General features: G+C 45.1%; 2 protein-coding genes and 1 long non-coding RNA gene across 8 annotated transcripts; 1 reads left to right on the forward strand and 2 right to left on the reverse strand.

Moving 5' to 3' along the window:
• Window positions 1-9,435: 9,435 nt before the first annotated feature.
• POLR2M (RNA polymerase II subunit M) lies at window positions 9,436-19,125 on the reverse strand. Of its 2 annotated transcripts, none has more exons than XM_036107024.2 (4): window positions 18,861-19,125; window positions 16,117-16,290; window positions 13,459-13,663; window positions 9,436-11,625 (listed from the first exon to the last, which is right to left on the reverse strand). In XM_036107024.2, the coding sequence occupies exons 1-4, from the start codon at window positions 18,971-18,973 to the stop codon at window positions 11,479-11,481; spliced, it is 639 nt and encodes a 212-aa protein (XP_035962917.1). In that variant the 5' UTR covers window positions 18,974-19,125; the 3' UTR covers window positions 9,436-11,478. The 2 variants fall into 2 exon arrangements, with proteins under 2 accessions (XP_035962917.1, XP_035962915.1); XM_036107022.2 differs by having other exon boundaries at window positions 16,117-16,764.
• Window positions 19,126-19,190: 65 nt separating this feature from the next.
• LOC144382888 (uncharacterized) lies at window positions 19,191-43,332 on the forward strand. Of its 2 annotated transcripts, none has more exons than XR_013450466.1 (3): window positions 19,191-19,383; window positions 41,182-41,307; window positions 41,915-43,332. It is a non-coding gene; the product is annotated as an uncharacterized LOC144382888 (long non-coding RNA). The 2 variants fall into 2 exon arrangements; XR_013450465.1 differs by having other exon boundaries at window positions 41,977-43,332.
• MYZAP (myocardial zonula adherens protein) lies at window positions 34,588-121,043 on the reverse strand. Of its 4 annotated transcripts, none has more exons than XM_078079279.1 (13): window positions 120,858-121,043; window positions 109,927-110,013; window positions 96,220-96,375; window positions 92,545-92,637; window positions 88,912-89,025; window positions 85,791-85,943; window positions 82,559-82,678; window positions 81,408-81,536; window positions 77,121-77,200; window positions 75,614-75,719; window positions 55,753-55,836; window positions 43,070-43,170; window positions 34,588-35,526 (listed from the first exon to the last, which is right to left on the reverse strand). In XM_078079279.1, the coding sequence occupies exons 1-13, from the start codon at window positions 120,930-120,932 to the stop codon at window positions 35,430-35,432; spliced, it is 1,395 nt and encodes a 464-aa protein (XP_077935405.1). In that variant the 5' UTR covers window positions 120,933-121,043; the 3' UTR covers window positions 34,588-35,429. The 4 variants fall into 4 exon arrangements, with proteins under 4 accessions (XP_077935405.1, XP_035962911.1, XP_077935406.1 ...); XM_036107018.2 differs by having other exon boundaries at window positions 82,559-82,684; XM_078079280.1 differs by lacking the exon at window positions 92,545-92,637 and having other exon boundaries at window positions 82,559-82,684.
• Between the last annotated feature and the right edge of the window lie 853 nt (window positions 121,044-121,896).

Genomic DNA, 121,896 nt, shown 5'->3' on the forward strand with positions numbered 1-121,896 from the left:
GTCATCCCCTAAACCTGTTCTCTTCCTATACCCCAACTCCTCCCACCCCGGTTCCCCAAGTTAGGACCTGCAAGGTGACAGAACCACCCCCATTACTGAAGGAATGTCTAGTTCCTACTCTTCAAACACTGCGGTCTCTGTGACATGTGAAATTAGGATCACCCCTGAGGACCACAGGGCAAAGCCATGCCCCCTGGAAGGGCCTGGGGCAGGGGGCAACCTGACGCTTCTGTTCCTCTTCTACGAAGCAGTGGTGCAGAGGGTGAGGGCAGGCAGGTGTTGAGTGGAAGACAGGCTGGAAGCAGGAAGAACAGCAGCTAACAGTTGTTGTAGACTTAGACCGAGCTCATCTCCACGACAAGCCTCTGACAGTGAGGCTGTTCTTATTATTCACACTTTTCAGATGAGGAGGCTCTGAGCAGTTAAGGAACATTAGTTACCCTGGGAGTAAGTGGCGGATGTGAACTGCTGGCTCGGGCTGGTGCGTGAGTGCTGGCTGGTCCTCTGGGGAGAGGCAGTGGCCGTAGAAGGTAGAACCAAAGAGCCGGGAGGGAAAGAGCTAGAGAAGGCTCACACCGGGCTGTTTTCATGCTCTTTGTCCTCTGTTTCTCCCTGTTGCCGCTCATCATTAAGGAAAATATCTGTGAAAGGCACAGCCCATCACAGCACTGCTGTCAGGACCAAAGGGGAGGGACCCCCTTGGGCCCAGTGGAAGGCCTTAGTGACAAGATGTAGGGTGCTCCCCACCCGTCCCGGCCAGCGCCACGGGCAAAGCCAGGCACTTGCTATCTGGAATGCAAGCAAACAGAACAAGTACGCAAGGCACCCTGGGAAACTGAAAAGGCACTTGACTTGGAGAAAGGCAGACGCACGTGCATGACCTTGAGGAAGCCGCTGCCTCACTGACCCTCAGTTTCCCTTCCTGGAAAACGCTGGAATAATCCCTACCTCACAGGGCATGTATGAGAAGGAGGGACCCCAGCTGTGAGACCATGTCCTAAAGCACACACAGCTGTGGGTTGGGCGTCATGATTCCCCACTGAAGACAGTGGCTCTCGGGCAGGTGCAGAGGGGGCTCCCCAAGCCCCCCTTCCTCTTCTCCATCTGCTCGGCTTCTCACTCACTCATTCGTTCTCTTATGGAGTGCCCATTATGTCTAGCATTGTCCTAGGCCACTGAGGATATAGCCATAAACAAAACAAATAAAAATCTTTGCCTTCCTATTCTAGTGGGGGAAGTCAGATAATAAGCAGACAGGAAAATGGACGATTCTATGGAGAAAAATAAAGCAGCTGAGGGGAGTTATATTCATTGGCATTCCTGAGAAGGTGACATTTGGAGAAATAGTTGTAGGACATGAGGAACTAGCCTGCTTACGTGTGGGGAAGGAACATTCGAGGCAGGGAGAACAGTTGTCCATGCACAGGCCCTTAGGTGGGCACACTTGGGACCTGTTACAGCAGGAGCAAGGAGGCCCATGTGGCCCAGGGCTACAGTCGGATAAGCGACAGCGGGATGGGGTGGGGTGTTGTAGGCCATCGTAAACATTTAGCTCGTTCTGAGATGGGAGCCTGTGGAGGGCTTGAGGCAGAAAAAGGACCTGATCTGACGGTGTCTGTACGGAGTGATGCTAGCTGCTGTGTTCAGACAGCACTGTAAGCTTGGCCAAGGGCAGAAGCAGGGACATCAGACAGGAGGCCCCCGCAGCAACCAGCCAATGGAGGTGGTAGCTTGTTTGACCGCCAAATCTCATTTTCCATAGGGTTTCTGTTTTAAGACACATGTTTTGGGTGATGCTAACCAAGTCCAACACCCTCGTTTTAGAAACCACAAAACTCAAATCCCAAGAAGTTAAGTGACTTGGCCAAGAATATTCAATTTGTGAACAGCAAAGCAAGAAGTCTGTTGCCACCACTCTGCCACTGCCAATGTATCCTGATTCGGAGCCCAAGAGCGCAGGACTCTCCTCAGAGCACTTCTGTTGCAGCTGAATATGAATCTGGAGTTCAGAGCTAGAGATAGAGCTTGGGAGTCACAATGTATCAAGAGTTATTTAAAACCTCGAGGCTGGATGAGGTCCCCAGTGGAGTGAGCATAGATGGAGAAGAGGTTCAGGGAAAGAACCCTGGGCATCTCAGTGTTCAGTGATTGGGAAGACGAGAAGGAACCCTCAAAGAAGACTGACGGGAAGTGGTCATCAAGTGCCTCCGACAGAGTGGTATTCCAGAAACCAAGAAAAAAAATGTTTCAAGAAAGAGGGAGTGATTAACGATGCCAAATGCTCTGAGGGGTCAAGAAGAAGAAGGACTGAGAATTAACTACTGAATTTAGCAACAGCAAGGCTATTGGTGACCTTGACCTTTTTGGGGGGCATGTTGGGAGCAAACACTTGAGATTGGAGGGTATTTAGGAGAGCTGGAGGAGAGGAGTTGAGGCAGTGAGATAGGTGTTCCAAGTTATGCTTCCTTGCTGCTCCTTGGCTGTTGAGGGTCCATTAGGCCCACTTCCTATCCTTGTCCTTCCCCTCCTCCATTTTCCATTTCCTGTCTTCCTTCTCCCACTCTCCCAAAGTTTGCTTGTTCTATCTCCCATTCCCTTAAGCCCTACTTTCCTTCAGGAAAAAAGTCATCTAACGAACTAATATGCACTGAGAGAGTAATAAAATTTCACTGATGTTTTGCGGCCTCCGGGATCATGTGGATTTTAACAAAGAACTCCAATAAATAAAATGTTTTCTCCCAAAGGAAATCATGGCAGCCACAGAATGGAGGAAGGAAAAGACACTGAATCTGGGATACCGTGTTGTCCCTTATCCATCACTGCCCAGTGCCTACTGTTCACCGCACAACTTGCAAATATATAATTTTCTATTTTGAAACAAACTTCCTACCGAAGAAATGATGCAGAACATTGAGCTCATTGCCTGGGGCAGTGCTACTCAAGGGACACATCAAGACCCACTGTGAACCTCCACCAGTTGTGAGGCATCTTAGTATATGTGCTGCCGAAGCGAGCACAGTTGTGAGGCATCTTAAATAGTGTGTTACTATAATAAAGTTCCAAAGTACAAATGGTTTTCTTTTGTTTGTAAATTACCTGAGGGACCCCCATACTGATAAGACTCTCAGTGTATTCTCCCCGAGGGGATTAAGGCCAAGCAAAGTTACAGCTTGTGGGCTGAGATCTGCCCAGAACCCACAGCCACCCAGACCTCATTTCTGGATAAGACTAAGAGGTGGAAGCTTTGAAGAGCAATGCTGGTCCTACCCCTGGGCAGTAAATTAAGCCATGATTTTTTTTTTTTTTTAATGATTAAAAAACCAACAAAGAGACAATCTAAGAAATGATCATTGGTAACAAGACTGTAATAACCAGAGACTTCACCAGAGTAGGGCGAGGAAGACACCCTCCTCCATTCCATATCTGACCACTTCCCTGAAGGTATTGATGGCAGAGACTGCCCAGCAGCACATGAGGGAAGCAGACTAGCCTGCCAAAGGAGGACAGAGCCAGAAGATTCACAAAGCTCTGAGAAGGACAGAGCTTTCATCCAAGTCCTCCTGGTTCCCAGAAAGATTATGAACAAAAAAGGGCAAAAGTTAGCTTGCCCCTTACTGTAGTCACAGACACTTCATTAACATCTTAATTCAAGTCGAATTTAGGGGGTTGGGGGAAATAGGTGAAGGGCTCAAAAGGTACAAACTTCTACTCATAAAATAAGTCCTGGAGATGCAATGTACAGCATGGTGAGGTGACTATAGTTAAAATACTGTATTCCATATTTGAAAGTTGCTAAGGGAGTAGATCTTAAAAAAAAAAAAGTTCTCATCAAAGAAAAAAAATGTAACTATGTGTGGTGATGGATGATAACTAGACTTATTGTGGTGATCTTTCTCCAATGTGTAGAATATCATCATATTGTACACTTGAGATTAATATGTTATAGGTCAGTTATACCTCAACCAAAAAAAATCATCACTCTCGGGAAGGTTTAGTCCTCTCAAATCCTTTTGCTTCACAGAAGCCATTAGACTTCCTGGAATTTTTGTTAATTATGCTAATTAGCCAGCAATAATACTAGAAACCCAAGACCCCTGTTACCTTCGGAAGGTGGTGGGAGACATGGTGAGAGGTTTTGGTAAGTAGGCGGAAGTCACACTGCTGACGACTGAAGAGGTTGGGAAAATGGGGACATTCAAAACAAACCAAGTGGGGGTGCCCAGGTGGCACAGTCTTGGTTAAGTGTCTGACCCTTGGTTTCAGCTCGGGTCATGATCTCAAGGTTGTGGGATCAAGCCCCACATGGGACTCCGTGCTCAGCAGGGCATCTGCTTGAGATTCTCTCCCTCTGCCCCTCCCCCCCACACGCTCACTCTCTCTCTCTCTCTCAAATAATCTTAAAAAAAAAAAGGCAGCAAAGAGGAAAGAGAGGCATAAATATAACGAGCAGTACATTATCCCTTTGATGTCACTTTTTAAAATATACATTATCCATTTTTGTTTAAGAAAATTATAGTAACTAAACCCAGTTGCAATAGGTAAGGGTACCTAAGACTACATAACATTTCTGTAGTTTCAGAAGTAGAAAATACATACATTCCTGGCACTGTGCTTTTTCTGTCACTTAGCAAAAATGTGTTAAGGAATTAATTACAAGAAGACTCCACATTAAGCAAAGAACACGGGGCTAGGGCAGAAAGACTCGGCTCTATTAGAACCAGCTGCACACCATAGGCACAACTCTGTGCCTCTCTGTGCCTCAGTTTCCCTACTTATAGGATGTGGAACAAATTATATTTAAGCTTGCTTCCTTCCCTAAGAACTAAAGATCCTAAGTTGAGATAAGATTAGCCTTCTATTGTCAGTGAGTTTCCTCATGTGTTGCATTTTGACCCTATTAAATATAGCTGAAGGGGAGAAAAAATCCTTATTAAAAATCTAATCAATAGAAGATATGCCTTCGTTTTTACCACACAGTCCCTAGAAGAGCTATTTAATACAAATATATGTGGTACTGGTTAGGAGCAGTGATGTATTTACTAGCAATATTTTCGGACAGAATTTATAAGCACCAATCTGGGTCTCCGTCTTCTGAGAAGCGTTTCTGTGTGCTCTGAATAAGGGCTTGATTTACAACTCTCATTCTTTTGCCTTCATAATGAGAAAATTTTCCATCCGAAGCTCGGGCTTTCCTTAGCTCAGTGTCCTAATTTCCCCTTGTCAAAATAGCCTTTTTAGGGAGTCTCTATTGTTCTCAAGTTAATTTTAACACTAAATTAAAAGTTTCATATGGTGGTGATTTTAAAACATTTTACTTCATATGCCAAAAGGTACCTCCCCAAACTACTTCGATCATAATTGTTACCATCGTTACAATAAGGTTTTCATATAGAATCTCTTTTAGGCCCCAAAGTGTTCTCTAAAGACCACACTTTGAAATTTCTGTTCTCTCAAAACATACCCCATACGTTAGATAAGGGGTCGCTGACCTCATCTTACAGACTTAATAGTCAGGAGAGCGCATAACTTCCCATCGGATTCAGAGGAAATAGTGGCATTTAAATCCTAAATCTAATAATCTAATGCTATTCCAGTGGCTTACCCTCTTTTTCGCCTTTTTTTTTTTATTCCAAGTTTTCTAAAATCATCTGGGAAGTAATAGATCATATTTAATTGTTCAGGCTTTTATGCTGCGCTTTCAGAATCGCTTCTGATTTGTGGTCTGGCTCTGGTTCAGTATTACCCGGCGCTAGGTTTGTCTCATCCACCCAGTATCAAAGCTCCCTCACTTTAGCCAGAAATTAAAATAATAGCTTTCAGTTTCTCCTCCCTGTCAAGGAGCTAGTCAATAATGCAATTTGCCATATTTTGTAGATGACTATATGCTCTCCATTAAAGCAGGATATATAATCCTTTTATTTATTTAGCAGAGGCAAAAGACAGAACCTTTTTTTCCTGACAACTTTATTTTCTCTTTAGCATTACAAACTGTCCTGAAGCCTGCAAAGGGCGAACTACCAGATTTTATCCGCTCGTCTGAATAAAGCCTAGGATACCTGAGGTCACTTTGCCTGGAATCTCTTCTCCTAGAAAGTTTTACGCAGCCAAGTGTCGAGTGAGGTGGGAAGAGTGAAGATCCCAGCAGTGACCAAAGCGGTCATACAGTTCTAAGATGATTAAAAACAAAACATTCCAAACACAAAAATTATCAGAACAAAAGCCCTTCTGTGGCATAAGTCATAGAGACATGACAAATACCCCCAGAGTAATCTGAGCTCTCACCTAGCATTAGCACTTTCTAAAGCCCACATGCAACTTTGATTTGTGGGTTTGTGCACAAGGTCATGAAGTCTGGTGCCCAGAAGTCTTGAGGGCTGGGTTCTTTTCTCGGCTGCCTCTGAGTGACCTTGTGCAAATCACCGCAACATCCCAGTTACAGGAGAGATAATCCCACAAGCTATCTGCCTTCCACCTTGACTCACACACCTCCTGGGTCCCCAGAGAATGTGATGTGGACTGGACACAGGTGCTGTGAAATTATCTTAGAGGTGACTGTATAGAATGAGACTAACCCTCCAACATCTCCCACCTTTCAGGTTAAGCCCCAAACTTCAGCACTTCCCTTAACATCATCACTTGAAAATTGAAGGTAAGAGTTCATGACCACAGATTCACTCTATTTTCCTACTTTAAACCTAATTTTAACATGAAGTCTTCCTTCCTTAAAAATTTATTTTAAATAGTTAACTTCTGTTCACCTGCAATTCAGATGAAAACATGTCTGCTGGGGCGCCTGGGTGGCTCAGTCGTTAAGCGTCTGCCTTCGGCTCAGGTCATGATCTCAGGGTCCTGGGATCGAGCCCCGCATCGGGCTCCCTGCTCGGCGGGAAGCCTGCTTCTCCCTCTCCCACTCCCCCTGCCTGTGTTCCTCTCTCGCTGTGTCTCTCTCTAATAAATAAATAAAATCTTAAAAAAAAAAAAAACATGTCTGCTATGTCTGTACCCTTTTGATTTGTCTTGGAGAGGCAACATGGATTATGAGCTAAGAGCATATATAGCTTGGGTTCAAACCTTATCCCCAACACTTACTAGTCATTGACCTTGGACAAGTTATTTCAAGTCCTTGTGCCTCAGTTTCCTCTTTTGTAAATGGGAAAAAGTGGTACTTCTGAAAAATAAAAATCTAATCATGTCACACTACAAAAACAAAACCCCTTACTTGCTAACTCTTCTCAATCAAAACTACGTAATACTTTATTCACAATAAAACAGTGTTCTCAATTTGCTATTTAACCATATAGCCCAAAAATAGTCATCCTAGTTGAAATAGTAATTTTCCTTGATAAATGGCAAGGTTCCAAATCTCCTATCTCCTAAGTTTCAAAGTACATTTTGTTAGGAATAAAAAGTTAATTGATTAACGATGGAATATCAAACACTTTTTTAAATGAATGGATATTTGCACTACCAAGGGTTTTGGTTTGTTTTGTTTCTTGTGAAACAAAGCAAGCCGATTCTAAAATTTATTGGAAAATGCAAAGGGCCAAAAATATCCAAACCACTCTTAAAAGAATAGGATGGCAGGCTTTACTCCAGCCTTATAAAGCTACCATAAATAATACGGAGTAATAGTAACATAAATAGATGAACAGAACCAAAGAGAGGACTCAGCAAAGTAACACAGACATACACAGATGCTTGATGTGTCCCAGAAATACACTACGGAGTGTGGGACAACAGGCTGGCTACACGGAAGGATCCTTCCTCACACGGTCACAGATAATTTCTGGGTAGCATCAACGACACAGTGGAAAGGCAAAACTATAGAGCCCTTTTTAAATAAAACAATTTTAAAAGATAGTATTTTCGGGGCACCTGGGTGGCTCAGTCGTTAAGCATCTGCCTTCGGCTCAGGTCATGATCCCAGCCAGGGTCCTGGGATCGAGCCCCACATCGGGCTCCCTGATCAGAGGGAAGCCTGCTTCTCCCTCTCCCACTCTCCCTGCTTGTGTTCCTGCTCTCTGTCTGTCAAATAAATAAATAAAATCTTTAAAAAAAACCGATATTTTCATGACTTCAGGATAGGGAAAGATTCTTTCAAAAAAGACACTAAACATAAAGATTGGTAAGTTTGCCTTTAAGAATTTCTGTCCAACAAAAACACCATGAAGGAATGAAAAGTAATCCAGAGAGGAAGAGGTTATTTACAACAAATATAGCTAAATAATGATTAGTATCAAGAATACACCCTACAGATCAGTGAGGAAAAGGACAGCTGACACAAACACAATAGAGAGATGAACAAAAGTTTTGAATGGACATTTTTCAAAAGAAGAAATCCAATGACCAGTAAATGAAGATGCTCAAAGCCATTCCTAATTAGGGAAATGCAAAATAAAACTAAAATGGTGGGAATATTAAATGTTAAAGATATGCATACCTTATAACCCACCAATTGAACTCCTAGGTAAATACCCAACAGAAATGTTTATGTGCACAAAGATGCTCACTGCAGCATTGCTTATAATAGCCAAAACCTGAAAATATCACAGAAGTGCTTGCCACACTAAAGTGGGATTGATGGAGTGGTACATTACACAGCAACGAGATGAACAAAAAACACCCACGCGACATGAATTTTATAAGCAATGTTGAGTCAAAGACACCAAACGCATATACAGTAGGGTTCCATTTTTATAAGGCAAAAGTAGGCAAAACAAACTAGCCGTATTATTGCATACATAACTGGTAAGACCATTTTTTTTTAAAGGGGGGGAGGGAAGTATTACTCTAAGTCAGGATAGTAGTTAGCTCAGATAGTAGATAAATAGGGTATCCATCCACAGGGGCCATGGGGAGATTCCAGAGTACTGGCAGTAGCCTTTCTGCATCTGGTTTGTGATTACATTGCTGTTTGCTTTACCTATTAGACTGCACGCCTGTTTTGTGTACTTCTCTGGAGGTTATATTTGACAGAATTTAAAAGAATGAGGGAGAAATTGTATACTAAATATTAATGCTGATTAAATCCATAATTATTAAAATAGTGCAGTAAAAACTACAAGGCCCAGAAATAGGCCCACAGCACAAGATACGTGGGAATTTAATATTCTATTAATGACAGCATTACAAATCAGTGGGGAAATGGTGGTTTATAATATTCAACCAATTGGTCAGCTACCTGCAAAAACTAAATCTTACCTTATGCAGCATCCCCAAATAACTTGAGATAGATTAAAAATTTCCTTTTGAATTAAATATAAGTATAAAAGCGAAATTTTAAAAAAGTCCCAGAAGAAAAGAAGGATGAATACATATCCATCCTGGGGCATAACCGGAAAGGTAGACTCCTAAAGAAAACTTCTACACCGAAACACCACGAACTGTATTAAAAAGAAAATAACACACTAAAACAAGAACACAGGACAAAAGCTGGACATCTTAATTATTAAGAATTTATAGACCAATAAAAACAGCACTCTCCAAGAAAATTCAGTGAAGATATGAATAAGCAATGCTCAAAAGAATGAACATAAATGGTCAATAAACATGAAAAAATACTCACTCTTCATTAAGCAATCAAAGAAACATAAATTTTAAAAACCATCCTTTCCTGTAATTATTCAGTTTGCAAACACTTTAAATAGCAATTTTCAGTTCTGGGAGTTTGATATTGCTCGGAGGAATATAAAGGTACACAATCTTTGTGGTGAGTGATGTAGATCAAAAATCTCAAAAACTTATCTATACTCCCAACTAGCAATTTCACTTCTATAAAGGTATCTTCTAGAAAGAAATAATTTTTGTACAACGTGATTATCTTTTAAGATGTTAATCACATCGTTGTTTACAGTTTACATTGTAATGATCAAATTGTTAAATAATAAGTTGATTTTAAAAGTTATGGCACACCCATAAAATTGAATATTCTGTAGCTATCTCAAAGGCAAAATATTATGGGAAAATGTTTACCATACATAGAGCAGACTGTGAAACAATGTACAGTATGATTGCATTATTGAAAACAGAAACGTATAGAAGAGTATGTAAAGTGCATATACCCAAACCTTAACAGAGGCGCTCTCTGGGTGATCCGACTACAGAGGACTGTGTGTCCATGCATGGGAGCACTTCCACATTACTTGGCTTTCCAGATGTGTATCCTTCTATTCTCTAAAGAATAATTTTATGTTGTGAAATCCATTTACTACTAGTTTTTAAAAGTAGAAATCATAAATTTGTTAGCTCAGTATATTTTTACATTTCTGGGGGGAGGGGTGCTGGGGGGAGGGGATGGGAGGGGGATGGAAAGCAGTTAGCTGTACCTGGAAGTCCATGCTAGAGAACCGAGCCCTTCCTAGCACTCCTAAGTCTGTTTGCAGGAAAATGTCATATATGAAAGTCTCTTTTAAAGCAAGTTAAACTTAAACACCCGTAAAATATCACCATTAACATTATGAAGTTGCTCTAATTAATATTTTATTCTTCCTTTCAACACTGTTTAAAATCTCCAATATGTTAAACAAAGAATCTCTGATAACAACCATGTAATCCTTTAAAATTACATAAACATGTATACATACGAGACTGAGATTTCTGTAGCCTATATATGCCTCTTGGGGGGGGGGGAAGGCAATGCATTGACAATTCAACTGTAGCTTAAAAAAAAAAAAAAAATTGGTTTTCTTACCAAACTGAACCTGTCACCTCTTAGAGCAATGAACTCAAGTCAGGTCAAGCCTAAGAACAGCTCCTCCCTTCATCTACAGTCACCCTAGACTTCTCCTATACCTCGTGTCACTCCAGGCAAATGTGATCATCCAGAAAGACCATCCACCCTCTAGCACCAACTAAAAGTACTCCTATTCCTAATCAGAAGATAACATTCTTCCTAAGGGAAGACAGAAGAAGGAAACAAACATTTCAGAATTCTCTATTAAGTGTCTTCCTAGGTATTTCACATCCAATACACCTCATTAACCCCATGCAAACATGCATAAAATTCTCTAGACTGCTCCCTCCATTACTCGAAAAAGGAAGGAACTTTATCTTCCTAATTCATTTTAGGTGATGCCTGGGACAACCAAATATTTCACTGAAAGACATGTAATAAATGTAATAAATGCTATTCCAAAGAGGTAAGAATCAGGAAAAGAGCAGTTACCTGCTTCATTTGGCTTAGAGGAAAAAATACTGTGCTTACTATGTACTAAAATATCAGACCAACACACAACATACCGCAAAACTTTAATACAATATGGTTAAAACACAATATTCAAATATTAAACTTTTTAAGTACATGAAAGTCATCTTCTGAAAGACAAACTGGGCTATTTTTATAGCTACCTTTGTGTAACTTAAAAAAAATTCCTTCCCTCGAGAATGTCTGACACCGATCTTGATACTTGTTTGAAAATCTGATGTAAGATCATGAAACTCAACAGGCAGAGATTTAGGCAATGATTCCATTGCCCATCTTCAGAATTCATCTCCAGAGGACTGATCGTCATCTTCATCCCTCACTTCTCGGTACTTCCTCGAAGTCTCCCCTTCTGGATTATAGCTCTGCATCTTTATGTTCAGTCTTTCAGCTAATTTTTGTGCTGCGAGTTTGGCTTGCATCTCCTTTAAAACAAAAATCAAAGCAAAACGTTACACATTCACATTCTTTTCCCTACCATTTTTTCAATAAGAAGTCATTTAAAGAGAAGTGGAAATAAAGGGGCACACTGCTCCCCTCAGTGCTCTCTCTAGCAGTGTGCAAGTCTGAGGCTGTGCCTACCACAGATTGGGGGGGGGGGGACAATGCTGGTGAGGGCTACTAGCCTGCCACCGTCACGGTCAGACTACCATTAACAATTTTAAAACATGGACAGACTACCTCACAGACAATGCTGGTGAGGGCTACTAGCCTGCCACCGTCATGGTCAGACTACATGGTCAGACTAGAGACAGACAACAGTGCACTGAAATACGCCACCCCTCCGTGGGAAACTGAGGAACCCGCTGAGCGCTATGACAGTTATAAACGTGGACGGATTTTTAAGTATGGGGACACATGCATGTGTACATACACACTCACAGAGCAATTTCAACTATCAAATGTCAAAAATCATTAATGCTGTGTTGATTCTCTAAAAAAGAATCTTCTTTCCTAGATGAAATCACGGCTTTTAGGCTTGAGAGTTACATTTCAACGTCACAATGAAATCAAGAAACCAATACTTTTAAAAAGCCAACTATCCCTCTCCAAATTAAGTTCCCATGAAAATTACTACATGACAGAAAGTCCAAGTAAATTTTAGACACTGGCAATATGCTCATAGACACCCAAGGACAGGACCACTGACTGATGGCAGGTGGCAATGCCCATTTTTAATCTGGCTCTTCGCTTTTCTCATGCTGTTGCCCCTACAACTTGAACCTCTTTGTGTCCTTCCCCTCCGGCCATGATTATTCTGGGTAGGTAGGAATGAAGTGGGAGCTAATACCACTCTGCCAAGGAAACTGGTTTCGAAGGAGTTGAATTCAACCTAGAGATATCTTACGACTGGGACTTAAGATCATATAACAATTTAAAAACCAAGGGTGTAGTCATAACTAGACAATGAGGAAGAAAAATGGCTTTTAAAAAGAAGTGCCTTGGAAATGCCAATCCATGTGCCAAGGCTGAATAACAGCCTAGTTCTGTCTTGACCAGTGTCTAGTACCTGATTAAAATCTAGCTAAGCAATACTAGGAAGTTAAGCTGCTATTTTCGGGGAGGCTCAAACTACTACTAAGTATATTGGATGCTTTCTTTTCTCCCTCCAGTCTTCACACCTATCTTCTCCCATCTCATTATTCTGTACACAAACTGTCCATATACACGCTTAAGGTTCTATGCAGAACTCCCAGATCTTTGAAGTAAGTGCTATACAAAATTAAGTCACTAAAAGCAGGCGATTCTTCTGTCTTCACAAGGGCCTGCATATCGTGCTTTTAAGCTTAGTGTCCAAATGTCTGTTGGTTAACACCACACTACTCCTCCAATGTTACGCTCTTCCCTGTCCAGCAGGAGACAGAAACCTGGAAACATTTCCCTGATTCTTGGTTAGAGTCTACCACTGAGAACGTCTTGCATGGGGCTTACAAGGTGGAAGAAAGAGAAGCAAGGCTTCTACTAGCCTGACAGCATGGGCTTTAAGAGACTGGGGAATTCTGCAGTGGTCTCCCCACATTTCCTGGCAAAAACCGCTCTGCTGTGCATGTAGCTATGATCATCGCCAGCTGTGTCCTGCGGATCCAGCAACTTCAAGACTCTCAGAAAACTAGAGGCTCACATCTGAGAGCGAATGGCATGAGCTGACCATTTCTCGAGCACCCTTCTATTAAGTCCCATCCTCTTTGAACTTCCTGGAGTAAATTCTGACTTAGCAGCATCTAACAGAGACAAGAAACATTTAAAACTCTAAATACCTCATAACTCTGTTTCTGCTGTTTCTGAAGTGCCAAAGATTCTTCTATGGAGAGCAGCTGTGCGGGCATATGGTGAAGTGGCAGAAGCCGGGCTGCTGTAATGTCATCAAGATGCTTCTTATCCCTGAGCCGCCTTTCTTCCGAGGAGACGGGAGACCCTCCTCTCTGCCAATGACCAGATGAATCATTTTGCTGTGAAGGTAACCTGAAGGAGGGAAAAATCTGTTGTATCATCAGACTGTTTCTTTTTATAGACACATTTACAACATTCCCACACAGAAGCGGCCTTTAACCTTAGCAGTTAATTCTTCTACAAAGATAATAGTAAGGAGTTTACCAATATTTATATTCACAGATAAAAATCTTTCCTGTTTTTAAACATTTTTACTTCAGAAATGGGGAGTATCTAAACCAGCACCTTTGTGGAGAGTAATAGGACAATCCACTGTTTTAACAAATAGGTAGACTGATAGGCTCTTTGCATTATCCTTCGTTCTTCCAACCTTACACTTGAACTGAAGCCATCTTTCCATCTTTTCATTCAAAGAACATGCACGAAGGGGCCTGCTGTCCAGTAAAGGGAAATAAACTTGTGAACAGTTTCCGTGCAACATAATACCACCCGTGTAACACTACACAGAGGTGGTATACGTACTATACATACTGGTATGCTGGAACATAAAGAAGGAAACCACTGGTTCTAATAGGAGACAGGGAGGTTGTCAGAAAAGCTTTAAGAGTGAATTTTGAGGAGTCTTAGAATAATAAATGCTCACCATGTAAATGAGGGGAGGAGAGCATCCCAGCTGGGAGTGAGGGGCAACATGGTACAGCACAAAGGAAGTTCAGGGGGTGGGGTGTAGAGGAAAGGCTGCAAGATAAGGCTGGCAAGTAGACTGGGCCCAGTCCTCAGCGAAGAGTTCTATGTAATGGGTTCAGATTTGCATCATACGAATTTCACTCTAGCAGCAGTGGAGAAGATGGGCTAGAGGAGTCATAAGACTAGAGTCCAGAACAGGCCAGCTATAGCCCAAGAGAGGGATGAGAGCCTTCACTCTGACAGGAGGATGAAAACAAGAATTAGAGATGAAAGTCAACAAAATATATTATGTCGGTCTTTATAGCCAGCAGATATGGAGATGAAGCACAAGACACCTTGGAGAAAAAAAAGTGGTGGCACTATGAATTTAGGGAATATGGGAGGAAGTCAGCATGGGAAGAAATAAAGAGTTCTATGCTGTACATGATAAATCTGAGGTGCCACAGAACACCCACACGGCCAAGTTTCATAGGTAACTGGCCATGCAAATCCGAAGCTCTGGAAAGACCTAAGCTAGAGGGAGGTGAGGGGCAGCCACTAGCACCCAGGTACACGGAGCCACAAGGGCATGGAGGAGGCTAAAGGAAGAGCAGAAAAGGAGTCAAAGGCTGCTCACGCACAGAATCCCTCAGGCCACACTCGTCCAGGCCCAGCCTTTCCCGATCTGCTCTAATTGCACAGGAGGATCTGGCTCTCCCCACTGCCACTTCCAGCTAAATGACCACAGTAAAGAACCAGGATCAGTGTATCCTCTGATCGACTAGATGATGCTTCTGGTTTTGTCTTCCTGGAGGCGAGGAAATACACCTCACTGCACACAAGATGGGGAGATTACTCACTTTGAACATCAAGAGTACAAAGATTACTTTTTATTCCTACCTAAAAATTAGTGTAATATAATCCTGGTTTTTCTATAGAGAAGAAATAAAATGTTTTCAAGTTAAAAAAAAATGGCAGGGTTAATCTTTAAAGTTTTAAACTTTAAACTTTATAATAATTCTCTGGAAGTTTTAGGCACTTCTAACTAGAGGTTCTCGGCTTTTCAAAGAAACACAGTAGTGACTCAACTTTGTATATGATGTCACCTCCTGGTAAATACAGACAGATAGGCTAAATACGCTGGCTACTCCCTGCTGTGAACGTTACATCTGTGTACAAGTAAAGGAAATTCTTTTCTCTTCAAAGAGCTTTTCTTTTTTTGGAGATCTCAGAAACAAAACTATGACAAGGAACTCAGAAGCAAGGTTAGTTTACCCCTCCTGCCTCAATCTGTTTTTCAGTTTAACCCCTTCTCAGCTCCCTTCCCCCTCAAGTTGTTATGATACAGTTCAAGGTTCTTCCAAGTGTGTAGGCCTTGGGTTTTCACCTAGATCCTGAACTCTTTGAGGAGCAGGATCTTTACTTCTGTGTCACCCCAGCACCAGCTGCTTACCTATAGTGAGCACACAAATATTCTTTGCTGACAAGTCCATCAGCTTCTAAAGCTGCTTTTCCTTTAGCTTATAGTCTAATCAAAGGGGGAACTGCATACCAAAAAATTGTTGTGGAAAATAGTCATAATAAATTCTCTAACTCTGGGTTTAATATCAAATGTTGGCTAAGCACCCTGAAATTTAATACTCCACGTGCTATTTGAAACCTGTTCAATTATTTGGCTAAAAACTAAAGTACTTGTCAACATGAATCCTCCATTCCAGCCAGGCTGTTTCCACAATATGCTCTTTGCTAACTACAAGTAGGTCCCACACAAAGTCCACTGATCTGAAAGCATCCTTCCAATTTTGTGAGTTTAACAGGTGGTATGTTCCTGTGACAGGCCTGTTTCTGATAATACTTACACATTTGTTTTAAATTTATGTGGTGGGGGCACCGGGTTTTTGGTTCGAATTGCTAGCACTTCCATGAAATGAGGCTTCTTCTGGGCCCCACTACCAAGCCTTGCCACGTTCTCAGCACTCCAGTCCTCTTCTGAGTGCTCTTCACCTGAGTCCACAATTGTGATCCCTTGTAACCTATCAATAAACAGGTTGTCAGAGCCGCTCGAATTATCTTCTGCTTGCCTTGAAACCTGATGCTGAGGGAGACGCTCACTAGCTCCGGAGGAGGAAGGCGCACTGGCCCTGCTGCTGGAAGTTGGGCATATGCTTACGGTGTACTCAACCTCTGGAGCCTCTTCATCGCCTTCCGGAGGAGGCTGTACAAGTCCCCGCTGTTGTGAGGTGGTTTTAGATGACTTGATGCTACTTACAGAGGAAGAGCCACAAACTAGTGATGAAGTATCAAGTATCTGGTCAGAATTCTGGGCCTTTCCTGTGTCCACATCAACAACTGCAACTGCTCTTTGCCTTAGCTTACAGTCTAAACTAACAGGATGAAACAGTCCTCTTTTTCCTCTAACTTCTTCACATTCTGCAATGGCAGCTTTCAGTCTGGCAATAGAGTCTGAGATCTTTTTACCTTTGTCGGGCAATTTGCAAATGAATTTTCTGTTAAATGGGGGAAAAAAAACATGTATCTGTTAGAGCCATGTTTTTAAGACTTGAGATATAAAGACAAAGCATTATCCTCAAAGGGAGAAATATCTATCTTTAAGTCAAAAATCTGATTTCCAACTGCCTCAAAACAGGAATGAAGTAACAGTCATTATCTAAATACCCTAAAAAAACAAGGGGATGCAGGAATAAGGAATACCCCTCATTTGTCTAATTAGAATTTCAGCAAAAGTATCTTAAGCATATAATACTCTATAATATACTCCAAAACTTGCAGTTTTTATTTTTTAATTTTATTTATTTATTTGACAGAGAGATAGCGAGAGCAGGAACACAAGCAGGTGGGAGAGTGAGAAGCAGGCTTCCTGCCGAGCAGGACCCTGGGATCATGACCCAAGCCAAAGGCAGACACCCAACGACTGAACCACCCAGGCGCCCCAAAACTTGCAGTTTTTAAAGTGTGATGTCCAAGACCTTCCTGGCGAGGGGAGGTAGATGGGTCTGCAAGGTCAAAATTATTTTCATAATACTAAGCCATTATTTGCCATTTCCACGCTCATTTTCTTATATGGGTACAGCAGAGTTTTCCAGAGGCCACATGATATATCATTGCTCTGATGGCTAATCATGTGTATTCTTGTGTTTTAAAGATCTCTCACCTGTAATTTTCTTTTTTTTAAGCTTTATTTATTTTGAGAGAGCGAGAGAGAGAGATGGAGAGCGTAAGTAGGAGAGGCAGAGGGAGAGAGAATCCCAAGCAGACTCCCTGCTGAGCGTGGAGCCCAACTTGGGGGCTCCATCTCATGACCCTGAGATCATGACCTTAGTGGAAACCAAGAGTGGAACTCTTAATCTACTGTGCCACCCAGGTGCCCCTCTCACCTGTAATTCCTAACACACCAATAAACATCAGTAGATTTAACATACATAAAACAAGAGCTCCTTGGGATGCTCATAAGTCTTAACAGTATAAAGGGGTCCTTAAACCAAAAAGTTAATTTGCTGCTATAGATTAAAAACCCATTCTCACAAAGTCAAAGTACCTGTCCCTACTAGAAAGCTCCCAAATGGTCATTTGTCCCTTTTGCTGAATGACTTAAGTTCCTTTTCGGATTCTCTTTTCTTTATCCATATAAGAAATGGAGGAAAGATTACACCTCTGGCTCTCTATTCTTTCTTTCGCACTTACATTCCTTCCCACAGTTTCAACATTAACATCCCTCTCCAGTTGAGATTCCTGTATGTTCTCAGCCTTCTCTCCGGATCCTCATGACCTTCTCCAACTTTTAAGTACATATAATTAACTCTTCCCTCAACTTAGCACCCCCTCCCTAAGTAAAATCAACCTCAGAGCTATTCCCCAATTTTTCTGTTATTAGTGGTTCTCTATGCAAGCTGGAAACTTCAGCCATCTCCTTCAAATACATATCCAAATTATTCCATGCCTGATTTAGTTTTCCCAGTCCCACAACTACCCTTCTACAACCCCCTTGCTGGGAACTTCTCTGAAAATATCCTCCAGCTGTCTTCTGTCTCTCATTCCTTCCACGCTGCTAAATTAAGCTTCTTTCACTTTCATTATATTGTTCCCCTGATAAAGTCTTTAAGTCTGCCAGCTGAATGAGGCAAACTTTTTGTCTAATATAGCACTCTACGTCCCATTCTTTCCCTTTCCTACAGGTCCCGTAAAAACAGGATCTAGAGATGAAACTGACAAGATGTTTTGGGCACGACACGGACGGCAAGCGGCGCGGGGGTACACAGGGATTTAGGATACAGACCCTCCCTTTAGGGAACCGTCTCAGTAGCCGGGTAATTAAAACCAACAAGAAGCTAAGGGAACAGCTGAAACTCTTAAGCAGCCTTTCAGCACGCTAACCATCCCCACCCGCGCGCGGTACGTGCCAAACCAGGACGCGGTCCGCTTTGCGGCTGGAGGCCGTCCACTCGCCGGCGGGACTGGAACGGATCTGACTGAGGCAAGGTCACCTTCCAGGGAAGGGAACCCGATGTGGGGGAGGGGAAGGAGCGCGTCCCAGGGAGACCGAACCGAAGAAGCCTGGCGGTGACTCGGCGGGACCCAAGCTTACTCGTTGCGCAAAAGTCTCTCCTGGCGCTTCAACATCTCCCGCAGCTCCGCCAAACTCCGCCGCCCCAAGTCCTCGGGAACTTGGGGCTCGAAGCCGCGGGCCAGCGAGGACATTCTGCGGGGGCTGAGGCTGGCGAGGCGGCGGGCACTCGGCTTCCTCGGCAGCCCCCGCTGCTAGCGCCGGATCCGCTGCCGGCGTGGACTCCGAGGCACGAGCGGGAGTCGCCATTTTCCCGGAAGAACAGGTCTTCTTCGAGCCGAATCGAGCTTTATTCAAACACCGGAAACAGACACAGGCAAGGAGAAGGGAGCGCCGGGAGGAGAGGGAAGGGGCGGGACTTACGGGCCGGGGCGTCCGGCCGCGACTGGGCGCGCGTTGGATGCCGAGTGTCTTCTGTCGGTTCGTCAGCTCTTCAGGTTTATTCAGAAAGTGTTTGCTAGCGCCACTGTGACCCCGACAGATATCCGCGACTCCTGCCGTTATGGAGTTTACCGAGGGGTGGAGGGAGGCAGACATTAATCAGGTAATGATGAAACAGTGTAATAGCAAGATCGGTATGGGCACCAGGGCAAGTGCCTCTGAGAAGTGAACTGTAAGTCGACGCTGAGTGATGAGTTGGTTAGCCATTGGCGAAGTTGGGGGAATGTGCCGGACGGGGCTCGAGAGGCCTTGGTCTGTGGTGCTGCCTCGTAGCCCAAGGCTTAATGACGTCCTCAAAGTTGGAGGGATCCTTAGGGACTGTCAGCATTTCTTAATGGGACTCTGTGGCATTTGGAGCAGGACTTTTCTTCATTTGTGGCACTGCCTCAGGCATTGCAAGACATTTGGTGTCTGGCTTGCGCCCGCTAGTTCTGTGGCACTCCCAACTCGGAACAATCCAGAACGCCTTTACCTCCCCTCCGCCCCCCACCCTCGGCCTGCCTGTCCACACACCTTTCCAAGGGCCCGCAAGAGATGATGGTGGGAGGTGCTGGACAAGCCAGCTGAGAACCTCTCCTTCCTCATTTCTATTTTGCCTGTAGAAAAACAGAGGCACAAAATCAATTAAGTATTCCCAGGGCACAAAACTTAGTGATAGCGCCAGATTTCACTCAAATGCCCAGCTACTCTTTCTACCACACCAATTTGAAAATCTCATTCTTCGCTTTATGCCTATTTCCAAATGTTTAAAATTGTTGAAAAGGGTTTTTTTCAGGCTGTTAAGAATAGTACAGCAGTGTCTTAAGCATCCCGAACAGCTCTTACCTTCTCTTTACAGTTCAGCTGCCAAAGCTGTGTCCCAAAGGAAAGAATAGGAAGCATACAAGAGTCACAACAGATATCAGTTGGGAGGTTTGGACACCCCCATAACCAACACCACCTCCCCATTCTTTGATACGGAAAATTTTAATTTTCTCAATCTTATGTAGAGTGCTATAAGAAACAGCAGTTCCCTCCCAGTCAGACAGAAGCTCTAGATAAAATCTGAAACTACTCCAGGTGAAGCCATTTCTGTATCCTCCCAATCTAGTCCATTCTGATCAGATTAACTAAAGTATCAGAATTCTCAGCGTAAGCCCTGCTTTCAAAGACATCAAGAACCGGCTCCAGCCTGCTAAATAAGAGCTATTTTAGTAAGGCCTTTGAGTCAGGTAGTTGTCCCCTGGCAAGCTCCCCCAAAGCCTCCCTCATCCTGTTCCTGGGCGACAGCTGGAGGCCTTTGTTCACCCCACAGTAGTGAACCCCTTCTTTTGGTCCTGGGCCACAGGTGTCCTCGAGGCAAGGATGCCTTTCTCTCAGGACTCAGAATTTTGCCCCCTACTGTTTTCCTTTTGTGGAAAGCTGTCCTTTCTCCCTTTTCCCTTCTCCCTTAGCCCATTATAAATCTAAATTCAAGCCTCATCGTCTCCCTGAGCCTTCCTAGATTATTCCAACCCCAGTTGCTCTTTCTTTTGAGCATAACTATACCTTTTAGAGCTCAAACCTCAGTATATGAAGCATATTATGCTTCTCCAATTGTGTCATGCATGGTGATTTCTTTTTCCTTTCTAACAAAGTTGGGAAGTCAGGGAATTCTGTCAGGGAGTTATGTTTGTACTTTTCTCTCTCTCCAAATGCATACGGCAGGTATTAGTTGATGGAATCTCCCTCTCTCTTAATTTTTCTCACAGCCTTTCTCTCATGTTCCTCTTCGTCTTAATGAAATGTCCCTTTTGTATATACAGATCCTAAGGGTTTTATGTAAGTATCAACCATAGTGATTGTGAAGATATTTTCAGTGGTGTGGGATAGAACCTTTTATACAACATAGCTTAGGACTTCAAGGTGTCCTCATACAAATCTGAATTTTTAACAACACCCATACACAAACTGACTAGCTTTGTCACTAACCAAGAGGTTTGGCAAGTGAGGAAACATCACCTTAAAACCTAAAACCAGGCTATTTGTACTTCAGAATGAAAGGCAAAGTATTCTTTTATAATCCATCAAACAAACAAAGGAACGATAAGTTTTAGCACACAGATTTTAACAGCAGTGTCTGGGGGGAAATGATGTAAAATGGAGAACTTTAACAGAAACAGTGAGTGCCATAGGTTTTAACTGTCTCCAGCCAGAACCAGGCAAATACTTGAAAAGAAACGTAGCCCACAAACCACAGGCAGCTAATCTCTGCTGAAGAATTCCAATTGCATATCAAGAGCGCATCTGTTAAAAACTGAATCTAGACAAGCATTTTTGGTTTTTGTTTTGGGGTTTCAGTGCCCTTTAAAAAAGTGTAAATCACTTTTCCAATGGTACTTGGACTAATCTCAAGAGTATTAATTATCCTCAGAGTAAGCTGATGAATTTGACTGTTAGCAAGAAAAATTCAAAATGAAGAATTAAAGGAGAGGACAATTTCATGTGAAGTGCTGCCAGGATGACTTAGCCATCCCATTGCCACCAAGCTGTTAAAGGTGTCGTTTGAATGCAATTTAAAAGGACAAAAACAGGGGGCGCCTGGGTGGCTCAGTCAGTTAAACACCGGACTTTTTGATTTCAGCTCAGGTCATGACCTGAGGGTCCTGTGCTCAAGCCCCGCATGGGGCTCTGTGCTGGGGCGGTGGGGGGGAGGGGAGGAGTGTGGAGCCTGCTTAAGATTCTCTCTCCCTCTCCCTCTGGTCCTTCCCCCACCCTACCCCCATTCGCATGCACGTGTGGTCTCTCAAAAAAGGACAAAACCAAAAAAACCTGGGAAAGATTTCCATTTGTCCTTAGAGTTGAAGATAAAAATTAGAAATCAGTTGTAAAATTGGTAGCATTGATCCTCAGAATCTCCAGGCTGCTCTTCTGTGTTTTCTCCCACTGGTTGTCAGGCCACAAAATTGGCCGTGGTATGCCTGAGGTCCACCAGAATGGCAGCAAAACTATTTCCCATCCCACATGTTCTTCTTACTATGTGAATTTAACTCTCCTCCTCTCAAGAAATGGAGACTAGACCATGACTAGAGCAAAAGTGATTTTTCCAGTCTTCGTAGTAAAAGGTGATGCAGCTTCTGCCTAATTTTCTTGGGGTACTTACTGTTGGAACCCAGCCAGCAAGCCAGCTATGCAGAAACCTGAGTTTGTGTGGGTGTTTGGTGTTTTGTCAGCCTAAACTGGGGATTCAGCCAAAAGTTCGCATTAACCTCGAGATATGTGAGTGAACAAACCTTTGAATGATTCCAGCCCCCGACTGGAACAGCCTTCTAGGTTCCCAAACTGAGGCCTTGACCTACGGAATTCGGGGGCATAATAAAATGGTTGTTGTTTTATACCTTTAAGGTTAGGGTGGTTTGTTGAATAGCAGTAGTAACAGGAGCATTAATCAAGATTAATTCCTCCAGCTGTGATCTGCATCCCATCTCTTTTGCCTCCTTGGAGATCTCATTCGTTCATTCAACAAATAATTATTTATTGTGTGTATGACTCTATTCAAGACTTTGGAGATAAAATGGTGAGTGAGACAGAGAAGCCTGCCACGCTGAAACTTACATTCTATTAGATGGTACTAAGTGTCACGTAGAGAATTAATACAGCTGGAGTGTTAAGGAGTGATTGGGAGGCTACCTTGATTGAGGTGATTGAGGGGTGGCTGAGGTTGGTTTTTCTGAGAAGGCAATTATAAAGCTTATAAAGCTGAGACCTGAATGATAAGAATTAGCCATGGGAAAGTCTGACAGGAAAGCATCCCAAGTAGAGGGAAGAACAAATGCTAAGGTACTAAAAGGAGAGGGAGCTCAGCGTATCCAAATAACAGACAAACAAAAGGCCAGGGCCAGATCTTGCAGGGCTTAGACCAGGATACGGAGTTTGAATTTTGCTCCGAGAGAAATGGGAAGCCATCTGTTGTAGGCAGCCTCTAGGATGGGCTCCCAATGGTCCTGCCCTATTGTAATCCCTTCCCATTAAATGTGGAATGGACTTACTGACTTCTAACAAATAGAACATGGTAAAAAGTAATACAAATGGTGAAAGTGACAGGGTGTCACTTCTGAGGTTAAGTAGTAAAAGATTTGAACACATTTCACCGAAGGTGTACAAATTAAAAATAAGAACGTGAAAGGTGAGCAGTGTTATTAGCCATTAAGAAAATGCAAATTAGAAACACAATGAGAGAGCCTAGGTGGCTCAGTAGGTTAAGTGTCTGCCTTCTGCTCAGGTCATGATCCTGGGGTCCTAGGATCAAGCCCCCCTGAATCGGGCTCCCTGCTTAGCGGGGAGCATGCTTCTCCCTCTCTCTCTGCTGCTCCCCGCCACTTGTGCTCTCTCCCTCTTTCTCTCAAATAAATAAAATTTTAAAAACAAACAAAAATACAACGAGATAACTATAACACAATTATCAGAATGTCTGAAATGAGAAAGACTGACCATACCAAGTGTTGGAAAGGATGTGGGACAACTGGAACTTACCCTGCTAATGGGAACGTAAAATAATACAACTGTTTTGGAAAACAACTGGGTAGGTCCTGAAAACCTGCCACATAACCCAGCCATTCCTCTGCTAGGTATTTACCCAAGAGAAACAAAAGCCTGTGTCTATCTGAAGACCTGTACATAAATGTTGATAGCAGCTTTATTTGTAATAGTCCGAAAACTGGAAACAACCCAACGTCCATCAGTAGGTGAATAAACAAATTGTAGTATGTCCATACAATTGAATACTGTCCTACATGCAACAACTTCAGTGAATCTCAGTTATACTGAGTGAAGCCAGGAAGAGTCCACACTGTAGAATTCCATTTACATAAAAGTCTAAAAGATGCAAACTAATCTTTAGTGACTGGAAGTAGATCACTGATTGCCTAATGTGGGGTGACAGGCAGAGGCTACAGGGAAGGATTATGAAGGGGCAGGAGAAAGCTTTTGGGGGTGATGGCTGTGTTCATTATCTTGATTGTAGCAATGGTTATGTGAGTGTATTCATTTGATAAGTCACACCTTATCCCATGGTAAACTTAAAATGTCTGGTACATGGCAGCTCTGTTATACCTCCAATGAAGCTGTTAAAAGTACTCCTCTGTCTTCCACCCTCTTCTCTGTTTTCATGGGTGAGCTGCCTAAAAAACTTGTCTGCACCCTCTGACTCCATCTTCTGCACTCCCACCAGTGCCATGAACCCTCGTGCAGGGGGGTCAAACCCAAGGAGCAGGTTTTAATCTCTCTCTTCCTTGCTGCCTCTGACCTGTTGACCCCTTCCTCCTTCTTACAACTCTCCTAACATAAATTCCATGCTACCAGTTTCTCCAGGATTTTTAGCTCTAGCGGTTTTTGCTCTTGGGCCAGAACTAGAGCCAGTGTTAGGATCTTACTACCTGGAAGTCCCAAAGGTTCCTCAGGTTCAGCTCGTCCGAAGCTGAACTTATGTTCCCTCCCCCAGTGGCATCACCATCCACCTAGTTGCCCAAGCCAGAAACTAAGTATTCATACCCAGCTATTTTTCTCAATCCAACAGTCTAAATACCGTCTTCTCTGGACCCTCTCCCTCTTTCCACTGCTTTCAGCACCTCCCCACACACCCAGCATTGCCTTCACTGCCTCTGTCCAAGTCCTTGAGCGAACTGCTGTAACAGTTCCTAAAAGGTCTCCCTATCCTGGCCTAATCTGTCCTTTTCCTTCTAACTGCCGTTGGATAGCCTTCTTCCTTAAAAAAATTTAATTTTGCTTCCTTCACTTGGAATACCAATGAGGGAAATATACCAATATCAATGTAGCAAAAACTGGAAGTGTTCAGTTCCACACTTGTTGGGCCTCTCAGCTCACGGAGATGGTCCTGCCACCGTGTTGGGATCACTGGAGGGTCTAGATGGGGAGCACTGCAGAGGCACACACAAGCATGCCCAGTCTCTCTGCCTAGAATTGACAGTGGTGTGTGGTCCCAATGGCGGTGGTAGGTGATGAAAGCATAAATGAAAAATGTAGCCCAGCTCCAGTTAAATAGCAGGAACTTGGGCAGCAGAATGATGGTTAGTGGGAGGTTAGTCCCTCAAGAAAATGTAAAGGAGAGGATAGGCAGATACTTGAACCAGACAAAGTCACTGGGAACAATGATTACAGAAAAACCTGTGATGATTAATTTTATGTGTCAGTTGCCTAGGTTATGGTGCTCAGATATTTGGACAAACATTCTAGATGTTTCTGCAAAGGTGTTTTTTGGCTGAGATTAACGTTCAAATCAGTGGACTTTGAGTAAAGCAAATTGCCCCCCATAATGTGTGCGGGCCTCATCCAATCAGTTGAAGCCCTTAGTAGAATGAAGACTGACCTCCCCTGAGCAAGAAGGAATTCTGCCAGCAGACAACCTTCAGACTTGAACTGCATTAGTGGTTTTTCTCTGGCTCTCCAGCCTGCTGCCTACCTGCAGAGATAGTCATGTGAGCCAAATCTCTTTTTCTGAGATTCATTTTAAGGAACTGGCTCCCATGATTATCTACACACATGTGCCACTGCATCTGTCTCTCTGACGAACTCTGACTGGTATGGAGCCCAATAGCATCAATCTGTTAGGAAAACCAAGGGTCCATCATGACATCAGGGGGAGAGGGCTGACTGAGGAGAGGGAAGGCTGACCTTTGCTGTGCCCTGTGCTATGTGCTGGGCATGTGAGGAAGACATGGGAAACGAGTCATAAACAAGCTTGAAGCAAATTTTATTTTCTTTCGTGTTTTTTTTTTCAAGCATTCATTTGGGAATGGAACGTGCTGAACTTTCAAACAAACCATAGCAGCCATAGCTAATGAAAAATTAATAAAGAATGGTAAACCTTAGACTTCATTGAATAATAATGGCTGACATCTGTGTACCATTTACCAAACCTGCTCCTCCAGTCAGTCCCCACACTGCTTTCGCGGTTGAGCAGAGCAGTGGAGACTAGCCCCACTTTACAGAGGGAGACCCGAATGCTAGGACCTCCTGCCACTTGTCCGGCAGCCTTATCTGTGTGTGCCTCAGCACAGAGCTTCACAAAGAACTGGCAGGAACCTGGCCAGTTAGGGGAGAGAAATAAAGAAGGCAACAGGGAAGTGGAATCAGGCATGAGAAAAGCAGAGTGAAGAAAGGAAAGGAACGGGTAAAGAGGGAGACAGAACAGTGGAAGGGGCAGTGTAGGGATAAAGTTTCTCTGCACAGAAATCAGAAACCGAAAGCTTCATCGGAAGCCTTATGCTGAGAAATTCCCAGATAAATTCTTCATTTCCCTTCCAGCTCTAAAATTCTATACTACAAAATGTCACATTTCCCCTCTTTGTATTTTACGGTGATCCCACTGCAACAAAAGGTTTTCCTCAGCTACCCAGGGGCTTAGGCTGTAAAGTGCATGTACTCCACACTAAAAGTAAATTCTTGCATTAGTTATCCAAACTGTTTGAAATGAGGAACCAAATTTCCAACTCCTATCTCCCTCTTTATCAGCAAATAGTAATTTAAAGCCATTTACCGGGGCTGTGGTTCCTGGGTAACAGACTGTGGCCTATTAAAATTAATCCTGACAGAAGATCCTTGCTGCTTTCTCCAAGCACATTCAGACCATTGGTTTATGAACAGGATGAACAGACGGGCCATCCCAGAGGGCTTGAGGGAGGAAGCACGTTAAAATGGACGCCTGCATCTTTGTTTGCTCAGCTGCTTGGAAAAACTAAGACTGAGGGAAATGGGATTAATCAAGGGGGCAGTTGCCCATGGAAAAAAAATAGGAAGACTCTGGTGAGAAAATCCCAGCCAAATAAGGTTCAAGTTGAAGGGAAAGAATTCTTTTCTCTTTAGACTTTCACATGGTTGAGTGTTATTTGGTGACAAATCTCCCATTTCTGGCCACCAGTGTTTTATGATTTTTGTGATAGTGTGGGAAGAGAGATTTTAGGGGAAAAATAATTAAATGTTTGATTCTCAAAAATTTCATGTAATCTTACCTTTAACAAATTTAATGAAGATTATTGGTTAGATAGTGATTAATTGTGATTGAATAACATCTTTCTGTGATTTTTTCATATGAAAAAATTCACGAACCAGAAAAAAATATTCTTGTAAGATCACGTTCTTGTAAGTGGTACAGACTATATAGACATTGTAGCTGAGGCCCCTCCTCTCAGTTTGGGAGAAAGAATCTTGTTAGAATCAAGATAGACTCTTGATTTAAAATATCTTCCCCCTCCCCTTGACTTATTTCACTTCCCTTTGACACTGACTGAAATTCCAGCAATAAGATTACTAGGTTAACACGGATCTTCCTTTGAGACCATTGATATTTCCAAAAGGGTTGTGGCCTATCAGCCATTTACACATGAGTATGAATTGGTTCCAAACGGCCATCTGACACAAGGCTAGCTGAGGTGATAACCTACACTAAAAGAGTGGAATTTGATAGGAGGGCAAGGGAGGAAATTGAGAGAATTTTGAGCAATCGGAGAGGAAGAGTAGACCATAGAGAGTATTGCAGCAGGGTTTACATAGCAGGAAGACCCCAGAGGACCTCCTATCCAGGATTTGGAAAATATGGAGAGCAGGCAAAAAGGGAGAATGTCAAATCCAAACTTCGCTTGGAGTTGGTTCAGATTCCATGCTGGAGGGCAGACCTCCTATACATACATGGACCTTGTCAAAGATCTTTCATTAAACTTGGGAGTACACTGTGTACCAAAAGATGACTATAAAGTAATGTCATTAAAAAATACACTCAGATATGTTTACACTTGTGCTCAAGGAAAGATAGTTTGCACATGTATTTATCAGAAAATAGAAAAGGAGAGTAAGGGAGGTAATTTGCAAAGTCACGAAAGGGTGAGATGGTATAATTTCCTTTCAAGTGTTACGGGGCAGGGAGTTCAGAGTTGTGCCTTTCGTGGAGGGAAAGAAGAACCAAAACTCTACTACAGTGTCAGCACACCATATATCTCACTCTTTGGAGTCTGATGTCTATCAGAAGCTATGAAATAAAGACCCTGGTGGCCGGCAGGAGGATGGCATCAGAGAAAGCTGACTGTGCCTCTCCTCTCACGAGACCTGACCAGAATCAAGTGTCTGGTCACCTTTAATGTTCTGTCTTGCACGAAAAAGAACACAGCTCTGAAAAGCTTCAGCTAGGGGAGGTGGGGGGAGGGGGAGGCGCAAGGGACACCCACGGAATATATAGTTGGGAGTATTCAGAAAAAGAAAAAGTCCTTGATTTTCTTCCTAAAAATTTGGAGGAGAAAACCGTTAAACCTAGTATATAGGACAGTGAAGGTGATCCAGATCCAAGAACCGAAGGGGTGGTTGTCAATCCCCAACTGTGTTTTTGTGGGGAGAGGGTTTATGTACCACTAACTTTGTGGCCAGTCCATTAATTTCTCTGGGTCTCCGTTTTCTCCTGTTTTATAAATGAGGGTATTGAACCAGACAAACTCCAAGATGCCTTTCAACGCTTAAATTATATGATTCTAGGATGATTAATGTTATGATACATTCTTTGGCAACATCTGCATCTATTTAAGCTCATAAATGTTGAGAAGAAATATTTGGTATGCAGTAAACCAGGAAGCAGGTAGCTCCCTTTAAATAAATACTCATCCAACAGTGATGATGTTTCAGGTTTTATCAACCCTTGCTGTACTCCCATACTTGCCCATATCTTCTGGAACTGGATAGTGTCTTCCATCACCTAGAATTCTTGAGCTTAATTTAATTTTTATATCTAATGGATGACAGCTCTGAGTAATTTAAGATTGTTTATAAGGTTTAAAAAAAAACCCTGGAGTTGTCAAAATAGAAGACAAGCAAACTATAATGAATGATGTGAGAGGAACATCATTTCAAGCAGACAAGAGAAAAGGGTGCTTTGAAGGAATAAGTATTTTTTTTTATAATGCATAGGAAAAAAACTATTAGATAATGTAAATAAAGGGTTGCAAATTGTGGGTCTGTGGCCACATCCAATCTACAAATGGATTTTTTTGGCAAGACCGAGTTTCTCAAAATCATGAATTTGAGTGACTTTAAGATGGGCGTGTACTTATCATCTGGGTGAACATTCCCCCAAGCAGCCTACACCAGACCTTTGTACCTCTGTGCAGACCCTGGGCCACCAGGGCATTTGACTTTGGGTGTGTCATGCAAGTATAAATGAAAAATTTTGCCCAACATTTTTCTTTTCTGAGAGGCTACAATTAATCCCACAGAAACTTCTAGGTCACTAGTACAAGATATATACTTGTTATAGTAAAGTGTTCTTTACCTCCAAATGTCAGTTTTCCTAAGGTCTTCTATGATTTACAAATCCCAACAAATGGGGCGCCTGGGTGGCTCGGTCAGTTAAGCATCCAACTCTTGATTCCGGCTCAGGTCATGATCTCAGGGTCCTGGGATCAAGCCCCACGTGGGGCTCTGCACTCCGTGGAGAATCTGCTGGAGATTCTCTCCCTCTGCCCCTCCTGAGTACTCTCTCTCTCAAATCAAATAAATAAAATTTTTAAACAAAACAAGAATCCCCACAAATGATTCTCTGATAATTTATAGCATTAATGTCCCCCTAGATTATAAATTTCATTGAGATTACAGGTTTTTCTTTTTTTTTCTCTAGAATTCAGTGTAAAAGGTAAATTTTAACTCAAAAAGACTCAGCCTTTTCTGGGAGGAAACCAGTTGCCTTGTTTTATAGTCAGACTAATAAGTGCTATAGTTAAAGGTTATAATTCTGTTATTTTGAACATTTCCTAAAGAATTATTTGTACGGGGACGCCTGGGTGGCTCAGTTGGATAAGCGACTGCCTTCGGCTCAGGTCATGATCCTGGAGTCCCGGGATTGAGTCCCGCATCGGGCTCCCTGCTCAGCAGGGAGTCTGCTTCTCCCTCTGACCCTCCCCTCTCTCATGTGCGCTCTCTCTCACTCATTCTCTCTCTCTCAAATAAATAAAATCTTAAAAAAAAAAAAGAATTATTTGTACGCATCTCAGTCATTTTTTACAAAGCTTGATATAACATTTTTCTCTATTTAAAAAAACATTTTAAACAGTCAAAGAAAATGATAAATCTTTATGATCGCCATGGAAACATCAGCATCTTTATGACTATATTTTCTATTTTCAATTCCATTTTGGGGATTTGGGGACCAAAAAAGGTTAACTTGAGACAGTCCTAAATTCCTTCCCCAGCCCCCCAAAAATGTTTAAATAAATTTGTGGGTACCATAAAGATATTTTATTTTAGGGTTGGGCCACAAAGTGACCAGTTAAGTTTTTTCAGGCTGAATGTGTTTTGTTTAGGAGGTGGCAAGTTAAGAGGAAAGCAGAGAATTAAAATATTTGCAAGATGTCATTAATCTCCAGCAAGAGCCTACAGTTGTTTTTTTTCCCCCTCTTCATTTCAGAACTAATCCAGCTTTCTGTTATTTGGCTCAGAAAAGTCTTAAATCTGTAACAAGAGAGTAACTTCCTGTTCTCAAGAGTATGGCTGCCAAAGAAAACATTTACAAGAAAAGTTCCAGGGCCAAAAAATTGCCTACTAATTATTTCTTAACCCCCTCCCACCCCTAATTCAGGAAGGTGAATGCTGTAAATGCTATATGTTAAAACTCGAAAGTATGTGTTGAAAAATTAAGAGAAAACCCCTAAGAACTGTTTGCTATTTATTTATATTTTATTGCATTCAAATTACATGAGTTTTATGGCCCTTGGGCACAAATTAATGTTTCTTAGAATATTTTGTTCAGAATTCCACAAAGATTATACTATACCTTTATCAAAATACATTATGGAAATTTTTACCTGGTACCTTCCCAACTGAAGAAGGGAGAAACAGCCCCACGATTCAGGATCTGACCTAGTACTACCAGCTAGGCCGTGATAATGCTCCAACTTGGCCTGACACTCAGCAGTGAGGTTTTTTGGGTTTTGTGGGTTTTTTTTAAGATTTACTTACTTGAGAGAGAGAATGCAAGTGGGGGTTGGGGCAGACGGAGAAGGGGAGAGAGAATCTTAAGCAGGCTCCCTGCTGAGCAGGGAACCCAATTGCGGTGCTCAATGTGGGGCTCAGTCCCAGGACCCATGAGATCAAGACCTGAGCCATAACCAAGAGTCGGCTGCTCAACCGACTGAGCCACCCAGGCTTCCCACTTAGCAGTGAAGTCTTGGTGTTCTCCTTGGTGATCTATTCATTCAGTGCAATGCCAATCAAAGTCCCAGAGCCTTTGGATAGAAATGGACAGACTGTAAAACTTATGGAAATACAAGGGATCTAGAATAGCCAAAACAACTTTGAAAAGGAAGAACAAAGTCAGAGAGCCTATGCCACGTGATTTCAAGGCTTATTAGAATAAGATGGGCAAATAGATCAATATAACAAAGTAATGAGTACAGAAATAGACCAATGCAAATATGGCCAATTGATTTTGACAATGGTACCAGAGCAAATCGGGAAAATGGATAGTCTTTTCAACAAATGGTGCTAAACCAATTTATACTCTACACCATGTATTAATAATCTAATCCTGTCCAACAAATTACCCCAAAATTTAGCGGCAAGTCTCCCTCTGGTCTTTTTGCCTCTGGCCTCTCTTCCCGGAAACACATCTCCAGTCTCCCTTTGGGGCTTTCCCTTCTCTGACAAATTCAAATGGGTTATTCTCAAATTCACGTATGAGGAAAAGGAGACTACAGTTTATTTAATCTGTTTATCCAGGAACATTTTTTTTCCCTATTTCCCTCCTGCACAGTCCCACTAATATTCACTGAGTCTCTAGTCTGTGTCCAATAAGAGGAAATCCTTAGATTTGCAAATATTCGTGATGCAACACCTCATTCCCAGTAATTACAGTAATAATGGCAAGTATCAACTGTTGGCATGTCTCTGGTGCAGTGCTGGAAAATTTTTCCATTCTCTCTCACGTGATCTGCACAGCCAGCTTCTGAGGGGGATGTAATTCCATTTCTAGGCAAAACTGCTTATGGGAGCACTGAGTTTGAAGTGGCCTGACCAAACGGGTATTGTGACTTAGTGGTAGACTTGAGACCGACTCCAGGCTTCCCACCTGTGTTCTGGAAGCAGGCCTGCGTGGTCTCAGACAATTTTCATCTCTCTCTGAGTTTCAGTTTCCTTGTCCACAAAATGGCACTAGTAACCTCTTCTACACAGAATGAGTGGTTGCAAAGATTTAGTGGATATATGCTGGGCCTACCTCAGTAACTCTTGGTCTCCTGTATTTCCCCAGCCAGGGCTCTTTCTGGAAGACTTTCCATTCGTAGATTTCTTCATGATTATCGAGGTTTGGAAATGAGTCTCTGCCTTTATGGGAAATTACCCCCAAGGAGCTCACATCTCGGGAGAGACAGGAAATGGACATCATGATCAGTCACTAGGTGTAAGAAGACAAGAGAAGTCTCGGAAAAAAGTCCCCCTGGGATTCAGAGACAGTAAAGCTCAGGAGGAAACTGACTCTCCGGGAACAATTTTGGAGAGGCAAGGGTCTCGAGGTGCACATCCCTGTCTCCCCCGCGTCGGGCAGGCAGCACCTGTAATGCTTTGGTTGTACGGAACTGGGCTTCCAAGTCTGGATATCAAGAAGAGTGCTGTGGTCTAATGTGGCCTGAGCCAAGACAGGAAGGAATCCTGCCCTTCCTGTCACATGCCCCCCACCCCACTCCTTGCCCTTGGGGGACCACCTTGGAGCTCCTGGAGCAGGAAGATAGCATTTGTTGGGGAGGAAGAGGGTTCCCAGGGTAGACTCACCACCAGCTCAGGGGCCAGCCTTGGTTGGTGCACCCTCTAGTGGGAGGAGGGCACGTCATCATCACTCAACTCCAAGCACTTCCCAAATGTCCTTCTTGCCCCACCCTGAAGCCTGCCCTCCAGGGCAGGTCCCACCCAGACTCAGACGCAGTCGCATGGCCTGAATTTTTTCTGCCTCCATGGCTGGCTCTTGCCTCTGACTAAGCAGCAGGCCTTCTCTGATTCCAGGATCTTGGGGGAAAGGCCACTCCCTCGAAGCCCAGGCCTGTTTCCTGTTTGCTGCCCATGCTCTCTCTGGGCCCTGGGGACGCCTACAGGCCTGCAGCTCACACCTGCACAGTCCCTCAGCTCAGGGATCCGAAGGCAATATCCTGAGGAACTTTGTTCACTGCCTGTTTGGGGGACAGGTCTGCCTAAAGCAAGCAACTTTATACACTCCTTCATTTCTCATTCCCAGTGTTGGCAAAGGGGTCAGGAAACCCCATTCTCATCCTGTTGTAAGAATTTACATGGACACAAATGGCAACAGGCCCAGCTGGACCATATGCACCAAAAAACTTTTAAGTTTGCATGATTTTTGACCCGACCCAGTGATTCCTCTTATAGGGATTTATCCTGAGAAAGTAATTAGGCAAGTGTACAAAGGTGTATGTATAAGATGATTCATCAGAGGACTGCTTAAGAAAAGTAAAGACAACTTCCCAAATTCCAACATGAGTGGGTAGGGCGAGTAAATCATAGTACATCAATAATATGGAATCCAGTTAACTGTAAGAAACAGTGGCATAGATCTGTATATCCATATCTGTATAGAATGATCATAATACAGTAAGTGAAAAGGTTACAAAGTCTGTAATGAGAGTAGCACTTACTAAGTGCCTACTGTGGCCACGCACTATTTTAGAACTTCATGGATAGTAAGTCATTTCATCTTCCCACCAACTCCAGTTAGGAAAGAACTATCACGGATCCCATCTAAGGGGCTTGAAGAGGTTCTATAACTTGCCCAAAGCACACACTAGTGACTGAGCTCAGTCTCCAGAGCCCACGTTCCTAAATACCACGATTCTGCTTCTCAGTAGTGCCATATGTGTTTTAAAAACAAAACAAAATAGTGTGTGTGTGTGTGTTTTAAGAAAGCCAAGAAGGATTGAAATGAAAATATTGATAGAGGCGTTATTATAGGATGTTATTTTTTTTATTTAGGACAAAACCTCGCATACAAAGATGTTTTTCATTTCAGGAAGATAGAATTACTATGTAGTATTAGAGTTAACGAGATAAATTTCAGGGTTTAACACACACACACACACACACACACACACACACACACACACACACACACACACACACACACACACACACACACACGCTGGTACTCTCTCACACACACCCCCTATCTTATGGTTTATAAATGCTTCTGTGGACTGTACTGACCGAAAAATCCCGGGGCCCTGACTTTGACACTCCCAAGCCCCATTCTGCTCTCTACCCCTTCTACCTGGCCATGGATGAAATCCAGAGACAACATAGGTAGAACAAAATATATGGCATTTATTAAACATGTGACACAGGTTATAATATCAAAGTAGAGCATGCATGAACAAATTATTCATTTAACAAAAACACCAATTGATACTGAAAACATTAAATGATTACATGTCCACAACATACAAAATTCTCTTTCAGTTAAAGTGAGAAAGGGAAAAAGAAGAATCACAGGTGAAATAAATACACTGATTTCAGTGAGCCCCATGAAGGCATAAGGCACAAATTAAACCAAGGGATTAGCACATCAGAATGAGGCACTTGTGCCTGCAAGAGGCCAGTCTCCACCCGTGGCTCCCACAACCCCACACAGATCCTGGCTGCCAAGAGGAGAGAGCACCCTTCCCTGGCAGGGTCAGGTCTCCCCAGGTGCCCCTGCGCCTGTGGACGGGCTTCTGGGCACCAGAGAAACACCGCCTCTAATACTTTTACGGGTGAATAAAACCTTCATGCTGTAACAAATGATCCTGGCGTGAATAACATGAAATTTCAAATTAATGCCCTTTTTCCTCCCAACCAAAGGCTAATAAACCAGAAAATAAATTGTGAGGGAATTCTCCTGACAGAATTTCAGTGTCTACTCAGAAAGCTAATGATGGCCCAGTAAAGCATGGTTGGGTGTTTGAAATATGACCTTGAAAGCTCTCTCTCCTGCCCTCCCCTTCCACCTCACTTTTCCTTCATGTTTTAGAAGCAGATCAGAACCTCAGCAGTCTCCTTTCTGGCTGAAACTTATATAGGAGGAAGCAGTAGTCACCCTTCCCAGACCTCGAGACGCATGGTTCTAGGGCTTCTGTCCCTCTGTACAAAGTGTGTGTCTCCAGGTGCCTAAGTCAGTGTTTTCTTCATGGTTAACTCCAGGACCCGTGTGTATGGGGTATAGTTCCTGGAAGGCAGTGAGATTTCACGCGTCCTACCTGTTGGGCTGAGAAATGAGAAAAGGCAGGTCAGGAAGATGGAACAAAACTCTCCATGTCCTTCATGTAAGACAACTCTAGGAAATGGTTTTGCCAGCGCTGTAGCCTAAAATTTTATAAACTGATAGAGTCAGTTGAATTTTCCATTTAAATATTATAAGAGGGGCCTTTATTTTTAGCAGTTTTTTTTCTTAAGATTTATTTGAGAGAGAGCTGAGTGGAGGGAGGGGCAGAGAGAGGAGAGAGAGAATCTTAAGCAGGCTCCCTGCTGAGCACAGAGCCCGATGTGGGGCTTGATCCCAGGACCCTGAGATCATGACCTGAGCTGAAATCAAGAATCAGACGCTTAACTGGCTGAGCCACGCAAGCGACCCTTTAGCAACTTTCAAAGGTTGTGCTAAGCATCGATAATTCAGAAAAATAAAAAACCATGTATTTAAGGAACTCCTATTTTGGTGGGAAAGGGATGTACATGAATAACTGTAATAAGAGACACATAATGAGCTGTGCTGGATATTCTCCATTTGCCCATTCAGATTACTCTTCCCTGTCTCCACCTCACTCTGTGCCCTTGGGAAGCTGACCTGAAGGTCAGTGTCCATGGGTTCCCTTACCCTTTAGCTCCCAGCGGGTTCTGAGCAGTTGGGAACTGGTAGCAGGGGATGAGAGACTGCAAGGACAGAGAGGTCAGGACCTTTGTTCCCTCCTGGCCAGGCTGCAGCTTGGAAGTTGGCCGCATTGCCCTAGCAAAGGCCACAGCTTACAGCTCTCCCCTTTGCCTGTCCTCCCGGCTTCCTCCCTCTGCCTCTTCAGGCCCAGGCTGGTAACAGTTTCCACTGTGCCAGCTCCAGAGTACGCCACTGTCCCTTATTCACTTCTCTCAGCGCTGCCCAGACCTTCATAAGTAGTCCCTTCATCCTAGTCTCTTCAGTCTTCCTGTCCTGTCAGGACCCCGAGCAATACAAGAATTAACATATTATGGGCACACTGAGGGCAGAACGAGTTAGCGGCACTTAGGAGGGCATCTGGAAATGTGCACAGAGAGGGGAATCTTGCAGGGTGCCTAGGCGGTCCTCAAGTGGTCAAGGAGGAGATGGGAATTCAAGTGGAAGGGATAGGGGGTGCAAGGGCCAAAAAGGGTGAGCACAAGGGCCGTGGGTGTGGAAAGGAGACATGTTTGGTAGGACTGGAGCAAAGAGCTCTCGGTGGAAAGTGGCAGAAGACGAGGCCTGTATGCCCTGCTAAGGAGTTTAGAAGGAGACACAGAGCCACTAAAGATTTGTAAGGAGGGGCAGGATATGCTCATCTCTTTATTCTAGCAGGGTTCCTTGGCACCACTGAGGGTTGACTGCAGAGGGGTTAGTCTGGAGGCAGAAAGTGAGTTACGAGATTTTTTTTTGATATTTAGGAGGTGAGAGAGAGATCATGAGAGCTTGAATTCTGACTGTAACACTGGAGGTGAAGTATCAAGGAAAGGGGAGGGAGATATTGGGGAGGTAGAATTAACCGGGATTTGGTGGCGGAGATGGAGAAAATCTCCCATCTCTTTTTCCTCCTGGACACACAACTACCTTTCCCAGCGTCCTTTTCAATTTGATGGGCCATGTGACTAAATGGACAGAAATGATGTATATTACTTCCAGGTTTAGCCCATAAAATTCTCCTACATAATCCTCCATGCCCAGTCTCTTCCCTTTCATGCAGAGAATATAGTGGAGGGCTCAAGAGGACTCCAAAGCCCAGGCAGGGTGACTAGCTGGAGGAATCCAGGCTCCTGAATGACCATGTGCCGTGAGGCCCATGCCAACTGGCCTTGCACTGTAACATGAGAAATCGGTCTTGATTTTGCTAAGCTGAGGTCTGTGGGCTTTTTGTTACAGCGGCTGCATTCCTTCTCCCCACTAATGCAGTGACCAGTTGCGTGTGTGAGATAGGAGTCGGCTCCCTTCCCTGAACGGCCCATAGCCTGTCATTCACAAAGTGATGTGGAATCTACCTCCTTAACTACTGTTTTGTCATGTGCCTTCTCTATTCCCTCAGCCCCTGGCCTAGTTCAGGCTCTCAGAATCTATCTTTGAATCCTGGAATAGTATTCTAAATGGTCTCCCTCCCTTCGGTGTTGGCAGAGTCTTCCTCCTCCTCAAATCCTCTACCCAGCTTGCTGTCAAAGAGATCTTCCTGACGATCGAAGTATAATACCATTCTTAAAACTTTTCAAAGTCTCCCCATTGCTTCTGGGATGAAGTCTAAGCTCCTGTGTATGGTCTTAAAGGCCCTCTGCTGTCTCCTGTCGTATCTCCCATCTGGCCTTGCTAAGAAACACAGTCGTCACCATAGCCACACTGCCATTCTCATGTCATCCCCTTTGCCTTGACTGCTTCCCCAATCCAATGGATCTGATGAATTCCTGCCTATATTTCAAGACTCAAACCAAATATCACCTCCTATATGACAATTTCCCAGATTCTCCACCCCAGTGATAGAAATGAGCATTCCTCTCTTTTTGTCTGTTCCCTTGAGTAGTGGTGCTCAATTTTCTGCTTCCACAAGGTCCACTTTTGCTAACCTTTCCCAGCAGTTAACACTTCCCACTACCCTGCAGTGATTTTCAACTGTAGTTGGCATATAGCTTCTTAATGGGGTGTATTAGAAGCTTGGGGGAAATTTTAAACTTCACCGGTCTCCCCAAGAGATTCAGTATGTCTTTTCCATGCTCTCCAAACTATCTCCCCACATACACCTTGAGAAGGACTGTCATACAGGCTTCCTTTTTGTTTTTTTAAAAGATTTTATTTGAGAGTGAGCGCGTGAGAGAGCAAGACAGAGCATGAGCTGGGGGCGAGGGAGAGGGAGAAGCAGACTCCCCACTGAACAGGGAGCTGGATGGGGGCCTATCCCAGGACCCTGAGATCATAATCCGAAGGCAGACACTTAACCGACTGAGCCACCCAGGCACCCCTAGGCTTCTGACACACCACTAGAAGCACCCCGTTGTCCCCTCTGGTCTACACATCCTCTGCTAGTCACAATTTCCTGAAGGCTGAAAACCACACTCCTCTTCATGACTCTAGCAGCTCACTCAGGCCGGGCACAGAACTATCACTAAATGTATGGATGAGGAAGGAAACCAGAGGACAAGGGATTTCCAGGAGTGAATGGTCAGAGTGTCACCTGCCGCAGAGGAATCCACAAGATCTGGGAATTCAGGGGTCCCCAGGGACCTGACCAGGCAGGTTAGTGGAGTGCCGGGGCAGAAGCCAGATGGTGATTTTGCCAACTACTGAAAATTCCACGTAGAGGAAATGGTCTCTGGTGATAATATCCTAAAAGCCCGTAAAATGCAGAAATATTTATAAAGGTGAGCTTTCCGGGTTTCAAAAACAGGCTCCGATATCCCAACCTTTCAAAAAGAAGTGAGGTATTTTATGTGGTTGATCACTAGGATCTCAAGAACACAAATAATTTCAACCACAGAACTGAAATTCAACCATTTTCTTTAAGGCTATTGGTAACCTTTTATTATTCCATAAAGGGGCAGGTCCCCTGGGGGAAACAACAGCAGAGTCAGCAAATAAAGCTTTGACAAAAAGCTACTTTGTGTTCTGGTCTCTACAACAGAAGTATAAAAATGTTGGCATTTTAAAGCGCTTACTATGTGCCCGGCACTTATGACCATGGGGAATATTTTTCATTACATCACACCTATTAAGACATAATTTATGAGCTTGCTGGAAACCAAGTGTCACTAAGGGGCAAGGAGAAAAAGTTTCTTTTCTTTTTGTTTCTTGTTTTTCATCTTTCTCTTTGAAGGCAGGCTAGCGACTGGAAATTGCTCTCAGTGGCTTTCATTAACCTGTATCGAACCTTTAAATCAAACTCTTGAGTCTTTTTTAAAAAATAGGTGTTTAAAAGTCTCTGAAATCACAGTGAGTGCCTTCTCACCCCTTCCCTCCCTCCTTGCTCTGCTGTAAGATCCTTGCTGTCTAGAAACGAATGGAATGCAAGGGTTAGATGAAGAGAGGAAGGAGTTGAGAAACCGGAGACAGAAGGTGGTATTCAGTCAACTAGACCTAGAGAACCCAGGTCTCCAGCAGCCTGGTGGCAGTGGGACTAAAGGGGGACAGCCCTGTACAGGCACTGAGGCTGTCCTGGGGCACAGGTGTCCTCAGTGAATGGACCTCAGGGCCCCGGGAAAGTCGTGGCAGCATCAATGGAAATAGGAAAATGCACCCACTCCGCTGGGCACTTTATGCCTGTATCCTACTTCAGCCCAGCAGGCCACCCAGGTAATTACTGTCAGAATCTTCCAATTCTGGCTGAGAAACTGAGACTCAAAGAGATTAGGGATTTGCCCAAAGCTGTAGATATAGCGAGAGGCAGATCAGCCAACACATGTTTATGGAGCATCAAGAAAGTGCTAGGCTAGGGGATGAGAGCCCAGGGTCCCTGTCCATGGAGTCCACAGAGTTGGCACAAATAGGGAAGTGGTGGTGATGTGGGGAGGAGGTCACAAAAGGGGTTTACTGGCTCCGTAAGTAAAGAAAAGGCTGATTTCGAATTTTTCCAGCATAAAAATCAAGCAGCAATAATTTTAAGTCAGACGCTGTTAGCAGCACAGCATGAAAGCCGGTCCAGGTAGAGGGAGAAATGAGTCCGAGGTAGCTCACTCCTCCCCCCATGAGGCTGCGAGCGCAAGCACCCGGATCACACCGCGACCGCTCTGACATCTCGGCTGACAGGGGCCTCATCCACCACGGGGCCTTCCAGAGTTTTATGCACTGTCTAGAGGGCTGCAAACCACAGAGAGTTTAATTGGAGAGCTTAATGCATACTGAAGCACTATGGGCTTGAAGCACTATCAATCCGTTGAACAAAATCACTAATAAGTTAATGAAATTGTCTTAGCATACCCAAATTCACTTATATTTGATCTGGTGTCTTACATGAAAAATCAGAGCTTTGGTGTAGTTAATAGTAATAATAGCTATTCTTAAGTAAGTACTTAACCAGTTACCATACTAAATGCTATATATACATGTTTTCATTTAATCCTCATAGAAACCCTATGAGATTTGATACTGTCCTCTTCATTCCCATTTTAAGGATGAAATAATGGAGGCTTCAGAGCGATTAAGTAGTTCGCCCAAGGCTGTGCTCGGCTGACAGCTGGCTGGGCAGCAAAGCCCCACGGCCTGAGGCTCCCCAACTGGACCACACTGCCAGGTCCTTTGTAAGAGAACAGGTAGTGAGAACAAAACTCATCTGCAGAATTAAGGCTTAATGCAATACTTTTATCCATCTAAAACATTTCAGAGGAGGCCATTTTCAAAATATTCTGGAAAACACCATAAGATCTTATAGTAGATGCAAGTTCAAAGTCCAAGTAAGAACCAGGAATTTTGTTAGAACATACACAATACAATTTAGCAACTCTATTGAGTATTTTAAAACGACACAAGTACCACACCAGGTTCTAATCCTGGCTGTGTGGCTTTCAGTGAATCATTTACCTCTCTGAGCCACGATTTTGCTATCAAAACATGGGGATTAAATTCCACCAGGGGGTTCCAGTTTCTTTATTCAAACAAAATCGTACTTGGGGTCCAACATCTAAAACACACTAAAAGCTGAGTTTTTCAGTTTTGTGTCATTTTGTTTTTCAGGAGGGGGAGGGTCCCCCCGCAGGGCAGCTCCTTGCTCACCTTGCGCCCCCTGAGGCATCCGGAGGCCTCTCCCTGAGCCCCAAGCACAGAGCCCAGAGCCCAGCGAGGCAGCTCCAAGAAGCACAGGTGAGAAACTACTGCTGTGAAATCTAACGACCCCGTGCTCCTTGCCACTCCATCCCGCGTGGCCCCTTTCACATAGTGGGCACTTAATAAATATCGGAGAGGAAACGAATGGAATCTTACCCTGCCTTTTCGGAAACTCGGATATGTAGCTTTCATTTCCTCTGCTGACTGACCTACGCAGTGAAAGCGCTAAGATGGATCCTGGGGGAAACCAAATGTTACATTTATGGAAAAGCTGCTTTTAGATGCTGAAGTGGCTTCCAAGTTCACCATGGCCATAAGTTAAGGGTCTGTCAGCACTTCCATTATGAAAACCGCTTTGTGGTTTCATAACTTAGCCATAAAAGTTTGCTTCAGGCTATCCTTCGGCATGCAAATTGAAAACCTTGTTTTAAGCCAAAATGTGGGAATTAGAAAACAAACAATTTATTGGTTTCAGACATAGTTTTGTACCCGTCTTAAGCCAAACAAGATTTATTATGTGGGCAATTAAAGTGGACTAAACCACTTGGTTCCTGAAAAATAAAAAAGGAGAGAAATGGCGAAACTGTTTATATTTCAGAGAGTCCCTGGACATGACCATTCTTTTTGGCTATATTTTTATCAGGACTTTGTCCCCCATATTGATGAGACCTCAAGTCCATTTACGTATCTTCTTCCCTGCTTAAGCTGGTTAAACCTGAGAAATCATCTACTCAAAACCACTGACTTTACAAATTGGGAAACGGAGGCCCCAGCAAAGACATTCCGACCTGAATGCACCCTGCTGCTAGCGAGGAGGACTAGACCCAAGGTATTTGACATCCCAGCTTGGTGATAGGCTCACCACCACTTCCCACCAGATCTAACCATTCAAGGTTCCAGGATTCTGCATTTTTCTGGCCTAATACCAAATACAACACACAAGGATGCCCCTGATCACACAGGAATTCACCCTCCTACACAGAGTATACGAGGTACTTTGTGACTTTGGTTACCTAAATCACAAGCCACATGCCGTTAGCATCCTCATCATCACCTTGTTTTATGTCCTCTTCGGGCTGAGCACAGTTTCGAGCACCTAGAGATGGTGGGTTGGTTACTGGATCACAGACTCTAATTTTATTAGGGAGAGACCCAGGCATGGGTATGGGGAGCAGCTTAAAGACAAACAGGTCAGCCCTCGAGCTCAGAAACGCAACTGAACAAACGAGGTTGTGGTTACCGTTCATCTGTTGTGACTGAAACAGATCAATTTATTTGTGACGCTGAGCCAGTGCTTGACTAGACTGTGTCCTGGCACCGGGGAAGAGATGAATTTCTTCAAGCTTTAGACCCTCCCTCCTCTATGTTACCAAAGCCCCTCGCAGGTCCCTCTCGCACTGTTGTAAATGTCTGCCTCCATGTCTGTCTCCCCTTCCAGACTGCATGTGGGGCAGGAACCACATCTCATTCCTCTCCATAAGCATCTGGCACAGGGACGGTACTCAACAGATGTTTGCTGAGTGAATGAACGACCGGATGGGGGATCAAACGCATGCACTTCCTGACAGGGCCTGTCCCTCTCAGACATGGCTTCCCCAGCCTTCTCTTCACTACGCCCTCTGTCCTGCACAATGCCCCCGCTCCCATAGGAACGAGCCAGACCCCTCGGCAGTTGCCATTTATCTTTGCAAAAATATTTTTGATAGAAAGAATGCAATTCTGGTAATCACAGCCCCGTAAAGTATTTTCTTAAGTCAGAGAGGAATCTGAGTCAGAAAAATAGGAAATTTCCAAATACCTGGGGAGAAGATCGCAGCCCACTCCAATCTCTCTGGTCTCCACCTCAGGCTTGGCCTGGGTTTCTGTTAAATAGTCCAACCTGCTTTGTAGTTCATTATTCTAGGGAGGAGGAAAAAAAGTACTTTTAGTCAAGCAAATAGGTTCCCCCACAAACATGCGTGATAATATGTGTTATCCAATTTTCCCCTATGACATGGATATCTATCATAATGTATTTAGTGAGCATCTCTTACACAGTAGGAATTAAAGAAATAGATTGTTTGCCTCCTTACAGATAGTTTTCTGTGCATGTACATACATATGTATCCAATTTTACATCAGTGAAAACAAAATACCCTGTTCCGTGCTAAATTTGGGGTTTTTTCACTCAGCAATTTGTTGTGAATATCTTGCCATGTTTATTAGTTTTCTTTTTATGTCAACAAGCTATTTTAATGGGTTCATAGCATTCCATTGTGTGGATGTACATTATTTATTTAACTAGTCTCTTATTGATGGCATTTAGATATTTATCACTTCTTGCAATTATAAATAAGGTACAGCTCATGTTTTAATACTCCCTTATTAAACTATAAAATGAGTAAGTCTATTAATTTAATTTAGTGGGAAATACCTCTATAACTTAATAATTAGTATTTCATAGGTTTGGAAAATTCAGAATCTCAAACATATAAAGTAGAACAAGCTCCTTGGGATTAAAATTAGCATTCTAAATAGTTTTTTTTTCAGGCCAGAGCCAAACATTACATAGGTTGATGATTAGATGCTTAGGAATTGGAAATCTGCCCCATGGGGGAAATGAAGGACAAAGGAGCAAGAAGGTTGAGGCTATTGGAATGAAAACAGAAGACGGAATGGTGCCTGACACCTAAAGGGCAAACATACACAAAATCCAGCAAGAGGTTAACAGTGGTTATCTCTGGGTATTGAGTTTTTTGAAGTTCTTCTATATTTTTCTGTAATGCTAAATTTTCTCTTTTTGTATATTACTAGTTTATTTTTTTCATCGTGAAAAGTGTACTCTTTAATCCCCATCACCTATTTCACCCATCCCTCAACCCACGTTCCCACTGGTAATGATCAGTTTGTTCTCTAGAGTTAAGAGTTTGTCTCTTTTTTTTTCCTTTGTTCATTTGTGTTGTTTCTTAAATTCCACATGAGTGAAAGCATATGGCATTTGTCTTTCTCTGACTTATTTCGCTTAGCATTATACTCTCTAACTCCATCCATGTTGTTGCAAATGGTAAGATTTCATTCTTTTTTATGGCTGAATAATATTCCATTGTATAAATATATAACACCTCTTCTTTATCCATTCATCTATCAATGGACACTTGGACTGCTTCCCTATTTTGGCTATTGTAAATAATGCTACTATAAACATAGGGGTGCATGTATCCCTTTAGTTAAAAGTTTAAAAATTAGTATTTTTGTATTCTTTGGGTAAACAACACCCAGTAGTGCGATTACTAGATTACCCTAGTAGTGCTAGTTCTATTTTTAATTTTTTGAGGACCCTCCATACTGTTTTCCACTGTGGCTGCACCAGTTTGCATTTCCAGCAACAGTGCAAGAGGGTTCCTTTTTCTTCACATCCTCACCAACACTTGTTGTAAGACTAAATTTTCATGAGGCAATACCATATCTATCTTCTTAGCTATATTCTCAGAGCATAGCATGTCAGAGATGCAAGATAAATATTTATTGAATAAATAAATGTATAAATACTTTTATAAGGTGCATGTAATTTGCATGATTAGAAAAAAAATTTCTTTTAAGTTGGACCTGAAGCTAAATCACTCCTCTAAGACACTAGATTAACACATGAAAGTTGAAAAGTTCTTTGAAAAAGAAACAAATTTGTTTCAAAAGAAAGAGTGTGGGGTGCAGCTCGGTAGCTCCTGCTCTGAATGGGTGATACTAAGGAGCAAAGCAGCAGCTGTGGTACAAACTCATGTTCTGTAAAGGTCTGTGGATCCCTTCAGAAAAAATGGGAAATGGTGGATAGGGAGAGAATGCGTTCCAGATTCCCCAGCAGCTGACGAGCCATGGCAGATGGATGGGCTCCAAATCTATCACCTAATGCTCAGGATGGGAGAATGTTGCTGGCTTACTACCTGAGGTACAACATTTACACACACAAGTGCACACACGTACACACAGCTTTCCCAGCAATAGTTGGATTCTCGCATTCATTAGGAAAGACACGGACAGAAGAGGCTTGCGCATTAACAAGCTCCAGAAATCCCACTGCCTTGTCTCTTCTCAGTGTAGAGTTTAATAATGAGGATTTCACATAATTCTGAGCTAACTACCTCTAGTTAGGGGGCATGAAAGAAAGACAAGGTTAGTAAATATGCCCTACTGATACAACGAATACAGTGAATGGTGGACAAGGAGCCACAAATCCTTTGTTCTATTTCAGAGGAACTCTATGTGTGCACAGCAGATACCCACTGAAAGCTGAAATGAAAAACCTGTACTCTTAAATTTCAATGCAAAAAAAAAATTTCAAAAACTATGCATCAGGTAGTGTGTAAAGTTAGGTGAGGGGAGCTAGGTAGCAGTTAAAGATTGGGGCATGATTTGCAACCCCTGAGTTTGGTCTTGTGGGGGTACAGACAACCAAGCAGAAAATAACAAAGTCATAAATCCCATGCCAGAGGGACCCATAGAATATTAAGGGAGAACTCAGAGGGGACGCAGAACTCCAGACAGGGAAAATGAACTCCATGAAGGTTTGCTGGAGTTATGCAAGGGAAAGAGAGGAAGAGAAAGGGATGAGTATTCCGGGATTGTGGAACATACCAGATTGAGAACAAGCACCTTGCTGCAGTATACAGGTAGCAAGAGTTACGAAGGGCTACATCTGCCTTTACAAGGACTTTATACCCAACCCTATAAGCCCAGAGTCAACACTAGATTTTTATTTCAGTCACTGGGCTTCCAGGTGGAAACTGTCTTGGAAGGAAATAAAAATCTGGGCAAAAGGAAATATAACTCCTTGATTAGTCAAGGAGGCCACTGCAATTTCCTAGTTCAAGGTTTGAGAGCCACATTTATAGCATTGAGGAGTGGGGCACATAACCAATGGATTCTCCTACAAAGAATAGCTATAAACTCTGGACAGGAAAAAAAAAAAAACATGTATTACGGTCTTTGAATACTGAACAAGGACAGGCAAGCTGTAGGGGCTGTGACATGCTTAGGATGGGTTCTCTGTGACTCAGTTGTTTGTTTTTGTTTGCAGCTTTGCCCAAAAACAGTATAGTCGTCGTGGCAGCAGCACAGATACTTTAGAAATTCAACAGAAAGATCATCTTTCTGGTAGATACAAAATAGTAGGAGTCTAGCATAACCAGGACTGCCAAGAGTAAAGGGGAAGCCAAAGAGGGAGTTAGAGAAGGCGGAAACTTTAAACTCTGTATATAGACTCCGCTCAAGTCTCTGGCAGGAACCCCCCCCCGCCCCCCCGAACCATGCATGTGTTGGGCTAAATGAAAGAAGTTTGCAGCCAAGGCTTCAAGAACTGAACTGAGATCTGAGCCATCACCCACAACAGCACGGCAGGGTGGAGGTGGGTCTAACCAAATTCATTAGCTAAAACAAAAACCTCAATGCTGTTCAGAACAATAAAACAATCCAAAGTCTCCACAATAGAACCTTTACAATGTCCAGATTATAATCCAAAATTACTAAATTTGTGAAGAGTCAGGAAAATGTGACCTATTTCCAAGGTGAAAGAGAATCAACAGATGCCAATCCTGAGATGACTTGGATGTTGGAATTTTCAGACAAGGACTTTCAAGCAGCTATTATATAACTGTGCTCAATGAGGTAAAAGAAAATAAGCTACTAACTGATGTAGTAAAAAATCCACAAAGAAAGAGAAAATATAAAAAAAGAACCAAATGGAAATTTTAGAACAGAAAAATACATTGCCTGAAATTTTAAAAAATCACTAGACTGAAGAAGAGAATGGAGATGACAAAGGAAGGAGTCAGTGAACTTGAAGACCTGTTAACGGAAATCATTCAATCAGGGGCACCTGGATATCACAGTCAGTTAAGTATCTAGCTCTTGGTTTCGGCTCAGGTCATAATCTTAGGGTCATGAGATGGAGCCCCACATTTGGCTCCATGCTCAGCGCAGAGTCTGCTTAAGACTCTCTCTCCCTCTGCCCCTCCCCTGCCACACTCTCTCTAAAATAAATCTTTTTAAAAAATCATTTGATCAGAATAAAATGAAGAAAGCAAAGATTGGAAATAATAAATGGAGCTTCCTAGAACTACAGGACAATTTCTAATGCCTAACATAGGGATACTGGAATCATAGAAGGAAAGGATAAAGAAACTAGAGCAGGAAAAATAGTCAAAGAAATAATGGCTAAACATTTCCCAAATTTTGTGAAAGACATAAATTTGCAAACCCCAAGAATCTCAGCAAACCCCAAACAGAATAAATTCAAAGAGAAATCTACCTTGGCACATCCTAGTCAAACTACTAAAAAACAAAGAATAAAATCTTGAAAGCAATCTTGTTACATATATAGAGGGGAATAATTTGAATTACCACAGATGTCTCATCAAGAACCATAGAAGTCAGAAGACAGCACTAAGAGAAAGAAACTCATCCCTGAACGCTCTATGATTCAATAATGAAGGTGAAAGAAAGAGCTCACTTTCAGATCAAGAAAAACTAAGTGAATTTGTCCCCATGTTGCTACACTACACAAAATGCTACATAAAAGGTCTTCAGGCTGAAAAGAGATGATATCAGAGAGAAACTGAGATTTTCAGGAATGAATGAAGAATATCAGAAATAGATACTGTATGAGTAAATATGAAAGACTGCATTTTCTCTTAATTTCTCTAAAGTACATATGACTAAAGCAAAAATTATAATGTATTGTGGGTTTATAATGCATGCAAATACGATACCTATAATAACTAGACAGCAGGGGGAGGGGTAAATGGACCTATATCATTGCAAGATTTCTACATTTTACACAAAGTAGTACAATATTACCTTTAAGTGGACTAGGAACAGTTAATAATGTATGTTGTGATACCCAGAGCAATGGCTAATATATTAGAGAAAAGAGACACAGCAAAATGCCAATAGATACATTAAAATGGGATTCTAAAAAATAATGAAATAATCCAAAAGAATACAAGAAAGGGGGAACAAACAAATAAGCAAAACAAACCAGAGGGAGTAAACAGAAAACAAATAATAAAATGACAGACCTAAATCCAGTCATATCAATTATTAAATGTCAGTGGACTATACACTCCAATAAAAGAGACTATCAGAATATATTTTAAAAAACAAGACTTGGGGCGCCTGGGTGGCTCAGTTGGTTAAGCGACTGCCTTCGGCTCAGGTCATGATCCTGGAGTCCCAGGATCGAGTCCCGCATCGGGCTCCCTGCTCGGCAGGGAGTCTGCTTCTCCCTCTGACCTTCCCCCTTCTCATGTGCTCTCTCTCTCTCTCACTCTCTCAAATAAATGAATAAATAAATCTTTAAAAAAAAAAAAAAAAAACAAGACTTAACTATGTATGGTCTATAAGAGATGCACATTAAATACAGACAGGGTGGGGGGGCTCCTGGGTGGCTCAGTTGGTTAAGCGACTGCCTTCGGCTCAGGTCATGATCCTGGAGTCTCGGGATCAAGTCCCACATTGGGCTCCCTGCTCAGTCTGCTTCTCCCTCTGACCCTCCTCCCTCTCATGCTCTGTCGCAAATAAATAAAATCTTAAAAAAAAATTAAAAAAAAGAAAATAAGAGGGTGGGAAAAGATACACAATACAAACAGTAAACTTAAGAGGGCAGGAACAGCTATATTAATGCCAGATAAGAGAGACTTCAAGACGGAATATGAACAAGGCAGTGACCAACATTTCATAATAATGAAAAGGTCAATTCATCACCAGGACATAACAATCAAAAATGTATATGTATCTAATAACGGAGCTTCAAAATATATGAAGTAAAAAAAAACAAAATTAAAGAAATAGATGGTCTAAAACCATAATAATGGATTTTAACACCCCTCTGTCAGCAATTGATACAATTACACAAAAATCAGGAAGAACATAAATCAGATAAACAATACTACCAACCACCTAAATCTCACTGATATTTATAGAACACAAAAACAGCAGCATGCCTATTTTTTTTACACTAACCAAGAGAAACCATGTGCTGAGCCATAAAACAAGTCTTGATAAATTTAAAAGAATTAAAACCATACAAAATATGTTCTCTGACCATAACAATTAAATTAGAAATCAAAAACAATATGATATCTAAGAAAACCTCAAATATTTGGAGGTTAAACAACACACTTCTAAATAATCCATAAGTCAAAGAAGAATCTCAAAGGAAATTAGAAAATATTTCAAATTGGATGATGATGAAAATACAACCTATCATAGCTTGAGGGGTGCTGCTGAAACAGAGTGTTCAGGGGCATTTATAGCTGCTGATAGTAACAAAGAACAGAGCTCTAAAATCAATGGCCTAATGTCCACCTCAAGGAGCTAGAAAAAGAAGAGCAAAGTAATACCAAAATAATTAGAAGGAAGGGAATAATGAATATCAGAGCAAAACTCAATACAATAGAAAATAGACAACAGAGAATATCAACAAAGCCAAAAACTATTCTAATTTTTTAAAACATCAACAAAATTGATAACCCCCCAGCTAGCCTGATCAAAGAAAGGGGGGGTACAAATAATAGGGATCAAAGAGAAGCTAAAAGGAAACAACTGGATATCTATGTGGAAAAAAATATATTCCTTACTTCACACTGTTTGACAAAAACTAGCTCCAAGTGGATTACAGATCTCAATTAAAAAGCAAAAACTATAAAATGTTTAGGGAAAACCCTAGGAGAAAATCTCTATGATTTTTTGTAGTAGGCAAAGATTTCTTAGCACACAAAAAGCATAAACCATAAAAGAAAAAGTTGATAAACTGAACTTTATCACAAATAAAAACCAAAAACCATGTCTTCAAGAAAATGAAAAAGAGGGGCACCTGGCTGGTTCAGTTAGCATGTGCCTCTTGATCTTGGGGTCATGAGTTCGAGCCCCACGTTGGGGGTAGAGTTTACTTAATTAAAAAAAAAAAAAAAGAAAAAAGCAAGTCATGAAATGGGAGAAGATATTCACAATACATGTATCTGACAACTGATACCCAGAATATAAAAAGAACTCTTACAACTCGATAATAAGAAAACTAAAAACTTTAAAAGAGTACAAAAGAGCCTCATTTACCAGAGAATGCAAACAAGTCCATAGTGACAAAAAGTGATAAAGTGACCCCTCCCACTGGAAAATAAAACAAAAACATCACTGGCTGCCTGGAGTTGAACAGAGAAAGGGAAACAGGGAGTCTCTGGGAAGTGGTGGAACTGCTCTGTATCGAGATTGTGGTGGTGGTTTCACAGGTACATACAACCGTCAAAAGTCACTGAACTAGACACTTTATTTTTTTTTAGCTCTAATCGACAGATCACATTATAGTAGTTTCAGGTGTACAACATGATGATTTGCTATTCATATATACTGTGAAATGACCACCATAATACGTCTAGTTTCCATCTATCACTATACACTTTACACGGATGAGGTTTATGTAATTGAATACACAAGGTTGACAAGAAAAAAAAAGAAGGTGAGATCAGCCTGAATATGGGCAGTAGGAGACAAGTTAGAAGAGGGACAGATTAAGAAATAGTTACAACCGAAAAGTGCCAGGACTCAGTCCAGGAAGACAGAGACTCTGCACTCCGTCCCACACACTGTACCTAAAGCGAACCCACAAAGAGCAGCCTCACTACTGCCTGGCTTTGTGCTCCCTACAAGGTTGTTTGCTTCTGGGACTGAGCCTCCAGTTCCACGGTTCTCCTGCTTTCAAATACCGCCCCCTTGTGTTCAGATCTGAAATGCAGCTCAGGAGGCTGCATGCCTTCCAGGAACCAAGGACCTGGTACTGCACCTCTTGGCATTTTTTGGAAATTATGTCACAAATGTACGGCAGCCACCTCCTCCCCCAACTCTCTCGGGCCCAGGGGAGGGAGCGGCCGGAGCTGTAGCACATGCACTAAACAAGAATGTACGTCCAATAAAATGCGGACATGGAGCCCCGGTGCCTGGAGCTGTCGCCCTGCTAGTACCCTGGAAAATTAATAATAGTCCCAGGAATGCGCAATGGACACGCTGAGAGGTTTACGTACCATACAACACACATTACCGGGACATGAGACTCCTTTCCTCTGACCTTTGAATTTTGCTGTAAGTTCAGAATTTTCAGCAGAGAAAAATGGAATGGAATCAGTTCAGAGTTTCAGAAAGCTGATCTACTTTACGGAGGTATATACTTAAGATTTTATTTCAGTAACAGTTTCTATATCGGAAATAGGGAGTGGGATATTCCTTCTTCAGGAGGCAGGCAAATATAAATTGTTGGGAGAAAAAGAAAAAAGAATGAGCATATTTTTGTATCAGGAAGATTTTGCATTGCTTGATGAAAATGCAGTCTGATGGGGCCAGGCTTGAGCAAACTTCTAGGGATCCGGTGGGGCTGGGGGGCTCAAAATCTGATGAGTAAGCATCAGTATGTACCAATGATGGATTCAGAGACCAAAATGTTCCACATTTTCTATTTTAAAAAGGAAGGTGGGGAGGAGAAGGAAGAGGAAGAAATGTGTATCAGTGACAATGAAAGGAGACCCTGGGGCCCAGACAATTGGAAAAACAGTAAACACATATGGCATTTACAGTGAGCCATGTACTTTTCGAATCACTTAATATTAACTAATCCTCATAACAACTCTATGGGGAAGACACCATTTTAGAGAAGACTCCCTTTAACAGATGAGCAAACAGAGGCCCAGAGCAGTTAAGTAACTTGCTCAAGATCCCATAACTAGTACGTGGCAGAGCTGAGAATTCAGGCAGCCTAGCTCCAGAGTCCGCAATTAGGCCCTTAATAAAAGGTAGCTACTTTATTAATAAGATGGAATATAAGAGGTTACCAGATATGTCTATCAGAACTTCGCAAGGATATTTGAAATACCACTTTTGGCATCATTCTGGTTTAAAGCAGGCGATGGAAAGCTGTGGTATAAAAAGGACTGGTGTTAGAACAGGCCGAGAGCATAGAAATTCTAAGTGGCCAACAGAACCCTGTATTATAAAGTGATATAATTAAATTTGGAAAATGTCAGTGTGACTTCATAATCTCAAAAAGACACATATTGCCCCCAATTCTGTCATGATTAAAATTGGCCTAACAGTAGACACAGTGCTTTAGCCATGACCAGTTCCCATGCCCAGGTAGTTTTCAACATAGTTCACCACTAAAATGAACCAGGCCTCCTTGGAGACAAGCCAATACCATATCTTGAAACCGGACAAAAACGAGGATGGCAAGAATGAGCCCAGAAGCATCAGGAACCCTGCTATAGAGGCAAAGAAGTTGATGGAAGAGAACTCTCCCCAGCTGAGTCGTGACAATTTGGGCATCAAAAAAAGGAGGAGGAGAAGGAAATTATTATTATGGAAACAAGGTGGTCTGAGAAATACCTTATGTTCAACAGTGTCTCTCAAAGGGAAAGTTAATAGAAAGTGTACACAAAGATAGTTTTAAGAGAAAGAAGGGTGACCATAAGCTATGTCACAATTCATATTGATTTTTAAAACTAGAAAGCATTAAAAAAAATAAACTAGAAAGCATTAATATATAAGGTGATATAGTTTCTTTTTTTTTTTTTTAAAGATTTTATTTATTTATTTGACAGAGAGAGAGAAAGCACAAGTAGGCAGAGAGGCAGGCAGAGAGAGAGGGAGAAGCAGGCTCTCCACTGAGCAGGGAGGCGGACGTGGGGCTCGATCCCAGGACCCAGGGATCACGACCTGAGCTGAAGGCAGCCACCTAACCGACTGAGCCACCCAGATGCCCCTGTAGTTTCTTTTATAGAGTATTAATTATATGTTTGTTTATAAAATTTGTGTCGAGTAAGAAAGAATAACAAAATGAATTATAAGTCAGGCCATCCCAGGACGTTAGGGCCCACGGAAGGACTGCTTGGCATTGGTAATCCTACGAGAACCAGGTGGGAGGAGGGGCAGAGACCCACTGCCATTAGCAGGTATATACGGTAAACAAGGAACCAACAGTCCGCAGTGTGTTTGTACCGTAATAAACTAGGCAAGCAGCCTGAAGAGGAAAACCAAGTACTCAAACTCAACCTCTCATCTCCTAGGAGATGAAATCTATCTACCTGGCCCAATAAAGTAGGGTAAAATATTAATAAGGAATACATAGTTCTTAATAGTTCTGAAAACTAGGTCAGTGCATCACGATGATAAGGGGTCCTGACTTTGAATCACCTTGAAGCCACCTCATCCTGAGTGCACCCCCGTCCCCCCGAGAATCAGCAGCCTCTGACCTTAGCTACTCAGAAAAGTTATGCTGTCTCCTTTGGATCTGAAAGATCCCTGCACCTGTCTGGAAAGTGTTACAATGATGTTAACTCTAAGAACACACTGAAATTAGTAAAACAGCCCTGGGAAGATATAAAAAATAAGAACAGAAACAACAAAGAAATAAACTCTAACCACCTGACTGCGGCTGGCTCTGAGGGCCGGCCACAGCTGCCCGCATCCCCCAGGAGCAGGCCTCAACCAATGGCAGGAGGGAGTCAGTGGACCAAGGCCCAGCTCTCTGACCTTTAGGTAAGGACAGCTCAGAGGCCAGTGCGTAGCGTCTCCTGGAGACCCCCCGGTGCCCACGGTGGCAGCCTCCTCAGCAAGGCACCATCCTCTCCCTGACTCATCCCCCCACCCTCCTCTACTGGGGCTTCCTGGGATCGTCCACCAAATCTACTATGTGGACTAATATCCGCATCTCAGGGTCTGGGCAAGAGGGGCTTAAGAACTCGAGCATTAAAGCCCCCACGTGTGTAATGCTGTTCTCTACGCACAGGATCCCCTTGCGCTTTCATAATCTACTAGCAGCAGAGCTGGCTTGAGGGGCACAGGGTGTGGGGGGGCGCTGGTGGGCACTGCCTCTCCTGTCAGCATCTTCTTCCCCTCTCTGGACCCACGGGCTCCCACCAGGACACTCGCTTCAGATCCCACTGGGGAAGAAGGTGTGATTCCTCCCACAGGGAGCTGTGATTTGGGAGGAAGTTCTTAGAAACGTCCATTCGTAAGGCTGGAGCTGCACATAGGGACTGCGGAGGGGAAGGCAGGAGGGGGACAGGGCAAGTGCCCATTTACTCAGCTGTCCCCACACGGAGACTCTTGAGCTTGAATCTACCGCCAGGTCCCTGTGGGCCATGACTTTTATAGGCAGCTCCCCAAACACAGAGTACATGAAAACGCAGTTCGTCCTTCCCACAAACACAGTGGTTAAGAGCCCAGGCTTTGAATTCAGGCTTACCCATTTCTACTGTCACCTTGGGCAGGCTCCTTCATGCCCCTGAACCTCAGTCTGCCCATCTATAAAATGGGAGAAAGACAATCTAATTCCTAGGGCATTAACTTAAGAGGTTAAGAAACATGCCAGGCACGTTCTCGGCACTCTCACTGCCCGGTCACACACATGTAGGTGAGCTACCATCCTCGTTCTGTAATTCTAAGAAAGCTCCCCAGCATCACCCAGCTAATAAGAGGCAGATCTAGGGTTCAAACTTGGGCAAGTCTGATTCCGCTCTTAGCCTCCACATTACACAAAGGATGTGGAAAGCAGTTAACAGCGCCCAGCGACACCAGGTGCTTCACCAATGTCGTCTCTGTCCTGTCTCCGTCCTTCATCATTGTCTCCTGGGCTGTCTCCCTCGGGGGAAGAACTATGTTGAGGGGCACAGACAAGGAGAGATTCATGAGGCTCAAAAGGAAGAGGCTCAATGCCAAGCTCTTAATAAAGAGGCTTCAGAGCGAATAGATTTTGGCTTCTCCTTCCATTAATACCTAAGCTCTTAAGGTTCTCCCAACTCCATAATTTCCTTTTCTGGAACCTACACCAAATCTTCAAAATGACTTTCAAAAAAGCCAGAAAGTCAGGAAGACTAAATATCTTCAAAGTTTCAGGTGAAATTAAGTCACCTCTAACCCTGTTGACTCAGTGTCAGAGCAGTGGATTCGGAACCCATCTCTCAGCTTTGGCTCCAGCGTTAACCAAGCTGGGTGATCGTGAGCAAAACCACCTGCCTTCTCCGGGCCTCCTCTTATTTTTTTTTTCTGGGCCTCCTTTTGAAACATTTGTCAATATAAAGTAATGATCCTTGTCTTGCCTTTCTTAAAGTTGCTGAGAGAACCATGTGAGGAATGTCCATGAAAATACCTCACAAGCTATAAAGCCCTACATACATGTGGGAAATTATCAGTGTTATTTAACAGCTTATCAGACTTGCTAGGAAAATTCTTGAACAAGAAAAATGAGAGCCAAAAAGCAGAGGTGGGCAGCAGTCTGAGATGAGGAGAGTCAGGTGGTAAAGAAAAACTAGCTGTCAGAATCTCATTTTCAGTGTTGGCAGTTAACCTTCAATCAATTTTATAAGGCCAGGAAATAGCCATATTTTTAATTAAGTGTCTGTGGTAGGCTCAGCAACATAAAATTTAATGATAGAGAAGACACCAGCTTAAAGAAACACAGCTTCTTACCTCTCCTTCTAAGAACGAGATCTTTTCTAAAAGCTGCAATATTAAGAGCTGTTTCTGTTGCACCTTTTTCTTTAATGATTCAATCTAGAAAGAAACAAATTAAAAATTGTTAATAAAAACAATAAAGAATTGTAGAAGTACAAGTTAATCAACCGGAAGAGACGCCTTTGGTTTTCATCTAAACAGAACCCTCACTTTGGTTCTCTGTGTCTCATGGAACAGTGTTTAACACGAGTTGCTCCCCGGAATAGAGGATTCTGCAGCCACATGATTTTGGAGTCACATCTCATTAGGTTTGTTTGACACACTGATTTTGCTGTGTAACCCTTATTAACATCCCATATATGTGCCAGAGAGCATGCTTTGGGAGATGCAGATGCAACTCCATGTAAAATAATTATTCAGCTTAAATTTGTGAGGCAGCCCACATTTCAAACATTCAGTGCTGTTATTTCTGCTAGTAGATTCATATTTGTTCAACCAGGTGTCAAAAGTTTTGGTCTGGGAAAAGGGTCACTGTCGCTAAAAGTGCAAATGGAATTGAGAGGATCCAGGACTCACGTGGCCTGGGATAAAGAGACTTGAGCTGGGTGTTCACCTTTGTTTTTACAACATGGTCTATCTTCAGCTACTCTAACTCTGCTTTTCATTCATGTCATGTTCCACAGACCAACCACAGATGCCCTAAAAGCAGGAACCAGGGTGCTCTATTCCAGGCTATGTTGTAGACGATAGACAATCGTGGGAACAGTATGCGGGTTCAGTCAATAACTGGTGATTTTGAAGAACATGCTAATTTTCCAACAATCTGGTATATTCAATTTGTGCATTTGCAAAATCTTTTTGAAAAATCCTTCTCAGTGCAAAATGACACATAATCCCCCTTTAGAAGTGAATCTGGAAGGAGCTAGGATAAGAAAAAAGTACAACTGCATTGCCCTTTGACCCAGCAATCCCATTCCTAGAAATAGATCCCCAAAGACACATTGGCTAAAATATAAAATGACTTGGACAAAGGATTTTTGGTTTTTAGAAGACACAAAGGAAACAGAACTCCATCAATCAGTAAGTGGCTAGTTAAATAAACCACGGTTCATCATGACAATGGACAGCTAAGAAGATCTTTAGAACAGATATGGTGTATTGTAAGGAATATACAGTATGAAAGCTTCAGCATAAAACAGATGAGGCCATCTGAATGCATATATATTTGCAAAAAGAAATTCTGCAAAGATAAAAGAAACCTTAATTATTAAGAAATACTTGCCAACCGGGAAAGAAGGAAATTAGAGGAGGCAGAAGAAAAGATTTTTTGATAATACCTTCTTACCTACATTTAATTTTGAAAGCACATTTTACAGATTAAAAAAATAAAACTAAACCAAAAAGAAAAAAAAGCGAATCTGAAAATTTGAAAACAAATCGAAATAAAGGAACTTAACTGTATATCCAGTTGGTGAAAAGAACTCAAGTGTTGTTTGAACAAGCTAATTTGATTCTGTTTTTAGTGGACTGTATTCTAAAAATAAACAGAACTGCAAAGAAATCTCGTATTCACTAGGAAAACTGTTGGTAATAATATTGGTATTGTTGTTTTGAAACTATTTGAGATATTGCAGTATAATGATGTTTGGAACCAAGGTTTTAGTGTAAGAGAAAGAAATACAAATGTGAAATCAAAGAAATAAAGTTTTGTTAAATTTGAAACGAAAATATCGGTATGAACTCATAATTAATATTTTATTTTCATTTGTTAAGTATGCTTTTCCTAACTCTGTCCACTGAGGAAACTTAGATATAATAACAGCAATAAGCACATAACATATCCAGATTGTGGCATCTAAATACCAACCCTCACCAACAAAACACAGGTCATCTTGGAGGAACAACTCATTTCAAGGTGTAAAAATATGCTAGGGGAACCCAAGGCACCTTGTGATGCCTGAAAACAAATACTTGAAGGGTCTCCCTTGGGCCAAGGACTGGGACAATGTTAGCATCAAAAAGAATAATGAATGTAATTGAGTCAAACACATGGAATAAATATGTTTTTAAAACCTTGAGTATGTTATGATTCTTCAAAAACTGAAACCAACAGCAACACCATTGGGAGTGACTAGGGAACCAATTCCTTACTTAGAAACTTGGCAACTTAGAGGCAGAATAAATCATGTAGCCTGCCTTTCTTGTACAAACTGCATTTTGAGATTACTAAGAAGTCCTAGTTAATGAGGGAAAGAGTTTTATTTTTCAGAAGAATGCCAGTGAATAAATGGGGAAAGAATGATGGATTTAGAAAATCACCATTGTGCAATCCCTAGGAAATAACTGGCTCATTATATTAGAAGAATTAACAGATGAACGAGTCAGGGGCACAGCTAAGGAGGAACTTTACAACTGTGTTTTGGGGTGACCCCATCTGAATCCGTGATTGGCCTCAGCATCACCCAAGGCAATCAGACATGACGCGCCGCTGAAGACAGAGTAAATCGCACAGCCCCAGGAAGTATTCTTGCTTCCACCCGCAAGAAAGGTAAAACTGAATCTCACCAAGCTGCTAGAGCTAATAAACAAAAAGTCAAATCCCGAATGTGGGAACGTTTATAGGACAACTGACTCAGTTCCTGCAATGTCACTGGGTGCAGGAGCCTCGGCAGGGGAGGAGGGTACACAGGGAGAAGCGTGTTCTAGATTAAAAGACTCTAGAAACATAACCACCAAACAAATGGCGTCTCTGTATACTGACTGAAACAAAGCTTCAGTAAAAAGGCCATTTTAAAGACATTTCAGAAAATTTTAGGACAGATGGGTATTACATGATACCAAGGAATTATCATTAATTTTGTTCATTGTGATAATGGCATTATGAGTATATAAGAAAAAGTCCATATGTTTTTGAGATGGATAGTGAAGTGTATAGGAAACATAAGCAGGATGTCTGGGATTTGCTTTAAAATTACAAAACTACACGAAGGGGAAAAAGAGGAAAAGAAGGGGCAAATAGAGCCAAGTTCTGCTGTTTGTTGAATCTGGTCATGAGTCTAGGGGGCTTCATCGATTGGTGTCTCTGTCCTGAGTGCATCTGACATTTTCGTGATAAAATATTTTAAATTCCACCCAGTGCCAAAAAATATAATCCTCCCACATAAAAAGCCATACAAAACAATATAATAAGAAACATTTAAGAAAAACTGTCCGATGTTGATAATAATTAAAGAAATTATAATTAAAAACAGTAACAAGTTACCCTTTAATAACGATTAACTGTACCCAAAACTACCGGCTGCAGAAATCAGTGTTGAAAGAGCTGGGAGAGGCAGCCTCTCTCGTGTGTTGCAGGTGCCATTGTAAATTAGAATGACCCTTTGGGCAATTTAGTAATAAATATTAAGAGCCATAAAGCTGTTCATACCCTTTGACCCACTAATCCCACTCCTGGGAATTTATCCTAAGGATATAATTCAGACATAGGAAAAAAAGCTATATATACAAAGATGTTCTTGCTCCTATTATTTATAATAGAAACTGGAAATAACCTTAATGTCTAGCAGTAAAGCACTGGGTAGTACATTATGGAATAGCAATTTGATGGAATATATGACACAGATACTACAAACAAATATACTGCAAAATGTAAAAATGTTTGCAAAAAGCCTCAGGGATAAAAATAAAAAACAAAGCTTACAATGATCAAAGGTAAAAGCTGGAAGTTAGATAAACAAAATTGTACTGAGGTTAGAGTAGGATTATGGGCAAAAGGAAAGTTTCTTTTTCTTTAAATTTCCTTCGATATTTGTAGGAATAGTTTTCAAAAATCATCCTTACAGTGTTCCTCTTTCATTCCTTCCTATAAAGATTTTTTTTAAAAATTGACTTGAGTTCTTTAAATGAGAGGCAAGATGGGTACTGAAATTAGCTACAGGGTTCCAAGGAGGTCTATGTAAATTTCATCAACTAACATAAAAAGGGACTTCGAATACACTTGCTTCACTCTTCTCTGAAGTAATCGGAATGGTTGGTGAGTCCAGGGAAGCGAGAGATGTGGTTGAAGGGCACCCTAATGAAGAGTTCACAGGAAGATACAGAGGATTTTCATTTTAAAAAGGAGTAGATACAAGGCAGAGATGTCACCTGGAGGATGCAGAGAGAGAGGGGAAATCTGGGAGTTCTAAGAGGACAGAGGGCTGATGCTGGAGCAAACAGGCCCCATCTTCTGGGGTGACAGAATGGCTCTGGGAAGGATTTGGGGGTGCTGAAGCTTCTGCCGACAAGTCTCACCTTTCAGCAACTGAAGCTTCAAGAAGCGCTCGTGCTCTTGCACTAAGTGAATGCTGTGCCCGCGCATTTGCTTTCATCCTTGAGCGTTCCTTACGGAAGCATCTTCAACAGGGGTTGACTTGTTCAGATTAGAGAAAAAAGGACACCAAGTATGGCAGGCAGTGCATGCCTTGGCCCTCCTGCCCTACAAGGGGTGCCAACCTGGAATCCCAACTCAGGGGACTGCCCCTGGAGCACAACCCACCTGTCCTCCTATGAGACACCCATCATGAGGCACAATCTCTAAATCCCACATTTGAGTGGTAAGTGGTGTTATTTCTGACTGCCAACTTCAAAGTGCCTTCAAATATTGTCTCCTATAGAGCCCAGCACAGGATAAACACTCAAAATCTAGCTACTACTATGTTATTACTGGTATTCCTCCCCCCCCCCACCAGACTGTGAGCTTCTTGAGAGTAAAGACCTTGGTCATCTTTCTACTCTTAACGAATGAATGAATCATGACTCCATCCATCCATCTCTCAACAATCTATCCCTTAGACTCCAGGGGCAAAACTGTCTAGAACAGACTCTTGGAGGGCCTGATGAACCAACGTGGATGTAGTCCCAAAAGCACCCCCAAAATCAGGGGCCACTCCAAAATCCAGGGTACGATGCAGCTGGCATGCAACCTTTGCTCTTTTCCATACATTAAAGTTTGTAAATTTGACCTTGAAGAGCTTTGTGTCTTCATGAAGATGCATTTAGGTCTAGCTGTCACCAGGTGGTGGTAAATGACCCAAGCGCCCAGGCTCAAATCAGGGCATTAAGAAATGAGAAATTAGAAACGCTTATTTTCCAGACCTCATCCATTTTACTTAACAGGAACATAATCTTGTCACAACAGTTAAATTTCAACATCAAATAGTGGACCCCCTTACAGAACAAAGGAAGAAACCCGTCTTGGTAAAATCTGGAACCTCTTAACTAATATTAATAGAATTTTTTTCTATCGAGTGAATGCTCTCGATATTCACACTGAATTCACATATTCACTGAATATGTGAATTGTAGCCTAATGCTCGTGCGGGATGCTAGATCTCTTAAGGCTACAGCCAGTTTGGTATTTACAGTGGTATGGGGTGGGGGCATGGAGGTGTATCCTAAAGTTAATGGCTTTTCTTCATATTAACCACCGTGGAGTTAGCTCCCTAGGTGATTTGAGCTAAGCAGTCCCTCTGAGGCCAGGGCCACACAATGGAATCACCTAGGGGGAGCTTTTACAAAATACTGACTTCTAGGCCTACCCCCCAGAGATCCTGAATATATCACTCTCCTCCTTAAAAACCCTCCCAAGCTTCTGACATTTAAACTCCCTAGCATGGACATGAGGCCCTCCTCCTATGGTCCCACTATCTCCCCACTGTCATTTCAGGCCTGTCCTGTTCCAGATGAACCCTACATTTAAACCACTCTATCCTCTCAGCACTCCACAGACATATGGTGGTCCTGCCTCTGGGCCTTTGCACATGCTGCTTCCACCACCCATTGCCTTCCCACCTCCCACCCCCCTCTCCACCAGGTAATCTCCTGCTGTCACAACATACTCACGAATCACCTCCCAGACCAGCAGTTCCCAAGGCTTCTGGGGCTGGCTTCATGTCTCCCTTTTCTGTTCTACTTCAGCCCTTCGAACAAACCCCCGTTAAGGCCCCTGACCACCCCGACCTTCCTTTGTTCACATCTTTCTCTTGCACTAGACAGACAGCACATCCACAGGGGCACGTATCTACTCTATCAATGATCTTATATAAAAGAACTGTTCTCTTAGAAGATGTAATCGCCCTTGTCAATCCACACATTTTTATAACCTACTTTTGGGGGGAAAAATGCTATAGTGACAGGACTCCTGATTTCTTTCGAAAAGAGCTTGTATGTCAACCAGAACAAAGTGAAACTCTACCAAATTTTAGGAAGGGCCTGTTATGGATTTGAAGCAACCCTAGAAGTTGCAAGGCTTCTCAGCTTCCTGAAACTTCTTTCCCGTTAGTGACAGACATATAGGTCACAGGTCATTTCAGGTCAGTGTCAGAAGAAGATACAGCTCTATGATTAGAATTATGTGAATAGTACCCGATTGTGTGAAACTCACAAAACATAACTCACAATTGAGGTTGAGGATGTGAACAGAAAGTAATGAAAGTAAGAAATGCAGCTCACGTAAGTATTAAATACTAGACGGCACTTGACAGGTTTTTTTTTTTTTTAAGAAACTGTGCTTTAGGGTGTCGTGTGTTACCAGCTGGCAAATGATAATATGCATGTCTCTGGAAAATGCCTTACATAAAACCGTAAACACACCGAAATGGAGCACAATACTAGAAAGTATGTTAAAAACGGATGATCACGTCGAATCACATTAAAATCTGGCAAGGTAAAGGGAATTAGATTTTTTCGATGCAGACTAAGTGTATGATATAATTGTTTATTTTCTTTGAAATTTGTTTAACTTTGTTTTCATTCAAAGTTTAGGAATAACCAATTAAGGCCCACAGGCACATTTATTCAGAATCAGGGTATGAGGGCTGTGTGTGTGTGTGTATGTGTGTGTGCGCACATGCGTGTGTTTAGTGAAACTTGACCACACGTTAATAAAGCTCCCAACCTCTATCACCAACACTTCTGATCTGCTACTCTTGCCCACAGACGCTCATTTCAAAAGGCTTTCTGCTTTAAACCGCGTTTATGAAGAAATAATTTCATTTTCCCACTGAAAAATGTATCAAAGATGAATAACTGCCAATTAAAACTTCTAATCAAAAATGAGATAACCAGGGTTATGAATTCTAGGTAAAAGTAAAGCAATAGGATTCTTTATTATGAGTCCTTGTTGACTTCTCAGAGGAAATTTATGCTGTTAGAGTATCTGAAAAGCTCACAAGAAAAACTGAAGATTCCCATTATTGTTTTCAACCCCCGTAGAGGACCAGTGAATCCGTGAAATGACCAGAGCAGGCATAGAACAGGACAGCCAAGAACCTTCTAGAACTCACTCAGGCATGTAGTCACCTTCTCCTTTTGCCTCCTCTTGTCCTGACAGGGCCTTTTTTGCCACCCAAACTCTTGTTCCCCTCTGTGATCTAGAAAATAATTGTCCTCATTTTCCTTAACAAAATCAGCATCATGCTCCATCTTCACATACCCCACCACGAGAAATGAGAATAATGGATACTCTCCACTCTTCCTCTGAAAAGGTTTTTCATGTTTGCGACAGCCACTCTTAATTCTATCTCAGAAGTCTTGTAACACTGTAATTTCATAGTTATTGTATTTTTAAAGTGCATTCTCCTTGATAAAGACCACCGCAGTAAGAATTTAAAAAATAATAAAGTTACCCTCTTTTCCTAAAAAATAATAAAGCACAGGGAGATATGACAAGATCAGAATCTGCCCTGCACTAATGCAACATAAAAGAACAGTTTAAAAAGGACAAGGAAAATGGTACATTATCTCATTCTGGGGGGAGTGAAGGGAATGAATTAAGGCCACAACAAAACGAAACTGAAAAATTGCTAAATGAAGCTCTGAGTGGGGAAAATGAAAAATCAATGAAGGAACGGAGGGAAAAAGGTACATTTTTCATCTTCATGATGCTTGATTGGGTTTGTAGAAATTCATTTTCAATTAATGTGTCTTGTGGCATTCCGCCAGGCTAGATAGGAACAGGGCACATATTTTAATCAATTTTTTTCTATTAAGTTTGAAGTAATATATAATAATAGAACGATACCATTCAAAAGGATCAGTTGAAACTGGCTTCTGAGGTAAAATAATCTAATTTGGTTTGATTTCTATCTTCTATTAAAGATAACCCAACTTCTCTTTAAGGAGAGGAATGGCGCCTGCTTCTCCCGGGTGCCTAACACGACGGGGCCTATAAACATCAGGGAAGGATGAACAAACTGGCTTTCTCATCTGAGGGGGAATAACATACCACTGGGAAGGAAGATAGAGGGGTGTCCTGGGGACAGGGCTGTTGCTGGGTTTGCTCATTATCCTCAGAAACAACCCTAGGAGCGGTCATCCCCACAGAGGAGGAAACGGAGCTTCCCAGAGTTTCAGCATCCGTCATTCCCTCAGCGATCACCTAGGATCACCTCTGCGTCAGGCCCAGTGTCAGGCGCTGGGCGCACAGCAGGCAGCCAGGAAGACCTGATCTCCACCCTCACGGACCACACGGCCCACTGAGGAAGGCGGGCAGTAAGCAGAGAAACACCCCAGAAAGTGCGATAAAGGGAGAGGCACAGAGATGATTTGTACCCCCGGAAGCAGGATGCACCTGCCGACTGCCGATGGGGTGAGGGAAGGAAGGGGTCAGACCTGGGGGCTGAAGAGGGTGACCGGCTCATCCCAGCTTGCCCAGGGCTGCCCAGGCTTTAGCACTGGGATCTCATGTGCCGGGAGCTTTCTCCGTCGCAGGCAAACCAGGACAGCTGGTCACCCGAGAGCTGGATGCCGGCAGGGCTGAGATCTAAATCTACATCTCCCTGATGTCGATGCCCCAGCTCTTTCTCTCGCCACACTGATGTTCAGAGGTGTGCTTCCACCCTCCCTGTGGTGACGGCCTATCACTGCAATGGGGCCGGGAATTAGGCAAGGCTGGGAGGAATGTTGTTGGCTGGGATCTTCCTTTACAGAGCATCTGCGGCGGCCCGAAGTCTTGAGGCTGTTCTTTTTCCCTCTGACTTTAGAGGAGGAAAGTGGAAGGTAGAAGCAGGGAAGAGGGCCTCGATGTGTCCCTAGCCCCATGCTTTCCTTGATAGCTGCAGTATCAGGGACAAAAGACCCTCCACTGAACAGGAACGTCCAGGGAGAGAACGGTTTCAGATGAACGTAAGATGAGGCACATGACAGCCCGAGCTCCACACGTGGGACAGAGCTGGTGCCTAAACAGTGGTGGTTTTTAAAATGTTCCTAAGTTCAAGTGTCCTGGAGTGTGGCCCCTCACCCGCACCGGCCAGGCTTCTCCTGGGAGCCTCCAAGCTGCCCTTCCGGCTTCTCTCCCCTCCTATTCGCCCAGCTCCCTCCTGCCCGAGGCATCATCTGGGGTCAGATCTGACCAGGCAAAGGGCCCCACTGAGGAATCTGGAGGAGGGTAACACCAGACATTTTCTCAGCTTGGTGCCGAGGGGGTGCGAACCCACAACTGGTCTCCACCTCATTTCCAGGCTCTCCATTATCTCTCCCCACTCAGATCCAGTCAAACTAGACTGGTAGCTCTCCGAACTCACCCTAAACTTTCTGGTCTCCATGTCTTTGGTTTCTGTTGGCTTGTTGTTGTTATTCTATATTTTGTCTGGCATGTCCTTTTCCACCCATTCAATCCCTGCCTAGAAAAATCCAACCCAACCTGCAAGACGTGATCATATATCACCTCCTCCCCAAGGCCTCTGCACCCACACCAGCATTAGTGAACGCTTAGGGACTCTGCGCCAAGCCCCTAGCCTGTGTTACATCAGTCAAGCCTTAAAACAGCCTCTGAAGCAGGTACGGTTAGGATCGTCCTCATTTGGTTGATAAGGAAACTGAATGTTGGAGAACAAGTAACTTGCTCAAGATATAAAGCCTAGTCAAGAGAGGAGCAGATGCAAAGCCAGATTCAGTTTACTCAGAGCCTATGAACTTAATCACTCCTGTCCCCACCAGCTTCTCTGTCCCCAGCACGCAGTTCATACCCCTGCTTGATACTTGTCATAGTTTGCCTTGAGTTCTAACAAGTTTTAGTATCAACCAGAAAGTCCTTTGAGGGCAAGAACTCATGTCCATGTTTGCATTTGGTTCATGAAAGGCGCTTATTAAATGTGTTTTGACGGACCCATCAGGGCAGGAGAACAGGAGTATTTACAGACAGTAGCACAAGGGAAGCGACTCCAGCTTGATAAAGGGGCCATGCAAAACTCAGTGGGGCAAGGATGGAATATTTGGTAAACGCTGTTAGAGAAACAAGCTTTTCGTGAGAAAAAAAAAAAAAAAACCCACAAAATGAAAAATGCAGCCCTATTCACACTATAAACACAAAAATAAATTCCACATGGATTATTCTTTATTTGTTCAGCAAATATTTATTGAGCACCTACTATATGCTAGTGACTGTTCCAGATGTTAGGAGCATAGCCAAGAGCAAAACAGAGAAAAGCCACTGCCCTCGTGGAGCTTACATTCTAGTGGCGGCAAACAGACAACAAATAAGTATGCAAAACAGAGAAGTGTAGTATATACTAGGATGTAAGTGCTACGGAGAAAAAGAGTGAGAGAAGATAAAGGGTATGAGTGTGGTGGGGGTTGTAACTAAAGCCATAAAGATGAAAAACAAAACTCTGAAGCTATCACAAAAATATCCTGACGGCAAACAAACAAGACACACAACACAGGACCAAAGGATTGACAAGTTTATACCAAAATGTAAAACACACGTGCATTATACAAGATACCATAAACAAACAAACACAGTGGCTGGGAGAAGGTAACAGCGTCCAAACACTTTGTGACAAATGATCAGTACCGGTAGTACCCAGAGTTCTGACAAATCAGCAGAAGTGACAGCCACACGGGAAAGTGAACAAAAGAGAAGAGCGGCCAGTTCACGAAGGCGGAAGCCTGCGTGGTCAACACGCTGATGAAAAGATGCTCAGCGGCACCCATAGCGATGAGCAGTAATCGGGCTGGAGCAAATCATAGTCAAAACAAAGAGCTACTATTTCACAACTGGCTAAAATTATAGTCCAGCGGCGCCAAGAGGTGGTGAGGATGTGGGGAAACCCACCCTCCTGGTGGGTGGAACCGGGCGCACCCCCCAGAGACCAACTGGGCAGTACCTAGCAGAGGGGAGACTGTGCAACCCCAAGGCCCCAGCAGCTCCTCCTCCAGCCACATTCCCTAACTACAGAAGCAGAGAGACTGTTTGGCATTGTTTGCAAAGGAATACAAATTTGGAAACAAGCTAAATATCTATCAATAGGACACATGATGATACATTAATACAATGAAATATTAGAGATCCATTAAAATAAATAATGTAGCTCTTTGCAACATCAAAAACAAAAACAAAATTGGGGAAAAGAGTAAGTTGAATACTATATACAATAATATCTACTTACTTATGTTATAAAGATGGACATACATTTTTAAACACGTACATTAGACTAAATACTGATAATAGATACATATGTATGTAGTAAAAGCATCAAAACATGGCCTGGATGGAGACCAAAAGGCTTCTGAAGAGGGAGAGAGTGGAGAAGAAGGAAAAAGATCAGAGGAATAGAAAGAACCTCTTCTTGCTACTGTTTTCTTTTACTTGGAAAAAATCTGAAGTATGCCAAAATGTTAACATTTTGTCACTTCTAGAGGAGAGTACCTGGGTCTTTGTTTTTACCATTCTTATAATCTTCCATATTAAAATTTTTTTCCAATTAAAAAATACACAAAATAAGAAGCAAAGAATGAACACTGGCTTTGGAGCCAAAGATCTTGTGGCCCCAGCACCATCATCATTTGCTGAGAGACTGCCAGCTACTTATTTAAGACGCTAAGCTTCAGTTTCCTGTGCCAAAAAAAAATTGTATAAATCATATGCCCCATAAGAGGATGAATGTGGGAATGTTGGGTCTAGACGCATGGCCAAGAAGCATGAGAAACATTCAGTAGCTGATAGTTACTTGGAACATGAGTGGAGTCTCACAAACTCTATGGGTAGAACGTGGGCACGCAGGTCTCTGAGAAATATTTTACAGCCAACTACAAACAATCTCAACGAAGAAGAAAGTGAATTCAGTGACATTTACAAAGAAAAGACCTGCTCCCTTAAAAGGACAGTTTGTATCCTGAATATATTAATCAGCAGGTATCATAAAATAAACCTTCAATATTTCCATAACGTATAGGGGGGAAAAAAAGTTTGCACACACAGTGAGCTTTCTGATCCCTTCTAAAAACCTCACATTTTAGTGAATAATATGTTGAACATGAGAATTTGAAACTGTAACATTTTTATTTACCGTATATAAATTCTGCCTCAAACTTCTGAGTAACTTTGGATGGGGATGTGAGAGGCCAAGGGACAAAACGAAGCCTTAAGAATCCAAAGCTTCCTTCGCCATCCACTGCCTACTTGCTAACGTGGGGTAGAAGCATCTGAATGAAAGACCGAAGACAAATACTGACAGGCAACCATTTACCCGCCCACTCTGCCATGGAGAAGTAGGACTGGAGAACCACCCAACACCTAAGTGACACCCCAGCCCTTAATGCAGCCACTCCATCAGCCCAGTCTACTAGCTTATTAGGCTAACCAACCCACTGATTATTACTGCTACTGGGGCTACTACCACTACTAGTCTTCAGTAACGCTGTTAAGTTTGGGTGACCTACCAGCCCCTGTGGCTTGTCTCAAGAAGATCTCTATAAAAATAAAACAGGCATGGAGTGTATTTCACTTCAATATATTTCGATCAAATATATTTCTCTTTTCCTCAGACAGACTTCTCCTTTCCATGAAGTTAGCTGAACTGCCAATTCGGGCAGAATGCCCATGGAGATAAAAAGCAAACCGAACCCTGCTTCAACAAAGAGAATGCTACGCTGACTAGCGCTTTTGATCTCCATTCCGAGAGGACATCCTCAGGGCCACCTCCCACATGCAAATATAACCAAACTACACGGACACTTGACGGCTTCCGCATTATGTGGGGTGTGATCTGGTGGGGAGCACTTCCTTCCTGGAGCACTCGAGTTCTTCAAGCCCAAGTCCCAGCCTTAGCAGGTGTCCTTGGCAGCTTTTCCGGAAGTGTAGCTTCCTTTTCCAAGATCTTAGAACCAGCCTCCACCTGCTTTCCTGAATTATTTTTTAGTATTATTTTTCATCGCAGCTCTTTGTTCGATGTCTAGGAACCCAAGTTTCTAAAAATATCCTTTGAGTTCTCTTGACTCTGCAGCGTGAGGCTGGACAAGGCGAGGTGACAGTGTGTGGTATTTTCACAAATGAGAGCCCTACGTGGTCAAATTCTCCTTTCCACACCATGTCCTTCCTGTTTTGTTCATCGGCTCATCACAGAGGGACATGCCCCCTCTTCCCAGCGGAGTACGAGTATTCTTCTAATCACGAACAATAAAAGCAATTGCTTCCAACCCAGGCTATCATTTTATCATCTTCCAAAGAACCGGAGACTAAATCTGGAGAAGAGCTCGTGTGACATGATCTGGAAACAGGTGAATTGAGTGGATTAGGGCTGTAGGCTCAGTGCTATGGCTCCGTTTCCCTACCCCCAGTTGGCTAAATTATCAGTGACGGAAGGGACTCTCAATCACCAAACACAGGGCATTTGGCAGAAGTGTACTTTTGTGTACCTTTCAGCACACCACACGGTAGTTTTAAAATGACTTGAGTGCTAACAAACAGCTGATCCATTTAAAATGGAAGATTCTTGGGATGGAGAAAATGTAAAAATGTTTTAATTGCCTTGTGTGTAAATAAGAATTCTACTCAAGGGACTGGTGGCTGAGATGGAACACAGCACGGAGCACAGAAGAGAAGAGAGAGTCATACCCAAAGATTCCATCTGGCTCATAAGACTCCCGAAGGAGAGAAGGGCAGCTCTGTGTTATCTGTCAAGAAAGCAACTCAGCTACTTTTGCTTTTGTTTCATTTAACTTGACTTTGGGTATACACAGCAGGAACCCACCCACCCGTAATAATAATAATAATAGCAGCTTGTGTTTATTGGGTATTTCCTATGTTCCAATGAATAGAAGTATTTTATGTACATCCTCTCATTTAACTCTTACCAAAAAAATCCTCTTGGATAGATACTGTTATTAACCCCATCTTACAAACAAGAAAACTAACTTTTTGAAGCTTCCACAGCTAGTTAACGCAGGTCTGATTCTCAAGGCCTTGCTCATGTCCATCGTCTCTGCCACCTCTCATCATGTACGTACCCGTCAAGGTCTCTAGTTGCACTTCTCCTAGGTCTCTAACTGCAGGGGGGTGCCTGTGAATTCAGGGCTGAGGGGATAAGTTCTAGGGACTTGAGAAAAGAGAAGGGAAGCCCTGCTTTGCTGACTGGCTCAAGAAGAGCCAGAAACCAGAAACCCAAACCTCAACTCTAAGAAGAGTTACTCCTCATCTGTTCTCTCCAATCCAGGTTGTTTCCCCCCAAAAAACTGTTGCATTATGACAACTGCTCTCAAAAAAAACAAAAAACAAAAAAAAAAAACCAAGGGATGATCATTAAATACTTCCAAATTCATTTCTTAGGAATTGCAGAACTGTCCCGCTTTGTTTTACACTTGAGAAGCGGCCACTGTGAATACTATTATTTCAACAAAGTCCTGTGTTCTCTTTCTAAAGAGGTACAGTGGGACCAAGTGTAAGGTCTTGTGGGTAGACAGAAGGAATTTAAACCAGGGTGAGGCCAGACACCCACACCCACAAGCAACAGAGGGAAGGAGATCCACGAGAACCACTGCTGGTCTCTTCATTAGTGGCAGGTTCTCAGCTTCCAAGGACAGCAGGCGGACTGGATCCTGTCCCGTGAAGTCTAGTATCTATTTAACAAGTATGCCTCATCTACCACCTTGGTGACATGTTCTCTCTAGATGCATCTGGGGAGCGTCTGGGAAGTTTTTTTATCTGGATACCTCCAGGCCAGTATGGCATTAAGAGTGAGCTGTCAAAGCACCCTCTCCCGATGGGGCTGGCAAGAAATGCAAGATCCCCTGACCAGACCAGACGGTCACACGTTGGGACCAGCTCTCCCGCGTCCGTGCTCATGGTCCTTGCTCAGTGGTCCCCCTGGTTCTTTTCCCTGGAGCCGTTCTCACTCCAGTCCAAGTTCCCACCTCAGGGACAGCAGCTTGTGAGGGAGGCTGGCTGAACATAAACACATGGAAACCCCACGTGGAGACCCAAGCCAGCTAGAACTTCAGAGCACGGTTCTGCATCCTGGCTGCATCCTGGAATCTTGTGCAGCTTAAAAAAAAAAAAAAAAAAAAAAAAAGCCAAAACCGCTGCCCTGCCCAGCGCCTCCCTCGCACTGCCATCTGCCAGGTCTGGCATGTTTTAGAGCTCCCCAAGTGATTCTGCCGCGCAGCGTGCGCGGAGAAGCACTAATCCGAAAATCAGTTCCCTCCACCTTCGCACTCATTAAACATCTAAATCACAGAGGGGGACAAGCGGGAGCGGAACGGCTTCCTGCAAAAGAAAAGTCTAAAGCCAGAACAGTCTCTTCTGCCACTGAAAGGACACGCGGCGAGACACACCCTGCCGGAAGAACCACTTTGCCCACCGAGACCGCAATGCGAAGCGAGAAGGAGATGGCAAACCAAAAGGATTCCTACGGTTGAAGAGGGAGAAGGTCAAGGAGCTCCCTATGAAATTACTACGTAGTCAGCTGAATAATAGCACTACCTATTGGCAAAAATGTAAGATTCCCCCGCTTTTCGAGGGCAAATAAGAATTTGTTTTTGCCTCCAGGTAATTTCCCCCTTGGCAGGAAAGCTGCTTTGGCTGGCAGGGGACAGGCCGGGGTTAAGAGCCGGCAAAGAGGCGTGAATGAGCGTCCAGGGACTCCGCTCCGCCGTCAGGCTCCGCCCAGCCTTTGGCACCTCCCCCATCTCCGGGTTCCGCGAAAGGCAAGCTGAAGAATGCAGCCGGACTCAAGACAAAGGAACCCCAATCCCAACAAGACTTTTCAACAGAAGAAAGAAGTCCATGCGCAAGAATGACTCTGGAAGGCAGGTCACCCCAGATGGTAAGATCTAGGAGAGCAGGACCACACCTACTCCAGGCACAGAGAAAGTGCTGGTGCTTACCTGGTGAACCCACAGACCAGTGAATTTCCCCACAAGGGCTATTTTCAGTCCTTCTATATTTTCTGGCAAACCCTTAAAAGTCTAAAAGGGTCATATATGGGCTCATTTCGTTTTTATTTTTTTTGTCAGAGCCACAACCAGTTAGAATTAGTGATGGGAGGGAGGTAACCAATCCCTGACATCCACCACAAAAGGAGATGTAATTTGCTAGAAAGATCTAGCTGGGTGCGGGTATCTGGTCCCACATGTCACACAAGACACTGTGCATCGAGCTTGACCCCATAAGACATATACCAATGCTTCATTCAGAAGGGCCCATCCTGCCCATCCCACACGCACAAGGCCTCACTGACATACACCATCCCACACAGTGAAAACCACGTCTATCCAGCCAAAGACTGCAAAACCGAGGCCAGTTGGTCCTTAGTCATTATATTATTGTTATTATAAAATTATCTTACTAAAGGTGAAGGAAATACATGGCTTAACATTTAAGGATTTCAAGAATCTCAGAACACCATTTTCAATTTTGAGCTGAAAAAAGCAGCCCATTGTTTCAGTAAACTAAGTCTCTTCATAGACATTATGGCTAAAATGACGCCAGGAGTGGGTGCAGACTGGACCCCCACCCTCGAGAAAGGTGAAGCCAACACACGGACAAGCTTTCCGGCTTCATGTGAGGGAAGCAAAACTGTCCCTAACATCTGCTACACATAAAGTCTGCCTCTGTTTCTAGGTCAAGTTTGTCTCAGTATCTGGATAGCTGGAGTTCACAGATAAAAATAAACTACTGAAGTCAGAGGTTATGAATTTGCTAATCGTGCTGCTTATGCAAAGTAATGATAATGCTGAGATCGCATGGCCTAGTAAACAGTAAAGCATTCTTTATAGAAAGAGCTTCTAGCTCAAGCCCTGGATCATAAGGAATGCACCTGTGAGGAAGGGCTAAATACCTTCCCAGGGCAGCCAATATTAGAAATGTTTTCTTTTTTATTTTTTAAAGATTTTATTTATTTATTTGACAGAGAGAGACACAGCAAGAGAGGGAACACAGCAGAGGGAGTGGGAGAGGGAGAAGCAGGCTTTCGGCCGAGCAGGGAGCCTGATGCAGGGCTCAGTCCCAGGACCCCGGGATCATGACCTGAGCCGAAGGCAGACGCTTAACAACTGAGCCACCCAGGCGCCCCGAGAAATGTTTTCTTTATGTGAAATGAAAAGCTGAAATTTGCTTCTTTGCAAGTTCCACCCAGGGCTTCTGGCCTGGCCTTGCATTATAATACTAAACAAGAACACATTCTGAGATATGAATTCAGCTCTCAGGCCTCTCCTTGGCCATCTCTCCCCCAAGTCCTTCAGCCACTCCTGAATCACTAGAGTTCTCAACTCCTTTCCAACCTGACTCTGCTCCGCTAAATGTGCTCATCTGTCGAGTCTCTTTGCCATGTTTCTAACTTAAAAAAAAAAAAAAAAATTATTCACATCAAGGGCTGCAGCAATTGAGATTTTAAACCATCCTTTAGGGGCGCCTGGGTGGCTCAGTCGTTAAGCGTCTGCCTTCGGCTCAGGTCATGATCCCAGGATCCTGGGATCAAGCCCCGCATCAGGCTCCCTGCTCAGTGGGGAGCCTGCTTCTCCCTCTCCCACTCCCCCTGCCTGTGTTCCCTCTCTAGCTGTCTCTCTCTCTCTCTGTAAAATAAATAAAAAAATAAAATCTTTAAACCATCCTTTAGTGGTGTAAGTTAACACGATATGCAGGGCAAACACACTAATTCTTACTACCCGATTTAGGTAGTGGCTTAAATTTAGAATAAAAAGTCTCTCTTCTTTCCAGTCCCCAGGCACTGTTGAAACCCCGCTGGCCCCTAGGTGGTGCTCACTCTGATGACACCATCCTAAATTTCAGCCTGCAATTTCATTCTGATGCCTGTGTCTTCTAGACCACATCATCCGGACTTAGAGAAGCTTATTTGGGAGATATTAAGTCACAGGTAGAAAAGCAAGGCCCATGGACAGTGATCTTTATACGCTTCCCTATTTTCATATATCAATTTTCCCCTGCTCCCTTCAAATTGGTATGTCCGTTATATTCCACAAGTTAGAAAACAGAAGAATCCTAAACCACTTGAAAGTGTCTTTTGGAGAAGGATCTCTGATCGGGGTACCAATCTTAAACCCTGACAGATAATAACCGAAACAGAAGCCCACCGGTAGGAAGCTTTGTTCCCTGGTTCTCTAAGATAAAATCTAAGAACGATGCATACCACCTCCCTGTGGCGAGTTGGAAGAAATGCAGTGCTCCACAGTCAAAGAGCCTCATGGGGAAACAGGGACACCCTTGCCCCAGACTTCCTGTGTGTGAAATTCAGAAGCAGAAAAGCTATGATCTGACAGCCAGAGTTCCCCGAGATACTAACTTAAGTGTGATGAAGCAATGCTTTTCCTGGGGAAACATGCTCCTAACACCTAGCTAGTGTTGATACCTGGGCAGGATCTACCCATCACGGTCGCGCCTGCCTGGGTGTGCAGTCGGAGTGCAGAGGGGCTCCTCGTTCTTCTGTTCTGCTCCCTGACACTCGCAGATGAGGCAACATAGGACTCACAGGAGTCGACACACTAGGACTGCATTTCTTGTTTAGGCAACAGATTTCACCTAATATATATGTTTATCCGACAAGAGAAAAAAAAGTATCCCTCCCCAACCTCACAATCCCCTGACCTTAACCTCACTCCACTCATATCGCCAACATTTTAGAGATTCATAGACATACTTTTAATCTTCCCTTTGACTGTTACGTGTGTGATTTATTAGTAGACATGCTTTTAATTTCAATAATTCATGAATAGGTAACTTCTCAGAGTAGTGCTTAATATAAGGAAAATGTTTTTTTCTCAGTTTTTCCACTGCCAACCAAATGTTTAATTAAATTAAAGCCCTTTCGATGCCAGATAGAGAATTAGACCGTAGGGAATTTATAACCCTGTTAGGACTAACTGTTCCTTTTTTTCTATCTGATTTATTAATAGCGAGAAAGATACAATAATATGTGGTTTGCTGTACCACAGCTTGGGCTTTCTTCTACCGATCTCCACGAGACAGATTAGAGTAACACAGTTAAAAGATTTTTTTTCCTCTGGCAGAAATATAAATGTTCAACTTACCTATTGTTTCCATTTAGAAAAACAGACAAGTAAGCTATGTCCAGCATACAGTAAACATATAACTTGGTCTGACATCCCACAGACAGACGGAGAGATAAAGGATGGAGAAGAGAATGAGGGCAGAAGGGAGAGGAGGAGGGGGGAGACAGGGAGCAGGGGAAAAAAAGACACCTGTCCACCGAGGAAGAAAAGATGGAGTGACCCCTGGGAGATAGACAGCCAGGTGCAAGGAAGTGCAGAGACCTGAGCTAAAGGAAACTTTCCTTGTCACACCCGTGGGTCCCCTGAGCTGTAGGCACCCCCTTGGGGAGTCGCTGCCCTCTGAAAGCCATGAACTAATGAACTGGGCTTCCCAGCCTTCTTAACTGTAACCCTTTGATCTGATTAGAGGGATAATCACCAGTCCCCGGGGGGGCCATATGAGAAATTTCCCTCTGGGCCACGAAGACAGTGGCCTGAGTATGTTCACTTGTGAGCCACGGAAAACTGAGCTGAGAGTCAGAGCTGGCTCTCGGGCTGACATGTCCCCACGACAGGCAGCCATCCTGGCCCGTGACCCTTCACAGGGGCTTACCTCCTCAACCATCTGCTTGACTTTCTTCTGCTGGCAATGCACCATGTCGTCGAGGTGCCGGATCCGTTCCCGGAGGCTGGCAGACGCCTCCTCCAGCTGCTGATACCTAACACAAAGAGCAGAGCGGGCCACGGGGTCCTCAACCAGAGCAGCAGTGAGTCTCCCGGGGGACTCACTACTGTCAACCAGCCCACCACAGGAGGAACACGGGACTCCTACCCGAGCTCCCACTTGCAAGGTTTACCTTGTGTAAGGACAGCAACACTACTTTCCGGGGACTGAACCAGAATTTGGGGGGCACCACTTACAGAATGGGGGGCTCTCTGTTCTGGAGTTAATACAATATTATAGACTATGTGTTATACAAGTCAAATGCCTTGAATTGGAAAACGGAGAAGGAGAGGAGTCTAGTACCACAACACAGTATCTGAAATCAAGGGGCCGAGTCCTGGGAAGCCTGGAACTGTAGCTGCCTACACACCATTTATTTTGGGAAACTGGGAAACACACTGAAAGAACTTCTCTGCATCAAAACAGATGGGCCGCTTCCTAAGATGCTTCATAGTTCTGCCTTAAAACAGCACAAACTATCCTCTGACTTTGCTCGGTTCAGTGAAACCAAAGGAACCAGCAGACGGACTCTTCAGTGCTTTGGGGCCACTGGAATGGAGCCGTGGACAGAGGGTCTGGTGGTCGGCTTACCCCTCCCCTCTCTGCCAGGCTACGTTAAAGTCTACAGAAGACCGCCAAGTCCGAAGTTGCAGAGAGGAAGGAAAATAGACATTTTTCAGCACAAACCACGTGGCAGGCAGCACGCCCCCCAGCTCCCTCACAGTTAGTGACCCAGTGAGACGGGCACTGCCCTCCTCACCGTAACCCCCTCCCCCTTTAAGAAGAATTCTCCGTTTACAGATAAGCAAGGAATCTCAGCAAGGTTAAGCAACTGGCTCAAATTGCTCGAATCATCCCAAACTTGTTTTCCTTCACCAGAGGGCCGTGCACGGCCTCTCTGCCTTCCAATTTCTAGTGGAGACCACGTACTGCTCCATCATTTTCGATGCAGGGCTTTATATGCCCATAGCCAGGGCACAAGGCCAGGTTTCAGTAAACAATGTTTGGAAACAAAAAAAGGCATTTTAAAATTAGTTTCCATTGCAAAAGTATTAGTCACAGCTAATGAGGCTTCTCATCAACAAGGTGCATCCTGTGGAGTTGAAGGTTATGGAGAACATTTATAGACTGAACTTTTGCACCCGAGACAGCCTGTGCTGTGTCTCTCTGCAGTAACAACCAGCCATGGGCTGCAAGACGTGGCTGTGAGCTCCTCGAGAAACTGGCCCCGTAGTGGAAGCTCTCAGCCCATAGTGGAAGCTCTGCAGACTTTTACACGTAGGAGTGTGCAATAGTGGTGACCAAATGAAGGAAACTGCAAGGCCCTGGCCAGCCCACAAAAACACAGCATGTCTGCCGTCCAAGCCCATTACAAGCTGAAGGGCATTCGTCTTACCTTTCCTTGTCAGAATCCATTATCTCCCCTGACATTTCTGTTTCATGGTCCAGGAGCTGGAGTTGCAGCTGATGACGTTCCTAAAACAGACACCGATATTTGAAGCAGTGGGTCCCACGATGGACAGAGAATGTATATCGAGCAGGTCCAGCACTAGTGGGGTCAAGTCTACAGAACACCCAGTGGGGTCTACGCATCCACCCACCAGAGTCCAAACAAAGCTCAAAAATGCCACATCTCTTGGTGTACATTTACAGATGTATTGATGAATTAGAGACAAATATCCTGGATAAAGCCATTCAAGGTTTCTTTTTAATGGGGCGCCTGGGTGGCTCAGTCCATTAGGTGTCCAACTCTTGGTTTTGGCTCAGGTCATGATCTCAGGGTCGTGAGATCGAACCCCACGTCAGGGCTCTGCGCTCCGCAGGGAGTCTGCTTGAGGATTCGCTCTCTGCCTCGGCCCCTCCCCCTGCTTGTGTGCGCACTCTCTCTCTAATAAAAATAAATAAGTCTTTAATAAATAAATAAGTATTCCATCCTCTTAGGTTCAGACATCTTGTGAGAATTTATAGTTCTAAAAAATGAAAATCCATACTCTTAAGTCAGTGGCCTATGATATTGCAAAATTCTTGATTATTTTCTGCATCTCTGGAATTTGGGTAATATCCTATGTACTAACCTGGGTGGTGTTTACACAGATAGGTTCACTTGTAAAAATGTATTGTGACAGGATAATGGGTGCCCCCCCCCACAATGCTGTCCACACCCTAATGCCTGAGGCCTGTGAATCTGCTGCCTTACCCAGAAAAAGGAACTTTGCAGAGGGGATTAAGTTAAGGGTCTTAAAAGGGGGGGAATGACCCTGGATTATCCAGCTGGGCCCTTACCAGCAGGAGGAAGAAGGGCTGGAGCCAGAGAGGGACAGAGCCTGGAAAAGGCCACACTGCTGGCTTTGAAGCTGCCGGCTGGAATCCTGAGTCAAGGAATGCAGGCAGCCTCTAGAAGTTAGAAACGCTGAGCAAATGGACTCTCCTCTAGAGCTTCCAAAAGGAACCCAGCGCTGCCAACACCTTGAGTTTAGCACTTCTGATCTCCAGGACTATAAGATAATAAATTGGGGTTGTCTTAAGCCACTAACAGTGGTGATTTATTATAGCAGCCATAGGAAACTAGCACATGTATCAAGCTGCGCATAAAGATATGTACCCTTTGCTGTATATATGCAAATTTAAAAGTTTATCCAAAAGAGGTAATGTAAGAATATGGACTATTATTTCTTCGGACAAAGTGGAAAATGTTAATAAAAGCATAGCACCCAGGGGCACCTGGCTGGCTCAGTAGGTTAAGCGTCTGCCTTCGGCTCAGGTCATGATCCCAGGGTCCTGGGATCGAGCCCCACATCGGGCTCCTTGCTCGGCGGGGAGTCTGCTTCTCCCTCTCCTACTCCCCCTGCTTGTGTTCCCTCTCTTGCTGTGTCCCTCTGTCAAATAAATAAATAAAATCTTCAAAAAAAAAAAAAATGTAGCACCCATCATAACCAAAACTGCTCTAGAAATACGTTACAGATGTTGGTGTCGTAGATTTCCTTCAAATGAAATTTATCAAAGCCCATTCACTATATTGGCAGGAGATTATTTTACGTTAGGCCCTAAGTACTCCTGTGCATCATCATCATTCTCAGAAATTCTCCCAACAAACTCTTACTGCCAAATTATTAAAAGCAAATCTTTGAAACTTTAACTCCCGTAACTTCTGAAGTTACAAGCCGTGGTATCCCAAGGAACAGACTGAAGAGATGGGGCAACAGCCCGCCCTCGCAGGAAGAGTATACATTATCATTGATGGATTTAGCATCGTCAAGGAAGACCAGCTTTTAGTGGGAATCTGTTTTTGTTCTTAAATCTCTCCAGCAAAGACACAGCGTGGTTCGCTGCTGGCTGGAAGTCTACAACAGCCCTGAAATAATAGTGATGGACCTTTCAGAAACGAGCACCCCCATGGCAGACACCCAAAAAAAGCCGTCATAGAGCAGGGCAAGGCCTTACTTCCAGCACACTTTAAAAGTTCGATTTTTTTTTTCTAAATTGAAGTACAACAAATCCTAAAAGCACACTACATGATGATTTCTTACATTTGTATATGCCCGTGAAACCACCACCCAAGCAGACTATCACCTCTCCTGCAGCAGGGTCCCTGAGAGTCACACTCCTTAAAAGATTTTTACTAATCAGGAAAAAAAAAAAAAAGTGTTTTGAAAATCCAAAAATAGGAACAAGCAGGATAGGACACTGCCACAGTTCGTGCCTGGGGAAACGCTGTTCACGGAGGGTGGGAGAGACATCTGACCTCTTCTGCTCTGAAACAGGGATCTCTGAGGGAGAAGAAGCAGTCCACTGGAATACCTAATCCTAGCAAAATAAAGCAAGCCTATCTCTCACCTAAATGGAAAAGAGGATTTAGAGAAAGGACAATCCATTTTCATTCACTACAGAAAAAGCCGATGGGACTTGGGGAACACCGTGTGTCCCATAAATGCTGGCAGGGAAGGCTGGCCTTCCTCCCTCCCCGGCCTCCCGCCCATCACCTCTCACACGGGCTCCGTGTGGAAATCAGTGGGGGAAAATCCACTTTCAGAATCCCAAGGGTACAAAGAAGATAAGCTAGAAAAAAAAAAAAAAGTCCAGCTAAAAAAAAAGCTGACTCTGGGGGCAGACACATAGACAAGTCTGTAACAAAATAAAAATCGGAGCCCCACATTTTTGAGCCACGACTATATGCCAGGCACTGGGCTAGGCACTGTGTGTGGACTTTTCTCGTTTACTGCTCACAGAGCCTTAAGCAGAATGATGACTATCAGCATGTTACAGAAGAGGAAATTCAGTTTGGAAGAGTCAAGTAACTGCCCACAACTAGAAAGAGAGGCAAGATTCAAACCCTAGGTCTATCTGATTCTAAAACCCGTATTTTGAGCCACCCCATGGGCAGGAAGTTGGCCTCCTACCCAAACCAGGCTGCCCACTCCCTTTGTGCCTGAATATGGCAGGCGAGTCTATCACCCACAGGGAGCATTCACGTGACCAGTATCTTCTGCGGTCGTCAGGGAGAGGGAATGTGGGAGAAAGCTCACCTAAGTTCTAGAAAATGCCATCACTGCCCAATCTTTTCTACCACTGCCAACCGATCCTGATGTTAGTCTTAAGCATGCTGCTTTACCCTCTTCTCTTCAATAAAAGACAGGATTCTGTTCTCCCAAGGAGGGAGGTGACACTGTGATGGACTCTTCACTTTGCTCAAGTCCCTCCCAAACAAAGACATTACCTCAAGTGGGAGCCCCCACAAGCCCCGAAGCTCCAGAGCACGAAGTTTCATGCCATCCCCACCCTGGTTACACCTCGCCTCATCAGGGGACCATAGGGGGCTCTTCGCTGCAGACACCAGAGGTGAGGAGACAGACCTCTCTCAGAATCACTGGAAGCCCCCGTGTTGACCTTGCGCACATTGTCATTCCCCCGGCTCATCACCAACAAGGGGGTTGCTCAGCATGCGTTACCGGGGGCTCTGATGTCACAGTCTTGGCAGGTGGCCACCGCCCTGTAGACCCACATGCTGCTGAGAGCCGTTCTCCAGAAACCGTCCACAGCTTGTCCCCAAACTACCCTCCCCCAGAAGTCAGCTGTCACCTGCTAAAGGTCACCCTGCCTTTTTCTTCCTTCCTGCTTTTTCTCTTTCCTCTCTCCCACCCCTTCATCCCGTTTTCCATGTTTTGCCTAACGTCCGGCTTCCTCCCTTGCTCTCAACTGGCTTCATTATCTCAGCCGAGCTCCTGCCTTCCCCAGCCACCCCACCCCCACCCACACCCACAGAAACATGGGGTCCTCCACCTGGCTGGCAGATGTGGGGTGTCCGAGAAAAGCCAACCTTTCAGATGCATGCCCACTCAGGGTACGGATGGAACACTTAAATAAGGCTTGGTTACTCAATGAGTAAATGGAAGATCGTGCTTGGGACCCCAGCAAAGCAGGGTGTGAAAATACTAATTTTTGTAAATAATTATATACGGAATGTTTTTTAAAGCATCAAAATAGTTACCATAGGAAAAATGAGAACTTTGTCAGACCTCCTCACACTTTATTTTATAGCTTTGTCTTTCCTGTTTAAATCACAAATTGGAGGGACGGGCGGGCTGGATGCTGAAGGCACCTCACGCCTTCAGACAGGCCTGCCGGGACTACGGAGAGGCGGGGAGTCTGGGCAAGTGGGCGCTGGGCCCAGAGCAGTGTCTGTTACCTTTTCCATGCGCTCAATCAGCCTGTCCAGCTCTCCGATCCTCTGGTCCTTCTCCTCGAGGCTGATCTCCGCCGCTTCCATCTTTTTATTGGCTTCTTCAATAGCTTTCAGAAAATTCTTGGTTTCTTCCTGCAAAAGCAGCACATTGTTCTCAGCACAGCCTTGGAGTCCCGAGGCTGCTAACTATGGTCCAAACAGCGCCGGCCTTGCTAAATCATGATGTCTCTCTAAAAGCACACCCTTGGGGCCTAGGAGTGTAATGAACTCAGATCAGGGACTCCCATGATTCTGATTCTCACCTGGAAATAAAGAAACATCGTGTGGCTTTTTGATGGGCCCAGTTCTTTTTTCTCCTTTTCCCCCCTGACTCCTTATGTCTAAAAAAACAAGCCTGCGAATGTTATTTCTCCCTTGACTGGATGCTCAACGTGTCAGTGTATTTGCCAACAATATAAAGGGAAGTAGAGCCATATCTGGAATTGAATGCAGAATGCCTAGACCTTCTCCCATATCGCAAAGCCCCAAAACTCGGTCAACCATTCAGCGCATTTACAGAGCTTTAAGAACACAAGATAAGGCAGGCGCGGACTCCCGGCCTTCGAGGAACTCACACTCGCTCCTAGAGAAGCCAGGCTGTGAGGTGTACAGCCCACCTCTAGTAACAGGGACCACAGAACGCCACAGCAAAGAGCGCAGAGAGAGTGCGGGCTTCCCAAACGCACAGGACACTTCTCATGGATGGCAGGGACTTCACGCATGGGGAGGGTGGCACTTTCAAGGCTTTGCCTGAGCTCAGGGAGGAGCAAGGGCAGGGAAGGAGGGCATCTCGGGGCAAGGGGAGCAAATGGCAGGAGAGAGGGCACAGCTGCACGCAGGCCCGGGACCAGCCGGGAGACTGGCAAGTGGCGAGCCCAGCCAGAGAAACGGGTGTGGTCAGAGGCAGAGACTGGGGGCTCTCCTGAGCAAGGAGGGGGACGCACAGAGGGAGGGAGGGAGAAGTGGGGGAGTGAGTGCGCCAGTGAGGAAGCACCGTGACCCTCACCCACGTTAGAGTCCGCTGACGCCTCCCAGCAGAAACCCTGCTACCTCAGCCTCCCAGCAAGAACGGGCGAACGTTCTCTGTTACTCCATGGCAGCTGGGTCATACACACCAGGAGAGCCTCCTTCTCGGCGCTGTGGTTCTGCCGCTCTTCCTGCAGCTTTTCTTCGTACCAGTTGTACAGCCTCTTGGTCATCTCCCTCATCACCTCAGCGTTGGCTTCCTGGGAGGACTGCACCTACAAAGACGCTCAGGTCAGAGCCCCGGCTTTTGCCGGCTCCGGGGAACCAGCACCCCTCACGGCGTGTGCGGGAGGCAGAAGCGGCAGGGACCCATGGGGGAGGGACAGCAGGAAGGTGGGGCTGAGCCCACGGGTAGAAAGAGACAGGCGGGACTTTACACAAAGACCCTCCACGTGAGTGAATTTTTCAAGAGACAGAAATGTACCTAAGTATCAGCCCTGTCCCCCCAGTTTAGCCACTTTTAAACTGAATTCTCCCAGGGCGCCCAGCTGCCTCAGTCGGTTAAGGGTCTGACTCCGTTTCGGCTCAGGTCACGATCTCAGGGTTGTGAGATGCAGCCCCAAGTCTGGCTCCGTGCTGGTGTGGAGCCTGCTTCAGATTCTCTCTCTCTCCCTCTCCCTCTGTCCCTCCCCCCACCTCTAAAAAATTTTGAATTCTCTCTAAAATGTGTCCATGCTTCAGTCTTCTTAATCCCTTTTTTTAAGGACTTTTCCTGCCTAATGTCTTTTGATCTTGAAATTTTATTATCTTTTATGCTATCAATTTTAACAAACTTTTTTTTCTGGATGAGATTTCCACACCCTAATTAACCTCAAAAGAGATGCTTTTTTAATTCTGGAATATTCTGTTGTAGGCTGACAAAAAGATCACTACATTATTAGAATTGGGTCGGAGTAGGATAAGCAATAAAATTTAAAAATTCAAAGGTTACCTATTGAAGGAAGGAATGAGACAAAAGGGGATATTACAGATAGAGATACTCTATTTCTGAATATATTGTTTTGTAGATTTGACTCTGAATTAAGTAAATCATTTATCTGCTATAAAAAATAAATAAATTTCAAGAAATTACCTACCAAGACCATTCAATGGGAAAAGAATGGTATTTTCGACAAACGGTGCTGGGACAAATGGATAGCCACATGCAAAAGAACGATGTTAGACAGACGCCTAACACACCATAGCCAAAAATTAAGCCAAAATGGATCAAAGGCTTAAATGTAAAAGCCAAAACTATAAAACTCCTCTAAGAAAACATAAGGTAAATCTTCATGACCTTTGGTGAGGCAGTGGTTTCTTAGGAGACCAAAAGCACACGTGACAAAAGATAAACAGAAAGACTTCATCAGTATTTAATATTAAAACTTCTGTGCTTCAAGGGATTCCATCAAGAAAGTGAAAAGACAACCCAGAGAGTGGGAGAAAAGATCTGCAAGTCACATATCTGGTAACTTGTATCCAGAATATATAAGGAATTTTTACAATTCAATAATAAAATATCCAACTTTAAAATGGGTGAAGGCTCTGATAGATTTCTTCTTTGGAAAGATATACAAATGACCTAGAAGCACATGAAATATGCTCAACATCATCCGTTATCAGAGAACACAAAACCACAACGAGATACACTTCCCACTCCTGGGATGGCCATCAGCAGTGAGGCAGTACCAAGCGTTGGTGAGGATGTAAAATGGTGCAGGCATATTTCTAGATTACCTTTCATACAGTTTCATACAGTTTGGCTCGTCCCCCCCCACCACCACATGCATACATTATTTTAAAATTTTGTTATGTCAGAGAAGTGGGGAAGCCTTTGAAGGCAAGTTGCCCACATGGAGTGGAATCTGTCCCATTAATTACCCTGGCCAAACAGTGCCTAGGAGAGACTTAAGTTCAGCTCATGTAAGAAATCTGGAGCCAGCCTTTCCATACATTTGTGCCTTCCTAAATATTGCATGTAGAAACATTCCCACCTGGTCTGGTGAACACTCAGCCAGGGACTCCTGGTTCCTGTGCAGGCCCAGCTCAGGAGAGAAGAAAAAGTCAGCAGTACTTTCTGGCTTTTCCAGCAACACACCTCTTTTTTTCCAAAGCTAACTCTTATTCAGACACACAGTATATGAAATAATAAAGAGAAGAGCTGCCCTGTTTGAAGTGAGGCAAAGAGCAGCTGATCTACTCTCGAGCAATCTGGTCAGGGTGTTTGTGTTTGGCCAGGCAGACTGTGCGGGCACAAACCCATGGGGTGACAATCACAGTGATGACACGGTGTAATGTGGCAACCCTTCCCTCCGTGTGAGGCAGCCCCACATGAAGGGGGACCACATGTCCCTGTGTGTGTCCCTAACTCAATTTAAAAAAAAAAAAAATTATTTATTTGAGAGAGAGAGAGAGGGCGTGCGAGCAGGGGGAAGGGCAGAGGGAGTGGGAGAGAGAATCCTCAGCAGACTCCCCGCTGAGCACGGAGCCCAACGCAGGGCTCCATCCCACGACCCTGAGATAATGGCCTGAGCCGAAACCAAGAGTCAGGTGCCCAACTGACTGAGCCACCCAGGCGCCCCTCCCCCAACTCAATTCTTAATAGCACCACCTTTCACTCCCAAACGTATTCTGGTTTGAGCAATAGATTATATGGATACACGGCCTAGGAGGTACTCTCCCTTTAGGATTGCCTAATGCTGTGTTGAACACAATTGGAAAGCCACAGACTTAAGTACGAACAAATTCATTCAGGAAGTAATTTACCTAGTGCCTTCTACAAGCCACCCAGGGGTCTGCTCCTACCAGGGGGTAGGAGATCAATCCAGGCTTCACATCCGGAAGGGGCCTTAACACCTCCAAGGCAGGAGAAGCCCCGCTGAGGAATAGGCACAGCCTGGTGGACAAGAGGGACACTGCCCAGAGCCCTCGGTCACCCACGGATCTTCTTCCTGCGTGCTCTCAGGCTCTTTCTTCTCACGCCAGACAGAAAGACCTTGAGACGTCAGAGAAAATCTAAATAGTGAAGCTTCTGAATTCCCAGGCCTGTGGGCACCCCCAGGGCCCTCTCAGTATGCGACAGCAGCGCCCTGACGATGGTCTCAGCAGCCCTTGAGGCCGCCAGGACCGGGGCAGGAGTGCCCGCTGGGGGTCTTCACGGGGCACCCCAATCTAGACTGACAGCAGCGAACACAGAAACCCCCTCAGTGCCCTCAAGCCCGGCCCTGTGGAGTTGGCCACAAAAATGTGGGAAAGGAGATGGAATTACCGAAGATGGGAAGAAAGAGGAGAAACGGGAAAGAAGAGAAGGGTCAGGGGGACATCAGCGCTCCCCCACTTCACCTTCATTTTCAGCAGCTGGTTTTCAACTTGTGCCACCTCCAGCTGCCTCTGCTTTTCCCGCAGCTGGCCCATGGATGCTTCGTAGGTCTGCTGCAGATCTCTCATTTGATCCTTAATGCTGCTATTTTCCAAAGTAACATCCACCAGGGTTTTCTAGGGACACGAGAAAGAAATCAAAACCAGATCCGGCGAGTGAGTCAACATGGCCAGAGGCATGCACCGGGACATCCCTCTGCCATTAACCACTGAGAGAGAGGTCAGGCCCCGGCCGCTGCAAGCCGGGACGCTGGTGTCTGGGGGGCTGAGGGTCCCCCAGCCGTGGGCAAGAGGTCAGCGAGCCTCTGCCCACTGCTTAGGACGGACGGAAACGGCCTAAAATGGAGTCTTTCCAAGGAAAAATGTTCATAATGCATCATTTCACATAGAAAAAAATTGGGTTTTGGGAAAATAGTAAGGCTAGAACAAATCCCATTTTGAGAAGGAAAATGTATAAGCATTTGTTCAAATGTATCTATGCAGAGAAACTTTTTTTAAAGACTAGGATGAATTTCACCAAAATCCAAATAATAGGTTATCGCTATGTGGGAGGATTATGGAGGATATCTGTTTCCTTCCCTGTGTCTTCTGTATCTTTCAAATTCCCACAACAAAATCGAAAAACAAAACGTGTTTTGGAGAATGGAGATAGTGCCCTTCTTCCTTAAAGGGGCCGTCACTGCTGTGTTGGTGGCCTGCCTGTCAGCACGGGCTAGCACGGCTGAGGTGCTGGTGATGGCCGCAAGGGCGTCACCCTCCCCTCGTAGAGCACGGCGGCGACGAAGGAGCACCAGGAGCAGAGGCTGGTGACTCGGAGGGGTGCCTGACAAGCATCAGAAGCCTGTTGATGACTGCTCCAGGCCACCCACCGGAGCAAGAATGATTAAATACATACTGGTGTTTAGTTAATGCTTTGGGTTCTACTTGGTTAACTCCTCGTACAGAGAATAGCCTCCATAACCCGAATTCTCACCACTGGGCACCGGGGTATGGGCACCATCTACCACCTCCCCAAGTCGCGTTCAACTTTCAGTTAGACGTGGAAACTCTGGTGTTGGACCCATTTTCTAACACCTTTGTCCTCTTTGTAGATGATCAGTCCCTGAAGCTTCCTCAAGTCCTTAGCCTCCCCTTTGGATAAAAAAACCTCCTCGAATCAGGAGAAAAGACTTTTGATGGAGGTACACTGATATTAAAGAATATACAGAAGCCATTTGGAAGCACAGAATCAGAAAATATTTGAGCTGCAAGGGGCTTTAGAAACCACCTGGCCCCACCACCCCCTCTCCAAGGCCCACTGGCTTTAGAGATACAACTCTTGTGCTCATGAGCCTACATCTGGACCCAGAGACCAGAGTTCTAACCCTGACTCTGCTACTAGCTAGAAGCTAGACACCTCGTTCCAGTCATTTCTCTCTGCTGGCCTCAGCTTGTTGATCCATAAAACAAGGGGACTGGAGATCAGCAGTTCCTTCCCATTCTGACATTCTTTGAAATCAAACCAAGGGTCTGGTCTCATGGTCAATAATAATGAACATGGGACCGTCTGGGCAATGGGAGAGGTCAGGGCCTTGCAGAATTAAGAAACCAACTATCTTCAGACTCACTTGAATTTCCTGGCTGTGATATGGTGCCTTTCTTTTCTCCTTTTTCTCCTTCTTCTTCTTTTTAACAATAGGTTTTAATGTTTTCATGATAAAGCTCCTTGGTCTGCCCCAGGCCAAGAGGCTGGACCATAACTAGGAACCAGTCAGGGTACCTGGGTCACCGCTGACCCTGTTCTAACAGCTGACCTCACGGCCTGGGGCACCAGTGGGATGGCAGATCGGAAGTAACGGTGGGGAAGAAAAACCAGAAAGTCAGTACCCGTACCAACCAGGTCTGAGCTCAGGGGAGGTGCGGCATCTCCCAGTTAGCCGGGAGTGAGAAGATGCCCCAGAGAGAAGGAAAGGGACCTGGCCAACCCCTCTGGATGGCAGGAGGAAGGGAAAGCCAAGGCTACTGACTAAACCAGACCCAGAGCAGGGCCAGGCCTGAGGCCAGGGGAAACCGGGCGTGCACTAAGAAGGACCAGGAAAAGGGTGAGGCTCCGAGACCCCACCAGAAGTGGCCTCCCAGCCACCGGGGCTCACTGCGGCGCCCACTCTGTGGTTGGCACTGCTGCTCTACCAGCTGTTACTGGACCTTAGGTTCATGGGGAAGGGGATGATCCCAACATGAAAATCTGTTTATCTGACAAGTCATTTACGTAGAACCGGGAAGGACAGTAATAGCCGTGGGACCTTTAAGAGGAGGGTAAAAAGATAAGAACCAAATGAACTTGGAGGTGAGGCAGAAACGATTGTTATATCTGGAAACTAAAGCCAAGGAAGTGGTTTCTGGTGAATGTAACACTCTCACTGAACACTTTCAGGTTAATTTGCATAGGAGACGCAGGACTCGGCTGGAAGGTGACAGCGGGTGGCACTGGCCTGGTGAGCTCCCAGCAAATCAGATTACTCACGAGAGCAATCCTCCGGAAGTGGAAGCGGATTGACAACACACATCTGGAGGATCCTGAGTCTCTCTGCTTCCCTGTCGGCACGCATAGGATTTCTTTTCTTGCGAAATAATTTCTAAGTTAGGCAAACGTGCTTCACAGCCCCTGGGAGCTCCTGGCCACGCGTGACTACAGACCGCCTGTGATTAAGTCTGTCTTTCCCGTGCCTGGGTGGGGCTTCCTGAAACCGGGGCTGCAAGGAGCAGGGACTGATGTGCAGTTCTAGGCACTGACACTTAAGACCCACTCGGGTACCTGCTGGAGAAAGGGCCACCTCTAGCATGGAGCTCAGGATCTAAACTCCCATTTTAACAAAGGCAAAAACAAATTCAACTCAAAGATTAAGAGCCTCCTCTTGGAAGCACTTCCTTTCACTCCCTTCACGTCCTGGCGGGGTCTTTACTGTGGCCGTGCCTGAAGGATCCCGCATAATGATCTGAAGACATCCCGTGACTTGCTTTTCTACAAACGCACAGGGCCCACACCTGGTGAGGCGTGCCTGCCCCGCAACAGAGGGCCCCGGGCTAACGGTGAGCAGATGAGTACCTGCAGGCCGATGGAGTCCGACGTTAAGGCTGAGTTCGTGGCATTAAAACTGTCCAGGGCTGACGACTGTGTCTGGATGTGATTCTCGAGATACTCCTGCCGAGCCTGGGAAGCCTGGGCAGAGGATGAGGTAGTTACACAAAACCACATATACCCGCAACAAGCTTCGGTTAGGCGAGAACCTTCTCCTGATAGTTCAAGGACAGCTTAAGGTTACAAAGTCAACATCGGCATGACCCAGAGAGGGGAAAGACATGAACACTCTTCCTTCACGTGTCCCCCCGCAGGGCCTCGCTTGGTCCTCAGCACGCATAGGGCAGCCAGAACACCCCGCTTTATATGGTGGAGGGAACCGAATCCGAGGAGGTCAGGGATTTGCGCACCAGCAGCTGAGAAGGGGCGCTGCTGCGCCTAGGACCGAGCTGGACCATCTTCTCCTGCCAGCCTGCTCTTCCTACCCACCGCGGAGAGAACACGCGTGCGGCGCCCGCCCCCCTCCAGCGTGTTCCGGGGCTGCCGCCGCCGTTGTGTGCTCCCTGCCGGGCGTGCGTGTGCAGCACGTCGGAGACGCGTCCGGCAGCGAGAGGTCCAGCGGGGTCACGCCAGACGTGCAAGAAGGGCCGGCCGTACTGCGGCAGGAGGCCGGGAAGTAGGGGTAAGGGCGCGGGGCAGGCTCACGGGGGGACGCCTGTGGGGTGTGGGGGCCCACGGAACGGGCGGTGGCCTGTGGGGGGGACCTGTCCCCGCGGGCCGTGGGAGCGGGCTGGGCGGCCGTGGCGCGTTTATCCGCCCGCAGCCCTGTAATCAAGGCCGCGGCTCGCTCTTCAGCGGGTCACCTCCCAGCCGAGCCACGCGCCAAACTCTAAGGCACGACTGTCCAGCTGTGCTTCCTTCCTGCAGATACTCACCTTTATGGAAAGTGTGTCATATATACGTGCACTTTTTTTTCTTCAACATTATGAATCACAAGTACAAAAAAAAATTTTCTTTCCTCACGGGCATTAGCTTGTTTAAACCAGAGGAATGTTATTTTTTCTTACATTTGAAAGTAATACCTTCACGTAGTTCAAACGTTTACAAAATATAAAAGGTAGACACTAAAATCAATCAATCACTCGTGTCCCATCTGCTCAGGTACCACCTGGCCCGCTCTGCCCCTCAACTAAGAATCACGGTTAACTGGTTTCTTGATTATCCTTCTAGTAACTACTTTTGCACCCACAGAACTATCTAACCATACTTATTTTCCCCTCCTGTTTTACACAAGTGGTAGCTCACTGTACAGATTTCCTTGTATCTTCCTTTTTTTTTTTTTTTTACCATCTACTCTGTATCTTTGAAATCTTTCCATATCTCTTTCTGAGGAGCTTACTTGCTCTTTTTATTCTTACCCCCCCCCCATTCCCTCCTCCTCCCCCTCCACCTCCTTCTCCCTCCTCATTTTTTTTAAAGATTTATTTATTTATTTTTAGAGAGAGAATGGGGGGCAGGGGGGAGGGCAAAGGGAGAGAGACTTAAGCCTTAAGCACACTCCATACACAGCGCAGAGCCTGACGCAGGGCTCGATCCCACAACTCTGAGATCACGACCTGAGCAGAAATCAAGAGTCTAATGCTCAGCTGATGGAGCTACCCGGGCACCCCCTTCTTTTTTTTTTTTTTTTAATTCTGTGTATTCTATTGTAGAGTGGTAATTTATTTTACTTTCCCCTTTTTTTTTAAGATTTTTTTTTTTTATTTGACAGAAAGAGACGCAGCGAGAGAGGAAACACAAGCAGGGGGAGTGGGAGAAGGAGAAGCAGGCTTCCCGCCGGGCAGGGAGCCCGATGCGGGGCTCGATCCCAGGACCCTGAGATCATGACCTGAGCCGAAGGCAGACGCTTAACGACTGAGCCACCCAGACGCCCCTTACTTTCCCCTTCTTGATGGACATTTAGGTCTCCAATCTTGCTACTGTTGCAAACAATGCTGTGATAACTAAGCTCATGCATACGTCATTTCACATGTGAGAGTTTACAGAATACATTCTTCAGAACAGAATTGCTAAGTCACAAGACAGAGGCCTTTGCAATTTTGTAGATACTGCCAAACTGCTCCACCCTCAGAGGGATTCAGAATTACGTCCTCTCCAGCAATCTGCCTGTTCTCCACAGCACTGCTAATTGTGTCTTGTCCGCTCCTACAGGGATGCCAGTCTCATAGGTAAAAATTACATCTCAGTTTGACTGACTTTCTCTTACTGAGAATGAGGCAGAGCATCCTGTCAGACATTTAAGAGCTCTTCATCCTTCTTTTACTAAAAGTTATCTATAACAAATATCTTCCCTATTTTTATGAGTTGTGGCCTTTTCTTCTTGATGTCTGTACACTCTTTAAATACTCAGAAAATTAGCCTGTTACCTAGGATATGAAGGGCAATCATTTTTGCTAGGTTTCTCATTGGACTTTGGTGTTTTTGCCAGCACACATCTTTCATTTCAGTGTAGTCAAAGTTATGAAACTTTTCTTTTGCGGTTTTGGGATTTCATGTCAGAGTAACAAAAAGCCTTCCCCATCCCAAGAGTATAAAAGAACTCACACAGGTTTTCTTCTGGCACTTTTAAATATTATCTTCAGAATTTAAGTCTTTGATCTCTTTGGAATTCATCCAGATATAAGTCTGTCATGACAGCATATAAGTTGTCCCCTCAGCATATACTGACTTGTCCATTTCCCTCCCTTTATTTGAGTTGCTACATTTATCACATATTGGTGTACATTTCTGGGCTTTTTTCACGGATGCTTATTTATTTATGTGTCAATATGATACTGTCCTAATCTTTGAGGCTCTCTCAGTTTCTTGTAATATTAATAGAACTAGTCTTCCTCATTGCATTTTTTTTCCAGAATTTCCTCAACTCTTCATATTTATTTTCAGTATACTTTGGAATCATCTAGTCCAGCTGTAGAAACAACATAAAAATCTGTTGGTATTTTTATGGGGTTACATTACATTCATACGTTAACCTGAATAGTACTGACGTCTTACGAAGTTGGCGCTTCCTGTCTAAGCACATGGTATGTCTTTCCTCTTGGTACAGTTTACTCCTAGATATTTGGTAGTTTTCTGTAGCTCTTATTTCTTCTTACCAGTTGTTTTTCGTATACTGAAATCTATTTGTTTGTATCTATTAATTTTTTTACCCTGCTACCTTACCAAATTGTTTTTTATAGTTGTTTTTTATTTTTCACTGGTCCACTTGTGCTTTCTGGGTATATAATCATATAGTTTGTAACGGTGACAGTTTTACATCTACCTGTCCAGTTTTTATACCTCTAAATTCATTTCTCTTGTTTAATTCCACTGGCTAGTCTCTCAGGTACAATCATAAATCGTAACGATGATAGCTGGCTTCCTCGTCTTATCCCTGACTATGGAGGGAATGCTTTGAATGTAAAGATTATTCTTGCCACAAAAACATCCCTTTAAATAATAAACTTAATTCTGTGATAAAATTCCCTCAGTTCATTTAAAATATGATTCCACTCGCAAAGAACATCATAAACTCAAATATGTTCAGGCACCAGCCACTCAGAGGGAGTGCTAAGCCCTACCACCCCTCCATATTTCCAAGTCACTGAGATATTCACTTACTGACAATTCCTGGGTGAGCTGTCGAATCTTCTGTCTCATTTCGTTATAGTCTCCATACATTCGCTTCCTTACTTTTTCCAAAGTGGCTCTCACCTGCAGCCCACAAAGATGCTAGTTAGAGATCAAGCTATAACATTTTCATGTGAGGTTTGCTGAAACCCAAATGACAGGAGGGCCCCACAAAAAAACAATTTTAAGAACATGACAGTTTGGGGGACGCCTGGGTGGCTCAGTCAGTTAAGCGTCTGCCTTTGACTCAGGTCATGATCCCAGAGTCCTGGGATCGAGGCCCGCACTGGGCTCCTTGCTCGGCGGGGAGCCTGCTTCTCCCTCTGCCTGCCGCTCCCCCTGCTTGTGCTCTCTCGCTCTCTCTCTGACAAATAAATAAATCTTAAAAAAAAAAAAAAGAACATGACAGTTTGGGAGATTAAGGGAGAAAATCACTCCTAATATCTAGTTAGAAGCCAAGAGAATTATCCAAATAATACCAATAATAATATGCATCATGATTATATATTATTATAATTATTAACAAAGGTTAATTATCCAAATAATAAGCTCTGAAGAAAAAATGGTTTGTTGAAATTCAGCTATCACCTATCAAAACACATTCAGGCAAGACTTACCCCTCTTCCTATCATGCATTCTTTTGTTTTTTTTTTAATTTTATTTATTTATTTGACAGAGAGAGACACAGCGAGAGAGGGAACACAAGCAGGGGGAGTAGAAGAGGGAGAAGCAGGCTTCCTGCAGAGCAGGGAGCCCGATGCGGGGCTTGATCCCAGGACCCTGGGATCATGACCTGAGCTGAAGGCAGACGCTTAATGACTGAGCCACCCAGGCGCCCCTATCATGCATTCTTATAAGTTGAAAATTTATAACAAGTCGATTCTATAAACAGGTGGCTAGGAGAACCAAAAAAACCCAAACCAAAAAGCAACCTCTAATTTTCCCTGTCTCTGCTCTGACTACCAAAGAGCAATTAAATATCTGGAATATGCAGCAGGGAAGTATGAGCTTAGAGAGACCATAAATTTGAACATTAGTTCCTCGATAATCACCAATAACACACAAGGCACGAAGTATAACAAAGGTCAGGGTGGTACCCTAGACACCTGTTCACACAACCACTGATGAAGTCCCTCTATAGCAGCGCTTCTGAAGAGGAACCAGGTCCTTAAAAATTTTATAAATAAAAACAAAAAAAACCTTGACCCTATCTCCTCCCTTCTGCTGCTGCCCCTCTGGTGGAGAGCTCAGGGGTCCTCAAATAGAAAAGAAGAATCAAGGGAGCCCTCTGCAGAGAGCTCCAGAACTTCCACCGCAGAAAGGGCTGGAAGGCAGCAGTTGGTTGGGATAAGGGGTATGTAGCGGACAGCATGGGAGGGGCAGAGACTTCACCCTGAAGCTGTATTTGCATAGCCAGCTCATGGTTTTAAATCAGACTGCATGTTTATTAGGGCTGACTGCATCTTGGTGAAGATTTCGGCAGCGGGGTCTAAGTTAAGGTGCCAAGCCTTCCCTAAACGAATTCTGATAACAGAGTCTACTTTTGTGCTGTTATCTACAAACATTTTGGGAAAATGAGGCCCAAAACACAACTCTTCACTCTGGGCAGACAGAATGGCTTTCACCGTGGCCCTGAGTTGGTGCTCCTGCTGCTCACCAGGGCGCAGTGGGCCGGCTCTCAAGCCGGGTGGCAAATACTTCAGGAAGCCAGCTGGGCCAGAGTCACTCATGGCAAGAGAGAACCAACAATCCCATAAACATACTAAGGGATAAGTAGGCCAGGGATGGATCTGAAGTCACCTATAGAAGGTGGGACCTGGAAATTAACTCTAAGTTGCAGGTCCCAGTGAAGGCTGGTAATTCAGGTCAGAACCACCCCTGTGTCCTAGGCACATGTCATCCCTGGTTCACAACCAGCCTCCACCTGCTGTTTGTGTCTTGGGCAACTGGTGACTCTCAGCTCTGCTTCAAAGGTTTACCTCTAAAGCAGTACCATGTTATCTAAGACATATGAGAAGGGACTAAGTATTTCCACGAGAAAAATAGGGGAGACTAGGGATGTTCAAGTTGCTTCTATATAGGAAAAATGATTAAAAATAATATTTGCAGAGTAGGATGACTGGGGATTTGAGGCTGATGGTTGTCACACTTGTCCTGTGCTTTTGTGTGTGTACCTTTTTTGGTTTTCCTTCATTTTCTCTGTTAAGCATTTATTATTTTCAATTAAGACAAGATGTTTTTATTCCTTTTTAATTATGTAAGTATCCAAATCTTTCAAGACTCATGAAAGAAGGTGCTCAAAATATTTATTATTTTTAATATTTGATAAGAAATGTTCTTTTAAAAAATCCATACGAAAGCTGACAACATGACTTTGTGTCTTCTCTGCAAACACTCCAAATAAAAAGTTGGCAGTTTTGACTTCAGGGGTCCCCTCCCAACCTCCACAATCTATACAGGAAAAAACTGAAGCCCAGGGAGAACAAAAGCTTGGCTGGGCCAAACACAGAGGTGGACATTGAACCGAGGTCCAGGGGATACCCCACTGCCCCACACTGTTCTGCTTCTCATGAGCACTTTCTAGTCCACAGGCTGGTGCTCAGGGCCCATCAGTGTCAGAGAAGCTCATTCCTTCTCCATCTAATCACACTGATTTGGTCAACAAAGGCGCTGGGAAGCCAAAGAACTAAAAAGGAATGGAGATGGATGGATGGATCGATGGAGACACAGATGAAAAGAAACAAAAAATTTAGAAGGAAATGTTCCTTAACCACGGTTCTAATTAAATGATGGAATTATGGATGGTTTTATTTTCTTATTATACATTTTTGTATTTTCCAAATTTCTTTGAAAAAAGTGTGTAATTAAAAAATTAAGAAATGTAATATTAAACCCAAAGAAATGACATTGATTGGCCTGAGATGGACAGTGTCTACTGTGTTTGACTTCTCAGCATCTGTTTCAACATAACTGATTGGTCTGAACCAGCCATAATCAATTTCACTCCCCTCGCCAGGGGATCCATCCAGGGATGGATTGGGAATGGGCATGTGACCCAACCCTGGCCAATGAGACATGAGGAGAAGCCTAATAAAGGGCCTCTAAAAAGAAACCAGAGATGAGTAGCCTCTTTTCTTCTTCGAGACACCATGATATTTTCAGATGATGCCACGAGCCTGAAGCTGAAGGCCAGAACCAAGGGAAACTCAGACAAGTAGGACTGGAGCCTGGACATGCCCTGGTCAGAGCCTACCTACCCCTACACATATCCCCACACGAGACAAATTTCCTTTCTGAGTTGGCGTCTCTGTTCCTTACAGCCCAAAGCAACCAAATGTATACAGTTTTTGAAACTCATGTGCTGGGAATGGAGTGTCCAACATAATAAGCAAAGATCACTTAAAAGCCTCCATATTATACACGGAAGATGGGAGTTATTTGGTCTCCTGAGCATCCCTACTTAGTCACCTCCAGCAGTTCACTCTAGACCTCACTGCAGAATTACATCTGCACCTTTAACATTACCGTGAAGATATGTAGAAACATTTCCATCCAAAATGGTAACACTAGGAATTCTTCCAAAAGGCCTTATTACATTCACTCCACCGTCTCACATGCTACACAAGGAGTATAAACAAAACAAACAAACATCTTTAAATGACTCACGTCTCTGATGTAGTTCATCTCTTCTTTCAGCTGGTTGGTGGACCACCCATACACCACCATTTCTTTCTGCTCATTTGGATCCGATCTCCGTACCACGCCGTAGACAACACCCTGAGGAAGTTTCCTGGTTGGCTCCCCATTGCTTAGGTCAGGGTGCTTCAAGAAGGGAGAAAAGAGGAAAGAATAATGACGGTTTAGGCCTCGTGGGAGCGGCTTTGAGAAGGGGTGCACTGGGTATGGGCATGCGGGCTGTGCGGGCACTGAGGAGCCAGGTGGCAAGGAGAGGCCGGAGGAGACCCAGCTGCTCACCCTTCTCCCGCTTGTACCTGGCCTGGGCTGGGCCAGCTTTTGCCCTAGAGGAAGGGCATCTTTCTCGAATTTCTACTGAAGCCCTATCCACCCACCTAAGAGTGCCCCTGCAGGGCCCCTCCGGCCCGGACGGGCGCCCTTCTCATGGACCTGTGTTGTCCCCTCAGGACAAGAGCAAGTGTCTGCACTCTCCTAGTCCTCGTATCCTGGTAATGCTGCTTTTCCCGTGATATCAGTTCCTCTGGATACCTTCAACCTCATCGCTAAATACGACCCTTGAAATGCATGAGGTTGAGATACTGGGGGAAGAATGCTGGCTGCCCTCTGGCAGCCAAATTGTCCCCTGAGGGTAGGACTGACCCTGGACCAGCTCTGAGCAAAGGAGGGTGGGGGGATGAGTACACAACCTGTTGTGACCATTCATGAAATATTTCTGAAAAGCCAGGCAAAAGAACCTTCCAGCACCTTAATTCCTTCACCTAAAGCTTTGATCAGTGTTGAAATGCAAACGCCCTTGGGAAGGGGTAATATGTCCAAGTCCTAACACACCTTTATAGAATGAAGGCTCAAGAAGCCCGAGAAAGGGAAATTAAGATTTGTTCAGCTTCTACCATAAGCCAGATACGTTCCTTAGCACGTTGAATCTTTACGACCACTCTGGGACAAAGCGATGAGCCTCTCCACTTGATAGCTGAGAAAACCAAAGTTCAGAGAGGTTAAATAACTTGCTTCCAGCCACATATCCAGATTCAAGGCCGATTCTCTGACACGAAGTATACCTCCCCATACTGCAGGCTTTGTTAGGTGCAGGAGGCCAGAATAAGAGCCCCCAGGAGGGAGAAGGAAGGGCAGGACAAAACCAGGGACTGAGACTTCATAGACAAACCAACCTACATCCAGTCTCCCTTGGGGCTGACCCTGGTACCTTGATAATCTCAGTACAGAAGCCTGAATTCCATAATGGCAACTCTGCTCTCCCACTAATTTTTTATTTTTTTAAGATTTCATTTATTTATTTGGAGCGGGGGGAAACATGAGTGAGGGAGGGACAGAAGGAGAGGGAGAGATTCTCAAGCAGACTCTGTGCGGAGCCGAACTCAGGGCTCGATTCCACAACCCTGAGATCACAACCTGAACTGAAATCAGGAGCCGGATGCCCAACCAACTGAGCCACACAGGTGCCCCTCCCACTAATTTTTAAACCACCGTTGCATAAATTCCTTCCATGCACCTGCAAAATATTTTTGGCATACAAAATCTTAATTTGCATTTTAAAATCATTCATTTGGGCAGAATAAAAACTTTATGATCCCATTCATTTAAAGTTTGTCAAAGAACAGTCTAAAAAGATACATGACAAATTATTAATAATAATGACCTCTAAGGAGGGGACAGCGGGGCAGGGGTACTGGGTATCAGAACATCTTTCAATTCTTTCTTTATACCCATTTGTATTGTCTGTCTGTCTAGGATGGGAGCTTTAAAAAAAAAAAAAAAAAACTAGAAAACGAAAGATCCATTGCTTCCCATCCTTCGGTACATATTTGGCAAGAGATGGGATATGAGGGGTTGTGACACTCTGTATCTGCTTCCAGAAAATGATTCCGCTTGAGTCCTTGGTGCTTGGCTCCCACAGGCACTAAGGCAACTCTTGAAATTTGTATATAAATTTAGGTGGAGAGGCTGTTCCATGGCCCTTGGTGGAGTGACAAGCTGGGATTCCAGACCCCCAGTTTCCCAGACATATAATTAGGAAGAGGAAAAGCTCTACTGCAACTCCCCGCATACCAGGCAACAAAAGCATGCTCTTTCAGTCAGTCTCCACCCAGTTCCTGAAAAACAAGCTGCTGAGGACAGGAGGCTTGGCTGAAAGGCTTTTCTGCAAGTCAAGTCTGTCCCAGATGGACCGGCTTTCAGGAAAACGCTCAGGTGGCCGCATACAGAGGGCTGCGCCTCCCTGCCCAGTGGAGGGACGAGGACCAGCACCCGTGGAGGAGGACACACACAATGTCACAGACAACACAACGAGGTGTGCGAAACACGGCTCTAGACGTGGTGGCTCTAACAGTTACGCATGGAAAGACATCGAAGGTCTGTGAAGTGAAAACCGGTCATTTCCATATTCTTGGGTTTTGTTTTTAAAATGTATGTTTGTGTGCATAAAACATCTAGAAGGACGGAATCCAGACTTCTAATACCAGTGGCCTCAGCTGAAACGGGATTTCATTTTTTTTCCCCTTATGCTTCTGTAGGTCTGATTTTTAGCCAGAAAAAAAAGGGGGGGGGGGTGTTATTTTTGAATGAATAACTTTCATTTCAGTTTTCAAAAAACTAAAAAATTACTACAAAGCCAAGGATAAATAATAGAGCCCAGAGAGGGGCCCGGCCCAGGACTCTGGTCAGGGGCAGGGCCGCCCGGCCGCTCCACACCGAGGGGGTTCCTGAGGCAGCGTGAGCAGCTGCGGGACTGTTTATGAAGAGCGAGCAGGGGACAAATACTGGTTGTCTCTTTTATTACACAGCATCTTCTTTAATCCCCACAGTAACCCTACCACGTAAATATTATTAGTTCTCCCAAGGTGGCGACATTCAAGTGCCTGAGTACATCTTCCCAAATCTAAGCTCTTCCCTTTGACCACAAAGCCTTCAAAATAGCTACGAGTCAGGAGTGAAACGGAATCTCACATCTCCATGTGGTAGCCCAGACCTCAGGGGCAGGGAAGCCAAGAGCCGGGGCCCCGGGCCGGTCGGGGCCACTGGGAAGAGGCAGGCTCAGCATGTGGAGGCTCCTGTCCAGCCTCCTGGGCGCCATCTTCCCCTCTGCGCCGGCCCCCCCACCTCCTTTCTGTTCCTTTATCAGTCAACCTCCTTCTTGTCACAGGGCATGACACGGGCCATTCCCTCTGTGTGCAGTGCCCACTGCTGGGCTGCAATGTCTCTCCCTCAAGGACATCTTCACTCAGACTGGTTAGGTCCCTACACCTTCAGCACAACCATAACACAGTGACTATTAGTATCATCCTATATGGAAGGCCTGCTCGCCCATCCACTGGGCCTTGTTGGTCTTCTTTTCCATCACAGTCTCTGACACCTAAGTGACTGACAATGAATTTCTCAATAAATATTTGCTAAATGGAGAGGGAGCTTTAGAAGTTGGAAGAAATTCTGGGGACTTTTCCAGATTATGTAAATATGGTCCAGCTGAAGGGAACATCCTCTGCTCTTCTTAGATGGAGGGACAGGGAGCTGATGTTTGCCCCGGTCATAAAATCTCTACCCAGAGGAGTTGCAAAGGAGCCCAAGACTGCTATCGTTCTGACAAAATGTCAGTATGCTTTTGGTGAAAAACTGGAGAACGCAGAAAAAAATAGAAAAAAGAGTTGACATGTTTAGCACAGTATCTGTGGCAGAATATTTTTCTTCTCAGGTCCTTTAAAATACCTCCCTATAAGATAAATATTAGTTTTTTAGGCATGATAACAGCATTGTGATTGTATTAAGAGATAGCCTTTATCTTTCAGAGAAACATGCTTAAATATTTACGATATCTGGGATACAGGGTGGAGGAAGCGGATGAGAGTACAGACCGGGCAGGACTGAGCCTGGGTTGAGGGCTCTGGGGCTGGGGGAAGGGTCAGTGATTCATCACACCATTCAGTCTCCTTTTGTATATGTTTGAAATTCTCTGTAGTTAAAAGTTGGGGTTTTTCTCCTATACTGTTGGTGGGAATGCAAGTTGGTACAGCCACTTTGGAAAACAGTGTGGAGGTTCCTCAGAAATTTATAAATGGAGCTACCCTATGACCCAGCAATTGCACTACTGGGTATTTACCCCAAAGACACAGATGTAGTGAAAAGAAGGGCCATATGCACCCCAATGTTCATAGCAGCAATGTCCGCAATAGCCAAACTGTGGAAAGAGCCGAGATGCCCTTCATCAGACAAATGGATAAAAAAGATGTGGTCCATATATACAATGGAATATTACTCAGCCATCAGAAAGGATGAATACCCAACTTTTACATCAACATGGATGGGACTGGAGGAGATTATGCAAAGTGAAATAAGTCAAGCAGAGAAAGTCAATTATCATACGGTTTCACTTATTTGTGGAACATAAGGAATAGCATGGAGGACACTAGGAGAAGGAAGGGAGAAATGGGGAGGGGGAATTGGAGGGAGAGATGAACCATGAGAGACTATGGACTCTGAGAAACAAACAGGGCTTTAGAGGGGAGGGGAGAAGGGGATTGGTTAGCCCGGTGATGGGTATTAAGGAGGGCACGTACTGCATGGAGCACTGGGTGTTATATGAAAACAATGGATCGTGGATCACCACATCAAAAACTAATGATGTATTGTATGGTGACTAACATAACATAATAAAATTTTAAAAAAAAGAAAAAAAAGTTGGTTTTGTTTTTTTTTTAAACTTCTTTCTAATGCTGCTTGGTTGGTATTAAAACATCAAATTCTTAAAAATGTACTAGGCCTACGAAAAGCCTCCTGGGCATGAAACAATACGAGGCAAAACTGCCTTGAAAACCAAAGCCCTAACAAATGCACGAAACGAAAAGAAAGTCAGCGCCAAAGAAGGGAAAAAGTACCAGCCGACTGAAAGGCATCCCATAACCCGTACGTGAAATGCAGCGGAATTAACAACGGGCGGAATCAGAAAAACATACGGAGAATCTCTCAGTTAAACTGTTCCCTGGGCTGTACTCATAGCTGAAAAATAACTTACAGGCTCATGCTGTTTTCCCCAGAGATGAATGTAGTGGAAAGTGCCTTAGAGAGAAGGAGAAACTACAGAAAAGGAACTTCACCTAAATTCCTGCCGCAAGGGCTTTCCGGCTGCTGGAGAGCTAGACCATATTTCCCAGAATATATGATCTTCCATGAGATAAGCTCCATAACGCAGGGACTGGATCTGCCGCATTCACTGCTTTATCCCCAATACTCAGCATAAAGAGATGCTCAATAAATACGTTTTCAAGGGAGGAGGGAAGACAGAATATTTGGAATTGGGTCTATATCAGAAGATTTGGAGCATCTGGTCTTCCAAAACACTGATCTGTGCAAAGGAAGAAAATCCTTTGGTCAAGAAGGGTTCTCAGTGAAGAAATACCAGCAGACACACACAGTTTAACATAAATCCAAACGGAGGGTGGTAGCCTGCCACAGCCAGCCCATGGCCCCGGAGGCCAGGACGGGCAGCTGGTCACCTGTCCGGTCTGCCAACGCGACTTAGGTGGACCATTACATGAACTAAATGACATGCAAACTAGAAGCCAAGTTATTTCGAAAACTTCCTGCTTTGAACCTCTTCTTCCAGCCAGAGGGCAGCAGCTGACCCAGGGATGGCTGAGCGCTGAGCCAAGGGCATCCTACTTACCTTGCAGGCAAGGGACCACACTGTCAGGAATGTGCTCTGACCTGTGTGTCCATCCTAGCAAATGAGGAGTTCCCAGTCATGAGTCACACTTGACATTGTTTCATCTCCTTGTGACGAAAATGAACACTACAGCCAGCCTGAGAGGCCTTCCCACGGCCTGGGAGGCAAATAGGGAGGGGACAGTCTCCTCAAAGGAATGGATATCTCTGGCTTATTAAGGTATTTGTTATTTCTGAGAATCTCACAGACCGAAGAGACCATTTTATATAAAATAATAATCTCATGTTTGGACAAAGACCAATCATTTTTAATGCTTAAAGAGAAGGAAAAGAACAACCTGTAGCCAAGCAGAAATCCCAAAGGGAGTGTAGTTCTAATAACAGTATCCCGATAGGAGGCAGCTTCTTAAAGCTATTACCTTCTAGCTTCTACGCAGTCAACAGCTGGTTGGGCCCAACAACCCCAGAGAAAAAGGAAAAGACTATCTGGAGGGCAAAATCAGGAACTTCTTGGCTGGAACCCAGTCACATAGTACACACGTCAGGTAACCTTGACTGATAAAATACAAATATCCTCCAGAGACCTTCCCTGATAAGAGAAAGTGTGAGGGTTGACGTTCCCATGGCAACGCGGCCATAGCACAGACCCAAGCTGGAACTGCAAATCCAGTGTCCTAGCTGCATGGCCTTGTGCAAGTTATTTACTGCACCGAGCTTCAGCGTCCTGAACAGGACAAGGGGGATAATACCACCCACTTCAGAGGGTCGTTCTAGAAATACACAGAATAATACACATAAAACCCCGTGGACGCTGCTGGGCATACTAGGAGATATGGATAGATTCTATTATTAGTGGTGGGGTCTTTCCATTTCTGAGTATCTGGGATCCTGCTGAAGTCTATGCGTTTGTCTGGAGGCTTCTGTCTGTCTGCCTCTCTCTTCTTGGGTCTTTTAGCTGTTTGCGTCATAGCCATCGCCGTGACAGTGAGATGTTCACCCCTCGACTGGTCTTGTGGCTCTTCCTAGGGTGACAGTCACAATCTCAGGAGGTCAAAAAATGGAAAAGAGCTGTGTAGTCCAGTGGCTTTGTGAACGGTACCCCAGCCGTCCTCGGTGTCTGGCAAGGCTGGGGCAGGGGGTGTGGGGTGGAGGGGGGGAGGGGGAGACTGCTGGAACAGCCGGCACCGCCCTGGCCTGGCTTGAAACCGCAGTCCCTAGGCTTTCCCCTCTTTTAGTGATGGACTTCCCTATGTATTCAGTTGAATACAGAGGTCCACAGCTAAAGAAATCTGGAAGAACACTGGCTCCAGGCTAATACCTACGTTTGCCAGAAGAGAAAACTGAGGCCCAGAGATGACCTGTCTGGCCCGACCACTATGGTGGCGGGTGAGGGGACCAGCACCAGGACTCAGGCCTCTTGCCATCCTCCCGGGGCTGCTATCTCGGGGAGCACACGGAGTCCTGCACGCCGTCAGGGCACCAGCAGTGCCGATCCGAATCCTGGCAGCATGCTCTCCCACCTGGCAACAGCCCGTGCTGTTGTATAAACAGTCACGCCAAGGACGAGGACTCAGCACGCTTACTCATCTAGGGCTTTTAAGGGAAAGGGGACTATAAAGCTGAATGGCAAGGGTTTGCTCCTTTGAAACATTATACTGGGCTATGAAAGTTCCCGACTTTGCATTCATACACACGTACCTGCTCTCCCTCACTGGTGTTCTTAAAGATCTAAAGAGAGACCGCTTCTGTAAAAAGACAGGTCACTAATGGACACCTACACTGGTGGGATGTTAACAGCTACTGAAAATATCATCTGCTTCGAGGCGCCTGGGTGGCTCAGTCGTTGGGCGGCTGCCTTCGGCTCAGGTCATGATCTCAGGGTCCTGGGATCGAGCCCCATGTCGGGTTCCTTGCTCAGCAGGGAGCCTGCTTCTCCCTCTTCCTCTGCCTGCTGCTCCCCCTGCTTGTGCTCTCTCTCTCTCTCTCTGACAAATAAATAAAATCTAAAAAAAAGAAAGAAAATATCATCTGCTTCAAATTACTTTGTCGTTTGCAAAAGCCTTCACCACCACACAGACTCAGCAGAGCTCAGGTCGTGCTCGCTAAAATTCAAGTATGCAGTGAGACCCTGATTTAGCCGATAAATCTGTAATAGCTGGTGTTAGTTCTCTTACTGCCTTGTGTGTGTGTGTGTGTGTGTGTGTGTGTAAGAATACACTACATACAGATTTGCATAGGAATATGGGTACATACATTCACAAAATTCTTTGGAAATGATGGGGGTTAATTTCAACATTATCTACACCAATTTGAATTTTAATGTTCAACAATTTTATAAACATTCTATTCCATATTTATCACTTCCTCAGTATGAAATGTGTACCCACAAACTAAGAGCATTCCCTCTCCCATATTTTTAATAATTTTTAATATATAAACAAAAGCCCACAGCTAATTTATCTGAGTTGTTAATATAATTTCAGATAACATTCTCAAAGAAATTTGTTTTGGGCTGAATTGTGTCTGCCAAAAAAAAGATATGTTGGAGTCCTAACCCCCGGTACCTCCAAACTTAACCTTATTTGGAGAGAGGGCAAATTAAAACGAGGTCATTAGAGTGAGCCTAATCCAGTATAATGGGTATCCTCATAAAAAGGAGAAAATCTGGATACACACACACACACCGGGAGAACACCACGTGAAGACTAGGGTTAGGCAGCCACACGCCAAGGACTGCCACAGCCACCAGCAGCTGTAAGAAGCAAGGAAGGATTCTTCTAGAGCCTGCAGACAGAGCATGGCCTTGCTGACTGACCCCTTGACCCCAGACTTCTAACCTCCAAAACTGTAAGCCAATGTATTTCTGTTGGTTAAGCCATGCAGTTCATGGTACTCTGCTATGGCAGCCCTAAAAACTAAAACAAAACAAAACAAAACAAAAAAATCATAAGTCATTCTTGAAGCACCTACTATGTGCTTACAAATGGCTCTGAGGGAAATACCTATGGGGAACAAATGCAAGAAAACACACTCCTTCTCACCGGTCATCGGGCAATGGGGATGTGAGATGCCTCAGGAGACTCTCACACAGAGGGAGGGTGGGGTCAGAACACTTCCTGAATGTGAATACGTAGGTTCCATTCCAAACTCTCATGCAGCCTAGACCTTTCTGGGTATGTCTATTCATTTAAATGATCCAGATTCATATTTTTAAATACCAAAACAATGGCAATGCGCTGATGAGATACCTGTATCCTAAAAACACCACATGTAAAGGACATGGAAAACTGGCCCGGCCCCCGGCAGGACAGGGCTGATATGCAGGGTGAGCATCGCCCCAGAAAAGCTGGCTCCCAGCCAGGAAAGGAGCAGCTCCCGGAGGTAAAGTCTGCAGAGCGAGGAAGCAAGGCCTGAGGACACGGGCAGAGGGAGGCTCAGATTTACAGAGAAGGGCATACGGATATCAAACTGAGATGCCACGGGCACAGCCCAAGAGGAAGACGTGGGACAGGCAGTTCCAGGAGGGGGAGTAATTCCCAGAAGGCTAAGGGAGAAAAGCAAAGAAGGGCCACTGTGCTTGGCATTCGAAGGGCTGAGCCTGGCCCTGAGTCACTACCTCTCTAAGCAATGTTACAGGCCATTTTGGTGGGTCTTCTCATATATTAGCTCACTTACTCTTTGCAACCAGGCATTACTGTGCTTCCTTTGAAGACAAGGAAACTGAGTGGCAGAGAAACTAAGTGTTTGGGAGCTCATCTGTGGCCAGCAAAAAGCAGTCTCGGGGCAGCTGGTACCTTCCAGAAGAGAAGGACTAAAAGCAGTAGGCAGGAACAGCCTGCTATAAGGGCAGGAAACCTCCCCCTTACCCCCCTGGAGCCCGGGACTCCAGAAAAAGACGCCTCTGTGGTGACTGCCTCCAGAAGTCTCCAAACACACCATCACGAAGCCGGGCAAGATCCACCAGGCACCAGAGCCCTCCCCTGTAAGGGGTCTCTCTGCAGTGACTTTGGGAAGAGCGCACGGAAGAATGGCCCAGCCCATGTATGTGTGGTCAGCTGCCCCATGGAATCCCAGGTGCTCGGAACACACAAAGCATCAGCCACGACGGCGTCAAAGAATAAGGCCCAGGCCGCCCTCCGTCAGCTGCAGCTCCAGCAGGATCCCGGACATGGTCCTACCAGTTCTGCTTCATCGGACGCCTGGCAGGCCTTTCCCATCTTCCCACTTCCCCCTCGGCACCAGCTCCGATCCCCCCAGCCTTGCACACCCCCGGCCCCTCCAAGAAACCCAAGTCCCCTCCACAGGGAGGGTGGTCCCAAGTTCTTGGCGCCCTGCACTTTTGCGGGGCCACCACGTCCCAGGGAGGGACAACCATGGTGGAGGCGCTTCAGCGGCACTTTCAGGGCCTCCTTGCCCGTGCCTGGCCCCTGACCCCAGTGACTCAAACGCAGGAAGCCGGTCAGGACATGGTGGCAAAATCACTCAGAACGGCCTCACAGCTACCACTAGTACCTTCTGGTGCAACCACCACCCAAGGACTTCAGTCCTGGGGAAATGGCCGGCCCCACCCTCCTCCTCCACTCTACCCCGATCCTCCGGCAGTGAGTCACGGACGCATCACCGATGGGCGCCTGGCTGTGCACCGGGCCCGCCCAGCAGCGTGCGAGGCCGCCTGGCGCATGTTCCGCCCGCACGGCTGCTGCCCGGTGTTCCTCACAGCCCTGGGCTGCCCCCGCGCCCACCGGAGGGACTCTGGCCCCCATACCGCCACTTTTACCTGGTTTACATACGAGGGCTCATGATAATATTTGGATTAAAAAAAAAAGAGGGTCTTATGGCTTTGAAAAGTTTGAAAAGCACTGTTGAAGACAAAATGGGCAAATCTAAGTATATGACTAGGTTACCAACTCCCGCCTGATGTAGAACACACGCCCTCTCTGCCTGGGAAGACCTGATGCCTCTCAGCGGTGACGTGCCCTCCAGTGCCTGCAGCAGCAGAAACCCTTCCTAAACCTCTCCCCGGCACGCAGCTGGGGTCTAGCTCCAGCGGACCAGACTCCCCACTTCCCCTGCCGTGCACACGGGGACAGCCACTACGGCCCCTCTCCTTCACTCCCTCCAGCTTAGGCCGCTTCCTCAAAAAGTGCTCCTTCTTATTCCTCATGTGTTAAGCAGCCAGCCGTGAGCCCCTGGACACAGCTCAGGTCCAGTTCCCCAAAAGGACAGACAAGGCAACAGAGAGGGCAGAAGGGACACCCCCCAGCAGCAGAGCGCCCCCCTCCATCTAGCCAACAACAGGTGTCTGGCTGGGTGGTTCTGGTGATGAGCTTTTACCCCCAAACTTCTTCAGAGAATATTCAAAGCTACACACAGGCTGAGAAAATAGTTCAAGGTACCATTATCACAAGTAAGAAAGGTAACAGTTATTCAATAATATCGAATATGTGGTTCATATTCAAAACTGTACAATTACCCCAATATAACTTTTACAGATTTTTTTTGATCCTGGATCTAACCAAGGTTCGCTCATTATATTTGATGTTAACCCTCCTTAGTCTCCTTTTGGCCAAATGTTTTTGCAGAATGTCCCACATGTGGGGTTTCTTTGTTTCCTTATTATTCGATTTAGTTGAACAAGTTGGCATGAACATCACATAGGTGTTATCAGGCACTCCTTGGCTGCATCACCTCGGGAGCCCATAGGTCAGGCTGCCCCCCTCCTGGGAAAGCTAGACTGGAGCTTTGGCTGAAATGCTGGCTGCCAGACTGTACCACTGGACCTTCGGGGCCAGGAGGTAACGTGTGAGGGGATGCCCTGGGAGCGTGCGAAAACACCGTTCCATGATAATCTTCCACCAACTAGCCTTTGCATCCACTGATGAACTGACCTAGGGGTTACAAAATAGAGATTTTCCGAGTTTATCAGCTGATGTTCTATAAAAGAGTTTACCCTTTGTAAATCTCTGATGATTACTATACACTCGTGAATCTTTTTTTTATTACGCAACATGTCAAAACATATTACTGGCATTATTATTTTTTTTTAAGATTATTTATTCATGAGAGACAGAGAGGCAGAGGGAGAAGCAGGCTCCCCTCAGAGCAGGGAGCCCGACACGGAACTCGATCCCAGGACCCCAGGATCACGACCTGAGCCAAAGGCAGACACCTAACCGACTGATCCACCCAGGCACCTCTGTCATTACTTTGATGTTCACATTGTTCCAATTTTGCCAGGGCAGTGAGACCCCCTTCAAACCGGCTTCTGGGTCCTTTGCTATGACCCCCGTCATGTGAGTGCCCACCTCACTCTCCGGCAGGAGACATCCCAGGCTCGCCCTGGACTTGCCTTGCTCTCACGTGGGGCCAGCCATTTTTTCTGGATCCTTTGGTGGGACTCATCCTCCCTCTTTAAGCAGATAAGCAACTTCACTTTCTCTCAACCTGGTGCTAGTCATATCCTCATGCTCCCTGCCCCCTTCCTCCTTTCCCTGTCATTCATCATTTGAATTAGTACAGACAGCTCTGTGCTTAGTAGAAAGTGGGGAAAAGAAGGGGATAAGAGAAGCGGAGGAGAGACAAAGACCAACCCAGTAAATTTAAGGATTTTCTCAACCATGTACCACTCACAGCGGAGCTTCCTTTTTTACAAGTGGCCACATTAGCGGGCAACTCCACAGCAAGGCTTGTCATTGTCTCATGCTTCCTTTTATAAAACTTCTATGATCACACAGCCTATTATTTTACTGTTTTATTTTATGCTTACACAAAATATATGCACAAGAACGATTACTACCTACCCCCCGGCACTCTTGTTCCCTTCTCTGGTTTTATTTGTCTCCATCAGCACTTACTACCTTCGAAATTCTATAAAATATGATTTTTTAGGGCCGCCTGGGTGGCTCAGTAGGTTGAGTGTCTGCCTTCGGCTCAGGTCATGAGCCCAGGGTCCTGGGATCGAGTCCCAAGTTGGGCTCCCTGCTCAGCGGGAAGCCTGCTTCTCCCTCTCCCTCTGCCTGCCGCTCCCCCTGCTTATGCTCTCTTGCTCTAATAAATAAATAAAATCTTTAAAAAATAATAAAATATGATTTTTTAATTCTCCTTCTCCCCCAACTAAGAGGTAAGTTCCGTGAATGACCGGCACTTTTTGCTCACTGCTCTGTTCACCTCTGTACTCACCGTGGAGTAATGGTACCCTACACCCAACACAGTACCCGGAACACAGGAGGCGTCCCCCAACTCTCTGTGAAGGAGAAAATGGCTTGCCCGGGACAAGAGGCCTAGAGGTGAGCGGCACCTCCCATGCCTCCGTCGGGCCTCTGCTTCAACGTCACCCCCAGCAGTCAGCTATTCCCTTCCCCGTGTTCCCAGAGCCCCTCTTGCCCTTCCGGACCCTAACACTTGAGCTATCACGTCAACACTGCTCCCAGGTCTGTCTCCCCTGAAAAGCTTCGAGCTCCTCTAAGACGAGGACAAGGTCAGACTGAACTTCGCGGCCCAGCACGTCGCACAGAAATCGGCTCCGCCCTCGAGCCCAGTGCCCCCGCCGCGCGTCCAGGCTGCCCGCTGGGCTCCTTCTCTCCAGGCGGCCTTCACCGTGAGCTGGGCTTCCGCCTCCAGCGGCTGAGGCAGGCTCGGCCGCGGGCAGCTCACAATGGGCCCTTTGACTCCACAGGACTGGGCTCTTTCAGGAAAAGCCCGTTCCCTGCCACGGCACCTGTCACTGAGGCCAACGTCCCCACATCTTCGGGGCCACACAGAGCCAGCGTTCAGCAAAGAAACAAGAGCAGGGCCAGGAGGCCGGCGGAGCCAGCCAGGCAGGGCGGTCGGACTTCTGGGAGATGGAAGATGGGGTGGCAAGGTCAGGAGGGCCTTTTCATCAGCAGAGTCACTGACATTCAGACTCTGTGAATAGCCTGGACAGAGGGTGGGAGGGGGACGGGGTTAAAATAAAAGAGCTCAAAGATGAGAACTTGTCAGAGCTTTGCCTCAGACACGGCTTACTTGTTCTTTTCTTTCAAGCTTCTTTTCACCTGCCTCTGAGGTTGGACTCTCGGGGGGTACGGTGAGCCGCAGTCTGCAGACATTTGTCTAGGAGAGACGGAGACGAGAAGCCAGTTAGGAAGCCGCCTCGGCGGTAGAAATATGCTGCGTGAGCTTGTGCCTCCCAGAGCCTGTTTCCCCCGCTGAGCAACGAGGTGATCGTACCAACCACACAGGGGACCCTGAGGATAAGACCAGCTTTTGCCTGGCCCAGATCAGGCACTCACCAACCTGCTGTTCCAAACAAGGACACTAACAAGTAATTTCACAGCAAACACATTTTTTTTTTTAATTGGCTCAGGTTCTGTAGCAGCACATACAGAATGATCGTAGCTCACGTGCAAAATACAGGTCAAAATACACACCGTGGTGTCTGGGCTGCGTAGGTGCTTTCCCCGGGACTATCTGTCCAACCTTTCTCTAACAGACAGACACATGCATAAGCACAAAGTTTTTTAAAAAGTCCATACTCTCATGTTCACAGCAGGACTATGCACAACACCAAAAGGTGGAAGCAACAGCAATGTCCGTCAATGGCTGAATGGATAAATAAAATGTGGTATCTACGTAGACTGGAATATTATCCGGCCTTAAAAGGGAAGGAAATTCTGACACATACTGCAACATGGATGAACCTTGAGGACATTATGGTTAGTGAAAGAAGCCAATCATACAAATACCGTATGACTCCACTTATATGAGGGACCTAGAAGAGTCAAATGCATGGGGACAGAGAGCAGAATGGTAATTGCTAGGGGCTGAGGACACAGAGGAATGGAGAGTTATTATTTAACAGGTATGGAGTTTCAGTTTGAGAAGATAAAAACATTCTGGAGATGAATGGTGGTGATGTTTGCACAACAATGAGAATATAGTTAATGCCACATGATGTCTATTTCACCCTAATGTCACGGCCTGGTCCTGCTGTGACTTCCCAGGGAGAAGTGATTGGGCCACTGGAAAAGGCCAAAGAGGGTCCCAGCAGCACGCAGAGTACCCAGCCCACAGCCATGTGGGCCTGACTCATGGGAGGGCTGCTTGTCCCTGTTATGGACTGCATTGTGTCCCCTGAAAATTCCTATGTTGGAGTCTTACCCCCCAGTACCTCAGAATGTGACTGTATTTGGAAACAGGCTCTTTACAGAAGTTATTAAGTTGAAATGAGGTCATTAGGGTGGGCCAAATCTCAAATAACTGATATCCTTATAAAAAGGGGAACCTGAAGACAGACACACATATAGGGAGACCACCATGTGAACACGCTAAAGAGAGAGGCCTGGAACGGATCACTTCCACACAGGCCTCAAAGGAACCAACCCTGTCAACACCTTGATTTCGGACTTCCAGCTCTAACACTATGGGATAATAGATGTCTGTTGGTTAAGCCACCTGGTCGGTGGTACCTCTTACAGCAGCTCTAGCAAATTCATGTACCACCAGCCTTGTCTGCGGGGTCATGGGTCTGCGCGGGTCCACAGGGCGGCCTCTGAGCAAAACCACCCTGCAGCCTAGACACCCGGAATGGGATGGGATTGTGAAGACCTTTGAAGTCCAACCTGCCAGCCTAGGAAGGAACCCCCTCACACACCCATGTACCTGGCAGGTGGGCGCTGAGACTGAGGACAGCATTTTCCATGCGCAGGTAAGAGAGTCCATTTGGGACATGTGTTAGCACCTCCACATACACTGTCACCTCCCTTCGAGACATCCCATTTTGCTCCCGGGTACCTCCAGCTTCCTGATGATGAACTTACATATTCCCTCAGAACTCCTACCGAAGGGACCTGGGGATTCCCTCAGGGACAGCAACAGATTTCCCTTTTCTCTACACCGGCCTCCTTCCCTCTGAACCTCTTCTTCTCTGGACTTAAAAACCCCAGCTCTTTCAGCTAAATGACTTGGTCTCACAATCATTCTCCATCCTCACTCTCCTCTGCGCAAGCTTCATCCCCCAGGGACCCCAGGGCTCTCACTGTCCCTGATGTGGCCAACTTGCCACCGAAGCTTCAAAGCACACTGCTAGTCATGTTGGCCAAAGAAACCACATTCCAGCTAGGAGGTAGCGCTCTTAGCTGATGGCCAAGAGCACTGACGGGAATCCGAGTTCCTCCAGAGAAAGGCAAACCTCTGACTTGGGGCCACCTGGACTGGTCGAAACCAGCTGGCATGTGCACAAACATCAAAGTGTAACTCACACCAGGTAGGCAACCCAAGTCTGTGACGGTCAATAATCGTCTGTGATAGGCTGATCTAGTCCGTAGCAACATTTTGCAGAGAAAAGGAAGTGCTTTTCTCCTGCACCCCATTCCAGACACACACGTGTGTACATACTTGCACAAGTGCACACACTTGCACAAGGGCACACACACACAGGTATCAATGCCTACTGGCCATGTTGACTATGGGCAAGCTATTCAATCTCTCTGAATCTCAAGTGTAAATGCAGATTAAAGGAAGTCTGGCACATAGTAAGCCTCTATCGGTATGAGATACTTGTATGGTTACCCAGATGCGATCATCATCCTGTAAGCTCCAAAATGAAACAGGCCCACTTGGCTTTATGGTTCTGCTTTCCATGATAAGGACCATTTGGTCAACGGATCTATTGTAAGTGATACCTTTTGGTATGGTGATTGGTCCCTAATGGCAGGAAATTTCAGAATAAACTAAAGACTGAAGAGGACACAAGGCCCAGATGGGACCCCACCGGTCCAATCAGCCAAAAGTGCAATGTTCCCTTCCCCTGTTAGAGACAATTCTTGATCTGTCCACCCAGAACTCTGATATTCCTCAGCATACTTCCTGCAGCACTCCACACTGAGCCAAGGGTACCCTGGGGGATGACAAAGCCCCAGGATAAATAGAATGTATTTCCCCTAAAGCATCAGTTTTCCCTGGTGATAGATAATGAATGAACATAAAACGAACCTGTAAAATCACACATTTGACCTCAAAGCTATCCGGCCACTGCAGCAGGTTCTAAACACCCAGGCCCCTGTGTTAAATGTTTACTCTTATCCTTAGAGGTGCTTTAAGGCATGGGCTACTCTCAGCAGTGCTGGCCCACTGACGGACTGACTGCACAGACACAGTTTAAACCCAGCTTGGAAGAGGATCAGACAGCTTCCTGATAAAATGGCCAGATGTGTTGTCATGTGAAAAAAAAAGAAAATTGCAGGAAAAAATGTGAGTAATAATCCCATTTTTGTTTTTTAAATGCACTCTAATAATCTGCATAGATTGATGGAAAAAATTGTCTTGAAGGAAACACAACCAACTGATGGTGGTGATGGTTATCTCTGTAAAGTGGGATTCCCACATTGTTTCCAACTGTTCCAAGTATGTGTAAGTTTTTTTCATTAAAAATAATAGCAGTAATAGCAATAATAAAGATTGAGAGAGAATGTATCCAAAAGAGAGAGACAGATCAAGCTTTCCTAGACCCATAGGACTGCCTCAGGAGCAGCAAAGAGAACCCAGAGGTCTAGAAAATATCCTGAATTCCTCAACAGAAGCACTAAGTAACCCTTGAAGGTACCCACTAGGTTGACCTGGTATAGTTTACCTCCTTTAATTCATTCACTTTCAGGAAATCTCCCCGTGGGAAAATTTTCCACTGAGTAAGATCAACGCACAGTTGCTTATCTCTCTGAGCATTTTATGATGCTGATCTCCACGGCTTCCTTAAACTCTAATACACAATACCCAGAGCAGCCCAGGCTGGGCAGTACCTGAGGAAGGTAGGGTACTTTATTCCCAGAGACTCCCACAGCAGCTGGCTCAGCCCTATGTTCTGAACAATGAGAAGAACTGAATCTTACCCTGAACATCACAGCTATTGGATTAGCTGTCCCTCCAAGCAAGGGTCCCTTCCACTGGATCAAAAGCAGGAAGGTGGACTCAGTGTATTTGATCATTAGGTTACGGAGCACCCACTACTTATAAAATACTTTTAAGGGCAATGAGGGTACCAAGATGAAAAAGAAACAGCCATGTTCCCAAGAGCTCAGCATCCAAAAACACACCTAAACAAGGCAAATAAGAACACTTAGTGTAACCAACACAGGGTAGCTTGGTGGTTAAGGCTTGGTGGAACTGCACTTCCTTATAAAGGAGTAGGAATATAAAAGGAACAACAGTCTTAACTGGAGGTGGGAGTTTATCAAAGGCTCCTAGAGATGACACTTGAGCTGGGTATAGAAAGACAAAAAGGACTTTGTGGTTCATTGAGGTTTGGAGAATCCAAAATCACAACAGCAAACAACTACCAGGCAAGGCATTTGCTCCAGGCTGTAGCCCAAGGCACAGATGTGAGAATGTTCTGAGAACATTAAGTGGGCCTACAGCCTACACTAGAGTGGGGAAGGAAAACAGACAGGTAGAGGCCAAACTCTAACAAGCTACAAAGTCCTGATGGAGAAGCAAGGTCTCTAGTGGAAAACAATCAGGAGTCATTCACCTCTTTGGAGGAAGGGACTAACACTCAAATCTGAGTTCAGTGATTCAACAGCAATTCATCAGTACCTCCTATTATATTCCATGCATTACAACATGGATGGAAGGGGGGAAAATAGGGAAAGAGATCAAGCAAGCTTTGTGCTTTAATTGCTTTTGTTGCCCTTATAGGGCTGAGCATAGTATCAACACATAATAGGCGCTTGCTCAGTAAATTAAATGTCAGTATGAGTTTCTTTTTAGGTTGAACTAAAACACAGTAAGGCGAATATACCTGAAACTCCCCAGAGAGCCTTCTACTTTCTTCAAACCAACCCCCCCTGGGAGGGACATCAAGGGAGGGGCAGATAGTATTCAAGCCTCCTCCACAAGACAATACACAACCAAGCCCTTGTCTGCAACTCAGGGCACCTGGGAGCTAGGCAGGTCCTCTGGGGCCTGTTTCTCACCACCGCCCCCCCCCCCCCATTGTGGAGGCAGAAGGCTGGGTCTCCATCTATGGGAGAAACTGGGGATCCACATACCATCATGCTCTTAGTTTTAGTACATGAGCTCACCCAAGAGAAAACTATCATCAAATTAAAAGGGGTGGAGAACATGACCCAGGGAGGGGGCAGGGGTTGCTCAGTTGACAAAGACGTATTTCCCTAAGGAAATTAGCCAAATGCATTTCCATTTCTCTAAGGCCTGGTCCACTTTGTGACTGTGGGTTCCTGCCCAGTTCCACCTAACAACAGGAGGTGTGGTTTCTGTGATGTGGCTCGGAGGACAGACACCACACTCCGCTCGGCACAGGCATAACATCTCTGGACTATGTGGGTCAGGCTGTGCGGAACAAGGCATGCCCCCCCGGAGGTGGCCTCTTAGCCCTGCTGTGGCCCTGACCCTACAGGCCTGGTTATCTACATCAGAGTGGGGCAAACCTTTTCTGTCAAGGGCCAAATAGAAAATATTTAGGTTTTGCAGGCCACTGGGAAAGCCATGCTTATCTCAGAGGCATCCAAAGCAAGCCAAGAGGGCCAAATATGGCCCAGGGGGCAGGAGCTGATCTACATACTTGGACTCTTTGTAGGTGGTGTATGGTGTTCTCGAGCCCCTCTTTCCCGTGTCAGGACAGACTCCAGACAAAATTCATAAATATAAAGACAGTGACCTCTCCTTCCTGCCCTCACTGGCTCACTTCTGTACCAGCACACAATGTGCCCAGGAGTGCCAACCTGCAGAGAGAATGCAGGTCAATGAATGCACACAAATACCAGCATGACCTGGAGTGTTAGGAACCCCCCTCCCCACACCACCACCTTGACCTTTCACAAAGCCAGTGGGACCTTCCAGAGCACTGTCCCAGGAGTGTCTGTATTCCCAAGAAAGCTGTAAGAAGACAGCAATGACTAAAGAAGTAGTTCCCATTCTTGGCTGCACATTAGAATCACCTGGGGAGCTTCCTGAACAACACCAGTGTTATTCTCTACTTTCAGAGGGTCACATTTAAATTGTCTGGGGTGGGGCCGGGGCATAGATATTTTAAGCTTCTCAGTGATTCTATGTATAACCAGGGTTGAGAACCACTGACTTAACCAAAGGAATGAAACTCCAACTTGTGCAACAGGATGAGGCAACTGAACTATTTGGAGGCCTTCCCAGAACTGTCAAAGCCTTCACCTGGACCAGCACTCCCATCCATCTGTCACCTGCTTCCTGCCCAGGTGGGCCAGAGGTGATGGGCTGGCTTTATCCCAAGCTTCTCTTCCTCGTTTCCTGTTTGCCAATTCAGTGTGAAGTGTGGCCCCTTTAGGACCCCAGTGACACCCTCCTCTTTTTAAGCACCAATTATACCAGGCCTGGGGAGGGAGGGTCCCTAACCCCTCTCCTCAAGTAGTTAATCATAGATGATGCAAGCAATGACCGGGTGCACAGGCCTCTAGGAAAACACGGAAAAGGCGAGTTCAGACAGGCTCCCTGGAGGAAGTGACCCTTCCTCAAAGAAGCATGAAAGAGGCGGAGAACAGTGTGGAAAGCCTGGGGAATGGCAAGTAATCTGGAATATCTGGACAAAGTGTGGGAGGGGGACAAGGCAGGCAAAGGCCAGATAGAAAAGCCTGGATGCTCAAGTATGGAATTTGTCCTTGTTGCTGGTAGTACCAAGGGGGCTCCTGAAGCAGGGTCATCTGCTGACTGGGTTCTGCATTTTAGAGAGGGCACTCTGGCCTTTAAGTACAAATAAGAGTCAGCAGTATGACTGAAATTTAGGAAATAATCACTCACCTAAATCCAGACAGAGGGAAATACCCCTGTGTCCCTCTTCTGTGTGGAGAACACTGGAACGGTTTTAGGCTGGAGGAGCCGGCCACAGGAAGCTCTAAGACCATGACGCAGGTAATGGCTGGAAGTACTTCAGATGGAAGCTTTTCAACATGGTCTCTGGTCAGTTAGCCCTCTGGATCCACGGCTCCTCGAGCACAACGAGACCATTTTTGAGGCTGACTGACTTGAAAGGCTTTTCCAAGTGATCAGAAGCTCGGGCACCTGGGTTTCTCGTTCGGGGACGGGCGCTCAGGACAGATGAACTGTGACGCAGACCACATATGCAGCCCTCTCGTGGGACACTGAAGACAGAGGGGTCCAGAATCCCACTCCACACCCTCTGCAGAACCACGGGCTCGCCGTCTTGAGGAAATCAAGTTTCCTTAAGAGTCCCCAAGACTCGGGTCTGTTCGTCCTACTTCTGACACGGTAAGTTGGGTGAACCAAAGCACGAAGGCTGGGACGTTTTTTCTGAGCCTGCAACTGTCACACTTTAGTGAGAGAAGCTTCTTGGCTAAGGCCTGAGGATGCCAGGGCTCCAAAACTTCGCAACTTGGCCTGTCAAGGGCCGGGTCCAGGGGGCCCATCTTCTGGGCGCAGTGGGCCACCTGCCCACCCGTTCCTGGTGGGAGCCACTGCCAGCTTCCTTCCACCAGACACCGAGGTCCCACAATGCCACGTCCCTTCCTCAGAGCCCACTGATACAGAAGTTATGCACACAGATATTTCTGTGAAAAGGAAGTAAATCTGACCCACTCACTGGCCAGCTAAGGAAAATTCTTTGAGCCAATCAGACAGAAATGGGACCTAGAAGAGTGTGCATTAGCTAGGGAGTGAGGACTGGCAGGCCGATTGGGTTTTCACAGAGGAAGCCATTGCCAGATAGAAATATCAGCAAGAGCAGGGTAGGAGACAGTCCTACCCTGTGGCCTTTTTGGGTTTGCTTCTGTTTTGTTTTTCTTTTTATGAGCCACTGAGGGGCCATAACACCAGCAACACCAGCCAACAATCTCTTATTATCGAGACAGCGTGGTGCTGGAGGAAAGCCCTGACAGATCTCGGTCTCTCACCGCCCCAGCTGAACAGCTTCACCAAAAGCATTTGGCTGCGCCAAGCAACACGTGCCTTCCCCCTCAACACACAGCCTGGCCACGCAGCTGACCTTTCATTTCAAAGGCTCATTTAGTGGGATTAACTTCATTTGCAAAATTCCCTTCAAAATCGTGAAGCGATGTCAGTATTTTTATAAATGTTTTCCCTCATTCTCTAAGGGCATCACGTTGTCTGTGGTTATTCTCCAGCCAATCTATCTTCCTGCTGTTGCCACACATAAAACTATTTTTAGTGCGCAACTGGTTTGAAGGTAGATTTTTTTTTTTTTAATTTCACAACCCCTGCTGCTTGGCATCCATAAGTGCCCCTTTGCTTATCAGCTGATAGAAATTATTTTCCCACCAGTTTTTTTTTTTCCTTTGAGAGATGATTTCAGATAAGAAGGAAGTATAAATGGTAGTGGCAGCCATGGGACAGGGGATAACCAGTGACAGTCTGGTCTGGCTACACCACCCTGGGTGGCTGACTCAGAAAACTCCCTGCTCAGTGTCAGCTGTCACCACCATTTCTAGTTGGCTTGAATATCTGGACCAACACAGCCTGGTTCTCCCGCAGTCCCTAATTTGGTAAGCTCTTTGGATAAAGCAGAAACACTATGTTGATAGCTAGCATGTTCTTGTCCAAGACCATCACTTGTCCAACATCCAAGAGGAAAGACAGGATGACAGAGTTTATTGACAAACTACTTTCGACTTCAGGAACACTTTTCATGATTACTTGGTCTACAATTTTATTTTCAAGACATCCCATTCTTGTTTTTCTAAAAAAAAATGTGTCTGCAAATTCAATATGCCATTATGATACAGTATACGCCAAGACTTATATTAAAATGAGTAATAGTTCCTCCTTTCGGTATCCCAATGTCGATCGCCCCACAAACTCCTATTCCCCCTACAAGACTAAACTCAAATGTCTCCTGAAGAGGGAGGTCTTCCTCGGTTGCTTTGGGAAGAACCCTTCCTTTTAGCTTCACCCAACTTTGTTAACACTGTACCCCACTCTAACAACCCTCACTTTGTACGATGGTGGTCTGTGCCAAGGGCTGCCTCCATGGGTAGAGTGCACCCCAATGCCTAGCGCTGCATCCTCCGGAAGGATAGCTATAAATGTTTAAAAAAAAAAAAAATCAATCAACGGATCACATCTTCCCACCATGCCCCACACATATACACACAGACAGGACCTGGGGCATTTGCAGATCATGAGCTGAGAAAATCATAAGGGCAACCCTAGAACCTGTAGATATCTTCTTTCCTAAACAAGTGTGCCAGTATCCATGTGCTCAGAATAGCCCTACGTGGTCTGACTCAGGTCCCTGAGCCCTCCAGCTCAAAGTACTTTGGTTGTCTTATTCAAAAGGCAAAGCCTTCTCAACAGTCTGTCTGTCCACTGTGCCACTTACAACTAAAGAAATACCTGAAAGTAAACATTTGAGAAAAACAATCTTCAGAAAGGTTCTTTAGTGTGCTCGTCACATCTGCACCCACCCACTCTAGCTGCCCATCTCTGGCGGGGCACGTGACACTTTCATGCAATCTGGTCCCATGGATGACTCTGTCCAGGCTCAGGTCTGGCTTTTCAGTGACTTCATTCTTTCTCAATCACAACTGTGTTCCAACTGTGCAGGATTTCCATAGAAAAAAGACAAACGCCTATCTTGGAGTAAGGCTTGGAAACCCACTTGCAAAGCTAATAACTGACAACCAGGGTTCTGTCAACCCTACAGTTCTGGTGTACGCACACGCACACGCAGACACACACCATCACTTGGCCCACACCCAAGAATAACACAATGCCTTTCTTCTAGAGCTAAAGAAAGCACAGAAGGTGACCGCTAGTCACTTGTTTGAGGTATGGAAACGCAAATAGGCATGTGTACAAGACTAGAAGTCGGGAGTGCCAAAGGGGGTCCTGACTTGGTCTTACGCATCTGTTTAGGTAAAACTTGGGAAACATGATTAGAGAAGTCTCAACCACAGAAAAGAGACACCAAGTGATAAATGCCATGAATACTATGAGGAATGGATGAACTAAACAGCCACAAGGCCAGTGCCTGGCAGTGCACTGAGGCGCTGATCTTGGAAGAGATACAGAACCGGACAGATGCAACTTGCACCTGCCGAGCATCTTCCATAGAGCACGTGGAGAGGGGAGGAAAAATGCAACCGAGGTGAGAGAGAGAGCGCTTCTAAAGGGCAGCCTCCCTGGAGATGGTGCCCAGGGCTCCCCGGGCTCCCCTTGCTGCCACGGTGCTGGTATTTAAATCCGAATGAAGAAAGTGGTTTGCAGAAACCCAAGTCCCACACCACCGGGCTCCGGGGGAACCAGCTGCTGATCTCTCCTGTAAGGTGAAGCCTACACCTTGGCTAAGCTCACTCCAGAATCGGTTTTTTTTTTTTTTTTAAGATTTTATTTATTTATTTGACAGAGAGAGACACAGCGAGAGAGGGAACACAAGCAGGGGGAGTGGGAGATGGAGAAGCAGGCTTCCCGCTGAGCAGGGAGCCCGATGCGGGGCTCGATCCCAGGACCCTGGGATCATGACCTGAGCCGAAGGCAGACGCTTAACGACTGAGCCACCCAGGCGCCCTGAGAATCGGTGTTATTCTATCACCAGTGGGGACAAGTGACCTTTTCTTTTAACCGCTCAAAAGAGGCAAGTTGGGGTGTTAAAGACATTCATTCCCTTTGAGTCTCAAGTAGGGACACTGCAGGAATCTTTTCCCCTTGCTTTTTAAACTCGTGCCACCAATAAACGTGGCCTGCCAGAGGGGGCAGGAAGGAGAGGAAAATTCTGGGAACTCCAGAAAGTCCCCTAAGCCCTACGAGCCGGGGGCTGGACGTCGAGAGAAGGATCACGGCCGGAGCTGGGACACGACGGGACAACTGAGTCCGGGGGTGGGGGGGAGGTCGAGGCCGGGGGACCGGCTCCCGCGCGTCCCCAAAGCCAGACCCCGCTACGGCCAGGCGGCCGGGACCGGGAAGCGGGACGGCGGCGACTCCCGCCCCCGGCTACTCACCCTCCTGCTGGGCGACCCGGACGCCCTGGCGCCGCCGCCCGAGAGCAGAGTGACGGTGGACGTGGAGCGCAGCATCCCGCAGCGGCGGCCGGCGGCTGGCCGCGCTGCTCCCCGCCGAATAAGCGCGCGGCGCCCGCCCTGCGCGGGGGCGGTGCGGGCCAGTGGGGCTGCGGCTGCGGCGAGGCGGGCGTCGAGGGGGCGGCGCGGGCGGGTAGGCTCCGGGGCCGCGGCGGGGCGGGCGCGGGGCGGCGGGGCGGGGCCGGGGGCGGGGGCGGGGCCCCAGCGCGCTCGCCCGACCCGTCCGGCCGCATTTTCTCCCCAGGGCGCAGACCCGGCCCGGGTGGCGCGCCGTCTCCTGCCCGCGGCGCAGCGCCCGCCCAGGGTGCCTCGCGGGGCGGGCGGGAGCCCTGGACGTCCGGGCTCTCCCTCCTGCCTACGGTGTCAGGGTCCACCGGCCTGTTCAGCCTCACGGTTCTCAGCGGCCCGCGGCCAACTCGCCTGCCCCCCAGGAGGCTTCCCTCCCCATCACTGGAACCCTCAGCCCTTGTCATTCATTATTTGAGTGCCTACCATGTGTCCCTCCCAGCAGCCAACACAGTCTACTGGCGCTGTCTGTCCTCATGATGTTTGCAATCCGGTCGGGATACCTAGAGGTGACAGGTGCCGGTGGTTTGGTAGAAAAGGAGATACCAACGGGAGCACGCAACAGGGACTCCGAGGGGAGGTGATGACTAAGCTAACACCTGAAATAGAAGCGGGAGCAAGCCAGGCGGAGAGTGTTGATCACAACTGCTCATATTTATTCAGTGATTACTGCGGGCCCAGCTGCCAAGCACTTTGCATGTATTACCTCATTTAATCCTCGCAACCACCCTTTGAGGCAGGCACTATTATTATCCTATATCCCCATTTTGCAGATGAGGACACTGACCCACCCAGAGATTGAGTAACACAGCAGAGCCCCATCAGCTGGCAGGGGCACAGCTAGGCTGGACCCCACAGTCTGACCCCAGTGCCGTCCTTGTCCGCTCTGCTGCAC

This window comes from Halichoerus grypus, chromosome 8, assembly GCF_964656455.1.
Source record: "Halichoerus grypus chromosome 8, mHalGry1.hap1.1, whole genome shotgun sequence".
Classification (NCBI taxonomy): Eukaryota; Metazoa; Chordata; class Mammalia; order Carnivora; family Phocidae; genus Halichoerus; species Halichoerus grypus.

Coding starts and splice junctions, on each gene's coding strand:
- POLR2M (XM_036107022.2), bottom strand. CDS start 18,973: ATGTCCTCGCTGGCCCGCGGCTTCGAGCCCCAAGTTCCCGAGGACTTG. Junction 16,765..18,860: donor GAGAGACTTTTGCGCAACGA/GTAAGCTTGGGT, acceptor CCCATTTAACAG/AAAATTCATTTGCAAATTGC. Junction 11,626..13,458: donor AGCAGAAACAGAGTTATGAG/GTATTTAGAGTT, acceptor TTTGTTTTAAAG/GAGATGCAAGCCAAACTCGC.
- MYZAP (XM_036107018.2), bottom strand. CDS start 120,932: ATGCTGCGCTCCACGTCCACCGTCACTCTGCTCTCGGGCGGCGGCGCC. Junction 110,014..120,857: donor CCGGGTCGCCCAGCAGGAGG/GTGAGTAGCCGG, acceptor CGTCTCTCCTAG/ACAAATGTCTGCAGACTGCG. Junction 43,171..55,752: donor TCTCGTTCTTAGAAGGAGAG/GTAAGAAGCTGT, acceptor CCTCCTCCCTAG/AATAATGAACTACAAAGCAG.